At 47.6% G+C, this 142,760-nt stretch overlaps 2 protein-coding genes and 1 pseudogene across 4 annotated transcripts; 2 read left to right on the forward strand and 1 right to left on the reverse strand.

Moving 5' to 3' along the window:
* The first annotated feature begins 6,216 nt into the window (after positions 1–6,216).
* CCNJL (cyclin J like) lies at positions 6,217–83,768 on the forward strand. Of its 3 annotated transcripts, none has more exons than XM_072756722.1 (9): positions 6,217–6,277; positions 7,693–7,945; positions 8,374–8,459; positions 24,536–28,539; positions 29,226–29,340; positions 55,705–55,918; positions 77,529–77,831; positions 79,452–79,611; positions 81,605–83,768. In XM_072756722.1, the coding sequence occupies exons 5-9, from the start codon at positions 29,278–29,280 to the stop codon at positions 82,035–82,037; spliced, it is 1,173 nt and encodes a 390-aa protein (XP_072612823.1). In that variant the 5' UTR covers positions 6,217–6,277; positions 7,693–7,945; positions 8,374–8,459; positions 24,536–28,539; positions 29,226–29,277; the 3' UTR covers positions 82,038–83,768. The 3 variants fall into 3 exon arrangements, with proteins under 3 accessions (XP_072612823.1, XP_072612824.1, XP_072612822.1); XM_072756723.1 differs by having other exon boundaries at positions 24,944–28,539; XM_072756721.1 differs by lacking the exons at positions 6,217–6,277; positions 7,693–7,945; positions 8,374–8,459; positions 24,536–28,539 and adding an exon at positions 28,699–28,925.
* A 7,616-nt stretch (positions 83,769–91,384) lies between these two features.
* On the reverse strand, positions 91,385–97,341 carry FABP6 (fatty acid binding protein 6). Its single transcript, XM_026010478.2, has 4 exons — positions 97,135–97,341; positions 95,867–96,042; positions 94,329–94,418; positions 91,385–91,501 (listed from the first exon to the last, which is right to left on the reverse strand). Exons 1-4 carry the CDS (start codon positions 97,199–97,201, stop codon positions 91,448–91,450), a joined length of 387 nt encoding a protein of 128 aa, XP_025866263.1. The 5' UTR covers positions 97,202–97,341; the 3' UTR covers positions 91,385–91,447.
* Positions 97,342–108,744: 11,403 nt separating this feature from the next.
* LOC112928890 (U4 spliceosomal RNA) lies at positions 108,745–108,899 on the forward strand (annotated as a pseudogene).
* Positions 108,900–142,760: the final 33,861 nt, after the last annotated feature.

The raw sequence follows: 142,760 nt of genomic DNA on the forward strand, positions 1-142,760 counted from the left end.
CTCAAGGCTGCATCTTGAACCCTGCCAGCTACCTTCCCTCTGGCCCAGACCCAGACTACTGGCAAGCTGAGACAAGAAAACAACAACAAAAAAAGGTCAGCTAGTCCCAGGTGGGCGTGGCCAGAGCTGGATATTGCTGGCTGTTGGCCCCATTACTGGGGACTGATCTACCCCTTTGAAAGCACCTGGAGCCTTGGAAGGTAGGGGGATCCCTCCAAAGCCAAGGTTTCCCAGAAGTCAGAGGTGACCGTGCCTGAGGGCTGGGTGGTGAAAAGAACAGGGGAACATCTCTCACCTGCCCCCTGGGGCTTCTTGGAAGTGCTGCTGCCTGGATGGATATTTGACCTCTTCCCCTTCCTCTCTCCAGCCAGACTGGCCTGCTACCAGTTGAACCTGCCAAGTTTGTTCCCCTATCTACACCCTGCATTTGCTGATCCCTGGGCTTAGCATACCTTCCTCCAGCTATTCCTTTGGCAGCTCTGGACCTGAAACCCATGCCTGGCCACTTGGCAGAGGTTTGAGAGCAGACTGAGTTGAGGAGCCCATAGACAGGCCATGCCTGAGCGCCTTGCTCCCCCCAGATGCCTCTTCCCTAACATCTGGGGTGAACCTTCATCTGCCTTCAGGGAGGCCAGGCCCTCCTGAACCACCATCACTTAGCAGTCTGAAGATTCAAGTCACAAATGCTCACCTGACCCTCTCTGAGCCCAGGGACTGCACAACCATGGGAGTTTGGGGCAGCAAAGAATAAAACCACTATTTCACGTCTTTGGGCTGCTTTCTGGCTTCTCCAGGCTCTCCTGGGCCTATTATCTCATCTATAGACATGGAATCTGACAGCCTCATGGCAACCACATGTGTCCCCTTCATAATACAAATAAGAAACTTAGAGGACCAGAGACTTTATGGCTGGTACAAAGTCATGCAGCTTAAACTCTAACCCGAGCCAAATTAGATTCACCTTTCATTTTCAAGATAACTCTGCAAGATCGTCAGAGCAGTACCATCAGCCCATTTGACAGATGAGGAAACAGAGGAGCAGAGATGAATCAGTCTGCCCAAGGTCACACTGGATATCACCGGCAAACAGAGACCCGAAATCTGCACTCTGGGCCCCTGATGCCATTATACCGCAGAGCCCTGCTTCCGTGAAAAGCAGCGAGAAGGCAGGTGGGAAACAAATGATACCAACTAAAGTGAGTTCTGAGTGGAAAAGTTGCTCTTAGGACTGTGAATTTGTAACTCTTCAGAACTAGAGTTTGCCAGAAAGGTCAAGCTCAGCCCAATATTTTTCCTTCATGTCTCTGAGTCTCAGTGTTTTCACTTATTAAATGACAATAAGCAATAATTCTTACTTCATAGGGTTGTCATGAAGATTCACTGAGATAAAAGCCCCCAAAATGTAGAATCTGTATTTGAGAGACAGTAAAGAATAGTTGCTATTTTTATTTTAATTCCCATTATTATAATTTCTATTATAATCATAACCATTCTGGAAAACAAACCATCCAGACAGCTTCTTATAGTGATGGGGCCTCACTTCCAGGCTTCTGGGCTCCTAGCTGGCAAAATCACCCCAAAGGGAATCTGACCCTCTTTGCCCTTCCTTTTCTCTTCCTCGAAATAAAGTGGTATGCTGGAGCCAACTTGTACTGGCTTCAGAGGGCCTCTTGTTAGATTTTTAAGAATTTTGTGAGCTAGTAAACACAGCCATTATTAAAATTAAATTATAGAAACTTTTGGGAGCCAATTCATCATGGGTCTCTTTCATTTTAGCTGGTCTCTCAAGTGGAGACGCTTGACTCCTCGTTCTGGACTTCTCATTCTCAAAGTTGTTTATAGAGTTGTTTCCCTCCAGAAGAAAGGACAGATTTGCTTATTATCCAGAATAATAAAAATAATGCCTACCTCTGAGCATGCCAAAAGATGGTAACTTATCTTATAAGTGATTCAGGCCCCTAAGCTCCAGCTTCCTCTGCTATGTTCAACCTGCTGCTCCTGCCAAGTGCCACTTTGCAACCCCCCGTTGGAATCGGGGCTCAGGGAACTAGTGCAAGATAATGCTGACACTCTGATTACTGCAGCTGCTGTGAGTAATAAAGGCCTTTGTCTCTGACCTGGGAGTCTCATGTCTTTTGCTGGCACCTGTGAAACTGACAGTTTGTTAGCTTATAAGCAGGGTAAACTCTTAGAATTACTAAAGTTATTAATATAAAAGTAAACAAATTACATTAAGGACGAAGGTAATAAATATTCCAAACTCCTACTACATTTTTAAATTATCTATACTGCATCTATGTAAGCATGGAAATACTACATATTGGTCTGCCTCTGAGCATCTCTTCCTAATGCTCCATTCAGCGGTATAATACAGGTAGCTTGAAATCAGCCAGGAAGGTTGTATTTATACCGCAAATTGCCCTTCCCCATCTGGAGCCACTTGTGAAACATTTACCATCACATCACTGTTGAAATCCCACAAATCTCTCCCCAGCAATCCTCAAACCTTCACGTTCCTGAGGAGCTTGTTAAAATGCAGACTTAGAATGCCTGGGTGGCTCAGCTGGTTATGTGGTTACACATCTCCCTTGAGCTCAGGTCATGATCCCAGGTCCTAGGATAGAGCCCTGTCTCAGGCTCTCTGCTCCTCGGGGAGCCTGCTTCTCCCTCTCCCTCTGTGCTCCCCCTGCTTGTGTATTTGTTCTCTCTCTCTCTCTCATAAATAAAGACTTTTTTTAAAAAATGCAGACTCTACCTTATACAGAAACTAACCCAAAACTGATCACAGATTTAATTGTAAAACCATAAAACTTCTAGGAAAAAAGTGTAGGAGAAAATCTTTAGGATCTGGCTAGTGAAAGAATTCTTAGAATTGACATGTAACCATGATCTATATGAGGAAAAAGTGAAACTCAAAACTAAAAACTTTTATTCTATGAAATATCCCATTAAGAGGATGAGAAAACAGCCTGTAGAGTAGGAGAAAATATTGCAAACCACAATTGAGACAAAGGACTCAATTTTTATACTGAAGAAATTATTTTTTAAAGATTTTATTTATTTATTCATGAGACACACAGAGAGAGAGGCAGACACTGGCAGAGGCAGAGGGAGAAGCAGGCTCCATACAGGGAGCCCGATGTGGGACTCGATCCCCGGTCTCAGGATCATGCCCTGGACTGAAGGCAGCGCTAAACTACTGAGCAACTAAGGCTGCCCCGAAATTCTTTTTTTAAAGATATTTATTTGTTTATTTAAGAGAGAGAGTGTGCTGAGGAGCAGGGGAGGGGGGAAGGGACAAGCAGATTCCACACTAAGCAGGGAGCCGGACAGGGGGCTCCCTCTCATGACTTTGAAATCACGACCTGAACCAAAATCAAGAATCAAACACTTAACTGACAATCACCTAGGGACCCCTATATTGAAGAAATTATTAAAACTCAATAGTAAGAAAGCAAGTGATCCATTTAGACCATGGCCAAAAGACTTTGAGAGATATTTCACCAAAAATAAACAGATGGTATATAAACACACACAAAAATGATGTTCAAGATCACTAGCTATTAGAGAAGTGCAAATTAAATCCACAATATCAGGGGCACCTGGGTGGCTCAGTCAGTTAGGTGTCTGCTTTTAGCTCAAGTCATGATCCCAGAGTCCTGGGACTGAGGCCCACATCAGGCTCCCTGCTTAGTGAGGAGTCTGCTTCTCCCTCTCCCTCTGCCTACCACTCCTTCTGCTTGTGCTCTCTCTCTTTCTGTGTCAAATAAATAAAATCTTTAAAAAATATATAAACCCACAAAATCACTAAGCGCCTATCAAAACGGCTAAAATAAAAAATAGTGACGATACCAAATTCTGGCAAAGATGCAGAGAAATGATCACTCTTTCATTACTGGTAATGTAAAATGGCACAGTCCCTCTGTAAAACAGTTTGGCAGTTTCTTTTGAAAAGTAAATATAGAACTACCATACAAGCCAGCAATTGAGCTCATTGGCATTTATCGCAGAAAAGTGAAGATTTGTGTTCACAAGCACATGATTGCCTGTACTTGATGCTTTATGGCAACTTTATTCATAATAGCTTCCAAATGGAAATAGCCCAGATGTCCTTCAATGAGGGAAGGGTTGAACAAACTGTGATACATCCATCCCTTGGAATACTACTCAGCAATAAAAAGTAACAAGCCATTGATACATACAACAACTGAGCAGAAGAACTGTAAAGAAAATACTTCAGTCCTTTGGCCCAGTAGTCCTAACTTGAAGAAGGGGGATGCTAAACATAGAAAGATTAGTTATGTAAATAAATACTTACTAAGTACTTACATGTGCCAGGCTCTGTTCTGGACACTGGGGATAAAACAACAAACAGAATAAAGATTCCTGCCTTCATGCAACTTCCATTCTGATAGAGAGATAGGCAATAAAGCAGGTAAGTAGATGCAATTGTATGTTGGACATCTCAGAGTACTATTGAGAGAAAATAAAGTGGAGAAGGAAATACGAAGTTGCTTCGAGGGTGGGTTGCAACTTTGGTAAGGTTTTACTGCAAAAATGACATTTAGTCAAGGCCTTTAATTTATTTTTTTAATTTTTTTATTTTTTTTTAGTCAAGGCCTTTTAGTAGGTGATATGTGAATATCTGAGGGTGTTGTGGGGGAGGCGGACATTCAGGAAGAGGACACAATAAATGCAAAGGCCTGAAACAGCAGCATTCACAGTGTGTATGGCCAAGAAGTCACTGTGGCTGGAATGGAGGGTCAAGCAAATAATGGTGGCACAGATCACGTATGGCATCACGGAGCACTGACCTGACATTGGCTTTTACATGGAGATGGAGAGCCAGCCGGAATGTCTTGAACAGAAGTTTTACATAATGATTTACATGTAAACAAGAAATAAATGCAGGTCCCAGCTCCCCCGGCAGAGTGCTGACTGGGTGGGCCAAATCTGACAGTGTTCTCAAGTACGTTTCATAGTGACCAACAAAAGGAAGGGAGTAGGGTAGAAATCAGCTCCAGAGAAATGCAAGTCCTTGAGCCTAGTTACAACACATTACAGATAAGAAATAACCCCACGGAGGAGGAGGGAAGGGATGCTCTCCCTCTCCTTTCTCTTGCTGTGCTCTGCTAGGCTTTGGCTCTGCTGAAGTGACATGAAATCCTCACAGCACGTGGGACAGGGAGGTGGGATGTTAGCAGGCTGCAGCTGCCCCTCCCCACCTCATCTCGACCCCAGGTCCAGACACCCCTACACACCTAAATGCCTTGCATACGACTTCTCATTTCCACTAATGGATGGGTGGGTGGATGGATGGATGGATGGCTTTTATTTTTAAGTAGTCTGTATACCCAATGTGAGACTCATTTCCACTACTTTAATCCTCACAACAACCTCATGAGCCAGGTCCTGTCTGCTTCCTTACGTTTTAAATCGACACCGAGAAAAATAATTCCCTTCCATTTTACGCTTTTTCCATTTAAAGATAAGCACTACCTCTTCAAATGGGCCAATTTTAAGACATATTCTCAATACCAGAAATATTAAAAAATGAATGATTAGAATTGAGGAAATTTAGAATTATCACCTCTACTCTGCAGATAAATAAAGTTGAGGCTCCTCCACTTAGAAGTATAAAATCAGGGGGGAAGAGGGGAAAGCAGCATGAAAACAGAGACTTGAACACACAACCATTGGCCCTGGCTCCAGTTCCCTCATTTTAGTAACTGACAACCCCATCCACCTAGGTGCTTAGCTCAGAAATGTTGGGAGCGTTCCCTCTACCACAGTGCTGACAAGGAGGGTTCAACTTAATCCTAAATTAGCAGGACCCTGGCTTGGCAGATGGAGCCTCCTACCACAACTACCATCTGTTGAATTTTTTGCTCCGTGGCCCAGCTCCTAAATTTTGCTGATATGCTTTAACCTTTAAAATATATGTGACTCTGCCATTCTACTTATGAACATCTCTCTATCTGCACAAACATAGAAATAAAATGTTTTCCTTAGCCAAATTTTTAAATACCACTGAAACTTGAAGGAAAATGGGCCATGGCCTTGGGCACCCAGAACACATTGATAAAGTTGATCCATTTGGTTGTGTGTTTCCAATTACTCAACCACAGCTTGCCGCCTGGCAGATATGGGTAACAGATGAAAAGGCACTTTCTATGTCAGCATTAATGTCTCCCTGAAAGCAAGTCAGTAACGATTTGTAAGATGAGGCCTACATCAAAGAGAATGCCACCATATCATCAGGCTAAACTCTTTCAGGGTAAGCAAGGCTTTATGTATTTAAATTGAAGGATGTGTTTGGATGTGTTTTTGGCAGGCTGCTCATTATAAATTCTTAGTGTTGAAAGCAGTTATGACTTTTCACTCTGGCAGTGGTGAACTCAAAAATATACTTTTTATTTATGTATTAAATATATTAAAATAAATTTATTACATATGTATTAAAATATATAATTTTATATATATTATATATATAAAATATATAATTAGGTACTTATACCTAAGATACAGGTATACTTGTTAATTATCATCTTTGTCTTGAATTTAATTGCTCTATCTTCAAAGCTATCTCTTATTTATAGGGACTTAGGTTTTTTTTTTTTTGTTTTTTTTTTAAAGATTTTATTTATTTATTCATGATAGTCAGAGAGAGAGAGAGAGAGAGAGGCAGAGACACAGGCAGAGGGAGAAGCAGGCTCCATGCACCGGGAGCCTGACGTGGGATTCGATCCCGAGTCTCCAGGATCGCGCCCTGGGCCAAAGGCAAGCGCCAAACCGCTGCGCCACCCAGGGATCCCGGGACTTAGGTTTAATCACAAATACTGCAGCAGAGTATAGTACTGCAGTTAATTTTGCCAGGTCTTGGGACGCTTGGGTGGTTCAGTGGTTGAGGGTCTGCCTTTGGCTCAGGGCGTGATCCCAGGGCCCCAGGATAGAGTCCCACATTGGGCTCCCTGCGAGCAGTATGCTTCTCCCTCTCTCTCTCTCTCTCTCTCTCTCTCTCTCTCTCTCTCTCTCTCTCATGAATAAATAAATAAAATCTTTTAAAAAAATAATTTTGCCAGGTCTTTTTTAGGTTTTACCATACTTAGGATGAAGACTTGTGGTGATACTAGCTCTTGCTTACTGAGCCCTAATAATGCATCGGGTCTTGTAGTAAGTGCATCCTATACATCACCTAATCTAATTTCTTCCTATCCAGGTTCGATTTCATGGTCGACATTATAATCACTCCCTTCCACAAATGGCCTTAATGTCCATATCTTCTCTTCCTATTACTCTTCCTTAGCAAAACTTTACCTGGCCATGCCCAAACCTCTTCTCTCTCCATCCACTTATTCCCAACTGAACGTTGAAGAGACAAAACTGTGACAATCGGTCTCACATTATTATTTTCTTTTTCATTTGGTCCCACTTTAAATTCATGTCTTCAAATCTCAAATAGCACAAAATGTAGCCCAGCACTTCTATGAGCTTCCCTCCCAGACCCTCAGCATTCTCAGTGAAAAGTTCCTGAGGTGGGAAACAACACAGTTGGTTCAAGGAGCCAAGTGATGGGAGGGGAAGGGGTGGGGGGTGATAGAGAGGTTACAGGGGCCCAGATCATGTAGGCTCTTATAAGACCTTGGGGTTTTGTTTTGTTTTGTTTTTTCTTTTGTTTTTGTTTTCTTGTAGGACCTTGTAAAGACTTGGCTTTTATGTTGAGTGAGCTGGAGGACCACTGGAGGGTTTCAAGCAGAGGAGCAGCAAAGTCCGACTTAGATTTTAACAGCATTCCTTGAGAACAGACCATAAGGAGCAAGGACAAAATCAGAGAGATGGAAGATGATTGCAAAAACCCAAGCAAGAGATGATCGTGGCTTGGCCGCAGGTGGTTACAGGGAAGGAGGTCAGAAGTGACCTGATTTGATTGATGCTGTCTTTAAAGGTAGAACCAACAGGATTTGCTGATGATATGAACATAGGTTGTGGTAGAAAGTGAAAGGTTTGGCCTGAGCAACTGTAAAGACTAGAATTGCCCTTTTCTGAGGTGGCAGAGGCAGTGTGGGAGGAACAGGTTCAGAGGGTGAGGGGGTGGGAAGGGAAGACTTTGTTCCGGATACATCAAGTTGGAGATGTCTATTAGACCTCTCTATTAGTTCCATAGGATTGCTATAACAAATTACCACAAACTTGGTGACTTAAAAGAATAGAAATTGGCTCTCTCACAGTTCTGGAGGTCAGAAGTCTGAATATAAGTGTCAGCAAAGCTATGCTCCCTCTGAAATCTCTGGGAGGATCTGCTCTCTGTCTTTTCTAGCTTCTGGTGGCTGGTGGCATTCTTTGCCTTAAGGCCATATTGCCTGTCTCCCACAGAGGCAGAAGAGAACCAATGGACTATGATGCTGGAAGCCAAGTGTCTTAATCCATTCAGACTACTGCGACCACGTATCATACGTCAGGTATGTCATAACATAAATTTTTATCTCATGGTTCTGGAATCTGGAAACCCAAAGATTGAGGTGCCAGCAGATTCAGTGTCTGGTGAGAGCCCACTTCTTGGTTCATAGCCATCTTCCTGCTATGTCCTCACAGAGTAGAAGGGGCAAGGAGCTATTTGGGGTCTCTGTCATAAGGTACTAATCTCAAGTTCATGAGGGCTCCACACTCATGACCTAATCACTTCCCAAAGGCCCCACCTCCAAAAACCATCACACTGGGGACTAGGTTTCAACATATGAACTTGAGGGGGATACATTCAGTCTGTAGCACCAAGTGAAGATGCTATTACAAAAAGGAAGACTTATCAACCATGTCAGATGATGCAACAGGAAAAGTAGGATGAGAACCAAGTGTTGACCATTGGTTTTAGCAAGATGGAGCTCAGGGGAAATTTCAAAGAGTCATTTGGGAGGAGGAGCCATTAGAGGCAAAACATGGTTGAAAAAGATTCAAGAGACAACAGGAGGCTGCACCTTTGCTGAATTTCTTGATTAGTTCTAGTAGCTTTCTTGTGGAGTCTTTGGGATTTCCTCTACGTAGGAAAAGATTTGCAAACAGTGTTGTGATGGTTGCATAACAGTGTGGATATGATTAATGCCATTGGATCATACACACTAATATATTTTATACACTTAAAATATTTAAAAGGGCATATTCTGTGTTACCTATATTTTATCACAATAAAATGTTAAAAAATAAAAGTGATGCTAGGTAAAAAATTACAAGCAGTAACTATTTTGAGAAGTTTTGTTGAGAAAGATTTTGTTGAAAACCAAGAGAGGTAGCAAAGAGAGAGACTTGAAATTTTTTTTCCTAAGATGGAAGAAGTCATAGCATGTTTCTATACTGATGGGGGTGTCCTGGCAGCGAGACAGCTTGTCTATAACAACAGGAGAGAAAGCAACAGATAGGCAAGGAGGAAAACTTGTGCAAGTTCTCTTCTGATGACTCCTGTTTTCCCAGTGAGGTTAGGAGGCCAGGTCAGCCTAGCGGTCAAGAGTGAGGATGGGGACAAGGTGTTAGAGGTTGGGAAAAGGTGGGAAATCATGGTCATGGTCCTCACAAGGGTCTTCAGACCAGCAGAGTAGCCTCACCTGGGCACTGTTAGAAATGCAAATGATCCAGCCCACCCCTTCTTATCAGGGATTCAGAACCCCAGGGAATGGGGCCAGTCATCTGTGTTTAACAAGCCCTCCTGGTGCATCTGACGCCTGGTCTGTCTGGTCTGGTCTGAGACGGCCTGGCCTACTGAAAGGTGGTGATAGCCGTGCATTAGTGGCCCTGTGAAGCACGCAGACCTGAGAGGCCAATGAAGTATTTCTAAGTGTAGAGTCTCAAGCTGAACTGCCCAGGTTCCATGATAATTCTTCCACTTGGTTGTGTGATCCTGGGCCAGTCCCTTGATCTTTCTCTGCCACAGTTTCCTCAACTTGAAAATGCAGATGATAATAATTCCCACGAGGATTAAATGACTTATTCTATGGAAACCACTTATACTGGTACCTTTCCATAGACAGCAGAATGAATATAGCTTTTATTATCAATTTAAAGTGAGGGTTTCATGAGCTGCCTGGGTGGCTCAGTCAGTTAAAGCATCCAACCCTTGACTTCGGCCCAGATCATGATCTCAGAGTTGTGAGATCGAGCACCAAGTTACACTCTGCAGCAGTAGGAAGTCTGCTTGAGATTCTTTCCCTTTGCTCCCCACTCTGCTCTCTCTCTCTTTCTCTCTCTCAATAAATCTTTAAAGTGAGGTCTTCAGCATGGTTCTGTGTTTTTTATTGCAACATCTAGTTGCCCAGGGGCCGAGTAGATGACAGTTGCATTCTCTGAAAGACTGGAATTTTGCCAGGTGGAAGTCATGAAGTGAGAAAGAGCAGCAGAGTTGAGTGTCTGAACAACAAATAGGCTTAATGATAAGCTCTGGAGTCTGCTGTGTGCAGAAACAAGTATGGGCTTGATAGTGGGTGTGTGGGACAATGAAAAGGTGGAGGATCAATGGATGGAGGGCCCACCGAGATAGAATGGTTGTTGGAGTTGAGGAGCCAGAGCATAGAGCTGGAAAGACAGGTTGTCAGTTACAGTGTATGATGCCTGAAATGGATGGTTTACGGTTATTAGAAATAACAAAGTCAGGGTCTGGGCTGAGTGTAGAAGATGGGATCATTGGAGAAGATCTCAGGAACTGAGAGTTTTGGGTCTTGGATAATAACCCACAATAATTAAATCAGCAAGAATCATGATAAGGCAGTGGTCAGAATAGTGACAGTGAGGCATGGCCTCACGTCCTCCAGGAATGAGGAGAAATGCCGTTGGGCCACAGGACATTGGGACAAGATGGTTCAGTCCAATGATGTGAATTTCTAAGCAGTAGGGGTTTATGGAGGAAGGAATCAGAATGGTTTGAAATGTGACAATGATGCACAAGAACGTCACCTACCCCCCTTTGGGCTCTTTGGTATAAGGAGATTGGAATAGAAAACAAATCCAATCTAAGGAGAAGAAAAATCCAGTGTAAGGGAGCTACAGTGGAAGAACATTCTCAGAAAGGAGCCAGGTTTTAGGTAAAGGGTAAACAAGAATACTCAAAGAAATTGATGGGGATTAGCTCACTTTCTGTGCCAAACACTCAGCTGGGCACTGAGACAGTGAAAAAAAAGTGTAAAATATCATGTCCTCACAGACTTTATGTCCCACCTGGGGAGACAGAGTAAACAAGGTTGAAAAAGTCAAATATATAGTCTATCAGTAGTAAATATTAGGAGAAAAAAAAAGCAGTGGAGAGAGATTAAAGTGTCAGTAAGTGGGAATTGAAACTATAATAGATGGCCAAGAAAGGCTCCATGAGAAGGTGAATTGAGTAATGACTTGAAGGATATGGAAAGCTGACCAGATATCTGGGAACAAGAAGAACAGCAAGTGCAAAGGCCCTGAGGCGGGAGTATACCCAGAATGTCTGAGGAAAACGAGGAGGCCCCGTGTGGTAGTAGCAGATGGAGGGAGGGGGAGCATCATGCAGAGGAGACAAGATCAAAGGGGGAAACAGAGAGGTGGGCAAATCATGTAGAGCCTATGAGTATAGGTAGAATTTGGCCTCTACTCTGAGTGAGATGGGGAGCCACTGAAGGTTTTGAGCAAAGGAGAGCTGTGAATTGCCTTTTGATGAGAAGATTCTGGCTGCTGTGTGGACGCAAAGTGGTGGAGCAAGGGCTGATGTAAGGAGACTAGTTGGGAAACTTTCGCCAAAATCCAGCCAAGAGTTAGTGGTGGCTTGAACCAGGGGCAGTGATTGGGCTCTCAAGAGCCCACACAGACTGCATCCTTACAAGAGAGAGCAGTTAGGGTGTGGGGACACAGGATCAGTAAGAGGGGACAGAGGTGTGTTGTGGAAGTTCCTCTGATTTCCTCTGTTTCTCAGTGAATAAGAAAGCAAATTGCATGTAAGGTGGGGGAGGAAATATCATGCCTTTGCAGGAAGAAGACAAAGTATAGTCATCGAGGGAGTGGGAGAGAAGATGGACTCAAGCCTTGGCTCTTAAACTTGAACACGCACAGCAGACTCACCTGGACGGCTGCTGATGCAGACCGCTGCCCTACCCCCAGAGTTTCTGATCCAGTAGGTCTGGGGCGGGGCCTGAGAATTGCATTTCTGACAAGCTCCCAAGTAATGCTGATGCTGCCATCCAGGAACCACCCTTGAGAACCACCCGACAAGTGCAGTACATGCAGGTGGATTTAACTGGGGTTGAAAATTAGCCAAATGGAGGCTACAAATCATGAGAAAGGCAATTGTGTTAAATATAGATGCAATGGAGTGGTCTGACCGATTGAGCTTGGAACTGAATGTGGACAAGGTGAGAAGAGAGGACATGAGACCGTGGAGAGGTGGTAGGATCCAGGACTTCGAGGATCCCTGGAGGCTGAGTCCTAGAGGGAGTGACCTAGAAGTTGAGGTTATTGGTAGGGGTAGGACTCTAGCAAGGGGTGGCCAAGGTGGGGTGGAAGACAGGGTGATCGGAGGACAGAAGATCATAGAATGAGAGTCTTGGAGCAGACATCTGTCTTCTTGGGTGTTGAAAACACCAAGACTTCAAACAGGACCTGGTTAGGAAAGTGACAGTGAGCCAGGAGCTAAGATCCTCAAGCGATGAGGCAGAGACCTGGTGGCAGGTGATGACTGCAGGGAGACGTGGGGAGAGCTGTACTCTGATGACAGGAGGTTTAAAGCCAGAGGGTTTCATGAACTATGATGGAAAAAGGTCTGGGCAGTGACAAGGGGGAGCAAGGAGGAGCCCCCCACTGCAGGTCCATGGGGCAGAGGCAGGAATGGCAGCGCCATCACTAGAGAGAGCAGCTGGGGAAACTGAGCTCCTGGCAGAGCCAGTGTGTCCGTGGTTCTCGAGGTGCAAATTAGAAACAGCTGGCGACTTGGGAGACCAGAGCAGCACCTGGACCCTCTGAGATTTTAATTTATTTAGTCTGGTGAGGTGCCTGGACTTTGATGTGTTTTCAAGCCCCGGAAGTGATTTTTTTTTTAAGATTTTATTTTTGTATTCATATGAGAGAGAGAGGTAGAGACACAGGCAGAGGGAGAAGCAGGCTCCATGCAGGGAGCCCAACGTGGGACTCGATCCCAGGTCCCCAGGATCACGCCCTGGGCCAAGGGCGGCGCTAAACCGCTGAGCCACCCGGGCTGCCCGTTGCCCAGAAGTGATTTGAATGTACAGCACAGAAATGACAGCAAGAAGGTGAAGGGGACACTGAGGAGTCTGAGGATGTGTGGGGATCTTGCCCATGACTGGGCGAGGGCCCTGCAGGAGATGGAGAGAGGATTGGGGAGGAGCTGGCATGAGGATCTGAGTCTGGGAAGGGACGGGACGCCCAGGCTGAAGAGGGCTTAAGTCCTGATGTGGTCCAAGGCAGATCACGATGGTGGTGAGGCCGTGAATGTTGGGGAGAGGAGGGATGGAGTCTTTCCTGGAGCACAGAGAGGTCAGTGGCCCCCTCTTCACCAGCAGTGGGGGTCTGGAGGCTGGAGGGACAGGCAGTCCTAACAGAACACTTGGAGCTCTGGGGGCCTGCTGCACTCCAAGCTTCCTCCTCGCCACATCCGATGCCTCAGTGGGCTCCTGTGTATCGGTTAGAGCCTAGCCTGTGGAGCCAGATGGTCTTGGTTCAAATCTTTGGTCTAGGTGACCTTAGACAAGTCACAATCTTCCTGTGCCTCAGTCTCCCTATCTATAAAATGGGGTTAAGAATAGTACCCATCTACCCGGGATTTTGTGAACACTGAATTAATTTATAGAGGGTTGCTAGAAGAGTGTCTGGCAAACAGTAGGCACTATTTGTGTTTGCCATTGTTCTTTGTAAAACGTATCCCAAATTTACTAGTCCAAGTCACCGTCAGCACCCACCATAATGGTTGGGAGTCCTGTTTTCAATCCCTCCCCCCCCCACCCCCTCTCTCACAAAACTGCAGATCAATCTGTGTCACTCCTTTGCTTAAAATCTTCCTATGACCTCTCATCCATGGCATTTAGAATAATGTTCCTGGATTATGAGGTCCCTTACCATCTGGCCTCCTCTCCACCTCATTTCCTCACCCACTAAATTCCTAGTTCACTCACCTTCTTCTTTAACAGGCCAAGCACACTTCTGCGTCGGGCCTCTGTACCAGCTGTCCCTTCCATCCCAGATTATTCTTTCTCCTAGACCACGCATGGCTGGATTCTTCTTGTCCTTCAGGTCTCAGCTGAGGCCTTCCATGACCCCAACGTCACGTGGCCTCTGATGACTTCTTTTGTACTGCATGATACTCACCACCTTCTTGTATTTTTTCTTTCTTCTTTTTTTAAAACGTCTGTTCTACTTTGAATTTCCCTGAAAGCAGGGAGTGTGCAACAGGGAAGAGCAAAGTCAGCGTGAGAATGTTAGCCTGACTACTGAGGGGAGGGGTGGGTTCCCACCAGGACTGTGGGAAGCATATGGAATACCTCAGAGTTGTTCTGCTGAAAGGTGGGAGGCTGAAGCCTCCATTAACAGGCTCTCATCCCCATTGGTGGAGGGCTGCCTTTGGAGCATGAGCTCCCTGACTGCCGGGTTCTGGAACCTGGCTGCTTTGGGGGCCTGGCAGCCAGGGGCCAGTCAGCACTTCCCAACACAGCTGTGGCTAAACTCAGAGGTGAGCTGCACCACAGGCCCCGAGGTCTGCTGCCTGACCCATTTTCCCCTCTAGACTGTAAGTTCTTAGTGAGTGGAGACTGTCCTTTCTGTTCCCTCTTGCATCCCAAGAGCCCAGCACAGGGCCAGACAGAGAGTAGGTATTAGTAAATACTAGTTGAAGGAATTTAATTCATCCTTTCTCCATTCCAGGGGTAGTTACAGTCATTATCCTCATTTTTAAATTTTTTAAAGAGATTTTATTTATTTATTTATTTGAGAAAGAGAGCATGCACACACACGAGCAGGTGGAGGGAGAGAGGGAGAGGGACAAGCAGACTCCCCGCTGAGCAGAGAGCCATACATGGCTCCATCCTGAGATCCAGAGATCATGACTTGAGCTGAAGTCAGATGCTTAACCCACTGAGTGACCCAGGCTCCCATAAATTTAAAGTAACCTCTATGCCCAACTTGGGGCTTGAGCTCACAACCCTCACAACCCTGACATCAAGAGTCACATGCCCTACAGACTGAGCCAGCCAACTGCCTGTGGTCTGCACTTGTAGGTGAGGAAAGTCAAACTCAGTCTTGCTTATTGGGGTCACCCAGCTCACTGGGGGTACAGCTGGAATATCAACCCTGGGCACATCTGACTTTGGGCCCTAAGCTTTGAACTGCAAGAACTTACTTTATCAGTAGCCTAGTTACTGAGGAATACTCTTAGTCTTGATCATCAAATTTAGTGTTGGCAATGTAATGTTTTTAGGTACTTTTTTTTTTTTTTTTTTGAGATCTTATGTATTTATTTAAGAGACAGAGTGAGAGAAAGAGAGCACGAGTAGTGGGAGGAGCAGAGGGAGAAGCAGACTTCCTGCTCAGTGGGAGCCCAATACTGGATCATGACCTGAGCCAAAGGCAGATGCTTAACTGACTGAGCCACCCAGGCACCCTTTAGGTATGTTTTAGAGATTGCCTTGCTTATATGGCATAATGGTTTTCACACCGTGTAGGGTATGATTTAGAGGTTTAATACGAATGAAAAATGCAATGGTTCAAAAGCCTTAGAGGGTAAGATAAATACTTGCAACTGCCCAGGTTTGATCTAAGAGTGAGTAGTGGATGTCCTGGCAGAAACTGGAGTGAGCCATTTAAAGGGAGCCTCGGGGCACCTGGGTGGCTCAGAGATTTAGCATCTGCCTTGTCTGCCTTTGGCTCAGGGTGTGATCCTGGGGTCCTGGGATCGAATCCCGCATCAGGCTCCTCACAGAGAGCCTGCTTCTTCCTCTACCTCTATCTCTGCCCCTCTCTGTCTTTCATGAATAAATAAATAATTTTTTTTAAAGGGAGCCTCTATAGTGGCCCACAGTTGGTGCCTTACAGTAGGGTTTAGCAAACCTTTTGTGTAAAAGACCTGATAGTAAATAGGCTTTGTGAGCTATATCATCTCTGTGGCAGCTATTCACCTCTGCCATTGTGTAGCATAAAAATAGCCACAGAGAATACATACATGAGTGAGTGTGGCTGTGTTCCAATAAAACTTTATTATATAAACAAATGACAGGCCAGATTTGGCCATTGGACTATAGTTTGCTGATCCCTGCTTCATAGGACTGTAATCCAAATCTTTTGATTTTTCAAGAGAAATGGAGTTGGGATTTTTATTTTTTTTATTCATGAGAGATACACACACAGAGATAGAGAGAGGCAGAGACACAGGCAGAGGGAGAAACAGGCTCCATGCAGGGAGCCTGATGTGGGACTCGATCCCGGGTCTCCAGGATCAGGCCCTGGACTGAAGGCGGCACTAAACCGCTGAGCCACCCAGGCTGCCCTGGAGTTGGGATTTTATGTGAAATTTCCCAATTCTAAAAATACTATATAGGCTGCCAGTCTGCACTCACTAATTTAGTGGTTGTCATATATTGCCTGGGAAGTTTGTGTGCTTCTGTTCAGGAACTGAGACCTGATATCAATAATCATAATACACATACACGTGGCAGGTGAAAAATACTGTAGTTCAAGAGAGAAAATTTCCTCTGGACCAGGAAATAATTGTTAAAGTCTTTAAGGAGGAGCTGGTGTTTAACTGGGGTTTAAAAGGTAATATTTTTCTATGTAAAATTTATACTGTGGGAGCATTCCCAGCAAAGGCAATGGTATGAGCAAAAATATTTAGAGAACCACAAATATTCATTTGACAGAAAGCACCAGGTGATAAGGCTGGGAAGCAGAAAAGGAGATCAAGGACTACCAAGGAGATGGGGTCCAGCCTAGGGACCTTGAGTAGCCGCTAACAACCACCCTCTGGGAAAGTTGATGTTAGCAGTACCCATTTAAGATTGGAGCCTGAGGGCACCTGGGTGGCTCAGTGGGTGGAGTGTTTGCCTTCTGCTCAGGTCATGATCTCAGGGTCCTGGGATCCAGCCCCATATTGGGCTCCCTGCTCAGCCGGGAGTCTGCTTTGCCCCCTCCCTCTGCACCTCCCCCCTACCCGTGCTCTCTCAAATAAATAAATAACATCTTTTAAAAAGTAAGATTGGAGACTGGAGGGATCAAAAATGGAAAACCAATTTAGACACTGTTCTAGGGCAGCCCTGGTGGCTCAGCAGTTTAGTGCCACCTTTGGCCTAGGGTGTGATCCTGGAGACCCGGGATTGAGTCCCATGTCAGGCTCCCTGCATGGAGCCTGCTTCTCCCTCTGCCTGTGTCTCTGCCTCTCTCTCTCTCTCTCTCATAAATAAATAAAATCTTAAAGAAAAAAAAAAGACACTGCTATAGGCTGAACACTTGTATCCTCCCCCAAAATTCATGTGTTAAAGTCCCAATCCCAATGTGATGGTGTTTAGATGTGGGGCCTTTGGGAAGTAATTGAGTTTGAATGAGGTCATAGAGGTAGAGCCCCCATGATGAGATTGGTGCTCTTTTAAGGGGATGAAGAGATCAGAGCTCTCTCTCTCTCTCTACCATGTGAAGATATAGTAAGAAAATAGCTATCTAAAAACTGGAAAGAGAACTCTCAAGAACCCAAACATGATGGCACCCTAATCTCAAACTTCCAGCCTCCAGAGCTGTGAGAAATAAATATCCGTTGTCTGAGGCCCCTAGTCTATGGTAATTTGTCGCAGAAGCCCAAGACAGAGACTGCTGTAATAGGCAGTAAAGGTTTCTTGCAGTTCTGAGTTCAGAACCAAATTCTAGCTCTAAACCTACAATCATAGAATGCCAGAGCTGGGAGGGATCTCAGAGGTCTAACTGTAACAACCACCCCCCTACACACACACACACACACACACACACACACACACACACACACATTGAAGCTATGATCTGAAAGGAGATGTCACTTGCCTATGGTCATGCTAGGGCAGAGGCTGGCCTGCAATTGGATTCCCAGGTGCCTTTGAACATGTATACCAACGTGTTCTGGAAGCCTATCTCTCAGGAAGGAAAAAGAGGTTTGACTATACATGTCCTGTAAGTTATAAAAACCCAACATAAAATATAAAGACAGCAGGAAAAACATTTGCAATAAATCCGACAGACTAATCCTTGTTAGCTTTAGTATATAGCTAGCTCTTCCTTTAGCAAAACTTGAATATGCCAACAGAAAGAGAGATAAAGAACAGTTTGCAGAAAAAACACAAATGACAGGTAATCACGTTTTTAAATTCCAGTCTCACTGGAGAGCGAAGAAATGTGAACTAAAACAATATATTCAATTTCATAATCAATTTGAGGGAAAATCTAATATATATTTCTTTCCTTGTTTTGTTTGGTTAATGGTGACTTTGTTTTGGTGAGGGGTCATGGAAGCCGTCACTTTCTAACACTGTATTGACAGGAATGTGTTTTGATAGAATCTTCCTGGAAGTTAATTTATAACGTACTTCAGAAGCCATGAAGCTGTCTATACCCTTTATCACAGCGATTTCACTTCAAGGAGTATATCCTCAAGATATAACTAGAGAAGCATAAAGAAAGTATGTTTTTAGGATTTTTAACTCAGTGCTGTTTATAACACATGAACACACAGAGAAAAACCAGAAGCGATGTAAGAGTTACCAATAGCTCTTGTTCAGAGTTTAAAATATCCAACAATAAAAGACTGGTTAAATAAATAATGATTTATCCAGATGCTAGCATATTATACAGCCATTACAAATATTTTTGAAAGGTATTTTTAAGGTATCTCATGAAAAATGCTCATAAGACGATTTGGGGCTTAGAAAGAGCAGGACACACACTATGTATACATGTGATTACAACTTAATAACAAAATGGTAATTTTGGCTCACACCTGTTCAGTGCCCTGTACACACCAGACATTGTATGTACCACTTGATCTTCATATAGTTCTACAAAGGAGGTGCTGTCATTATTCTCATTTTGCCGATGAGGAACCTGGTGTTGAGTCACCGGCTGAGAGCAACAACTAAAAAGAAGTAAGGCCAAGTGTAAGGCCAACAGCAGAACTTTTGCAGCGCTGAGATTGAGGTCCTTGTATCAATAAACAAGCACTTCAGACTTTAGGTGCTCAGGTTGAAAATCTTGAAGGCCTTCCTGGTTCCCCTCTTTCACGCCCCACATCTGGTCTAATAGGCAGGGCCTCCTATTAGCCTTCACTTCGAAATATGCTCCGAACCTGACCTCTTCTCACCTCCTCCACCATGGCCACCTGGAGTCTCTAATCTGGTTTTCCTTGCCCTCCCAGGCTATGTGCACACCCACCCCCCCCCCCCCCCGCCCCCGCCACCAAGTATATCAACCATGTGATATCACACGGCTGCCTGGTGCTGGGAGGAGGCTGGGGTTGTTGAGGGCCTAAGTAATATTTTAATCATGCTTAGGAGGAGAGTGAAACTTGTGTAATCAAAAAATGTTTAAATAGAAGATGGCCCAGCCTCCCCTCCCCTCCTACCTTCTGGCCTCAGGATCTCCAGGTGAGTGGCTGCTACCCTCATTCTTGGCCCTTCCCCCTGAGCTCTCTGCCCACCTGGAAGCTTAGGAAGCACCTCACAGAAGGTGACCTCCTGGCGCCCTGCTGCTGGCAGCCAGGACCTTCCCATCTTAAAGGCCCCACCTGCAGGCCTCAACAAGCTCGCCTGGTTGCTTTTTACTGTCCCCGGTCTCAGTTTCCTTCCTGCTCATTGTCTGTCAGAGGAGGGGGGTCTGGCAGGCTCAGGGGCTTTGAAGTTAATGGCTGCTTTTATTTCCTCCTCCTGAAGTCTGGGTTGTTCTGAGGGTCTTGCTCCATTGTCCCCCACAGACTCCTAGTCAGTCTGGGAGGCTCCTTACCACACACCCATTCCTGAGTTCACAAACTAGGGCTGATGCCAGGTGTGGCCACACAGCTTTTTTTTTTTTTTTCCTTTTTTAAAGCCAATGTTGTAAAAATTAAGGGGCATCTCTATTTCTTCTTTCTCTTGAAAAATCTTACAGTCTGGCAATACTAGGCCCAGATTCTAGAACTGGAACAATCAGAGGGTATTGAAAGGGCTTCTTGCTTTGGATGTGCCACAGGCTCTGTCTTCACAGCAATCCCCCACTCTCTACTGCTTCCCTGCCCCGCCCTGGCACCTCAGCCCCTGGCCCTCAGAGGGAGAAATAGTTCTCCATCCCTATCTCTCTTTCCAAGCATGTCAGGGGTGAGAAGTCAGGAGAGGTAGACCAGGAGAACTGTGAGACTTTACTTCTCCTCAGCAAGCTTCTCTCACTTAAGAGAAGTGTCTTCTTGATCTCTGAGGTCTGTGTTCTTCACCCACCATCCCTTTCCATCCCTTCCTTTGATAGAAGGAGAAACTGAGGCCCATGGGAAGAAGGCGGCTCACCACATCCCCACAGTTAGTTTACACAGAGCTTCAACTCTAAAGAGCAACATTCTAGGAAGTTTCTAGCATGTTTGCTGTTATTCTGAATGACAAACATTAGCAAGCAGTCTGTACTTTCCTTCGTGTTTCTTCTTTTCACAGCCACGACAGTTTTAAGGAAAGAGTAGTTCCTCCCTTTTGCTAATAGGAACAATAGGTTCAAAGAGCATAAATGTCCACAGTCACACAGCTTCCTGGGTCTCACATGAAAAACGGGGATTTACCAACCTGAAGTCTCAGCCTCATTAGCTCTGCTATCTATATGTCCCTCATTTATATGCTAACTCAGTAAACTCTGTATTGACCACCTCTTTTTTTTTCTTTTTTAAAGATTTTTTTTATTTATTCATGAGAGACACAGAGAGAGAGAGAGGCAGAGACACAGGCAGAGGGAGAAGCAGGCTCCATGCAGGGAGCCTGATGTGGGACTCGATCCTGGGTCTCCAGGATCACGCCCTGGGCCGAAGGTAGACGCTTAACTGCTGAGCCACCCAGGCGTCCCAGACCACCTCCTTTATTTTTTTTTTAAGATTTTATTTATTTATTTGAGAGAAGGCACAAGCAGCAGTGGGGGGAGTGGTTGGGGTGGCAGAGAGGAAAGGGTAGAGGGAGGGGAAGGGGCTCACTGCCCGCTGAGCAAGGAGCCCTGGGCCTCAATCTCAGGACCCTGAGATCATGACCATAGCCAAAGGCAAATGAGCCACCCAGGCACCCCAACCATCTCGTTTATTTTATTTATGTATTTATTTATTCATTCATTCATTCATGAGAGACACAGAGAGAGGCAGACACACAGGGAGAGAGAAGCATGGGGACTCGATCCCAGGACCCCAGGATCAAAACCTGAGCCAAAGGCAGACAGATGCTCAACCACTGAGCCACTGAGGTACTCCCCAATCACCTCCTTTAAATCAGGCACTGTGCTTGTTGTATTCAAGAAGCCTACACAATATGACGGTAAACAATAATGTTGGGGAGAAATAGGGAAAATTTTCCCTCAAATGTTGCCCATGGAGAGGGAGGGGTGAGTTCAGATTAAATAATAAGCCTAGAATATGTTCGGGAGGAAATATAAACGAGTATTTTAGTCCATTTGGGGTGCTCTAACAAATACCACAGACTGGGTCACTTACAAATGACAGGAATTTCTTTCTCACAAGTTCTGGAGGCTAGGAACACAGATCAAGATGGTACCAGTATGGTCATGTTCTGTTGAGAGTCTACTTCCTGATTCATAGCCAGCACCTTCTCACTGTGTCTTCACATGGTGGAAGAGGCTAGGGATCTCTCTGGGGTCTCTAATCTCATTCATGAGGACTCCAGCCTCATGACCTAATCACCAAAGGCCCCACCTCCTAATATCATCACTGTTGGGTGTAAGGGTTTCAATATATGAATTGGGGGGTACACAAATATTCAGACCATAGCAGTGGATTTCCTCTGGAGTAGACTTCAGAGGGTCAGTGGTGGGATCTAGGTCAACTACACAATTTGTAGTACCCCGTGTAAAATGAAAATGGGGGCCCCTGCTCAGAAAGCAGGGAAATGTACTACTAAAGGTAGTAAAATATGAAGGTTTCTCCTTTCTCCTGCCATCTCTCAACTTGTCATAGATTTTCTTAGTTGCCAGTTAATGTTTTAAACAAAGAAAAATGTAAACTATTAGCATGAGTTTTACTATTCATCTTTATACTGGGCAATGTCACTTTTCAATGCAAAAATAATAGTATTTAATTTATATGCAGATCCCTGAAATTATACAATTCATGTTCCATAGCTTATGTGCACTCATGTGTATTTAGTTCCTACAATAACAGTAGAAATGCTGCAGAAAGTTAACTTAACGGTTCCTAATTTCACTGCATTTGTTCTTGTTTGACTACAATCACAGTATTACACTTTTTTTCTAAGGTCTTATTTATTTATTCATGAGAGACACAGAGAGGGGGCAGAGACACAGGCAGAGGGAGAAGCAGGTTCCATGCAGGGAGCCCGATGCGGGACTTGATCCCGGGGCTCCAGGATCACGCCCTGAGCCTCTCGCAGAAGGCCCTGAGCTTCACGGATTCGTTCCTTAAGGACATCTTCGAGCGCATCGCCGTCAAGGCCTCTGGCCTGGCCTGCCTCTACCAAGCGCTCCACCATCACCCTCAGGGAGATCCAGATCGCTGTGCACCTGCTGCTGCCGGGGGTGCGGGGCGGAGGGGGGGCGCCAGGGATTAACAAACACGCCATGTCCCAGGCCTCCAAGGCCATCATCCGGTACACTGGATGCCAATGAACAGCTGCCTCAGGGCCCTCTGACCACCCCATAAACCAAAGGCTCTTTTCAGAGCTACCTCATTTGGTGGGAAAAGACCTCCTCTTTCCCACCAAAAAGGACTGTAGCTCCTCACAGTGCCACGTACTCCCACGTTTGGCCCTATGCCATTCTGCTCATCCTTAAAGCATGTTTACCATTTATTAAACATTACCAAATGTAAAAAAAAAAAAAAAAAAGTGACTTCTCTTCTCCAGAAGCAGAGAGAATACATTTTTGTTGTTTTAGGCCACCTTGTTTGTGTACTTTGTTACAGCAGCCCTAGGAAACTGGTATACTTTCTTTCTGTGTTCAGAGCAAGTTCTAGTTCAAGTGGAAAGCATGGCCTCTGGGGGCTGTCTCCAGGAACTCCCATGCCTCGTAGGTCCACTGGAATTCTGTGCTCTGGGACACGGAGAACATCGTATGTGAAGGGCAGCAAGGAGAAGCAGACAGTCTCCTCGGGCTCGTGTGCATGCTCCACTGTCCACTCACCCTTCATTTACAAACAGGGCTTTGAAAGTAAAACTCTTAAGAATTTCCAATGGTGATGGTAGAGCATTAAACCAAGCACAAGCCCTTCTGAGCACAGGCCTGTACGACCGCATAGGTCACACACATGTGAACTGGTCTCCAGTAAGAGAGGGATTCATTTCATTTTTTAGTTTTTCATCTTCTCCCTTTCCTTTTTAGTTAAAAGAAGTGATATGGGCCAGCTTTACAAATGTCCTAGGTTTTGAGCTCTGTTTGCAAAATGCTGCCTTTTTATTCTTCCTGCCTGGTTCTCAGGCCTAATCTGTAGAACTATATCTCAAGAATTTCTAGTCAAGGAACATAAAGGATTTAGCCAATGTTCTTCTGACTATATACAGCACACAGCTAGAACCAGTCTGAAGGTGTTGGCATGGTTTCTGGTTAAAGACCAGCATGGTAAGTAAACACGGCTTATGTCTCTAGGTTTATGGTCCAGATGTCTTCCTTCTGTCCCTATAAACAGAGTCAGGCTTCATGAGTTAGGTCCTGAATGGAGCAAAGCACACCATTAAGACCCAAAGGAAACACTACTCAAAGTATATGCTTATCTGCCCCTGAAAAGCTGAGTATTGAAGAATTTATATCACCGACTCCCCTGCCACTGCAGGGTGGTCATGGCAGCAAAAGGCTGGAAACAACCTAAATGTCCAGGAGAAGATTGGTTACATATCTTATGATGGATCCATTCTCTGGGACATGGGATAACTGTGCAGCTCTGAGGCCACAGCCATGAAACCAAAAGGAAATAACAAGGTGTAGAAGGATGTGTACCATATGCTGTCATTTGTGTACAAGGAAAAAGGCAGAAATGCCTATGTTAATAAATGCACAGATCACTTCTGGAAAGAAACATAAGGTGCCAGTTTTCCTTGGGGAAGAGAATGAGCCCTGGAACCAGAGTGAGAAGATATTCAATTCACCATATATACTTGTAATGTGAGAGCTTGTATCCTATGAAAAAAAGAGAGAGAAAAATAAAAGTTAAAGTGAGCATTTGATAATATTAGATTGACTTGTCCTCTGAGGAAGATGGGAAATGTCAGAGAAATTTTCTTTTTCCTTATTTTATACCTGGGCAAGTTGTAGGTAGACGATAGTCTTGCCCTGAATCTCTGGGTCCCAGCCTGTGAGCTTCAGAGATTCGGGAAGATAGGGCCTTTTTTTTTTTTTTTTTAAGATTTTATTTATTTATGCATGAAAGACACAGAGAAAGGCAGAGACTTAGGCAGAAGGAGAAGCAGGCTCACTGCGGGGAGCCCAATGTGGGACTCCATTCCAGGACCCTGGGATCACACTCTGAGCTGAAGGTAAGCGCTCAACCACTGAGCCACCCAGGTGTCCAGGGATGAGAAGGTCTTAATTGGCTCAGAGTAAAGCCCTTGATGAAAGTTTGGTTTTGAATGAATGAATGAATGAGTGAACAAATGAATCCTTCTTGGCATGGGTGGGGTGTGGTGGCGGGAAGAGAGCATTCCAGTAGCATTGCTCCCCTGCCAGGCACCAGAGGGGGGCACTGACACCATTTCTACTTGTGGACAGTAACTCACCACCCAAACCATCAGTGCAATGTCTCTTTATTCTTCAGAGATCCTGGGAAAACGAGAGTCTCCTGAGGATGATACACAAAGGAGAGCAGAGTATGCATGCTTTTTTAGAGTCCTCTTAAAATTGTTCCTGGAGAAAAGCCAAGCTTCTACTTCCCTCTGTCTCATCTATCTGAACTCCTGGTAAGCGAGAGCTAAAGTTTAGGAAAAGAGGAGTCCAAATTAGTGAAGAAGAAAGGCCTTTATTCTTTCGCTGGACCCTGCTAGAGAGGTGATAACACCGCTATGCAGAACAGTAACAGCAACAAAAAAGCAGCACAGTACTGTGAGTTGTTACTCAATGGAAGGTCACTCTCAGAAGTAAGTATATAATGCGATGTAAAAAAATAAAATAACATTGACTTCTTTTTTCTTATTATAAAAGGAATGCACATTTCTTACAGAAAACTTAGAAAATACAGATATGGGGATCCCTGGGTGGCGCAGCGGTTTAGCACCTTGCCTTTGGCCCAGGGCACGATCTGGGATCGAATCCCACATCAGGCTCCCAGTGCGTGGAGCCTGCTTCTCCCTCTGCCTGTGTCTCTGCCTCTCTCTCTCTGTGTGTGTGTGACTACCATAAATAAATAAAAATTTAAAAAAATAAAAAATAAAAAATAAAGAAAATACAGATATCCTAGAATAACAAGTAACAGAAAATTTCCCATAATCCTACCACTCTGATGACATAGTTAATACTTTTATGGATAGTCTTCAGTTTCTTTTACATGTGTGTTGAACCAGTCCGTTCTGATAGTTCACTATAATAAAAAGGCATTGTGATGAAACCCCCTACAAATAAATCTTTGTACTCATCTGCTTATTTTTTAAAATAAACTTCCACAAGTGGAATAGTTAGATCAAAGGATACATTTAAATTTTTTTGAGTTACATTTTTTAGTAAGATGGTATTAATTTATACTCCCAACAACACTTATATTTATCAAGCTTGCATATTGTGTTTTTAAAAATCCTCAACAAGGATGTTGTTTTCTTTTCTTTTTTGATGTTATTTATTTGAGAGAAAAAGCGAGCGTGAGAGAGAGAGCATGAGTAGGGGAGGGGAGGAGGGGCATAGAGAAAAGCAGACTCCTAGCTGAGCAGGGAGCCCGACAGCCCAAAATGGGGCTGAATCCCATGACCCAAACCAAAGGCAAACGCTTAACTGAGCCACCCAGGAGCCCCATACTGCACTATTTCTAAAAAAAAAAAAAAAATTAATGTCTTTGCTAGCTAGTATGAATATTTTCTAAATGATACTAATCCATTTGAATTTCTTCTTTCATGGCATGCCTGTTCATCCATTTCTGAATTTTGGTGTTGGTGTCTTATGTAGTATTGATTTATAAGAGGTCCAGATAGTAGGATCAACTTTTTGTCACATTTGTTAAAAACATTTTCTTCAAATTGTCATTTGCCTTTTCGATGATACTCGATATGTCTAAGTCTTGTACATTTACTCAAACATAGACCTCATCCTTTGGTTTCTTCCTGTGCTTTGTATCTGGGCTTTCTCCTCTGAAATAATTCACCTATATTTTCCTTTATTGTCTTATGATTTTGTTGTCGCTGTTGTTTGTTTGTAGTAGTTCTTTGGGCTTGATAAAGCTAATTTATAGATAGGAACTCATAACATGGACACCACCTTAGTGGCCTGTCCCACATCACAAGTCTAAACCTAAGTCAGCCTGTACTTTTCTGGAAACACTTGGCCAGGAAACCTAACATACACCAATCACAAATCTCCAAATTAGCTTTAGCTAGTTTACCTTACCTTAGAAAATAGGACCTGCTAGTCTTGTAAGGAAATTCCTAACCTCCGACTAGCCAGTCATGCTCTGCTTCTGCATTGCCTTTTTTAACATTCTAGAAAACTTGCTCCTACCCAAAATCTCTCTGGAATAGAGCTCCACTGCTGAGTCCCTGTATTCCCCCAATCCATGGACTGTCTTCCCTTGAATAAGGGATATCAGACTTGTTACTAAATTGTTCTGCCATTTAACAGGTTCTCATATTTATATTGGTGATGGTTTAAATAAATATCTAGTTTTACTTTTTCCTCCAATTAATTAATTTCCCCAGCCTAATTTATTGAAGAATTTATTCTTTTTCCCTCAAAAGTGAAATACCACATTTATCCTAAGGTTAATTTTTAAGTATCTTCTATAGAAATCTAGACCTCAATTATTCCACTGATGCTTATCCATTCATTCTTGTATCAACGTCACACTATTATAATTACAGCTTGGCAATATGTTTTTTTTTTAAGATTTGGTAATGCAACTCTATTCTCCATTTTTAAAATATAAAAATCTTAGGTTTTCTCACAGATACTCTTCCATTTGAATGTTACAAAAAGTGTTGTGTGTCATCCCTCACCCACCCCTATCTATCTGCAATCATTAGAATTTTATTACAAGAGCCAATTTGAGGGGCGCCTGAGTGGCTGGCTCAGTTGATTGACCATCAGACTCTTGGTCTCAGCTCAGGCCTTCATCTCAGGGTTCTGAGTTCAGGCACCGAGTATGGAGCCTACTTAAAAAAAAAAAAAAAGTTAATTTGAGTAAAGTTGGTATTTTCACCTCCTTCTATTTCTTCAAGCCTTTCTTATGTTTTAACTTTGTAACTTCATTATTAAGAACCTGCACTTATCAGTAAGTTTTTTTCCTAGGTATTTCATACTTTTACAAGAGCATATGCACACACACACACACACACACACACACAATTCTTTCAACATTAAAATTGCTCTAAGCTCCAGTTGAAACTTAAGAAAGCTGACTTTTACATTTTTTTTCCAGGTGGGCATGTGTTTGGAGGAAATCAGTCAGAAACTAAAGGTTCCTTAGCAGTGGTTATTTATTGAGTGTTTTTTTTTTTTTATACCTGCCACGTCGATTATCCCTTTACACGAATTATCTTATTTAATGATGCACCATCTCCAGCAGGCTGGTGCCATGTTTATTCCCATTTACACAAGAAGGCTCCCAGTCTGAGAGTGTGTGAGGAACTTGGCAAAAATCAGGTAGTTTGTAGGTGGATTTGAAACAGGTCTGTGATCTCCAAAAGTATGGGGGGGGGGGGCCAATCTGCCAGGAGGAGAGCCTACCGGGGTGCCCACGGATCAGCTGACTCAAGGGACTGCCTTTCCTGAAACCATCAGCTGAACTGAAATGGTAATGCTTCCCACCCACCGTACCCTTCCAAAAGACTGGTTTTCCGCCAACCTGGGACGCAGATCCACAATCTGCAGGAACACAGTAAATACCAGTTTTATTCCCTCGATCCTCTTTTAGAATTAATGAGTCGTGGATAACCGGGGCGGCTCTTCTGGAGCTTTCGTGGGAATTGGAGACCTGCCTCCCCAACGCAGGACAAGTTAGAGAAAAAAAAGAAAGAAAGAAAAAAAACAAAAACAGGTGGGACCTACGTGGGACAGGCTCCGGCTGCGCAGGCGGGAGACCGGGCTTCGGGGCAGCCGCGCGCCTCCCGCGTGGTGCGCGCAGGTGGCGCCACGGGGCCCGCGCTCCCCGCCCGCCCGCGCTCCCCGCCCGCCCGCCCGCCGCGCGCCCGGGAGGCCCCCCGAGGCCCCGCGAAGGTGAGAGGAGGCTTCCCCCCGGGCGGGGGAGGAGGGCGGGCAGGAAGCCGAGCCAGCGCCGCGAAAGAAAGGACTCCAGTTCCCAGCCCCCCGCCCCGCGGGGTGCGGGCCGGCGGCGCATGCGCGGCGCCCGGCCCCCAATTCCCCCAGCGAGGGAGGGAGGCCCCCGGCGGCCGGGAGGCTGCGAGCCGCGGCGGGACCCGGCGCACGGGCGGGGGCGCGGCGGCGGCGGCGGCGGCGGCGGCGGCGGGAGCGGGGAGCGGGGAGCGCCCGGCTGGCGCGCGGACGCGTGCGGGCGCCCGAGGGCAGCGAGGGCTCCGCGGGCTCCTTAGGCTCGGCCCTCCTGGGCCCGCGCGCCCCAGCCCCCCACGCCCGGAGAGGGATGCGTGAGTCTCGCCCCGGCTCTGGGGCAGGATGTGGGAGCAGGACAAAGGCTGGGCGGCGGGGGCGGAGGTGGGGGCGGCGGCCGGGGGCGGTGGCGGCGGCCGCAGCCCCGGCTCGGCGGACCCAGCGCAGTCCCCAACTTTCGCTGCAACTTTTGCGAAAAGGGCGATCAGAATTCCGCCAAGTCGCTGCACGGCTCCGGGGCGCCGCGGCCGTGCCGGGCCGAGCCCGGGTCGGGACGCGGGGGGTGGGCGCCCGGGGGGGCGGGCGAGCTGCGGCTGCAAGTTGCCGTGTCCACGCAGGGAGCGCCCCGGGAGCCCGGTAGCGTCGGCCCGCGGCGCCGCGTGCCCGAGGATGGACGAGCCGTGGTGGGAAGGGCGCGTCGCCGCGGACGTCCACTGCACCCTGCGTGAGAAGGTCAGTTCCTCCCGGCCGCGGTCCGCGGCCCGTCCTCGTCCTTCCCGGGGTCTGGATCCGATGTCCGCGTAGGCACTGGGACCCCCCGCGCCTCGCTTTCTCGCTGCCCTTACCCTTCTCCCGGAGTGTCGGGGTGGGGTGCGGGGGGGGGGGGGGGGCAAACTGGAGATTGGGAGTGCTTTAAGGTTATAGGAACCCAGACCTCCACTCGGAGATAGTCACTGTACTCCCTAAAGCTGTATTTCCCGCAGAATTGACACCTGAGATGATTTAAAAAAAAAAAAAAGTGATTGTGCATTTATTTTTAATGTGAAACTTAAAAATGCATACCTAGCAAGTTCTGCATAGGATAAATGATGCTGATTCCCACCGACTGTAACGATGTAGCAGTTTCTTTTAAGATAATAAAAGTTGTGACTCGGTAGAAAGACACGTGTGGTAAGTGACAGTGTAAGGTATGTACAGTTAAGCCCCCCCCCCCCCTCAAAAAAAAGAAATCTCTAGGATGGAACTGAATACAGTTTAAGAGGCACTAGTCTAAATGAGAGGCTACGAAGCTGGGAGGAAGTGGGGAGAAAACAAACTCTCCCCGGCCCCTGCCAGTTTGTCTCTGGGGACTGCTGAAATGTGATCCCTGCACTCACTCCCCTCACTTAAAGGAAAATGTGCCGATGGGCACTGCGGAAGGTAGATACCCCCAAGCAGGTTGGTGACATGGCCTTTGTGTCTTGCCTTCTGCCTCTGGACTGAGACTGGGAAGGGTGGTTTGAGAAACAGGTGTGATATTAAGGAGTGTATTGGTTTTCTAGGGCTACTGTGACAAGGGGACTTAAAAACACCCGATATGTGTTCTCTCACAATTCTGAAGGCTAGACGTCCAAAATCAAGCTGTTGGCAGGGCCACCCTAATCTTTGCTGCTCCTTGGCTTCTAGATGCCTCATTCCAGACCCTGGCTTGGTTGTCACAGGGCATTCTATCTGCGTGTCTGTTTTCTCTCCATTTAAGGACACTAGTCATTGGAATAGGATCTACTTTAATCACATATGATCTCTTGTTAACTAATTACATCTGAAAAGACCCTATTTCCAGGTAAGGTCTCCTTCAGAAATTCTAGGGAGACATGAATTGGCACTGGGCTGGGTGGGGGATGGATATTATTCAGCCCAACATAGGGAGGGAGACGTCTTCCTGGTGGGATACCGGGGTCCCTACACCAACAGGTCCCGCATCCAGTGCATTTGTATCCAGTGTCTATGGAGTTCTGCTTAAAAAGTCACCAGCTATCCAGGTTTTTTTTTTTTTTTTAAGATTTTTATTTATTTATTCATGATGAGACACAGAGAGGCAGAGACATAGGCAGAGGGAGAAGTAGGCTCACTGCAAGGAGCCTGATGTGGGACCCGATTCCGGAATCCCGGGACAACGCCCTGAGCCAAAGGTAGATGCTCAACCGCTGAGCCACCCAGGCATCCCATATCCAGAGTTTTCCACCCCCTCATCAGGGAGTAGCTGTCTTCCAGCCAAATTAATTATGTTTTCTTTTTTTCTGTACCTCCTAGTCTACCTCTGTCTTGCATTGGTTACCACGCTGTAGCTTTTTTTCTGCTTCCTTTGGTCTTCTTCCTGGAACAGAATGGCCGAGGCGCAGCTCATTCTGGGCATCTGGAGAAGAAATCTAAGTCTTGGTGTGAAGTTAGAAAGCAGGGATAGTGGGTTGGTAGACCAGGCAGTGTAGTCTTGGTCCTTTTCTGGAGGTGGTGGCTAAGTGAAGTAGTGAGAACTGCCATGGAACCTGGGCTTCCGTGTTTATGGTGCTTGTCAGTTCTGCTCTTAGGTTAGCAGCAATGACTTTGACCTAATTTGTCCCTTTGTAGCAGGAAGGATTTCTGAGAGCAGTATAAACTAAATCAGCTCAGTCACCTGAGAATCCCCAATCTTTATGAGTCTCCCAGCCACTCAGGAGCAGGGGCAGGCAGTCCCCCGTTGTGTCTCACCATGCCAGGGCGCTTAGTTTCCTCTGGGCTGCCCATCTCAGAGGGAGGGCAGCTTTGTCCAGGGTTTACAGGTTAGAAATAAAAACCTCACCCAGGGCTTGATGCCCAGGGTCATCTGTGGTCTTGAAGTTAATCTTATAAGGGGAAATCCCATGTTCCTTTGGCTATAGTGTCCCGCCTTCCCAATATGTTAACTATTTTTCTTCTTTATTTCATGTCTCTGTTCAAAGAAGCAGATAGTTTGAGACAATTTGGCTTCATGGAGAGTTTGCAGAGAAATGTGAGGACAGGGGGAAGCTGGTATCCATACCAGCCTCACCTCTTTTAAGGATTGAGGGCTGGCCTTTTATTTTTCCCAGAGCAGTATTTTAGTAAATATCTGTTAGGCTCACTCGATTAACGCAGGAAACAAGGCTGGATCACAGAGAGAATGGGAGCCGCGCTTTGTCAGATGTGCGATTCCAGAACAGCATTATACTACCGAATGTAAAATGCGACACTGTGGAAATGAACTGTGGTGTTGAATGCAAACTAGTTATGGGGATCAAACTCTGAGCTGGTTGTTTAGCCTCTCTGAAATTCTTTGAACCTGGTGCCCCCATTGTCCATTCTTCCCACTAATACTGGAACTTAGATCGTGTCAGTTCCCTGCTTAAAGACCTCCAGTGTCATCCCATTGCACTCACAATTACTTCTACCTGTAATACCTGACACAGTTGGGCCCTGGCCTGCTCTCCTACCTTGCCTCCCACTCCTTCCTCCTTTCTCTTACTTGAATGAGCTTGACTCATTCAAGTGTCTCAGGGCCTTTGCACTGGCTGTTCCCTCTATTTGAAGTCTGCTTTTCTCTATTACTATTCCTTTGTGTCTCTCTTATCAACTCATCCTGTCTTGTTTTCTTGATAGTATTTACCAGTATCTAGAATTATTTTCTGCTTATCATCTTTCCCCCTGTGCTAGAATGTGTGCTCTGTAAGAACAGGCCTGTGTCTGTCTTGTTCAGTGCCAGGTGTCAGTGTCCAGAATAGAGTCCTCTGATCTGAGTGGAGTGGTGAAAAGAATGAATCTTCTTTAGTTTTCTCTTCTGTAACGGGGGGAGGGGGGTGTAGTTGATAGGAAGATAGGAATGTTAGGAGGGAGTGAGAGGACAGGAGGACTATGGGAGATTCGTGGTAGGCACATGACAGGCATTGTGCCTCTTCCACTTAACGATTGTTAAATGTGAGGCCGAACGTGAAACCGACAGTCACTTTCATGTAGCGTGTGGTTAGAGTAAGGCTTGGGGTTTGTGACCACCCTTAGAAGGCTTCACAAGTGTGACAGGTAGTCCTTGTGAAGAAAGGCATCATTATCCCATTGGGCTATTGGATAGTGAGGGTTTTGAGGCTGGGAAAGGCATCAGTTTGCCTAAAGTCACGCACCTGGGACCCAGCAGCTAGACACCCATCTGCAAAATCTGAGCAGCTAGTCTCAAGCATCCCGACTGTGAAGCAACCCTCCTCCTACCCATTAGGCTCTAAAGAACGGTCTCCTTCTCAAGCTGCCTTTACTCCATGCTCAGCCTTCAGTTGCCCCCTTTGTCATCCTTCCTGGTTATATTGCTTCTGTTGGAACTGACCTAGAACCCCTTTCTCCAGCTACTTTCTGCTGGGGCCAGGGGCTGCCAATCTATACAGTGGGGTTAGGTTTCTTACTTGTAACACCTGTGCCCTTGAACTCCTTCAGTGAACCTGAGGGGAGGAACAGATCCTCACTGCCAGTGGTGACAGTGAGGCTATTGGTGGTGTTTCCTCGGTAACCAGTTGCATGTCCCCACGAGTATTCAGATTAAAGCTGAGAGTCACCTTTTTTTTCTTCCCCCCAAAGAGGAACGCACCTTAAGTTTAAAGTGAGCTTTAGAACTAGTTTAAAATTTAAGATCCTGGGTGCCTGGGTTGGCTCAGCGGTTGAGTGTCTGCTTTCTGCTCAGGTCGCGATCCCGGGGTCCTGTGATCGAGTGCTGCATCGGGCTCTCCACAGGGAGCCTGCTTCTCCCTCTGCCTATGTCTCTGCCTCTCTCTCTGTGCCTCTCATGAATAAATAAATAAAATCTTAAATAAAATAAAATTAAACTAAATTTAATATCCCATCCTCCCAAAGTCATGTCGACAAGCCCTACTTGGCATAATCTGGTAGCTTTATCTTCAGGAGTCCTGGGGAGCCTTTGTGCCAGATGTTCTCTCCTTCATCCTATTCGCCTCCTCCTGGAATTGGGGGTCACATGATACCTTGGGGGTCTTCTTGCCCTGCCCCAGATCTGCAGAGCAATCAGCCTACTTCTGAAGCTTGCTTCGTTGCACTCTTAGAGAACTTTAGCTATGTAAGACCATGTTTCTTAAACCAGTAGACTGATAAAGGACATTTTTACTGATTTGTGGCTGAATTTATACAAAGATCTTCCTAAATACCATCAACAGATGACATTTAGCGATGATAACGTTGGCAGCTACTGTCTATTGAGCAATTACTGTTGCAGGCGGTGTGCCAAGCATGCCCCCCATGTGCTGTCTCATTTACATCTCATATCTGCCCTAGTGCTGGCATTGACCTTGTTTTATAGATGGGAAACTAGAAGACTCGGGGGGTGTAGGTAACTGTGGAGAGCAACCAGATCATTGGATCAGAGCTTGAACATAAATTCATTTGCAAAAACATCCATTTTAACAAAGATTGGAAACGAGTGGCAGGAGACAATCAAGGCTCTGCCGTCTAGAGCACTGAAGGCTCTGCGGTTTAGTCTGTATTACAACGACTCTCTTGGATTTTCTAGAAACCACCATGAGAGGCTAGCAGTCCTGGGCTCTGGCCTGACTCTGGGCATTGGAAGGGCTGAGTGCCTGGCCAGGGCCTTCCTTATTGAGTTCTGGTACCTCACCTGTGTGTGGTGCTTCTCAGCCTCAAGTGATGTGACCTCTCCTATTGCCTGTCCCTGGGGTGGACATGATGGTGTTCTCACTTCTCAGAGCAGGGGAGGGGACACCTCCAGGCCTCCTTCTCTTACCTGAGCCCTGACAGCCGCAGGTGGTAGGATCTCACCCCAGCTCGGTCCCCTGCCCCTGGGTTAAGGCCACACCATTTTCTAGTGGCTTCTAAAGCTTTCATATCCTTTTATTTATCTTTTCCAATATCAATGCTTTTTTTCTTCTCACTCTTCTCCCGAAATTCCTTTAACTTCCCTACTGCAAGGCTGAATATTTATACAAAGTGCTGATCTAAGTCCATGCTTCACACCGTAATTGGTTTTCTATTCCCTTCCCCTCCTTTTGGGTTTCTGCATACCCAGGAGATGGTTGTTCCCAAATCATGCAGACAAAACTGGATCTGCCAATAAGAAAATGCTCTAGGGGCACCTGTGTGGCTCAGTAAGTTAAGTGTCTGCGTTGAGCTCAGGTCGTGATCCTAGGGTCCTGAGATCGAGCTCTGTGTTCGGCTCTGGGGCTCTGTACTCAGCAGGCAGTCTGCTTTTCCCTCTACCCCTTCCCCTCCTGCTCTAGCTCATTTGTGTCCTCTCTCTCTCTCTCTCTCTCTCTCTCTAGTAAATAAAATCTTTACCAAGAGAGAAAGGAAGGAAAGAATGAGGGAGGGAGGGAGGGAAGGAGGGAGGGAGAAAGGAAGGAAGGAGGGAGAGAAAAGAAGGAAGGAGGGAAGGAAAGAAAAAGAAAATGCTCTAGACACTAGTGATGGGATATGTCTGCCCGGCTTAGTTCCAGAAATGTGTCCTTTAAGCCTTTCAGACCCCAGTTGCTGGTTTTGACATGCCCTTACCTGTCAACAGGGCTGCTTTCTGGTTGTGGTCTTCAAGGGAGACCTGATGCTGCTAGGGAAAGTGAGGCTTTTTTGTCTCGGCAGGGTTTCCCACAGGCCTGTTTGCAAGCCTGATCTGGGCTGCACCCCCCCCCAACCCCCCCGGGGTTGTATAGTGAGGATGGAAGGTGGGTTGGGAAATGGGGTGGGAGGGGGAGCTTGGTGAGACGTCCTTCATAGAGGCCTCAGCTCTGAGGCTCTGTGACACCAGCACCCCCACCTGTTTTCTGAAGGGAGCTGGGGACAAAACTGAATCAGAACTCCTGCTTTCTCCGGAGCCACCCTGGTCTTAGATGACAGAAGCGCTCAGTGTGCCCACAGCACCCACTTGAGACTTGGTCTCCGTGCATCTTACCAGTGGAAGAAGCAAATTATCTTGGAGCCTTCCTTTCATCTGCACCTCAAGGGAGTGAGATCCCTGCTGCACCTGTCTCTCAGGTGTCCCAGGGGGGAATGCATGGGTATGGGCATCCTTGGGCAGCCTTTGGGGCCTCTGGATTTGGGGGTGGGGTGGAGGGTTGGCGGGCACCCCTGTTGGCTGGGGAAGCCTCTGCTGAGTGAGGGGAGGACATTTAAGGCTTTGAGCTGGCCCTGTGCCTTTGCCCTTGACTTGTTCTTTGTCTTCCTAAACCACACAGCCCCTTGGGGAAAGGGAGTGCAGCCAACGATTCTCTGGTGTATCTGGGCACCTGGCAGAAAGAGGTGACACTGTGGGTCTGCTGTTTTCTCTCTTCTCGTTTTTTTTTTTTTTTAAGTTATTAAACATACACATACACACAAAGTAGGGTGGGGTTGTATTTTGTTTTGGGGGTTTTTTGCTTGTTTGTTTAGGAGACTGCAAAAATAAATACAAGCAAACAGAAGAAAGTAAAATTCCTCCTACAGTCCCAGCACTTGGAAGTAATCTCTGTTGATATTTTGGGTTAGGTTCTTCTGTTCCTTTGTCTGCATGCCATCATGATATATTTTTATTTTGGTTTTTGGGTTTTGGGTTTTTTTTAGTAAAAATGGAAAATATCTTGTCTCAAAACACTCTGCTCATTTCACAGTATATCATGCACACACTTCTGCATTATTGGTTATTGGACATGAGCAAAAAAAATGAGAAACAAGCGATTGTGCTTATTTAGAATGAGTCATATGACAACATGATTAAAAAATAAGCTATATAAAAAGGTAGATGGTGAATAGGTTTCCTTCCACCCTGTTCCATACCCCTAGCTTCCCATCCTAAAAGATACCACTGATTTCAGCTTCTCGTGAATCCTTCCAGTTATTCTATGCATAAACAAGCACATGTGTATGTGTGTTCTAACACAAGTGTAGTATAATTTACACTTTCTTGTACCATTTGATTTTTTAAATATGTTTAGGAATTTAAATATTTCCTGTGAGGCCAGTGATCAGAATCTCCATGACCAGAAGGAATTTTTTTTTGTCTTTTCATTGTTAACTATAAAGGTATATAGTAGATACTCAAATTTTTACTGAACAAATGGATGGAATATTCCTTCTTGGTCATTTTTTACCTAAACATATATGTTTTTATCTTACAAAATGCTATTGTAGTATGTATATTATAGTTAAGAAAAAAAGTATAGTTATAGTATAGTTAAGAAAAAAAGTATATACTATTGTACTATAAAAAAGTACTATACTATAGTATAGTTAAGAAGAAAAGTACAAAAAAAAAGAAAAAAAGTACATACTATTGTAGTATGTATATATAGTTTTAAAAAAGCTATCTATAGCTTTTATAGTTATATCATTTACTATTTTTCTACAATATCATGTATCATGTTTTTTTGTGTGGACATACCAGGATTTGATTGGCTCATCTCCTTGTTGGATATTTAAGTAGGTCTGCTTATTCATTTTTTAAAATTGTATGATGTAAAGATCTTAAGTGTGCATACAGTTTACAGTGCACAGTGAGTTTTGATAAATGTATGCACTCATGTAACTACCACCATATTCAAGATATGAAACATTGCCATAGTACCTGGTTGGCTCAGTTGGTAGAGCAAGTGACTCTTGATTTTTCTGGATCATGAGTTCAAGCCTCACTTTGGGTACAGAGATTGCTTGAATAAATAAACTTGAAAAAAGATCTTTAAAAAAGTTACAGGACATTGCCATCAACCTAGAAAGCTCCCCTGTGCTCCATCCTGCTCCCAACCTCAGGCAAGGATCTGCTATTTGTGGACTGTATTTGTCTTTTCTGGAGTTTCATATAAGTAGAGTTACCCATATGTACTCTTTTTCTGTCTGCCTTTTTATACTTCGCATAATGTGTTTGAAATTTGTCCATGTTGTTGTATCTATTAGGAGTTCTTTTTCCTGCTGAGTAGTAGTCCATTTGCTTATGTATATAACACAACTCTTTCATCCATTTCTCTCTTGTCCTCTGAGGCTTTCTAGTGTACCGTTTGATTATAAATTGCACCGTGGTAGTGACTCTAGTCTGTCTGTGAGTTTGGTTGTGGGAATAAATTCCTAAAATGAAATTGTTGTTCACAACAATTTCAGAAGAACTTTGCATATCACCAGTTAATAAATTCCTGAAAGGTTGCATCTGCTTGTACTTCCACTAATGGTGTGGGAGAGTGCCTGCTTCCCAGCAGCTTTGCTAGACCTAGATATTGCTTAAAAAAAAAAAAAAAAAAAAAATCAATGGCCTTTAGATAGGTCAAAATGGCATCTCCTGGCTGTGTTTGAAAGGATTCAGAACCCAGAGTGGGAACAGCACTGGAGGCTGTAGGGGTATGAGAAGGGAACTCTCAGTATCTTCCAGGACCTGGGGAGCCCCATCTGCAGCAGGGATCTAGCCTGGGATGCATGTCAGGCTGGGTGAGGGCTGTGGGGGTAATCTTCCACTCTGATCAGAAAACTCCCAATGCTCTCTCTTAGCCCCCTCCGCTTGGGCTGCTCCCTACCCTCAAGTGGCACATACTTAGAAACTGAATCCTTGGGGCACCTGGGTGGCTGGGTGGCTGCCTTTGGCTCAGGTCATGATCCCAGAGTCCTCTTGGCTCAGTGGAGAGTCTCCTTCCTCTGCTTCTCCTGTTCATGCTCTCTCTCTCTCTCTCACATGCGCTCTCTCTCTCTCAAATAAATAAAATCTTAAAAAAAAAAAAAAAGAAAGAAACTGAATCCTTCTTGAAGCTACATTTGATTGTCCTGAGACATCGGCTCCCTTGGAGGTCACAGGAGCAGGTGGTGCCAGAGCCTAGGCATTCTTTGTGATGGAGACATCCTCACTGGTACCATGAGCTACTTAGTCCAGAAATGACCATCCAGTGACTTGGGTAGGGGGCTGGGGGTTACGAGAATGGGAGGGAGGGTCATTAGAAGAATCAGGAACTAGATTCAATAACTGTAAGGAAAAGTTGGAAAGAACCTAAATGCCCATCAGAAGGGAATTGGTTTTGTTGTGGTTCATCTAATACACTAAAATATGTTGGACCTATTAGATCTAATGCTGTGAAAGACAGCTTTGCACATAATGGCTATTGATTTTTCTGGTCATTGTGAAAGACCCAGACAACTACATGCACGTCTGACTCTGGAGCATATCTATGTCTTTTTAACTTTTTATGTAGAAATTTTTAAAGATACACAAAAATAGTAAAACGAATCCCTATGTATCTTCCACCAAGCATAGTACTTATTTCCTCTATTTCCCAGACAGCGTGTCATTTTACCTATAAATATCTGCTAACAGATCTTTTTTAATATAACTATGCCATTATCACATCTCACAAAATTAATAATTCATTAATATCTATTTTTGTCCAGTCCATATATAGCTTCTCCACTTGTCTCAAAAATGGCTTTTATCATTGGTTTATTCAAAACATTATCCAGATAAGGTCCACATACTACATTTCTTTAAAAATTATTCTTGGGGCACCTGGGTGGCTCAGTCGGTTGAACGTCTGACTCTTGAGTTTGGCTCAAGTCATGATCACAGGATTGTGGGATCAAGCCATGCATTGGGCTCCACACTCAGTGGTGAGTCTGCGTAGGATTCTCTCTCCGTCTGCGCCCCCCTAAATAAATAAATAAATATATACATACATACATACAGACATTTTTTTAAAAAGTTACTTTGAAGTGTTTTATTCTCTGGTAGTGTTCCTGCCCCCTCACCATTCCCTTACATTTTTTTACCCATAACATTGATTTTTTTTGGAGAAGCCAGGTCATTTGTTCTGATAAATGTTCCCTACCCTTGATTTGGCCTGTTACTTCCTCATGGTATTATTTGCCTTGAGTTAGCTGTCAACAATTTGTTTTCTATACTTCCCTACTCTTGTGGGATTTTAATATGCTCTAACCTACTTATTGTTGAGCTGACTGTGCAAACATCATTTCCTCAGAGAAGCCTTCCCTTACTTCCAGACAAGGTCAGGCCTGGGACCGTTGTTATGTTCTCAGACCCGCCCCATATTATTCCTTCAGCACTCGGCATAATTTGTAATTAAAAACTTATTAAAGGGATTATTTGATTTAGAACTGGCTTCACCCTCATGGGGCTGTGCCTTTTCAGTTCCAAGCAGGATGGCTACTGCACATCACGGACACCTTATCTGGAGTCTGTGCCCCACAGCCCACACATTGCCTTCCTGAACTTGGCTGTTGAAACGGGCTTATAGGGTGGGCCATGGGCTTATGGGGTAGGGCGCGTCGCTCCCAGTAACTCCATCCTGCTGCTGGGAGCTTAAATGCTTGGCCAGGGTTTCCCTATTCAGTGGGAGAGGTGGGGCTTTAAAGCCCTGTGATCTGCTGTCCAGAGTCTTACTTAGGACAAGCAGAAGAGTTGCAGCCAGCCTTGTAGTTGGTGATGGTGAAACACACTTCCCCTGAGTGACGTGAGAAGGCAGGAGTTAGTGATACAAAGCTGTTGGCTCGCAGTTGATCTCTCTTGATAGTCTCTCCTTTTGCTCACTTTCTGTTTTGAAATAATATCAGACTTACAGAAGAGTTGCCAGCATGGTACACAATTGTGAACATTTTATTTTTTTAAGATTTGTATTTATTTATTCATGAGAATAAATAGACACGGGCAGAGGGAGAAGCAGAGGCTCCATGCAGGGAGCCCGATCTGGGACTCGAGGGTCTCCAGGAGCCACCCAGGCTGCCCGTTGTGAACATTTTAATGCATTTGCGTTATTGCTCTCTTCTTCCATCTTTATTCATTTTTTTTCCCTGGAACCAATTTGCAGGTGTAATACCCCATTATCCCTCAACACTTCAGGGTTTATTTTGCATGGTTACTTTCGAGATTGGCCGTGAAGTGGTTTCAGGGGCTAATTTTTGTCAGACCCCTAGAGACATCTCCTCAGGTGTCAGGAACTTCCCTGGAGGCCTGTTTGGGAAGGAAGGGATTTTAGCATTCTGGGGAGAAAGGAGGAAGCCTAGTGGCCACAGACAGCCTTTCTAAACCTTGAGTCTGGGCAAGGCAAAATTCTGGCTCATTTCCTTGGACCATCTCCAGTGGCCTCATTGGCAGACAGCCTCTTTATCCACCACTTACTGAGCCCCAAGTATAACCTGTAGACTTTGGGGGGGCACTGTGAGCAGTGTGGACTCAGCCATGCCCTGGGGACCCTCAGCAGTAGTAACAGGAGTCCACATTACTGTACATTAATGGGTGCTTGCTTGACAAACATTCCCTTCCATGATTGTAGTCCTCAGGCAGCCCCCTCTAGTATGTACTGTACTTATCCCCATTTTACAGATGGAGATATCCTCAAGTTTAGATAGTTAAATGACTTACCTAAGGCCATACAGCTAAGAAGGTGGCAGAGCCAGGATTTGAAGTCCAGCAGCCTGGCACCAAAACTCACATTGTTAACCACTGTACAGATGGTGACACCTTGTTGCCTAGAGATGTGTGAAAAGCTTCAAAGAGGAGGTGTGGTTTGGGCTGGGTTCAAAGGATAAGCAGAAGCTTGCTAGGCAGAGAGAAGTGTGGAGGAAGTTCATCTCCCGGGGTCCAGGGCATCGTGTGACGGCCACGCTGTGATGGCTATGCTGTGATGGCCACACTGTGATAGCCACGTGGTGAGCTGCGAAGGGCTGACCAGTGAGTGGGGGAGGGGAGGGAGAGGGACCCAGGAGCATTGGCTCTGGGGATGTGGGGCTCCCAAATGTGTACCTGTATCCTGTGAGCATAGGGAGTACTAGGAGGAGGGAGTGCTGGATCACTGGAAATGACCTTGGCAACCTGTGTCTTCAGTGTTGGTGGTGATCCAAAGAAATGGCATCTGAACGAGAGTGGGAAGTGGGGAGACTTGAGAGTTTAGGAAATAGAGTCAAAGGACCAGATAACAAAGGAGGGAAGGGCTTCAGGTTTTTTCCTAGTTGGAATAAAGTAAATTTCTATTGCTGAGCACGGTTGGCTTTTTTCATGGTGAACATGGTTCTTAGAAAACTCCTCCTAGCATGTGCTGGTTTCTGTGTTCTCTTTAAAGACTCCCACTAAGTTAAGGGATTTGATGTTTATTGGGTGCCTGTAAGAGACCAGATGATGTTAAATGCATGATGTATATTATGTCATTGATTATTAATGTTGCTCTAAAAAAAGGACAAGTTAGTTGTCCCGACCTAGACACTGGTAACTCTTGAACATTGATGCACATTCATTCTTGCATTCAACATATGTTTTTGTGTGTGTGTGTGTGTATTAAAGATTTTATTTATTTATTTGACAGAGAGAGAGAGCAAGCACAAGAAGGGGGAGCGGCAGGGAGCCCAATGCAGGGCTCAATCCCAGGATCCTGGGATCATGACCTTAGCTGAAGGTAGATACGCCTAACCAACTGAGCCACCTTGGTGCCCCTAACATATTTTTTTAAAAGCTGACCACATGGCAAGCACTGCCAGCTGCTTGGAATAGAAGTGTGAACAAAACAAAGTCTCTGCCTTCATGGAGCATATAGTCAGGCATCAGGCTCAAATGAAGCACATGGAAGACACAGATGGGCGCCCAGCTGCATCCCCAGGAAGTCTGATACAATAAGTCTGCATCTGGGGAATGTAGAAGACAGCTAGGGCTGCCTCCAATTGGGTGGCTTAAAACAGAATTTTATATTCTTGCAGTTCTGGAGGCTAGAAGTTCAAAATCAAGGTGTCTGCAGGGCTGTGCTCTTTCCAGAGATTCTTAGGGGAGGATCCCACCTTGCTTCTTCCTTGGCGCTTCTTGGCTTGTAGCTGCCTTAGACCATTCTCTGTCTCACTTTCACCTGGTCTTCTTCCTGTGTCCATCTCTACCTTGTCTTTCCTCTATGTCTGTCGTGTTTCTGTTTTCTGTTCCCATGAAGATGCCAGTCATTGGTTCAGGGCCCACCCTAATCCAGTACAACCTCACTGTACCTTGATCATATCTGTAAAGACCCAATTTCAAAAAAAAAAAAAAAAAAGTCACATTCTGAGGTTCTGAGTAGATACGGATTTTGGGGAGACATTATCCAAATCAGCACAGGAGGAAGCCTCGATTTTTCTGTGAATTCTCAGAAGATTCCAGTGCCCATGATCAGCTAAGTACAGTTGCAGAAACCCTGGCCTGTAAATCCTCAGGGGAAATGGAGTCCCAGCTGGAGAGACTCAGGGGTAGTGGGAGTGGTTCCCCTATTGACCTGTATCAGGCTGCGTGGTAGGGTCAGGGTGCCCAGGTGTGAGGGATGTGGTCACATCAGGAAGTGCTGAAATGAGCTTGGGGACAGTTTTTTAAAAGCCTGTGACTGTTGTCTGTGGGGGCGTTGGGAGGTCTCAGGGGGCAGGGGGGTATGGAGGGACCACGGAGAGGTAGGCACACATGTCTTTGACCACAGTTGGATGCCCAGCAGCTGTGGCCGGGCCTGTCACAGAGTATGCCCTGGAGGGCAGTGGCTCTTGAGAATGAGGATGAATGTGTCCAGAGCTGGCCCTTTCCTGAGTTCAAGGGGCCAGTGAGAGATATGGTGGCTTGAGGTGACCTTTCTGTCCTCTAGAAATAAACTACAAGCTTACGGGTCAACAGGAGGGGATGTCACCGGCATTGTTGGCTCCCCGTGCCGCAAGACACCCTCTCCTGAGTGTTGAAATAGTATTCTCGCTGAGATGTTGGTTGTTTACCGAAAATACCTCCTAGGGCTTTATGAAGCAATTGGGGCAGAGAGGGGAAGGAGGGTGATCTTCGAGCCTCACAGGGCCTCTCAGGTCAGTGGTGTGTACTCCTGAGGCCTCTGAAGAACCAACCTACACCCCTCCCCTTTCTTTCTCCCTTTTAATTTGCAAGTCTCCACTTCCTGTTGGTCACCTTGGTTACACATGGTGTTTCTTCATGTCTTGCTACTCTTTGTTCTCAGGCAGACACGATCCTTCAAGCTGTTTCCCAACCAGCTGGCCCAGTGCCTGGAGGCCCAGCCTCCCTAGGGAGGCAGCAGTTGGCAGCCCTGAGCATGGTGGGAAGCACAGAGGAGACCGGTGTGGTTTTCCTTCAGTGGCTGGTGTGGGGGAGCAGCTCAGCCCTGCTTTGCACCTTGGGCCATTCATGAAGTGGTTGTCACACTTGGTGCAGTGTCACAGCCCATGCCCAGCCAGTTCCTCTGATGTGTAAGTCCAAGATTTGCCACTTAGGTGCAGCATGGCTTCGGTTCTCTGGGTGCCAACCAGTACCGGTGGTGGTCCCACTGACTGTGTCCACCTCAACAGAGTGAGTGCTGGGCTGGAGAGCCCAGAAGGAGTTACAGTTGTCAGGAGGGTGATCAGACGATGAGAGAGAGAACTGGGGGCATGTGTGTGTGGAGAAACGAGACTGGAGGGGCATCTACCCACCTGTGTAGCAGCTCACATTTACCTCTCAGTGGTGGGATTGCTGCTGAATTTAATTTTCTTTGTACTCATATATGTGTTTTCTATAATTTCTATAGTAATCAGATATTTTATAATCAGTTAAATATAACATTACTTTGGAAGGAAAACACAAACCTAAACTATCCCATGGAAGCTACAGAACAGCATTAGAAGCATGGAGTCAGAAAGGCCAGATTCAGATCCATCCATCACTTATTAACGGGGTGAGGTGACCATAAGCACGTTGCATCGCCTCTCTGAGCTGTCCTTGTCTGGAATACTGGGACATAGATAATCTCCACCTTGTGGGCCTGTTGGAGGATGAGAGGACAATGCATGGGACACAGTACCTGGCAAATGAGATACATATGTATTTAAAATTATGTATATAACACATGCATATAAAATGGGAGGTTGTATAGAGTTGTTCATCACAATGGGTGATTCTAGATATGCAGGAAGACCAGAGAGGAGGTATATAAGCCTGGGGATGCTGAATTCTAGGGAAAAGAGAAAGCTCTGTCCTTGCCTTGGGGTGTGGCATGTGCCTCAGTCTACCCAATGTTATAGATGGTTTCCAAGTGTTTGCAGAGGGTTGGGAGTTGCCAAAATTGTTAAATATATACGTATATATTTACATATATATTACATATATATGTATTTAGGAATTCTATATTTTTTTTTCCTGGAAAAAAAATATATATATATGTATGAGGTAGGGCAGTCGTGAGGAGGATTTAATTTGGAGCCCAGTCCCTAGACCCCACAAGGCAGGGCACTCAGCTCCTGGCTGCCTGGGTGAGCTGGCATCTGTACCCTCTTGTGCCACTCCTAGGCTCCTAATACCATGGCTGTGTGGAAATTCTTACCAGGGCAATTCTGCAGGTGGAAGCAGTGTTTTTTTGTTGTTGTTGTTTTGTTTTTTGTTTTTTTTCTCCATGAGCTTTTCAGTAAACCTTTTGCTTCACATCATCAACATACTGGGAGTTGAGCCAGGGATTTTCACTGGAGTTTCACCTTGCAGAAGACACATTGGGGTTTAATGTTCCCAGAGTACCAGTGCCCAGCTGCCAGCACCCTAAAGTACCTCTCCCAGAATGTGCTCTCTGGGATGTTACTCTGCACTTCCCCCCGGCCCCCACCACCAAAAGTGATGGTGGTGATGGTGATCTGTGGTTAAACAGATTTAACCTTGAGTTTCCTAAAACTATGTTTTTTCCTGAACATGTTTCAGGGCTTCCAGTGAGCTGATAAATGATTCCTTTTAGGAAGGAACAAAGTAGTATGCAGTATATAGTATGGCTCGAAGATCTCTTCGAGCAAACCTTGGGTCTGGGATGTCACAGAACACACATTGGGAAACATTGCCTCTGAAATGTCTGAGTATAGAGTGCATAATTTATCACTTTGAAGTTCCCAGTCCCCTGTAAAACACTACCTGCTTCCTCTCTGTTCACTCTCTATTGCTATTGGGTAGACTGAGGCACATGCCACCACCCCAAGGCAAGGACAGAGCTTTCTGTCACCCGTAGAATTCAGCATCCCCAGGCTTTTATACCTCCCCTGTGGTCTCCATGAGTATTTGGAATTGTACGCTATGATCGTTTCAATCTAAGATCAGGAACAAATCATTTTTACTTACCTTTTCATTTCAAGTATTTGCCTTTGTCCAAATTGGAACATTTTGGTAATTATAAAGTGTCTCTTTTGTGTCAAGTAGTGGGGTCACAGAGTTGAGCAAAATGAACCCATCCCTTTCTTCCTGATTGTTTACAGTTGAGGAGTGAAAAAAGACACTAAAAGTGAACAGATGGATGCCTGGACGGATGGAGCAAAGTTCTAGATGCTTGGAGAGTATCTGACAGGGGCATGACCAGGAAACACTTTTCAGAAGTGACTTCTCAGCTAGATCTGAAGGAAGAGTAGGTTAACAATGAGAAGTAGAACCCATAAGGCAGTTAGAGAACAACACAGTGCAGGACACCAGGGGTTAAAATGAAGACTTCCCTTCCTCCCTTAATAGTAGAAAACAGGGGTGACTGGCTGAACTTTTACAGTGCACGTGACCTCCAGACTCCTCTGAGGTTAGCCTCAAAATGCCGGCAGAACCTGTGTGTGAAGAGCACAGGCTGAATTTTCTCCCCCGTCTGTCTGTCCTACAGCAGTGACAGGCCAGGGTCTTTGCCCAGCTGTCCTGGCCATGGGCTGGGGCCTGTTGAACTGCACTTCAGCCTGGCCTCACTGGTTCTCCAGGGCATATCTGAGCCCAACACAGGTGGAGAGTGTTTGCTGCCTCTGGCAAGGTCACTGCCTCCGTGCGGGAGGGGAGACACCGGCCTGCAGTCTTCCGAAGCCTGTCCAGGCAGCCCGCTGCCTCTGCGTGCGTCCCAGCTTGGGCTTTGCAGGCCTTGTGATTCACTTGTCCTTGGCCTTTCTCGGAGCACTGTCCTTCTCAGATAATCCTCTTTCAGCTTTGGAACCCCCAGACAGAGCTCTTGGTCAGCAAGCAGAGTGGTTTCTAAAGCCTTTCTGGATGTGTACCACCTTCCTTTCCCCCAGAATGGTGCCTCTAGTCATAGAAGTGTCCTTCATCACAGCGGAGTTTCCCACTCAGGGCAGTCCCCCCGACGCACTCCTCATTAGTCCCCTCAGGAAAGATACAGGACTGGACAAGGGTGTCGGGTGGGGCTGGGATGGCCACAGGCAAAGAAAGCATTCCTCCAGCAGGTGTTGGCTGGGGTCACACCTGTATTCATCACGAAGAACACTCCATTCGTGTATTCATATATTCATTCACTCATTCGGTAGGTATTCATTTACCCTTTCTGTGTGCCACATGCCAGGGGTACAGCCAAGACCTGGAGAGAAAAGTGACTCCTTCTCTCACAGAGATCACTTTCTGCAGGTGGAAGGAGGAGGACAGTTAATAAGCAGGTAGACCGTTTACTTGACAGCCACTGTGCAGTGTGGGAACATGTGGGCTGCTGTGGCATGGAGGGAGGTCAGGGAAGGCCTGTCTGAGGAGTTCCAGAACAGACCCTGCAAGGAAGAGAAATGGCCCAAATGTCCAGAATGGAGGTCTGGTGGAGTCACAACACAACCTTACTAGGATGAAAGGCTCAGCTGCTATTCATGGTTTCCATGCCATCTGAAAGGGGAAGTGGATTATGATCCACTTGTAGATTATGATCCCACTTTGTGGAAGTTTGCACAGAGAAAAACAGCCGAATAAGACCTCTCTGTGCATGAGAGATCAGTAGTGATATTTGTTATTTTTTTTCTACGTTCAAAAATTTGTCAGTGAATATATAATTTATGACTAGTAAAAAGCAAAGAAAAAGAAAAGAGAAAGAACACTACTTCCGAGTTGAACCTGAGTGAGACCTTGCATCTTGTAAGGACAAGGTGGGAGATTTAGCACGGGGCTCACATGGGGCATGTTCTTAGAAACAGTGATTTTTCTCATGGTGATGATGTGGGGTTGCCCAGGCATCCTTGGGGATACATTGTGAGCTGGGCCTTAATATGGTAAGTATCCAGGCCCTCCCTGCTTTTCTTTTCAGACTGGAAACACAGTAATTAAAAATTCATATCAGTTACACATTGAATGTTTTTTTAAGTTTCAGTCTTTTCTTTTTAATGTTATTTACTTTTTTTTTTTTTTAAGATTTTATTTATTTGAGAGAGAGCATGTGCGAGAGAGCACAAGCAAGGGGAAGAGCAGAGGGAGAGGGAGAAACAGACTGCCTGTTAAGTAGGGAGCCTGACATGGGCCTTGACGTGGGGCTCAATCCCAGGACCCTGGGATCATGACCTGAACCGAAGGCAGACGCTTAACTGACTGAGCCATCCAGGCACCCTAATTTGTTTTTATTAAAAAATAATTGACATGCAATGTTATATTAGTTTCAGGTGTCTAACATGGTCATTAGACAATTCTATACATTAAGCTATGCTCACCATAAGTATAGTTACCATATGTCACCATGCAATGTTATTACAGTATAGTGACTGTATTTCCCCATGCTCTAGTTTTCATCCCTGAAACAATCTATTTTTTAATTGATGTAACATTGTATTAGTTGCAGGTGTACAACATAAGGATTGAATATTTTTATACATTGGGAAATGATCACCACAAGTGTAGTTATTAGCATTTTCACTTCGCAGTTACATTTTTTTTCTTGTGATGAGAACTTTTAAGATCAACTCTTAGCAACTTTCAAATGTACTACAATACAGTATTCCTAACTATAGTCACCACGCTGTACGTTACCCCCCAGCATTCATTTACTTTATACTTGTAAGTTTGTACCTTTTGACTGTCTTCACTCATTTCGCCCATCTCCCACTTCAGACACCTCTGACACCTCTGACAACTCTGACAACTCCCAATCTGTTCTTTGAGTTTGTTTACTTTGAGTGTTTTTTAAAAAATCCACAACGTCGAAAGCATGGAAAAAATCACACAAGATCTGAGCCCTCCAAGATACCGCTGTTAACATTTTGTTGTATATATAACAATTTTTTCTTCTCTATTGTTACCGGTTTTTTTTGTTTGTTTGTTTTTTACTATTACTCTTTTTAAAAACCAAAATGAACTACTTTGATAACATAAGCAGTTTTCTGTAGGGCAGATTCCACCCCCACAGCTGAACTCCATCGTGGCCACCTGTCCCCGTGTCCCTGGACGGCTCCTGTCCAGATGTAGCAGAGGAGCCGTTTTCTCCCGTCAGGTCCAGGTGATAAAGGGCCAGTGGCTTGGGAGAGAGAGTTTCTGGAAGCCTCTGCCTGTGCCGCTGCCTCTAGTCATCGGTGCCCCCCTCCCTTTCTGATGTTGCCCCTGCCCTGCTGAGAGGAAGGTCACTGCCTGGCCCGGTTCCTGCCCCTTCCCGCCCACACTGGCTGCTGAGCGCCTGCCAAGTGCCTGCCTAATCCGGGAGGGCTTTATAGGCCGCCCCTCGCAGGCTGCTCTTTTGTTTCTGGAATCCAGGCCCCTGGATAGGAGGGGTGGCTTCGTTCACCCCGGCTGCTGCTGGCTGCCTAGGACTTTAAGCCGACTTAGGTCAAAAGTGTTTGGGGAGGAATGCGGATCTTTAGAGCAAAGCCTTTATAATGAAGGCCTTTCCCCCCCTAATTGGGTTACAGAAGGATTCAGCCGGCTCTCAAACTAGACACGGTAGGCGTGCTGGCGGTCCACGTTGTTGTTCATTTGCCAAGGAATCACCCTTCTCAGCACCAGTAGCTGAGGCCGGGAGCCCCTCATTCCATTTGACTTGGGGGTTCTCTGAAGACCTGGGATGGGTAGGTTTCCTTTCCTGCAGAAGCCCTCGGGCCCAGCTGTAAACCCTCAGGTAGAAAGCTTCAGTCCACCCAACAAAGCGTGTTCCTTTGAGAGTCCAAAGAGCTTTTGACAGAAGCAGATAAGCTCAGTTTATCTCAAGTTTGATTGCCTAGCTTGAGGAAGAGGCCACTAAAGCTTGCTGATTGCTATTAAGTGCCAAGTACTTTACAGTTGTGGCAGCGTGACCCCCAATTTTCAGATGAGGGCACCGAGGTTCAGAATTCACATGGCCAAGGTTAATAAATAGTGGAGTTCAGATTCCGTCCCGGAGCTGCCTAACGTAAGTCTGTGCCAAGCCGCTCCCCAGTATGTGGAGAGAGGAGTGTATTTGGTACAGGGAGGTATATTACTGCATTCATTCTTTTTTTTTTTTTTTTTTTTGTGACTGTTTTAGAGCAGTGTGAGGTTCACAGCAGTATCTTTTTTTTAAAAATTTTGCTTATTTGACAGAGCAAGAGTGTACAAGCAGGGGGAGCAGCAGAGGGAGAAGGAGAAGCAGGCTCCCCACTGAGCAGGGACCCTCCTGCCACCCATATGGGGCTCGATCCCAGGACCCAGGATCGTGACCTGAGCCAAAGGCAGACGCTTAGCTAACTGAGCCACTCAGGCACCCCTTGGTTCACAGCAACATTGAGCAGAAGGTACAGAGATATATAATGTACCACCATATATATCCATATACCACCTGCTCCCACATTTGCACAGCCTCCCTCATATCCACGTGCCCCACCACACCACAGTGGTACATTGGTTACAATCGATGAACCTCAGTGACACATCATTGTCACTTCAAGGTCTGCATTAGGGTTCAGTCTTGCTGTACATTCTGTGGGTTTTGACAAATGTATAATGACACGTATCCACCATTGTAATATTATACAGAGAACTTTCATTGCCCTGAAAGTCTTCTGTCCCTCACCCACCCAACCCCCCGGCAACCACCACTCTTTTTACCCTCTCCATTGTTTTGCCTTTTTCAGAATGTCCTAGAGTTGGAATCATATAATATGTAGCCTTTTCAGATTGGCTTCTTGCACATAGTAATTTAAGGTTCCTCCTGCCTTTTCCTGACTACTCGTTCTTTTTTCACCCGCACACATAGTTCTTGAGCACCTGCCCCTGTGCCAGGCACACACTGGGCATGGGGTAAATGGTGCAGGCAAAACGGACACGGCCCCCACCCTCAGGAGCAAGAGTCAGTACGAAGACACACATAAATAAGTAAATATTTGGCCATGAGGAACAGCTTGCTATGAGAACCAGGGGGACCTGATGTGAAATGATGAGGGGTCAGAGAAAACCTCTCTTAGGAAATGATGTTGAAACCAGTATCTGAGCAATGAGCAGAAATGGGGATGGAGAAACGGGGATAAACAGCCATTCTAGCTTTCAGAATCCTGGCCACTTTTGATGCCAGCCTCTTCTGGGAAGCCCTATCTGCTTACTCCTCCTTGACATGTATTGTTGCCCGTTCCAAAGGTCCATAACTTTTTTATTTCTTTTATGCACGAATTCTTCCTTTGAGAATCAGCTCAAGCCAGTGGTTCCTTTTCCCAGAGAAGTATACAGACGGAAGAACTACAGTGTGTTGCTTTGACCACTCTTCTCCCAATTAACCCAAGAGAAATGTCCAGAAGCATTAAGTTTGGCTGAGTTGAGCAGAGAGGGAAGTTAGGACTTTGCATATCTTCCTTGTTGTGTTTTGGGACTTTGAACTGCCCTGATGAGGGCCAGGCAGCCTGGGACAAAGGTTAGTTGTCTGATTTCCGGCAGCTGCTGCCTCGGAACACCAAGGATCTGTGATTGTGATTGCTTCTTGTCAACAGCCTCTGAGCCCTCTGTCAAGAAGAAATACCCCAGTAGCCTGCAAGCTTGTGGGGGCTGCTGGAGGGTGGAAAGGGAAGCTTCTTTTGGAGCTATAGCCCCCCACTGGCCGCAGCTACCAGCTGTCTGGCCATAGTATTAGAGGAGCCCAGCTGAGAGGTCTTCATGTATAGGCACCCTGCCTTTGTTGATGCCCTGCTCTAAGCCCTTCAGTGGCTCTCTCTGTTGCCCTTAGGGCAGGCTAGATATCTTAGCAGGACACACAGATAGGACTGTGCCCACCACCCCCACCTGCCCTGTCCAGGGACACCCTACCTGTCTCTGTAGAGTGCTCCAGATTCCCTGGGGGGAACACCTGGGTAACTTTGCAAGTGCTGTCTTTACTGCTGAGCTTCTTTCCTTCCTGCATCTTCAACAGGTCAATTCCTAGACATCCTTCCAAATCTTGCCTGGATACATCTCTCCTTTAAAAAAAAAAAAAAAAAAGATTTTATTTATTTATTCATGAGAGACAGAGAGAGAGGCAGAGACATAGACAGAGGGAGAAGCAGGCTCCCTGCAGGGAGCCTGATGCAGAACTCTATCCCAGGACCCAGGGATCACAATCTGAGCCAAAGGCAGATACTCAACCACTGAGCCACGGGCCACCCAGGTGTCCCACATCTCTCCTTGATGTTCCCACTGACCACTCCTCTAGACCAGTGGGGCCAGGGCATTCGCTACTCACTACCAGGACCAGGATACAGTCCCTCTTTCCATCCCCGTCCTCCCCATCCCTGTTGTCATTTCTTCCACAACTAGTTATTGGGCACCTGACAATGTTCCCTAGTCACCCTAAGGTGCTGACAAAATGGTAAGGAGCCAATCAGACCCAAACCCTGCCCATAAGGACTTTGAGATCCTATGTTGACCACATAAATTCATCAAACACTGGAGATAAATAATACACCGAGAAGTCAAGGCTCTTCTTTAAAGAAGTTAAACTGACAATAAAAGATCTTCTCCATGATTTAAACAACAACAAAAAATCAGGGGAGACTGGCTGGCTCAGTTGTTGCATCTTGTGACTCATGATGTCCAGGCTGTGAGTTCAAGCCCCATATTGGGTGTAGAGGTTACTTAAAATGAAGGGTTGAGAAAGTCTTGTGGTCTCAGATCAGTTGCACTTAAGTAAAGCCTGGGGTCTTGAGACTTTTTCAAACTCAGTTTCTTTATGTGTAAACAAAAGGGAGAGGCAGTAATTTATTCACCATGGAGTACCTTCCATGAGCAAAGCTCTAGGGTTACCAAGAGAGCCATCCTGGCCTCCACAGGGGAATAAGCCAGAAGAGAAGAGATCCCAGCAGGAAATCTCAGGTCAGCCTTCACTTCCCCAGAGAAGGCCTCACTCTCACTCCCTCTAAGATGCGGTGCTTTCACTGCATGTAGCCTTCCTTTGTAGTGTTGATCACAGTTTGGACTTGTGTAATTGCCTTATTATTTGATTTCTAGCTCTCTTACTGGGCCATAAACTCTGTGAGAATGGGTGATGTGTCCATCTTATTGTTTTTACAACAGCTTTATTGAGATATAATTCATATGCCATAAAATCATTCTTTTAAAGGATACAGTTCAGTTGCCTTTAGTGCATTCAGAGTTGTGCAACCATTAACACTATCTAATTTCAGAATATTTTCATGATCCCAAAGAGAAACCCCGTATCCATTAGCAGTCACCCCCCATTAACCTCCACCCAGCCCTAGCTCCCAGCAACCACTAACGTTATTTTCTGTTTGTGTGGATTTGCTTATACCAGACATTTCATATAAATAGGATCACAATATGTGGACTTTTATGACTGGCTTTTCTTCACATAGCATGTTTGCAAGGATCATGTTCATGTCCTTTCTTTTTTATGGCCAAATAATATTGTGTTGTATGGATATGCTACATTTTGTTTATCCATTGATTCCCTGATGCACGTTTGGATTGTTTCCGTTTGGAGGCTGTTATTGATGCAGATTAGCTGGGTCCGAGGACCCAGAGGGGGTCCTGCAGGGCCAGCCAAGAGGGTCCTTGGCTTCTCACAGGATAGAAATTAAATGTGAGCCAAGAGGAAGTGAGAGCAGTTTGTTGAAGACAGAGCAGATACAGACAGAGCATCTGGGAGGCTCAGAAAGGAAAGAAGAGTGAGTCTCCTCTTTGCTTGGGGCCTGGGGTTTTTATTGACGATGGTGGTCTGGTGCAGTGTCTTCTCAGGCATCCAGGAACAAAGAGGGGTGTTTAGGTGTCCATAAGTCATTATGCCCTGAGGCCAGGGGTCTTGGTGAGTCATTGGTCTTGAAAAATGTTCATGATGACCCTGCCCCATCACTCCTTAGATGTTATCTGTTGGGCTCAAAGATTCCAAAGAGATCATTAACTCCTCGATCTTTACAAGGAGGACAAATGTTATCTGTACCATAATGCGTCTGTAGGGCAGGAGTGTAGGTCCTAGGAAGGATAGAGACAACAAAAAAGTAGTCTCTCTTGGGGTCTCTTCAGTGTCTCTGTCCTGTGAGGGATAATGCTGCCAGAAACATTCCTATACATGTTTTGTGTGGGCATATTGTGGAATTTGTTCACATCCTCACCAACACTTGTTTATTTTCTGATTTTGTTTTTATAATGGTCATTGTAATGGATGTGAGGTGGTATCTCATGGTGGTTTTGATTTGCATTTCCTAGTGATTAAGTGTTGCACATCTTTTCATGTGCTTATTGGCCATTTCTGTGTCATCTTTGCAGAAATATCTAGTCAGTCCTCTGCCCATTTTTAAATTGGGTTGTCTTTTTATTGTTGAGTTGTAAGAGTTCTTTATATATTCTGGATACCGCCTCTTATTGATACATGATTTCCGAACATTTTCTCTCATTCTGTGGGTTGTCTTTTCACTCTCTTGAAGTCTTTTGAAGCATGAAGGTTTTAAGTTTTGAAGTCCTTTGGGACAACTGGGTGGCTCAGGGGTTGGGTGTCTGCCTTCAGCTCAGGACCTGATCCCTGGATCCAGGATTGAGTCCCACATCGGGCTCCCTGCATGGAGCCTGCTTCTCCCTCTGCCTGTGTCTCTGCCTTGCTCTCTCTCTCTCTCTTTCTCTCTCTCTGTGACTATCATAAATAAATAAAAATTTAAAACAAATTTTTTTAAAATAAGTTTTGAAGTCCAATTTAGATTTTTTTTTGTTGCTTCGACTTTTGTGTCATATCAAAACCATTGCCTAAGCCATAAAGATTTGTTTTTGTTTTCTTCTAAGAGTCTTATAGTCTTAATCTTACATCTAGGTCTGTGTCTGTCTTATACTAGATTATATCCTCAGTGCCTGGAATAATGTCTGATATACAGAAGGTACTCGATACTTACTGAGTTAAATGAATTGATATCTCTTGAATGAATGAATGAACAGATATCACTTGTCCCAGAACTGTTGCTACCTAAGAAGAGCCCAGGGCTGTGAAAGTAGCATTGTACAGACAAGGGACTCCAGTTTGTTTTACTCTCACCCCCAGTGAACCTACCATGAGGGAGCTCCCACAGTTATTTTTCTGCCAGGTCTTTGTTTCCAGTTTTTCCTCGATTTTGCATCTCTTTAGTTTCTGTACTTGACCGAATGTAGCTATGGCATTTCCTAAATAAACCATGTTGGGCCTACTTTGGTTCAATTGCAAATAGATTAGATATATAAGAAAATCTTTCCCGTCATAAAAATCTTGGTTGGTTTGATATTTCTCTTGTTGGCTTTTCTTGTGTTAGAGAAATAAATTGGGATAATGTGGCAGTACACAAATTACAAAGTGAAAGTTGCTTCCTGGTGGAGAAGTATGTTTGGAATTTACTTTTAGGAAAAAAGTGTACATGTAAGCAGAGAGCGGAAAGGTAAAATGAAAAGAATCTGGATGAAGGTTATTTTAGGAATTCTTTGTACTATTATTTTAACAGCTTTTTGTACCTTAAATATTTTTTAAAAATCATCTCTCACAGTCTCACCTACAGAGAAAATTAAGCCGGGGACCCTGAGAGGTGCCTGTGTGCTGGTGTTTACATTCATCTTTCATTTAATCCTCAACCGTTGAGGAAGTGACAAAAGTCAAGGCGGGTGACCAGGCTGGCACAACTTGGTTGATAGTACAACCAGAATTTGGATGCTGGTCTCTGACCTCCAGTCCTGTGCTCCTGTGCATGCTAATCTTTTCCCCAGGGAATGATTGGCATCGTTGGCACCTGTTACCTCCTTCACCTGCCTCTGCCATCCTATCCTTGACACTTCATAAACCTGTGCTCATTGAGGGCAGATGGGAGATGGTCCAGGAGTTTCTGGAATGGGGGCGCGGGACTACCATCCTGGGACTGGAAGGAAAACAAACAGGGTGTGGAGGGAATCTCTGCCCTTTAACCAGCCAGCAGATAGCCCCCCCCCCCCCCGTGTCTTGCTTTCCTGGGGCATCTGAGGCTCTCGAGGGGCAGCCCTGACCCCCTCCTCCTGTCCTGCCTGTCCTCCAGGAGCTGAAGCTGCCCGCCTTCCGAGCCCACTCCCCACTCTTGAAGAGCCGCCGGTTCTTTGTCGACATCTTGACCCTGCTGAGCAGCCACTGCCAGCTGTGCCCCGCGGCCCGGCACCTGGCCGTCTACCTGCTGGACCATTTCCTCGACCGCTATAACATCACCACCTCCAAGCAGCTGTACGCCGTGGCGGTCTCCTGCCTCCTGCTCGCAAGTATGTGCACTCACTGCTTCCTGCTGCCCCCCTCCTTGGAGCCTGGGTGCTCCCGAGTCATTTTACATTTCTGAGGTCTTTGCACGTCTTCTGTGTCCATCCTTTGCTGAGTGCAAACTATAGTGCTAATAATCAACATTTTCTTTAGCATTGGTTATGTACCAGGCTAAGTGATGAGGATTTTAGCCACTTGGTCTTAATGAATCCGCACCGTGACCCTAGGAGATGGACACTTGATGGTACCCCCGTTTTACCGAGGCACAGAGAGATTAAGAAGCTTGCCTTGGGTCATCTAGCTTAGTAGATAGCAGGTAAAATTTGAACCCAGAACTGCGAGAGCCAGAACCTGTGCTCTTTTTGTCCGTGTTACCTGCTTCCTTACATGAGGCCTCTGAACGTGCTAGAAGGGGAATCTCTGTTCTTCGGGGTATTTGGAAATGTGACTGCTTGATTGGGGCCAAGCAGGGCCCACTGTGTTGTCACCAGGCCTGGACACTGGCCTCCTAGGGTTTGCATCTTCCAGCGAGGCCTCACAAAACATACAACATACCTTTGACAGTCCGTCTACCTGCCTTGGTAGAGACTACCACATGACTATGCTGCTCAGGGGATGTGCTTAAAACACGGTTCTGTCCTGTCATCCTACCATCCTGCCACTTAGTATCTGCCCCCTGGTTTACCAGCAGTCTGAGGGTAGGGATCAGCTGTCAAGGTCCTGTCTCTCTGACCTGGTGCATCTCTAGCCAAGCCCCCTGCTGTCACAGAACTTTGCATGCACTGTCTCTTCTGCCTGGAGAACTTCCCTACCCCACCCCACCCCACCTGTCTGGTCCTAGTTAAATGTCACTTAGGCCCTGCATCCCTGAGAAAGCCTTCCCCCATTGCCCTAGGCAGGTGAGGTCTCCCTGATAACACATTTCCATGGCATCCTGTATTTTAATTAACATCCATCTCCGGGGCAGCCCCAGTGGCGCAGTGGTTTAGCACCGCCTGCAGCCTGGGGTGTGATCCTGGAGACCCAGCATCGAGTCCCACGTCGGGCTTCCTGCATGGAGCCTGCTTCTCCCTCTGCTTGTGTCTCTGCCTCTCTCTCTCTCTCTCCCTGTGTCGCTCATGAATAAATAAATAAAATCTTAAAAAAAAAAAAAAAACCATCCATCTCCCCTACTAAACAGTGAGTTTCAGGGAAAGTAGGGAACCTAGTACATAATAAGACCTCAGAAAAAATATTGGTGGAATAAAGGAATGAATGAAGCTAGGGCCCCGCACTTCTCCAAGGCACCTTGATGCAGAGGGGCAGTATGCCCCAAAGTGGCTAGCTGTAGTCATGACATTTCCTTTCCTCTTTCTTTCTCCTTAAAATTCAGCCAGATTTGATATTCCCCTCCACAGTAAGTTGCTGTCCTGTTTTATTATATTGGCTCCTCCCCAGTCCTTGAGTCTCACAGGTGCTGCGAGGAGATGGTACCCACTTTCTCCTATGGCTTTGTCTGCTCTTGGCACGCTGCCATGAACCCCTATGGGCACGATCACCTAGTTCTAGGAGCATGGCTTTTGAGTTTTAAACATTCTGTATTGTTTTCCACCATGGCACCATCCACCTGCTGTGATGTGTAATCCCTTTCACTGCTTAGAGTTTACAGCCGCCCAGTTTGTCATTTGCTCTACGTTGGGCCAGCTGGATTTCCTGTGTTCTACAGAGAAAGCAGTCTTGCTGGGCGGGAATCCAGCCTGCCTAGTACTTCAAAGTCCCAAATCAACACGCAGCTCTCTTCCGTCTTAGGCTCACAAGACATCCCCATCAGCTTCAGCCGAGGGCAGAATGGGCATCGCGTTTCAGGCGGCCCAGGAGAAGTCTGCACCGTGGCCTTTGGCCTGCTGCTGTCTGTGATCTATGGGCTGCATCAAAGCCCCATGGGGGCAGGGGACTTAGATTTCCATGGGGCCATGGAGGCTGTCCCCCAGCATCTGTCTGGGGAGCCGGGACGTGAGGCGCACACTGGAGACGCCTTTGTGCAGCTGCCGCCATGGCAGAGGGAAGGGGGCCTTGCAGACGGGGCGGCAGACGCCCTCACCCACATGTCTGAGGGCAGCAGCCAGCCTGGGGCGGCAGGAACGGATTTTTCAGGACACCTGCCATATGCTCAGAGGCCTCAGGAAAGAAAAGTTTCCATGACAGCCTGAAATCCTATTGAATGCTCCTTCCCCTCTCCCCAAGCTGACTGTAAGCCACAAGGGGGGGGTCACCTTGCCTCAGAAAGCTTTGAGTTCTGCTAATTCAGTACCAAATAATTCCTCAATAAGAAGAGCTACAGTTCTTGCCCCCACCTGTCAGGTCTTCAGGCTTTAGAGCTTCCTCCAGATAAAGGCCTTTGCACAGATGCAACCTTGTACCTATGTACAGCCCCTCTGCCCCTTCAAAGTAAGGGTCAGCCAATGGAAACGGGGGGTAAAGCAAGAAATTATAGGTTGTTCCGTGGTGGACAAGTGGCAAAGCCACCCCTTGGTCTTCCAATGACTGAGTTAACTGTCTGCATTTCCTACACAGGATGGCATCCTACTCTAAATATAGTCAAGATATAAATATACTATAAGAATAGGAGAGCCACTCTCTCTACCCTCTACTCCATCTTCTACAGCTTCCCTCCCCCTGTCTTTTTGCAGTTGTAGTAGTTGCTTAATTAAAAGGATAATTTGGCAGGATGGAGACCTTGCAACTCCCAGGTGAGTTGGCTTTGACAGTGTGCCATGCCTGTCATCCCTGCAGCAATAGTTTTGTTACTTACTGGTCCCTCTCCGTGCACCCAGCCCTGTGCCAGGCACTTAACACTCATGTCATGTGGAATCCTCTCAACCAGCTTATGTGCTTGAGCTGTCATCTGCCCATCCTGTAGACTCAGAGAGGCTGAGTAACTTGCCGAGGGTCACACAGCTCAGAGTTTTGTTTATATTTAATTGCAGTAAAATTCCTATCACAACATGAAATTTACCATTGTAACCAATGTAAAGCGTACAGTTTCAGGGCATGTAGTACATTCACACTGGTGTACAACCATCCCCTCTCTAGTTCCAGAACATTTTCATCACCTTAAAAGGTACCCTTGTATCCATTAAGTGGCCACTTCCCATTCCTTCCCACTCCCAGCCCTGGCAACCACTAATCTATATGGATTTGCCTATTCTGGATATTTCATATGAAAGAGTCACATAATAGTGAGCTTTTGTGTCTGGCTTCTTTTACTTAACATTTTCAAAGCTTATCCAAGTTGTAGCACACGTGAGTACTCCATTCCTTGTCAAGGCCGAATGACGTCCTGTTGTATGGATATACCACAATTTGTTTAGCCTTTGTCTTTTGATGGACATTTGGGTTGTTTCTGCCATTTGGCTATTATGATCAGTGGTGCTATGAACATTCACCACCAGCTTTGTTTGGACACCTGTTTTCAGTTCTCTTAGGTATAAACCTGACAGTGGAATTGCTGATTAGAATTGGCTCTTCAGTGCAGCCCAGGTGGCTCAGTGGTTTAGCGCCGCCTTCAGCTCAGGGCATGATCCTGGAGGCCAGGGATCGAGTCCCATGTTGGGCTCCCTGCATGGAGCCTGCTTCTCCCTCTGCCTGTGTCTCTCATGAATAAATAAATAAAATTTAAAAAAAAAATTGGCTCTTCAACATTGAACTTTTTAAGGAAACTCAAGAGTTTTGCTGTTGCCTGGCTGTTGCTGCTCAGAGATGACTGGGTGTTGACTCCTTGGCCCCAGGACAAGGAGCAGCCTGAGGCAGGAGGAAGGGTGGGAGGGGCGCCTGGGTGACTCCGTCGGTTAAGCCACTGACTCTTGGTTTCAGCTCCGATCATGATCTCAGGGTCCTGGGATCAAGCCCTGCCATGGCACTGTACTGATTGCAGAGCCTGCTTAAGATCCTCTCTCTCAAAAAAAAAAAAAAAAAAAAAGATCCTCTCTCTCTCTTCCTGTTCCTCTCCCCCTCCACACTCATCTGTGTGCTTTCTCTCTCTAAAAAAATCTTTTTTTAAAGGAGAGAGTGTGGGAAAGAAAACCAGAAAGGCCAGAGGCATGACCAGGATGGTCTTTTTGCTAGGGCAGCATGTCCTTAAATGCAAGACATTGTTATTATGATAAAAAAAAAAGTATGAAATACATTTTTATTGTTAAAAAATCCAAATGAGGGGCACCTGGGTGGCACAGTGGTTGAGGGTCTACCTTTGGCTCAGGTCGTGATCCCAGGGTCCTGGTATTGAGTCCCACATCAGGCTCCCTGTAGAGAGAGCCTCTGCCTATGTCTCTGCCTCTCCTGCTGTGTCTCTCATGAAGAAATAAATAAAATCTAAAAAAAAAAAAAAAATCCACATGAGTAGCACTTATATAAAAAAAAAATTTATTTCCCCCAAACCTGTGGTCCTTTTGCCACAGTTTGATCTGTATACTTCCAGACCCAGACTTATTTATGTGTTTTCATAATTGGGAAAATAAATCTATTTTCATTTATGAGGAGGAAAAATGAATCCTGTATTATACCCATATGAACTGCCCAGTAAACAAAATTGTAAGATTCTCCCCTTCCCCCTGCCTTTTTTATTTTCTCTCCCTCTCTCTTTATGGAGATATAGATAGATGACATATAGATAGATATAGATATAGATATAGATATAGATATAGATATAGATATAGATATAGATACAGATAGATATAGATATAGATAACCCCAGCTCCATCATACTTTCTCTTCTGGACTATAAGCCCTATCCTGTCCCTCACTGATTGCTTCTGGTACATGAAAGGCAGGAAAAGCTAAGGGTGACAAGTCTGTTTCTTGGGCGTAAAGTCCTGACTTTCAGGTTTTTGTAGGTGAGGCTGAGTCCTCTGCTAGCCTTCATCTCAGCTCTCCTCCTCCTCCCCAGGAGAGGGGAGCATCAAGCAGGGGGTGGTCACATGGCCTTTCTGCAAGGCACTGGCCCTCTAGCAGGCCAGGATCCTTTAGCCCAGAGTGAATCTGTCATGCTCTGCTGCATGTACTTGGAGAAAGGCTCATCTTCCTACTGTATATTTTTATTTTTACTTATTTCTTTCTTCTTCTTCTTCTTCTTTTTTTTTGCTTATTTCTTTTTTAAAGATTTTACTATTAGAGACAGAGAGAGCATGCATACAGGAGTGAGGGAGGAGCTAGGGGAAGAGCAGAGGGAAAACTAATCTCCAACAGACTCCACACACTGAACGCAGGACTCAACGTGGGGGCTCAATCCCACGACCCCAAGATCACGACCCAAGCTGAAACCAACAGTTGGACACTTAACCTTCTGAGCCACCCAGGTGCCCCCCTCCCGTAGATTTTTAAAACTAGAAATGGTATACTCACTTGGACAATGAGATTCAGAAGATAAAGGAGAAAATCCGCTACCCATCCCATGTGTCAAAGATAGCTTCTGGTAGTAGTTTCTTATATCTTTTTCCCAAATTGACCTGTATTTTCTAGAAATGTTCTGTGCATATAGAGACATAGAGTTAATCCTCATAATTCAAGGATTCTGTACTTGTAAATTGACCTATTCACTAAAATGTATCTGTAACCTCAAAATCAGCACCCACCGAACTTGGGCAGTCATTCACGGACTCTGCAGAGTCACTCCCTGTGCATTTCCCGGCTGAGGTGGAACAAGGCAATGCTGTGCCTTCTTGTTTTCAGAAGAAAACAAAGGTCCTTAAAAAGGGTCGTGCTTAAAAACAAGGGTTCTTTGCTTAGTCTCTTTAGTGCCACATTTTCTCATTTTTCTGCTTTTGGCGGTTTACTGTTTAAAATGGCCCTCAAGGGGTGCCTGGGTGGCTCAGTCAGTTGAGCATCCAAGTGTTGTTTTCAGCTGAAGTCATGATCTCAGGGTCCTCAGATCGAGCCCCCACCTGCTCCGCATCTCTCCTCCTTGCTCGTCCTCTGCCCTCCCCACGCAGGTGCACTTATGTGCTCTCCCTCTCTCCCCACCCCCCCAAATAAATATATCTTTTTAAAAAGTAAATGAAACAGTTCTCATACTGAATTACTGTCTCACGTTCCTGAGCACAAGGCTGTGATGTGCCATAGAAAGAAAATACGTGTGCTGGATGAGGTTTATTCAGGCATGAGTTATCACGCTCCTGGCTGGGAGTTTGGTGATAATGAATTGACAGTATGTTGAACAGAAAATCACAGGTTTTGTATTGACCGATTAAGGAAAACGTGACCAGAGGCTCACAGGAACCTAACCCTGTACTTCCCCCCCTAGAAGTATGGTTCTATGTCTACTTGTTCAGTGTCCCCAGTGACTTTATAGAACATGACCAGAGGCTCACAGGAACCTAGCCCCGTACTTCCCCCCCTAGAAGTATGGTTCTATGTCTACTTGTTCAGTGTCCCCAGTGACTTTATAGAACATAGCTTCTGCAGAATGACCAGAATCAACTGTGTATTTACATAGGTGGGTTCATACCAAAAGTGCTTTCTTCATAGTACGCCAGGGACCATCTTTCCCGTCCATCTGCAGGAGTTTACCTTACTCTGTATTGATGGTAGAGTTCACCATATCATAAACACTGCCGTCTGTTTGACGACTCCTCAATCAGTGGGCATCTAGATTGCCATCGGGTTTTTTTCATTACTGTAAATAATATGACAACAACTATCCTTTTTGCACACGTAAGTATGTCTGTGAGAAAAATGCCCAGAGGTGGAGTTGCTTTGGTCAAAGGTGTGTGCATTTAAGATTTTGAGAGGTAGCAGTAAATTGCTTTGCAGAGGCTTTAACCAACAGGTGAGCTCCCTTTTTTCTTCCTTTCTTTCTTTCTTTCTTTCTTTCTTTCTTTCTTTCTTTCTTTCTTTCTGTCTTTCTTTCTTTCCTTTCTTTATCTATCTATCTATCTATCTATCTATCTATCTATCTATCTATCTATCTATTTGACACAGAGAACACGTACAAGCAGGGGGAGCAGCAGAGTAGAGGGAGAAGCAGACTTCCCACTGAGCAGGAAGCCTGACTGGGGACTGGATCCCAGAACCTGGGGATCATGACCTGAACCAAAGGCAGATTCTTAACGGACTGAGCCACTCAGGGACCCTGAGATCCCTTTTTTCTTAAATTCAACTTAATTTGTGGGAGCCTTTGACACCACACTTCTCTATCTAAATAAACTATCAGAAGAGGAGCAGTGTGCCTCCCCCATGTTGGCCCCCCACAGGTGTCTACTTGTGGCTGTTCTTCAGTGCTCCCAGCAGGGAGTGTATTTGCATCCCGCCTTTCTGCCTTGTTCTGTCCAGGATGCTCAGATGAGAAACTAATTCCCCAGACCAATTGCTTTTAAGACTCCATAAGCCAGAAAAATCAATAGTCTCATCTCTTTTCAAAGGTACCAATTGAAGTCATTGCCTGTCTGGTACTTATGCTCTGGGGCTCAGGAAATTCTAAGAGAGGCCTGTCTCCCAGTAAAACACCTTCACTCCCCCTCAGTCGCCCCTGCATCCCTTCCCTTCCCTCCCCCTGCTTTGACTACTTAGCAACTGCTGCTTCTGAAGAGCAGCTTCCTTGACAGCAGGGAGGGTAGGATGAGGTCTCTCTGTTGGAGATTTGGAAACTTGAAAGCATTGAAAGCAGTCTTAATCCCCCCTCCCCCAGACCTGGATGGAGGAAGGCCTAGGGAAGTTAAGCACACTAGCTCTCCCCAAAACTGGGAGTGCTTGAAATGCCTCTAGGGCCCTAATTATAGCCAGCAGATGCAAAGGGGGCCATTTTTCCACGTGGCCTTTTTAGGGGTGTTACTTTGGACAAAGCGTGAGATTTATTGATTTTATTTACAGGATTATACCCAAATCTGCAAGGAAAGAAATATGGCAGCCCCCATGCAGGAGGTAATTCGTGCAAGGTGGCTAGGGGGGAGCACTACCATTTCCTTCCTGCCACAGTCTCACATTTCAGAAATTGGCATGGGTCTTCCATTTGATGTGTGCACTTAATATGACAGTCATTGATTATTTCCTCCAGAAAGCTGCTGCAGCATCGATGGTGCATCTTCTAATCAGTGACATTTTGGTGGTGGCCACGCAACACAGCCTGGGGTGGACTGGAAAAAGTGGTCTGTTCTGTCACATGAGGGCCACACCAAGTACATCCGGGCTTGGGGCTCTGATGTTGCAGTGCAGTGAGTGAGGAAGGACTTGGTGATTTTCCATTTCCTTTTCCCATCTCTGCAGACTGGCAGGCTTAGAGCTATTTTCAGGGAAAGGATTTTGTGTGACCCGTCAGTCAGGAAGCTGGCTGGGCCGGAAACTCAGAAATGTAGTTTGCTTTAGCAACTGTAGTGCTCAGGCCTACTCGTCCAGGGCCTGGAGTTCTGGGATCCAAGCGGGGTTTTTTTTGGTTTTTTGGGGTTTTTTGTTTTGTTTTGTTTTGTGGCTGGTGAGAATAAGGGAGGAATCTTAAAATGCATGGGTTAATTGAAGATGCAATTAACCTTGACCCCATATGGGTGAGTCACTCAAAAGACCTTGATTTGACCTCTGCTGTGTACCAGAAGCTATATACCTGGGGAGGCGGTAGCAAACAGAAAGAATATCTACAGGCCTTGCCACTGAAGATAAATCATTTCACCCACATGTACTTACTATGCACTGAGCCTGGGAGACAGCGGGGCACGAAATGCCCCGTCCTCATGTTGCTTATGATCTGGAGGCATGTTCTAAAGAAGGAGCCTCCCAGCCAGGGATCGCCAGCAGGTGTCTGGGCACATGCCAAGCACAGGCTAGTGGCTTCTATGAAAATCTCAGTGTCTTGACTTTCAGGAGAATAGCCTGACCACTTCTTCATGGGATAATGACCAAGACATTGACGTCAGGCACCCTGTCTGGTCTTCACACTTATCTGCAGCTTGTGCTGGGAGCTAGGCCTTCATCTTTCTTTTCTTTTCATTTATTTTAACCTTGAACCCTCTCTGTAGTGAATCCTTGTGTCTTACCGACCGAACCTTGTCCCCTGTTATGTCCAGGATTGCCTTATACACATTCTCTTGTTAATGCTAAAGTGGAGGAGGGAAGAGCTGTAGAGTTTTTATTCATCCAGGGCCCCTTCCCCTGAGGGAGAGCCACCGCAGAGTTTTCCAGATTATACGTCTTCCTTGCCTCACCTCAGAGGCCCCGGATCTCAGTAGTGGAGGGAGTTTGCTCCCCTGGTCACAGCAGCCTCCCCTTCACTGGGCACCTGCCACCTAGTCAGTGAGAGTTGTAGTACTACCAGCAGGGCAGCTTTGGTTGCTTTTAAAACTTTCAGATCCAGAGAGGAAATAAGCCAGCCCATTATACCCCAAGTGGTGAGATTAGAGATGATTTTTAGGTTAGGTGTCTTTGCCTGGATTTTCGAGATTGTCTTGAAGGAGTATCTGTTGCCTCTCCCTGCCTCCTGAGTCTTTGTTTTAATTACAAGCATTTCAATGTCTAGACAGGAAAAGTGTCGTCTTTGTCACTGACGTGTTAGGGTTCCTGGAACTCTTCTAGGGCACTCCGATTTGTGAGTACTTGTAAAGCAGATTCTCACTGGGATAGTCTTGGACTAGGACAGACACACATGTTCTGGATCCTTCTTTGGTAGTTACTCTGCCAATTCTGGCTTCTAGGTTCCCATCAGTGGCATCTTTTAAGAATTTTAAACTGTTTTTTCTTCAGTGGGAGAATGATATTAGTTCCTTGTAAAAAATTAGAAAATAGAGAAAGGAATAAAGGAATAAAATAAGGGGGGCCTGGCTGGCTAAGTCAGTAGAGCATACAACTCTTGATCGCAGAGTCATGAGTTTGAGCCCTGCATTGGACGTGGAGCCAACTTAATTTTAAAAAAAAAGAAAGAAAAAGAAAAGAATAAAATAAAAATTACTTGCAAACTTACTACATTTTTTTTTCTGTAATCAAAATTTGGGGTGGAGGGCAGACCTTGCCTGACCCCAGTGATCACGGAATGGCTAATAGGTTATTGATATGCCAGGCAGTCTTCTGAGCTCTTTGCATGGATTAAATTCATTTGATCCTCAGAACAATCCTATAAAATAGGTAGTATTATTTTCTCCACTTGATAGAGGAAAAAGCTGAGGCCCAGTAAGGTGGGTGACTTACCCAAGGGAGTGTGAATGGGGATCCAGGTAGCCGTGTCCCTGAGTCCTTGCTCTCAGCCACCACACCACAGTGGCCTTTGTCCTACAGCTGGATCTCTTCCTTCGTTGGCCACACCAGGGAAGACAGACAAGCAGATGGCGAGGTTGCTAGGAAGACTCCCAGCTCTCTCTTCGGAGCCTGCAGACCACACGTTAGCTGACCTGGTTGAACACCTCAGTCTTCAGGACCAAGTTACAGATTTGGAAGACGCTCCCCTTCTAACCTTGAAAGAAGTGGCCACCTCCTCCTTTTCCCTGCTCCAGCAGAGGTGCCAGGACCCCTGATGTCCACACCTATAGCACTGCCATCCAGAAGGATTCATTCTCTGCTCTTGCTGCAGCTGTGGCCCCATCAGGCCTGGTCCAGAGCAGCCCCTGGCAAGCTGGGATGAGCATTCTACAAAGCAGTGACCTCTGTCATCAGAGAGGACTCCATTCCTCCACATGAAGTACTTGCTCAGCCCTGGCCCCAGATGCCCACCGTGTACCTGAAAGGGCCCCCCACCCTGCAGCCCCTGCTTTTAGATAGGCAATGAAATTATTCATGAAGCAGAGCACAAAGGAGTCCAGGATTTCCAGGGGCCACCGCGTGAAGTCATTGTACCAGTTGCTCCATTCTGAGACAGGGAAGTCCTGTGTCAGAAGCCAGAAGGGAAGCCAATGTGTGACTCGGCTGGCCAAATGCCACCTCTGACCTGGGAGGCATTTTTACAATTTCCTCCTGAAGAAAACAACCACCCACAACCTCACCTCTTGTCTGTTTCCAAAGTTGGACTTAGGAATTGACTCAGCCTGTCAGAAATGTGCTTTTATTCATTTATTATTCACTCATTCATTGATTCATTCTTCCCTACTCTGTGTCAGACTAGAGGTGCAGCCATGCGTGGAGCAACCTGCTTTTAAGAGAGGAAGGAGGGGCGCCTGGGTGGCTCAGTCGGTTTAATCACTGCCTTCAGCTCGGGTTATGATCCCAAGGTCCTGGGATCGAGCCCCCTCATCCGGCTCGCTGATCAGCAGGGAGTCTGCTTCTCCCTCTCCCTCTGCCGCTCCCCCTGCTTGTGCTCCCTGTCTCTCTCCCTCTCTCTCTCTCAAATAAATAAGGTCTAAAAAAGCGGGGGGAGGGGGAGCTAGGCCCTGGGAGGAGGGACACACTGTAAGGCAACCTGTGGAGGGGGACTCGGTTTGTGCTCCACCATCTCCAAGGCTCAGTGCATAGGAGGTATATCTGCAGAGTGAGTCCTCTTCAGGGACAGGGACTGTCGACACTGCTTCCACTCAGGCCGTCTCTTTGAGGCTGTAAGACACCCACCCCGTAAAGACCTTTCTTTGTGTCCTGAGGAAAGATGGGACACAGCCAGGGAAGGTCCCAGATCCACCTTCATGCCAGGTCTCCCCAGCTGGCCCCTAAGATCAGAGGGTTTTTCTCTGGGACATTTTCTAACCTCTAGATCCCTGCAGCACGTTAAGGGCAGAGTGGGGGCCACGCCCTGCTGCCTCACCTCCTGTGGTCTTCACAGCTTCTGCCCTCCCTGGAAGAGCACCAATGCCCTGCCTTTAGCTGAAGGCTTCTCGTGCTCTCTCCCTAGCTTTCTGTGTCCCCCATATCAGATCCTATCCAGAAACTAACCTGTCGTCCCCGTGACTACAATTGCACAGTTGGCCCCAAATCGACAGAATTTCACAAAGAAGAGCAAGGTCCAATGTTGGCAGAGCACTGGGCACCATTCCAGAATGCTGAGTTCTCACGCTACCTTTGCCACAGTCCCACCTCTGTTGTCGCCATCACAGGGGCCAAGATTCTGAGACCTGCCCAGCCCACTGCCAGCAAGTGGCTGTGCCTCTGTAGAACCCCAGGGGAGTCCTCATCAGAGTGCCCTCTGCCCTCCGTGCTGCATTGCCAAGTACAACAGCCTTGGAGAGGGTGCTGTCTTCAGAGTAGTGTCCTGGCTTCTCCGTCACATTGCTCACAGTCTGTCTCCCATGGCTCCTCAGAAAGACACTGTGTGCTGGACAGATGAACAGTGTCCCCTAGGGAGACCAGTGGGAAGCCCCCGTCTGGCCTCCAGTAACTACAGAACGCCAAAGAATTTTTTTTAACTTTTTTTTTTTAAGATTTTATTTCTTTATTCATGAGAAACCTAGAGAGAGAGGCAAAGACAGGGGCAGAGGGAGAAGCAGGCTCCTTGGAGGGAGCCTGATGTGGGACTCAATCCCGGATCCCAGGATCACAACCTGAGCCAAAGGCAGGTGCCCAACTGCTGAGCCACCCAGGTGTCCCATCTGCCAAATTTTTTTTAATGAAAAAGCTGGTTTGGGTGGATGGGGGGTGGGGGTGGTCCTTTATCACAGAAGGTATCCCTCATAGATACATTCTTGAATCCCCACTCTATCGTTGGGGTAAAGTAGGTCCTGTTGATCCTACAGATCTTCAATGGAAAGGCTCAGGCATCAAAGTGCTAACTAGCATAAGCAGAGAGGAGGATGAGGATGAGTGTGTGTGGAGAACAGGGCCATTGTGGGGAGGGGCACAGCCGACCTCATACCCACGTCCACGGGAATCCCTGCACCCACAACTCTCTGAGATGCTCTGGACTTCGGAGCCATTTTTCATTTAAAAAACTAATCTTTAACCAGTTTATGCCAGATGCTGTGCTGGGTGGAGGGGTTCTGTGATATTCTACAAAGCACAGGTGCCCCTACCCTCATGGAGCAAATAGGCATATTTCCAGTTTTCCTTTGTTTCTTATCCCTGGGTGATTGTAGCAACTCACTCAATCAATCCTTCTGAGCTTCCGATTCCAAGTGGGAGACACTCCCAGCCTCCAGGCTTGTTACCAGAATGGGCTGAGAGGGCAGCCACAGGGAGACTTCCCCTCCACGGGGGCTGCCTGTGTTTCTTGATGCCAGCTATTTTGTGATGGAACCTGGCAGGCAGTGGAGAAGCAAACGTGGGAGTCTTTATGCTCCCAGAGCTCACACCCTGGTGTGTGCACATCCTGCCTCTTGCTGACTACCTCAGTGACCTGGAAGTGCCCCACCCCCTGTGGGGAGGACCCATCCAGAAAGGCTGTGGACGCATACTCCCCTTTGCCTCCTCTTACATGAACCTTGGAACCTGCAGCCCCAGAGTGGAGTTCAAGGTCATAGTCCAGAGGAAGGAGACTGGAGCCACTCCAGCGTCCAGCACAGCCCGGCCGGTGGCATTGGGTGGGGGAACCTTTTATTGAGCTTGTTTCTACCCCTTTATCAGAGCCTGTAAGAAAATGTCTTGTAGCACTGGCTACCAGCTTTGGTTCATCTGTACCTAACTAACAGGACTTTAGAAGAATATCCAGGTTTGGGGTGCAAAGGATAAATACTGTGTTCTGTAACCCATAGAGCAGCAGCTGCTGCCATTTACGGGGTGCTCTCTGCACCCGAGGCCCGGTGCCAGTCACGTTACCTGTGCTGTCTCCTGAGACTGTCTACCAGCCTTGGAGGAATGGGTTTCCAGGTGATGGCCTGAAATCACGGAAGGTATATGTGTGTATCACAGAGTTAAGGATGGAACACTAGCACCTGAGCCTGAACTTGACTGAGGCTTTTGCGGAGGGCGTTCTCACCCTATTTCCCCGTCAGGACCTCCCACAGAATCTGGGTTCCCCCAGGTCACAGAATTCTCAGCCCTCTTTAAATCTTCTCAGCTCACATTAAACATTTGCCCCTCCTGGTGGCCACTTCTCTGCCCTCCAGTGAAGGAAGAATCTGAGAAGGAAAGGAGCATCAGAAAGGTCTGCCTGCATTCAGCCTGGCGCTGCCGGGAACTAATGGGCCCGTGCTGCCTCCCCTGGGTACCTGGGAGAAAGCTCTCCACCAGAGTTTCCTCTGGCCTCTCAGGCTCCCTCTAACCCTAACTGCCCAGCCCTTCCCACAGTCCCTCCGAAGCTGGCAGGTACCCCCCTGAGGGCCAGGCAAGGCTGGGAAGTCACTGGAGCCACTTTCTATGCCCCTGCCCTGCCTCTCTTTCCTCCTCATCCGCACCTCACAGAGTAGGATGGGGGCTCCTGGGGGCTGTGGGACAGCCATGGGGGTCTCAGTTCCTAATCTGATTTTGTTCTCGTTCTCAGATGACAAGATGGTGGGGGGGAGCTTTAAAATAGGAGAGTGGCCCTTCTTGGGGAACAGTAGCTTTGCCTGTTTTTAAAAGCATTGCATTTCAAGGCACCTGGGTGGTTCAGTCCCTTAAGCATCTGAATCTTGATCTCAGCTCAGGTCTGGATCTCAGGGTTGTGAGTTCAAGCCTACCTAAAAAAAATTTTTTTAAGCATTGCATTTCTTTAGGTAAGAAGAGGTGCCAGCCGTTGCTTTAAAACCTGGTTCTCCTTGGCCAAGAAATTGTGGCCTCATATCAGAGCCTAAGTATAGCTCCTGAATGGGCAGCAGGTAACCCTGAATGAGTCTGTAAACAGGCCTCTTGCTGGGCCTGATGGTCTGACTGTGGGAAGGTCACCGGGAGCAGTAAAGCAGCCGCTTAGGAGCACGTAAATAGCCCTGGGCCTGGACTTCACAGGTGAGGCAGCACTGGCTTTTTACAGAATTCTCCCCTACGTGCACCTTTTTGTTTAGGAATTTTTCCAAAGGCAGTATAAATGTTGATGATTGTTGGAGATGGGTAATGTATCAGGGGTTCATTATAGAATTTCTTTTTTTTTTTTTTGTATATTTTAAATTTTCCAAAATAAAACATTTTTTAAGCAATTAAAAAAATATCGTTTCTCTTGGCCCCAATTCAGAAAAGTCAGGAATCCTGTTTGGCCTGCTTAAGGCTTGTTTGCTAGGACCATAGGTGGAAGAAGAAAAGCCAGTCTCTAGAGTAGTCAGTTCGTAGAGAAAGAAAATAGAATGGTGGTTACCAGCCGAGGGGGAGCCAGGGACAGTGAGTTACTGTTTCATGGGTATACAGTTTCAGTTTTGCAAGATGAAAGGAGTTCTGGTGATTGTTGCACAACAGTGTAAATGTACTGAATGCCACTGAACTGTATGGTTAAAATGATAAATTTTATGTTATGTGCATTTTACCACAACAAACAAAAATGCTATTTAAAAAAGAGAAGGACCCAAAAAAGCCTGTCTGCAAGAGCCCCTCCTGAGGCTTGCTGGATTGACAGCGTCCTGCCTCTGTGGTTGAGTTAGGCTGCTTGGTTGGACTTGTGGTCGTCAGTCCAATAATTGTGTGACCCCAGGGATGGCTGGGGTTCACTGGGTTGGCTTGTGTACCAGCCCCTGGGAGTACCAGGAGGAACTGTCATCCGGGTGTGCAAGAGGGTCCTCAAGGGCATTATTTGCAGGCTTCACCACCACTCCTACATTCAGGGCTCATGTGCCTCTGTCTGAACTCTAGACCCTGGGTATGTGCTTCAGTGGTGTTAGGATTTTTTTTTTAATCTTACAGGTATGTTAATATGACTCTCACCACTCAAATTTGGGGCAGTGTGAACATCCAAAAAAGAAAAATGTAGATAGAATGATAGAATTGTGAAAAATTCTTTTTCAACCCCTAAGTAATTATTTATTCAGGGAAAAATCATTTGTGGATGCCAAATCCTTAAGTTAAAGGTTGTTGGGAGACAGGATATTCAGTCTGAAGGTGTCACCTCACAGATTACTTATTAATTTCGCAGGAAAGTGGTACCTTTAAAATGGAGAGATCTGGGGTCACCACCTTAACCAAGCGATCAAACGTAGCATCGCTAATGCTGGGACAAACTGATGTGATCCGGTAAGAAGGACAAAACATTGCCTCTGTAGTTTCCTTACTCAAATTGTCTGATTGTGAGGAGACAATCCAGAATACGGGGCATTTTTTTTTTTAAGATTTTATTTATTTATTCATGAGACATGCAGAGAGAGGCAGAGACACAGGCAGAGGGAGAAGCAGGTTCTCCGTGGAGACCCTGATGTGGGACTCTATCCCAGGACCCCAAGGATCACACCCTGAGCCAAAGGCAGACACTCAACCACTGAGTGACACAAGTGTCGGGGCTTTTTTTTTCTTTAAGTTCTAGGCCCAACGCAGAACTTATGACCCCAAGATCAAGAATTGCATGCTCCACCAACTGAGCCAGCCAAGCACCCCCAGAATTGGGGCATTTTAGAAGAAAACTGGCATCAATTCATCCAGAGTCAGTGTCATGAAAAACAAAGAATGGGACTAAAGAGATATAACAGACACCATGTGTGAGCCTCATTGAATCTGGATCCAAAAAAACAAAAGTCATAAAAGACATTTTGAGGATTCCTGGGGAGGAAGTCCAATGTGGATTGAATGTTAGAAAATGTTATTGCAGGGGCGCCTGGCTGGCTCAGTCGGTGGAGCGTGCAGCCCTTGATCTCAGGGTTGTGAGTTTAAGCTCCACGTTGAGTGTAGAGCCTACTTTAAAAAAAAAGAAAAAGAAAAAAAGGAAAGGAAATATTATCGCATTAATGCTGATGTTCTTAGGATTGGTAATAGCATTATGATTATATAGGAAAATGGCTTCAGGGATGGATGCTGTCCAGGGGTGGCACGTCACCTCTGCATCTTAATTAAGAATGGTCCAGTGAAACCAGTATGTACACACACACACACACACACACATACATACAGAACAAATGTGGCTCAGAGTCAGCAGTGGTGAATCTAGCTGAAGGGTCATCTGTGTTTACTGTTAACATCATTTCATCTCCTCTGTGGATTTGAACATTTTCCAAATAAAACGTACATTGAAGGAGTCAAAAGAGAGTCTTTGAGTCTGTGGCTCTGGCCTGACTTGGACAGACTCAAACGTCTGTCCCCCACACCTCCCCGGGGACCTGCCTGAAGACTTCCAGGCATCTGGTGTCAATACAGTTTGTTGATAAGGAGCAAGCAGCTGAGTGGCTGCGCTTGGTGGCAGCGGCAGCCCCGAGGACAAAGGGCTGGCCCCGCTCACGGTCACGGGAGGAGGGGAGGAAGTGTCTGCCAGGCGCGTGCAACGTCAGGAAACTCATAAAACCTTTTCTGGCCTCGAAATGTACCGTGCTGGGGATAGTCGCTAAGCTGGGGTCCGCTGGCCACCAGTCAAGAGCAGGTGCTCCAAGGTCGCTCCTGGATGCGGAACAAAATTCCTGAGCTTTCTCTCTGAGCCTCTGGGGGTCGGAACAGACCCTCCCTGGGGGATCCAGTGCCCGGCCCAGTGTGAGGACGCTGTCCGTTTCCGTGTGCCGGGCACTACTGAAGCACGTTGCTCTCTGCATGGCCATTTCATCTCCACAGGGGCCTCTTCCTAACGAGGGAACAAACAGCCTGTAGGGTTTAGCACTTTTAGTCCAGAGCAAACTCACTGAGGATTCAGACCCCACTCTGCCTGGCTCTGGCCTGCAGAAGCTTCCCCAGCTGGGGAGCTGGTCAATTCTGATTCCTTAGTAATCCGTGGCCCCTTCCCTTAGAGGGTAATCCTCTTGGGCCTGGTGGCTGGGGGAGGCAGAGCTCTGAAAGGTCTGAAAAGCTCTGAGGCCAGAGAGGAGACGAATCTCACTGAGCACATCTGCCAGTTAGGATAGATTGCTGGCTGCCAGCAATGGTGTGGACAGCTCTTACCGCCCCTCCCAGTAGGACACACATTTTTGCCAGGGCAGTGACCTTCGCCATGCCACCTTCTGCCCTGGGGAAGAAAAGAGCCACTTGTATCTGAGTGTCTGGGAACAGTGTTGGCTTAGTTCAGCACAGGATTCAGGAAAAATTTCACAACCTTGCAAAAATGTTTTTTCTTTCTTTTTAATTTGCACAAAGATATGATCATTGAAGAAAAAAATTAGGGATTACAGATCATCTGAGGTCATCAGAGAATAATTGAAATGGCCTAAAATTCAACTATCAGGAGAGTGCTATTCCTTCTTTCAGTGAATATTCATTGGGCAGTTACTGTGTACCAGGCACAGTCCTGGGAACTGGGGGGCACAGCTGCAAATGGGTCAGATGTGATTCTTGTCCTCATAGCCTGAGATCTATTGATGACCTGTGGGTCAGGTGCTAGCTGTTAATACTGAGTTGTTGGATATTAAGCAGTCTGAGCATGAGAAATGCCTTGATGACATCCAGTGACCTCTGAACTGAGCGCTGGGGGACACATGATGAGGTGAGTGAAGGGATGAACACTCCCAGCTGGAGGAGCAGTCCTGGGCTTAGGGAGGGTGTGGGGGCCTGGCAAGGCTCCATTGGCTAGGCCCCGCCACAGGATTTCCAGCCATACAAGAGACTCTTCACCCTTGGGTGGCATCGACCATGCCTTTCCTGCCTGAGTAGCCCATGCACGCAAGACAAGGGAAGGTGTATGCCCTGAAGGTGGTGCCATGCCAGGCTTAGGCCCTGGTGGGCAGGGCTCTGAAAGGAGAGGGTCTAGGCCTACCCTAAGTGTGTGGGGCTGGTCAGCCATCAGTCTGCACTCCTCACAGTTTTGTCTGCTCAGCTCCTGCCCATCAAAGACCAGAGCTTCATGTCACACCATCTTTGCCCACGTAGTGGGCTCTTTAAGGCTCGAGGAGAAGATGGAGATGCTGGCTTCCCAGAGTCCAAGTTTCATTTCTCAGTGACATTTTTGGAGGCCTTTCTGAGGAATGCATTGTATCTGCTGCAAGGCAGCCTGAAGTGGTTACTTCCTTATCCCTCCTAAGAAGGGCAAAAGTCTGATGGGAACTGGGTCACGGGGTGTTCACCGTTGTGCACAGGTGTGTGGACGCCTTGCCGTTCTTTTCATCGGCGCAGACAGGCAGACACATGCTTTCTGAGCTCAGCTGGGCTGCACACTGTCTCTCCTAGCACTCACTCAGCAGTTTCTGCTTCCTGTGGGGTTGGGCTCCGAGGCTACAGGCGACCACTCTGAGACCGGCCGCAGGACTCACCATGTGATGTAGAGTCACACAGCACGGGGACTGCAGTGGGAGGAGGCTTCCAAGGCACAGGGACTTTGGGATGAGGGACAGGGAAAGGTTGGTGGAGCGAAGGGGAAGGGTGCTCCATGCAGAGGGCTGCGTAGATGAAGGCTCGTGGGCCAGGGGGGCAAGGGGCCTTCAGAGAAGTGTAGAGATGGAGACCACAGCCAGATGTGCTGCGTGTGGGTGACAGCTGGGAGGCCCATAGCTGCCCCACCTGCAGACCCTCCCACAGTGGGGGCAGCCACTGGAGCTATCCACCACTGGTGACTGCCACGGTTTGCTGTATAAATAAAATATAAGTGAATAAATATAAACCTCAGTTCCCTTGACCCATGAGTGGGATGATGAAGGCTCATGTTTAATTTTTGTGTCTTGCTCTGTGTGGCTCTATGTCATGTGGTTTATTTCCAGGACCTTCCAGTATTTATTCATTTTTCCTCCAGTGCCTTCCCGTGGCACTGTTTGATGTGCCTATTTGTGGGGTTTCACATCTTTTTGCCACCACCATTGATATGAATATATCCCAGATATCTATTCCTGCCAAACGAATCCTGCCCAAGCTTGGTGATCTAAAACAACAGTGCTGTGGGTTGCATGGCATTTCCTCTGCTGGCTTCACCTGTGCTCATTCACCTGTGCTGAGTGAGTGCTGCTGGAGGGTCTGGGATAGTCTCATTCACGTGGCTGAGAGTTGGTGCTGGCTGTTGCCTGGGCACCTCTCTTCTCCTTGTGGCCTCTCCACCTCCACCAGGCTAGACCTGCTCCCTTACATGGTGGTCCAGCATGGCACTCTGAGGGAGGAGGGTGGAAGTTGCAAGGCCTCCTGTGGCCTCACCTCGGAAGACATACACATAGACCCAGTGTTATTGAGATATAATTGACATATATTAGTTTAAAGTATATAAAAATTGGGATGCCTGAGTGACTCAGTAGCTGAGCATCTGCCTGTGGCTCAGGTCGTGATCCTGGAGTCCCGGGATCGAGTCCTGCATCGGGCTCCCCGCGGGAAGTCTGCTTCTCCCTCTGCCTATGTCTCTGCCTCTCTGTGTTTCTCGTGAGTAAATAAATAAAATCTAAAAATCATAAAGTGTATAAAAATCATTTGATACATGTACATACTGTTAAATGATCATCACAGTAAGTTTAGTTAACATCCATCACCTTTACTATATTTTTTCTAGTGATGAGAACTAAGGTCTACTCATTCAGCAGCTGTCAGATGTAGAGTATGTTGTTAACTACAGTCACCATGCTGTACATTACATCTCGGGACCAATTTGTAGCTGGAAGTTTGTGCCTTTTTTTTTTTTAAAAAGATTGTATTTATTTGAGAGAGAGACAGAGAGCATGAGTGGGGAGGGAGGCAGAGGGAGAGGGAGAAGCAGACTCCCTGCAGAGCAGGGAGCCCGATCTGGGGCTGGATCCTAGGACCTCAAGACTATGACCTGAGCCAAAGGCAGACACCTAACCGACTGAGCCACCAGGTGCCCCTGGAAGTTTGTACTTTTGACCACCTTCACAAGTGTCACCCACCCCTGTCTCTGGTAACTACCAGCCTGTTCTTTGTGTCTATGAGTTCGGCTTTTTTAGATTCCACATGTAAGAGGGATCATACAGCATTTGTCTTTCTCTGCCTGGCTTATTTCACTGAGCATAATGCCCTCAAGGTTTATCCATGTTGTTGCGAATGGCAGGATGTCCTTCTTCATACGGCTGAATGTTATTCTGTTGTATATAAATACCATCTCTTCTTTATCCTTTCATCTGTCAGTGGACACTTGGGTTATTTCCCTGTCTTGTCTGTTGTAATTAATGCTGCAGTGCACGTGGGGGTATGGATAACTTCAAGATAAAGTTCGCTTCTTGGTTTTCCTCCCTTTCCTGCCTTCTTCCACTTACCAGTCTTTCCTTGGCTCACCTCCCAAGCAAACTGTTTCTGAGGGAATCCAAGCTAACAACCTGTTGATGGGGCTTAAGCCCAGTGCTGAGGGCAGTGGGGAGCCATTGTAGGGCTTTTCTACATGTGAGGGGACAGGATCAAATTTGCAAGATCATTCTGACTCTGGCTGTCTGACCCCTGACCAGTCTTGAGATTGAATCAGGGAGGGCCAGAGACGGGGAGAGGGCTCCCATATTCCCCAGGCCCGCACTGCTGTTGCTGACTGCCGTTAAACACCTTCTGTGTCGTACATGCTGGCCTGGATATCGGATATGCATTCTCTTGTCGTCTCTGACAAAAACCTTATGAGGTTTAGATTCCATTTTACAGGTATAAGCACTGAGGCACAGAGGGGGTGAGACACCTGTGCACGATCACACAGCTGGAAGTGATGGCTTGGAGATTCAAGCCCAAGTGAGTCAGATCCAGAATGTAGGCAGTTAGTCCCCTTGGCAGTGGGGCCTTTTGGCTTTCTGTCCTTCCTGCTAACACTGTCCAGGCATTTGAAGATGGGCCTTTCCCCCCTGGCGAAGTGCTGTCTTCTAATAACCTCTGCTTCTCCCCCAGGTAAGTTCGAGGACAGGGAAGACCATGTACCCAAGCTGGAGCAGATAAACAGTACGAGGATCCTGAGCGGCCAGAACTTCACCCTCACCAAGAAGGAGCTGCTTAACACGGAGCTGCTGCTCCTGGAGGCGTTCGGCTGGAACCTCTGCCTGCCCACGCCTGCCCATTTCCTGGATTACTACCTCTTGGCCTCCGTCAGCCAGAAGGACCACCACTGCCACAGCTGGCCCACTGCCTGCCCCCGCAAGACCAAAGAGTGCCTCAAGGAGTATGCCCACTACTTCCTAGAGGTCACCCTGCGAGGTGAGGCCTGACAGCGGGGCCTCTTACCCCTTCCCCACCCACACAGGGCTGGGATCACTTGGCACTGAGAGACACGTCCACCCACGGAGTCCCTATGGACCAGGGCCCGTCCACCCAGAGCACTGCCACCTTGCAGGGCATACACAAAGGAGGGGCAACGATTTTCCCATTGTGTTGCCAGTACTATGTAAAAGACAGATGGCAGCTTATGTACTGCAGCTGGCACCCTACAAACTTACTAATCACCTGCTAATTTTTCTTACAGTAACTTGGTCCATTGCAAATGATCTAAATAGGACAGATTTGCCAGTGGGTCGTCCCAGAAAAGCTATCATACAGATAGGGTGGGGCAGGGGTTATATTTTAGTAATAAAGTTTAGCAATAAAGTTACCCTTTTAAAGTTTGGGACTTTATTTGAATCCCCGTCTTCCCACTGTCTTAAAATCTAGGTATTAGGTAAAATACAAGGTCAGAAATAGCGTCAATGCAACCACCCTATAACTCGCCACAAACCAAAATGGTCCCGAGTAACAAGACAATCAACAATTATGATACCAAGCATTAATTGAACATTTACGTGCACCAGCCACCTTATTTTAGTTCTTTGGGTATATGATGTCATTTGAATTTCACAATGACTCCACATGCAAATCACTTCTGTTATTTTCATTTTACAAATCTGTTTCCTTAACGGATGCTCAAGAGCTGAAGTAACTTGAAGTACCCGCGGTCATTGCTAAGATTTGAATCTAAGGAGTCTGACTTGGTGACGGTGCCCATAACCATAACGCCACCCCCTGCTTGACTCCTGCTTTAACAGGCAAACGTTGAAGTCATCAGAAATCATGAACAATGTAAGATGGAACAATAGATAATACACTGATAACCAGTGTCATTCATGAAAATCATGGGAATTTGAACAATTTGCCTTTGCACATAAGTAGTGCCAGCTTTGCTGTGTTGCTGGACATCTTTGTAGGACATTGAGATTCATTTCACAACATACACACATACCGAAACATCACGTTGTACACCTTAAATATATATCATTTTTATTTGCCAATCATATGTCAGAAAAGCAGGGGGTGGGGGACCTGACGGAAGGTCCTCCGTAAACATAAGTTCAGTGCTAGTTTTAGTTGGGAATATCAGATGCTTGTGACCATGCATTCATCATTCATTCATTCAACAGATTTTTATTGCGTGCCTACTGTAGGCCAAGCTTTGCTACTATTAGCAAGTAGCCTGTAGTCATCGCCCGAAACAGAAGCCTCTGCAATGGTGTGTCATTCCCCCTAACAACCCAAGAAAGGACATGTGTTTTGTGGTGCTGTTCCTAGCCCATCAGCGAGCCCCTTGCAACTCCCTGGAAGCTCTGGGTGAAATTTTGAAAATCATTAGACTGGCACTAGAAATCCCAGACTGAGCACCAAGGTGTTTAAGATTCAGGAGTGGAGCTTCACGCTGTTTCTGATTTTTCATCTTGTGCGTGTGTGGCAGTAATGAACAACCTTGAACCTTATCCTTTGTCTGCCAGTTCTCAGGAGGTGCAGGGCAGGAGGAGCACTGGGACCCCAGAGCGAGGCTTTATGATGCCGACTCCTATGGTTCTCTTTCAGATCATATTTTCTACAAATTCCAGCCTTCTGTGGTTGCTGCAGCCTGTGTTGGGGCCTCTAGGATCTGCCTTCAGCTTTCTCCCTACTGGACCAGAGACCTACAGAGGATCTCAAATTACTCTCTGGAACATCTAAGCACGTGCATTGAAATCCTGCTGGTGTAAGTTGCATCCCTAATTTTTCTGTGTTTCTAAAATATCGAGGTATTTACTCTGGAGACCCACCTCAGGCATTTTTTCAGGGTTGAAGGGTCATGGTGGTTCCTCTGGATAGCGTGTCACGTAAAGTCAGCCATGACGACTCCTGATAGAAATGAGGTTTGCAGAGTTGGTCCTTCCTATTTTGGGCAGCTTTTGGGTTTGCAATTTTAAGGTAAGGGGTGGGAGAGGAGAGAGGCTATGTGTGTACCCTTCTGAGAATCTGGGCTGTCTGCTCTGAGTCCCATTGTATCAGTCCTATGGATGATTACACTGAGTGATTACACTCATAAGCTACTTTTCTCTCTCTCTTTCTTTTTTAAAGATTTTATCTATTTACTCATGAGGGACATAGAGAGGCAGAGACACAGGCAAAAGGAGAAGCAGGCTCTCTGCGGGGAGTCCAATGTGCGACTCGATCCCAGAACTCCAGGATCACACCCTGAGCGGAAGGCATACACTCAGCTGCCGAGCCACCCAGGCACCCCTAAGCTGCTTTTCTCAGACACGGCCACAAAGCTGACCTCTTAGCCAGCTAAGCCCAAAGTGGCTTAACATAAGAAGCCACAGCCTCCTTGCAGGGGTCCCTGGGAATCTTGGTGAGGACATGTGGAGTGTATCAGAGAAGGTGCATAAGGGCAGCAGGACCCCACACCATGAAGGTGTTCAGCGGTGACCACAGGGAGGAGACAGAGGGGACAGAGAACTCCAGGCTGGCTGCACCCTGTCCCTCTTCCACCCAACAGGTGGCAGCATCTTCTAGATGCCAGCCCTCCTCACCACGGGGCCGGCCCCTTTGGAAAGCTGCCTCCCTGTGTGGGAGGCTTTGCCTGTGGCTAGCTGCCTTTGTCTCATTACCCGCCCTGCTCCCTGGGCCTTGTTTTAAATCTGCGTTTGCTATATAAGACTGATGAAACACTGACCTCTATCTCGGAAACCAGTAATACATTATATGTTCATTAATTGAATTTAAATACATTTTTTAAAAATTGAAAAAATAAATAAATGAATAAATAAAAGCCGTGTTTGTTGAAGGTGCCTAAAACTAGGGCATATATGGTCTGATCTGAATCCAGATAGGTGCCCCCAGATTCTTAGCCACCAGCCCTGCCTCTTCACTGTGGTGGTGGCTCCGGGCTGGCCGCCGTCTCAGAGGCACAGCCTCAGTGTCCTCCTGTCTGAACCTAAGCCTCTAATGGATGAATGGATTTGTTATTTCAGAAAGCTTTATGGGGGCAGCCCCAGTGGCTCAGCGGCTCAGCGGTTCAGCGCCACCTTCAGCCCAGGACCTGATCCTGGAGTCCTGGGATCAAGTCCAACATCAGGCTCCCTGCATGGAACCTGCTTCTCCCTCTTCGTGTCTGCCTCTCTCTCTCTCTTTCTCTCTCTCTGTCGCTCATGAATAAATAAATAAATAAAATCTTTGAAAAAAAAAAGCTTTATGGGAAGCTTTTTTTTTTTTTTTTTGGATGGAAGTAAACCTGTTGTCCCGTTTTCAGAAGGTGACACTTAGGCCCCCCGGGGTGCCTTGCTTAAATCTGTTTAGAGGTGCCTCGAAGGCAGAGACTGTGCTCATCTAAGTGCCAGGCCCTGTGTTGGGTGCTGGGGATGCAGTGATGAGCAAGAGCAGAGGGCCCCTCCACCCTGGAGCTTGCGCTTGGCACGAGGGGCTGGAAGATAACCCAGAAATTATCATCTGGGAGGTTGACCCCTGAGATGGGGCAGTGTAGCGGCTTGGAGAACAGCTAGGCTAGACTCGAGGGGCCAGAAAGGGTTTCCCAAGCCTGGATCTGCAGTCTGAGTCCAGTGAGAGAGCAGCAGGGGCAGTGCTGCAGGCAGAGAGCATGGGCTGGACCGGCCCTGAGGTCCTGATCTCAAATCCCACTTAGGGGCAACCTCAGGGGTCTCCTGCTATGGCCTTTGACCTCAAGTCTCACCCAGGTCCTTTCCTTTCAGAGCTTATGACAACGTCTTCAAGGACGCCGTCGCGGTCAAAAGTCAGTCCCTGACAATGGTGCCCAGCAGAAGCCCTGCGCCCACCCAGGTGCTGTTCCAGCCGCCCACCTACCCCGCCCTCAGCCAGCCGGCAACGACGCCAGCCCTCACCCAGTTCCAGACCCAGACCCCGGTGCAGGACCTCTGCTTGGCCTATCGGGACTCACTGCAGACCCACCGCTCTGGGAGCCTGCTCTCAGGAGGCTCTGGCTTATCCCTCCACACCCTGTACCCCACTCTCCAGCCCCTGGACGTGTGTCCCATGTCCCTCCCTGCGCCCCTCAGCGTGCAGATGGCCATCACGGCCGAGCCCAGGCACTGCCTCGCCACCGCCTACGGAAGCAGCTACTTCAGCGGAAGCCACACGTTCCCCACAGGCTGTTTCGACAGATAGGGCACCTCCGGGCCACACAGGGAGGTCTTGGAGACTCACCTGGGCAGAGAAAGAGGACACAGGTGAGGGGAGCTCAGCCGAGTGAGGCAGTGGGGAGGCCATCCCCACAGAACCTCGTTGACCTTGGACACAGGGTTCATGTTCTTTTTAAATAAAGCTGACCCAGAGCAAAAGTCAATGACACCCCTCCCCTGAGAGAATTCTGAAAAATGTCTTCCACGTGTGTAGCTGGGGTGCAGGAGGAATGGCTCAGCCACCATCCTCTGGAGGAGAGGCCCGGTGATTGAGAAAGACTTGGGAAAACAGATGCCAGGAGACTGGAAACTGGATGCAGACCACCGGCCCATGCACGTGTTTGGTTTTTAGCATTAGAGACATCTTTATTCCTTGCCAGCGGCAGCTACACTGAAAAAAGAAGGGACTGCCTGATGTGTTCTCAGGACCCCCAGCAGATGCTGTATTGGGTGCTCTTTCCTTGGCTCCCTCCAGCGGAGCCTGCGTGCGTGCGTATGCCTGAGTGTCTGCCCTCCGAGGCGTGGGGTGGGTGGCTGTCTTGCCTTTGTTGTCAAACCTAAAACCTTATTTGGCCTTTTAGATATTTCACATGCTGCTGCTTCCTGAAGTGACCTAGCTTTCTGTTCAGTAAGATATCTTGTTTACATACTCTATCAGGGATTTTGTGATACTTGAAAATTCCTTAGGAGAAAAAAAAACAAAAACAAAAATGTCGATTGCCACACTGCCTGTCCCACACAAGGGCTGTAAGTTTGAACCCAGCTTGTGACAACAGAGTTTTGTTCTCAAAAGCATATGATTGGGAAGAGCCACTTTCCAGGCTCTTAGTTCCAGAAGATTACGCGTCTTGGATGCCATGTTCACCTTAGAACTTAAGCAACCACCCAGAGGAAAAGGTGGTTGAAAGGGAGACAAAGGTTTATAACTAACGACCCCCACCTCCCTCCCTCCCTCCACAGCGTGCTTATGGTGCATGAGGTTAAACCTAGCCTTGGCTTTGAGTTTGGCTAATAGGGAAGGCTAAAAATGTAGAATATTTGCTCCCTGCCAGCTGGATTTGGGGAGCAGGGCATGTACGTGGGTATATGTCACAACCACTGACGGGGCATGTGATTGGTTGGATCGAAAGCCAGTATTTGGGTACCCGCAGCGAAAGGGCTCTCAGGAAGACTCTTGTATCCATGTGCAATATGTTTTTATGCTGACTTGTGGCTTGTGCTCGTTGTATTTTTTTGGTTGGTTCGGGGTCAGGGGGACACATTGTTCACCCATCAGAACTAGGAGGTGCAAAGAACCATAAAAGCATTTTTTTTGTTTGTTTGAAGAAGAACTATCTTGATTTTCTTGGCTTATTTGCCAGTCCAGGAGACTGGCTCGGGGACTGCCAGGAAGGCGGCTGCTGAATTGGATCCGAAGGTGATTTTCAGAGCAAATGAAAGCTTCAACATGGAAGCAGAATTAAGAAGAGGTGACGTGGATGAGGTGCTACTGCCACTTTGTCGCACGAGTGTGGAAAAACCACACGTTCATTTGTTGCTTATCTCTTTTTTTCCTTTGCCAACCTTCTATTTATGTGAGACTAGTTTGGATTCCAAGTTAATGTGTCTGTCTATTCTGGGACTGGGGCTTGTGAGGGGGACCCCCCCCTGTAGAACCTCACAGCCAGCCCAGCACCCAGAAAAAGGCATCCTGCAATAAACATATCACCTGCTCTTGGTCTCTGTTCTCTTCCTGGCCTTGTCCTCTCAGCTAGCCCATGGGTGTCTTCTGCTCCTGCCCAGAGGTTGTGGGGGGCTGGACAACACAGCACTGGCTCCGGGGGAGCTGGGTGCTGCTCTCTGAGCTGGAGCTGGGCCTCGCTGCTGACACCCGCAGCAGCAGTAAGGCTCGACAGCCCAGTTCTACCACTGTTCAAGGTTCTCTCTCCACAGAAACAACCCATTCTATCGGTAGCCAGAGATCTATTTTAAGGAATTGGCTCACAGGGTTGGGGCTGACGGGTTAGGAATTTGTAGGGCAGGCCAACAGGCTAGAAATTCAGGTAAGAGTTGGATGTTTCAACTGAGTCCAAAATCTAGGGTAAGCCAGAAACTCAGGACTTCTGTTACACGCTTTGGGGGCAAAACTCCTCCAGGGAACCTGTTTTTGCTCTTACAGCCTTCACCTGACTGCATGAGAACCCCCTCCCCACCCCCAATGTGGAAAGTAGTCTCCTTTATTTAAGGCCTGCTGATCGTAAATGTTCATTGCATCTACAAAATGCCTTCACAGCAACATCTGGACTAGTGTTTGATTAAGCTGTATGCACAGCCTAGCCAGGCTACCATGTAAGATTCACCACAACCACTTACTAGTTGTCAGGAGGCAGTTGACTCAACTGCTCTGAGCCTCAGTCTTCTCACCTGTTAAAATGGGGTTGATAACACTTGCTTCATAGGGGTTCTCATGAGGGTTAAGCAACATAATGCACGTCAAAACCAAACGTAAAGTCTACTTCAGGATGCACCATTATTTTATGTACCTGTAAGAAGAATTAAAGAATTTTCCTTGCCAGGGAAACTGGCACAGTGCTTAAGATACTGCTGATTAAATATTGCATTCTTTTTTCAAGAATGTTAAAATGTAAATATATGTGTATCACAGAATCCGTGGATCATGATGTCAGCAATTATGGAAGGTGTCAGACTCTTTCTGCAAGAAAAAGAGCCCCACCCTCCGCTCTCCCGGGTTCCTGCAGGAGAACCATCCTGGGGACATGGTGCCAGTGTGGAGTCGAGTGGCTCTCGCTAAGCACCAATGCCTTTAGTTGGGACGGGGAGGTGTGGGGAGATGCCACTGAGGGCATGCAGCTGACGTCCAGCCCCAGGAGGTGTTTGGGAACGGCGTGTGTTGGCAGGCAGGGCAGGGCTGGGGGCAGTACTCATGTTTGCCATGTGCAGGCCAGGTGAGGCAGGAGACTCTAGGTTTGGGGGGGTATTCGGTGACAAGGCAGGTCACAGATTTACCAAGAACATCCACTTCACTACCCCTCTGTGTTTAGGCCTCAGTTTCTCCACCTGTTCCCATAGAGCTGGTTGAGTTGGGTGGTTTTGAGCTTAGGAGGGAAACTGAGGCACAGAGGGCCCCCTGCCCTTCCTCCACCAGAGGGATCCACTTGTCCTTCTACACACAGGCATTCCTTATTCGGTTTTGTTAGTTCCCGTGCTGGCCAGTAGTTCGGAAAGCTTGAAAAAGCACAGAGATGACCTTAAAGGCCTCTCTAGGGCTGACTTTTCCTACTTCAGAGATTTTCAAACCACTGAGCAAGCTGCGCAATGACCTGGAGCCCTCTCTGAGAGGAGCAGGGCCTGGGGGTCTGCATTTCTAGCTGGCTTCCCGGTGATTCAGATGCAGGTTTTCTTTGAAGTTCCAGTGGAGGACTTCATACGGGACCTGGTTTCTGGCCTGAAGGACAGAGTAAGGAAACTGCATCCCAGTCAGTTTCTGAGCCACCTGAGCTCCGGACGTAGACTTAATTCCATACTTCGTTGCTCTTTGTTCTATGCAGTATTTCTTTTGCCAAGCCGTGTGAAGGGCTGGGACGTGCAGACCGTTTTCCAGGGAGAGCCTGCTTGCCTTCTGGTTTAACATCCTAAGCGCCTGGATGAGGGTTGGGGGTCAAGGTTCCACTTCCTCGTGCCCTTTGGGTTTATAGTCCATCTCTCCAAAGCCACCTGTTCTGTCATCTGAATGCTCTTCTCCCTTGATCCCTCGAGGACACGTGGCAATGTCTGGAGACATTTTTGGTTGTCACCACTGGGGTGGGGGGTGGAAGGCATACAGTGGGTAGAGGCCAGGGATGCTGCTGAATACCCTACAACCCAGGACGGCCCCCACAATAAAGAACTGTTGAGCCCCAAATAACAACACTAGGAATATTAAGAAACCTCAACACATTACCTCCCAAAGAGATCTCTGTAATAACCTTAGTCACTCATTACCCTTTTTATTTTCTTCATAGCTGTTAAACCCATCTGAAATGATCTTGTTAGTTTTCTTTACTTGGTTTGATGGCTCTGCCCGAAATTACTTTCCCTCAATAGAATATAAGGAATATTACCACCTGGTGATGGTGGCATTAATCATAGCAGCTGGTATTTACTGAGTGTTTACTGTGTATAAAGTGCTACGCTAAGGAATTTGCTCCAATTTTTGATAACCACCCGAGTAACACTAAAAGGTAGGATTGTTATTAGCTATGTTGTACAGAACAGAGAATAGGGGGCGTGGAGAAGTTATTTGCAGCAGAGCAGGAAGGAGTCACACCTTGGGACGCCTGGGTGGCTCAGCGGTTGAGCATCTGCCTTTGGCTCAGGGTGTGATCCTGGGATCCTGGGATTGAGTCCCCCATCAGGCTCCCTGCAGGGAGCCTGCTTCTCCCTCTGCCTGTGTCTCTGCCTCTCTCTGTGTGTGTCTCTCATGAATAAATAAATAAAATCTTTAAAAAAAAAAAAAAAGAAGAAGAAGAAGAAACCACAACTCATACCCAGGCAGTCTGCATCTGCCCTGTCGCCTTGTTGTACCTCAGTCAAGGGTTTTGAATGAGTGAAAGGCTCCATGACTGTCCCAGCTGGCCATCTCACTCACCTGGTAGGAAAGACATGACAGGATAATGGATACGGGTTCATAAAAGAAAAGAGTTGCCAGGCATTCATGCTCCTGATTTACGGGGTGGCAGGCATGCTCTCAGAGCGTGCTCACCAACGGGCAGAAATGCAGGAACAGAGCTTCTTGTACATCTGCCACAGGCTAACGTGATTTACGGCTCCATCTGTCTCCCTCCAGCAAGCTCTGGTCTGGGAGGGGTTCCCTGAACCCCATCTGTGAAGGTGGTGATCTGGGGCTGACTCTAGCAGTCCCTGGCCCCAAATACCTAGCAAAGACTTACCAGCCTCATTCACCCCATTCTCGGTTTCTAGGGGAAGACCTCTGTGACTTGAATTTCAGCAGCAAGGCCAGAGCATTTCGCAGGAGTCTCAAATCCAAATACACACCAGGATCGGGCAGGTAATGTAGTGAATCCAGCTGGGTGATCAAGAGTGACCTGGTGGGTGCTGCACTGAAACCAGTATCTCCCTAGAGGATATAGCTTCTACTCAGCTGTGGTCAACTATTACCTTCTAGGGGCATATGCTCTGCAGTGCTGAACCTTCAGATGTCCAGAGCAACTAGAAATCTCTACTTTCCAGGAAAACTAATTTTTCACTTAATTTCAAAATTAAATTTTAAAAAACACATACAAGAGAAGATCAGTAAAACACATTGTTAAGTTAGAATAGTTCTTGGTCTGGAAGCATGAAACTTCTAGTATATAGACAAGAACACTGGGTCTGGGGTGCCCAGGTGGCTCAGTGGTTGAGCGTCTGCCTTTGGTTCAGGTTGTGGGATCAAATCCCGCATCAGGCTCCCTGCAGGAAGCCTGCTTCTCCTTCTGCCTGTGTCTCTGCCTCTCTCTGTGTGTGTCTCTCATGAATAAATAAATAAAATCTTTAAAAAAAAAAAAAAAAAGAACATTGGGCCTCAAAGGTGGAAGGTCTGAGTTTGCTCTTAGCTTGATGACCTTGGAAAAAGCCACCTCCCTATTCTCAGCCTCTGTGTCCTCATTTATAAGGTGGAATGGCTATCAGCTTGGGCTATGCTTCAGGTTTATGGTAACAAAGCATGGAATACATAGTATCATTATTCAAGGGTGAATTCTATGAGAAAGAGTGTAAATAAGCGGGCCTCTCCCTCCTCTGGGGACTCCGGTGAGTCTCTGAGCTTCTCTTCTGACCTAGCTCTAGCTTCTAAGGAAAAACACAAGTGGTCTGGCTTCTGCTGGGCCAGCTCTGACCAGTGTTCTCCCAGAGGCACAACGGGCTGGATACACAGAAAGGCATGCCTTCTGCAAAAATGGGAGCACTGGGACTGGAACAGTGTCCAAAGTCATGTGTGGCTGGGGAGCACTTCACAGTGAGAGTTCTCTGGTCTTCCTACCGAAGAGTGCAGTTCAGCATGTCTAGGGTAGCGCCTGGGCTATCCTTATAGGAGGACCCTCAGGAGATGCTCGTGCACAGGCAGGTTTGGACACTTCTCCCTCCTTTAAATCTCTGACCCTGTGTGTGCCTCTTCTCCCAGTAGAACCACCAAGAGGAGCCCTTATAGCTGTTTAGTGAGCACTTACGACGTTCTAGGGCCTGTATATATGTGACACTTAAATCCTGCTCTCTCCCCCTTCCCACCCCCCCCCCCACCCCCCCCAGTCTTTTCCCATCCTCACACCACCACCAAGAGCTAGTATTGCTACTACCATTTTCCAGAAGAAGACGCAGGGGTTCAGGAAGGCTCCAGGTCTGAATATGAGTGAGGGGTAGGGATTGGTCTCAAATTTAGAAATGCCTGATTGAGGAGTGCCATGTAGCCACCAATGCCATGTCACCCCTACATGACACATACACTCTGCCACCAAAGCCCAACCACTCAGGATCTCATTGTCCACCCTTCGCCCCGCCTCCAACAAACACACTCGCCGGTGTTCCCAGGGCAGCAGCTGGGGAGTGTGGAGCGCCACCCAGTGGTGTTTGTTCTTTAAAGTTGCTTTGGAAAGCTCCTGCTTCACCAGATGACTTGGAGGGAGCGGAGCAGTTGCCCTGGCAGAGTGAAAGAGATGACTCCCAAGAGTCAGAGTGAAGGTCACGACGAGCCTGGGGTAAAGGGCACCCGGACTGAGGCCTGTGGAGTGGGGAGTCACCACGGCATCTTGAACAGTGCAGCAAAATGATGAAGCTCCTCTAACTTTTTGGAAGCCAGGAACATGGGTTTTCACCCTTTATCCTTGCATCTCCCTCATGACCCAGAAAGGAAAGGTCTTATTGGTCCGTTGTACACATGGACAAAGACTTACAGAAATCCAGCAGCTTGTGCAGGTGACTTGAGTCAGTGAAGGAGGCAGCTAACCCTCTCACCACGCTGGTTGAGAATGGTGGTGATGATGGAGGTGATGGTGGTTGGTCACGGTGGCAGCAGCTAATATGTCGTGAGCTTGCAGCATGACAGCTCTATCAGGCAAGTACAATTACCCCTATTTTCAGATGAGGAAACAGGCTCAGAGGAATGGATGAACATACCCCAAGGTGACGCAGCTTCCAGGTAGTAGAAAAGGGATTCGAACCCTGGCAATGTGTCTCCAGAGTCAAAGCTCTTAACCTCTGTCCCTTCTACTGGCTGAGGACACTTCCCCACCAAGATGCCAGCAAAATGGATGCTTTTCTCCAGCTCACCTTACTCCATCTACCCACACTGTTCTCAGAGACTCACTCTCTACTGTGTACTGTAGACACGTCTTCCCCTCTCTGAGCCTCTGTTTCCATGTCTGTGCAATAGAATTTAAACTAGCTGAGCTCTGAGGTCCTCTGAGATCCTATGCGTCTGTGACTCTCTAACAATAGTGGCTTAAGGATTTCTCTCTTGCTAACAATTTGAATTTGTCCTTGAATCAGTTGCCAGAGTAAAAACAGTCTCAACTCTCCTCTCCTCTACCTCCTCCTTCTCCCTCTCCCTACCTCCCTCTCTCCCCTCCCCCTCTCTCCTTCTCTTCTCTCTCCTCTCCCTTCCTCCTCCTCCCTCTTTCTCTCAATCTCTCAATTTTCAGCCTAATTATGGTTAACTCTCTGTTATTTAGAGACTTATTATCCAAGCTCATTATGAGTAATTATTCAGTCTGGAGGGGAAACAGCAACACTGCTAGTTTAATTTAATGCTTACCTAGTTCACTTAATTAGCAATAGGTCTTGGCAAAACGATGGAATGTACGGGGTCCTGGCTTGGTGGGGGTTGGGGAAGGCTGAGTGCTGTTCTTGGGAAGATAAACAAATTTCAGGGCAGAATGTGGGAGGAGTCAGGAGTGAGCTGCCAGCGAGCTGGGCCATGCCACCTGTCCAGGCTGAGGACGGCCTGTGACACTGAAGGACTGCACATTCCACGGGCTGGAAGGGCCTTGGGTCAGGTAGCACTTACGAAGCACCTGCTATGTGCCAGGCCCTGTGCAAGGCGCTGAGCAAACCTTATTTCTAATGCCCCATATCTGGGACTTGGGCATTCAAGATAATTGAGATAATCAGCTCTCAGAGCGAGTATGTTCTGTTTTCGGTAGCCTGGCAGTAACTTGATTCGTCAAGGAAAATGTTGCACACTTGATGCTGCTCTGTCTGTTACATCTCTGTCCTCACCAAGGGAGGCCACGAGCTCAGGGTTTTGGGCAGGCAACGGGATCTAGCTTTGTTCAGTTTTGGCTTTTTTGATAGTTTTCATCTATTTATGGCAAATGATGTTGAAATATAGAAGTGATGTAAAGTTTCCATTGCAGAAAAAATAAGTGAATTGTCATACAGAAAAATATGACATAAGAAGTCAAGGTGGTGTCGTTGCCAGGGGGAAGGAGAACAGAAAAAGGACCGTTGGGTGCTCGGGGTGAGGGATTTATCTAGCCAGGGGGCAAGCTGCCCCCCCTCCACTCCCATGCCCCCAACAGACATAATCAAGCAGGGATGGCCCAAATCCTGTGTCAGAATCCTGCACTTGGCACCAGGCTCCCACCAGGAGGTCAGAAGGACCCTGTGGACCATCCTTCCCAGCCAGCCAAAGCACCTTGCAGCTTCTCCCAGGCACCCCTGTGCAAACCAGGACCTTCCAGTCCCTTCTTGTCCCTCGTGTCACTCCCATGGCCCCTTTGCCATCTAATACTCTCTCATTTCTCCTTGGTCCTTCATTGGTCTTTGTGGCCCTCCTTTGTACCACTAGGTAAACTGAGGCCCAGAAGGATGCCTCCATAGCCAATTAACAGCAGAGCCACGGCCGTGCTAAAATACCTTTCTGGCTCAGCCCTGGTATGTTTCTCCTTTGTCTGCCAGCCATGGGGTCCAGCAGCAGGGCCCTTTCGTGGAAATGCCACTTCTACTCCTACTCACCATCTAATACACCTGTCCTGTGGCCCGTGTGAGAGTCTATGTGTTACCCTTCCCAGGTGACATGTGTCTCTTTAAATCAAGAGACACAGCTCTGTGTCTCTACCCACAGAGAGGTGGGTGGCAAGGAGGGGTAAGGGTGTATGGAGTGTGCCCACCGTGCTTTTCGAACACCGCCTTTGGCTACTTCCAGAGGGTCAGGAGTATTGCAGTCCCCAGTCAAGCCTCCCTCTGCCCTGTTGCAGAGCCCTGAGTAGCCGTCCTTGGGCCTTTCGCACCCCTTCCCAGCTAGAAACTGCCCCAAGATACCAGAAAAAAAAACAAAGACAAAGAGATTCAGAGCCAACAGAATGTCTGTTCTTATCCCAGCTTTACTAGTGGCTTTGTGGTCCCGGGGCAGCCCCACATGCTTGCTTAGGCCAGCCTCTTGCTCACACGCTCATAGGTCACGTTTCCGATGGTGGAGATCTGAAAGAGCAACCGGAACACAGGGAGTCAGTGTGGGAGACCCTAAGTGAGATGGAGCACAGCTGGGGAAGACGGGTGTCCAGTCCCAGCCCTAAGCGGAAGTCAGCAGGTTGCACCGTATCTATGAACCTCAGTTTCTCAATTTGTGACACAAGCCTCTGTGCAGACTCAGTGTGGCAAAAGTGCTAAACAGATGTTAGGGCTGATGTGGCTCTTCGTAGTATACTCTTCCACCTGTCTGTTCATTGAAGTTCACCTACTCCCAGCACTTCCCGTGTGTTCTCCATTTACTTCTCCCAACAATGCTGTAGGATTTACCCACTGTACAGATGAGAAAACTGAAGTCTAGAGGAGTCAAGTAACCCCTTTAAGATCAAGAGGCCACACTCAGCCTCTGCACCACATAGCATTTATGGGGTCCCTGTGTTTGGTGATGGGAAGATAGAGTCCCTGTCCTGGGGGAAGTGTAAGATTTTATGGGAGGCGCAGGCAAGGGGGTGCTGTTTAGTGAAGGCCCACTGTGTGCTGTGTTCCGGGCCCGAGGCCATCAAGACCCACTGGCATGGGACACACAAATACCCTATCGTGAGTTGATCCTGATACCCAACAGAGGAAGCAGCCTTCTCATGGAAAGTAAGTGGGTGGCTCCAAAACATGGAGTTTTGTGTAAGCAGTTTTGTCAAGGGCAGCAGTGTGAAGTGGAGTGTGAAATTGCAAATGGAGCAAGATAGAGTGTGGGCTGCAAGCAGGGAGGAAGCTGAGACTTGGTCTAGAGAGATGATGAGAGCATGGTGAGAGGCTGCTGGTGGCCCGGCCAGGGAGGAGGGATGCCCACCTAATGCACTCCCCATTGGTAGAGAAGGACAGAGGTGACCGGGAAGATTCTGGGCCTCTAGGAATGGGGGATGTGCAGCCAAAACAGCTTCTCTCTGGTGCCCAATCTGTGTGCATGTGTGCATATGTACGCACACGCGTGTTCGTGTGTGTGTGTGTGTGTGTGTGTTGGTGACAACCCTGAGCTCTGGGCACTGCTCATACCATGCAGGCTCCAGAGTCAGGAGCCTCTAGGAATCAGTAAACAGGTTTGTTCAGTTTGGGAAGATTGATCCTCCTTTTGGGCACAAACTACTTCTGGTTCCCCTGCCCTGGGTTCTCCCCACATACTTCACAGGCCACGAGCTTTGCTTCTGGGAGTCAGAACCCACTGGCTGACATTTAATGTAAAAATGTGTCCAAAGCTTTTATCAGATATTCTAAGAGGTCAGTTTCTATTGACCTGGCCTATTTCTGACGTGGGACTTGATCCTAGGACTCCAGGATCATGCCCTGGGCTGAAGGCAGACGCTCAACTAAGCCACTCAGGCATCCCAGATTTGTATTTTTTAATTAAAGACCCACTGGGGGACACCTGGATGGCTCAGTGGTTTAGCGCCTGCCTTTGGCCCAGGGAATGATCCTGGAGCCCAGAGATCGAGTCCTGCATCGGGCTCCCTGCATGGAGCCTGCTTCTCCCTCTGCCTGTGTCTCTGCCTCTCTCTCTGTGTCTCTCATGAATAAATAAATAGTGTCTTAAAAAAAAAAAAAAAAAAGACCCACTGGCCTGGGAAGAGCTGGCAGAGAGCCTGGTCCTGAAGCCAGCCAGTGGGACCTGCCTGCACCATGAACTAGCTGTGTGGCTTTGGACAAGTTACTTGTTATCTCTGAGCCTCTATGGCCTCTGTGTAAAATGGGAATAATGGGAGGTCACTGAGTCTCTTGGGCCCCTAGACTGGGTTTGAGATGAGGAAAATGAGAAAACAAGAGGGAGAGAAAAAGAGAGAGGGGGGATTGGAGAGCCTTGCGAGGGTAGGCTAGACCCCAGGGAGCTCGGACTCACAAGGGGAGAATGAAGTGTGGAAGAACCTACCTTTTGCTTTTGACTTCACATCCATTTCTTTCACCTGGGGAAACTTCTGGAGCCCCAGGAGAGGAAATGGAAGTGAGATGAGAGCAGCACCCCCAGTCTGTTTATAGAGCACCAAGTGTGGGAAGGGTTCATCCACAAGTATGTGTGTGTGTGTGTGTGTGTGTGTGTGTGTGTGTGTGTGTGTGTATTTCTTAATCCACTTCTTTTAAAAGGTTTGATTCATTGCCAATGTTTAGCAGTCTGGAGATTTCACAGAAAAGTGCAAATTTCCAGCTTCTCTAGAAAAATCAGAAGGCCAGGCAGGAAGGGCCTGAAGTCCCTTGGGGAAGTGCAACAGCAGGGCCTCTGTCCTTGCAGGGCTCACCCGGACTCTGGGGAGGGGCCCTCGGGCTTCGGCACTGGTGCCCCCAAGGTGGCAGAGTCACTGGCGAGTGTGTATTCCCAGCACTGGCAGAGAGGCTAGGTGGCCTCCAGCTAAGCATTAGCTCCCAGTGCCTCAGTCCCCCCACCTGGAAGATGCAGATAAAAATGCCTCCCTAGGGATCCCTGGGTGGCGCAGCGGTTTGGCGCCTGCCTTTGGCCCAGGGCGCGATCCTGGAAACCCGGGATCGAATCCCACGTCAGGCTCCTGGTGCATGGAGCCTGCTTCTCCCTCTGCCTATGTCTCTGCCTCTCTCTCTCTCTCTCTCTCTCTCTGTGTGTGACTATCATAAATAAATAAAAAAAATTTTTAAAAAAAATGCCTCCCTAACAGGTTTATTGTGAAGAGCCAACAAGATGATGTATGCTGGGTGCTCAGCACAGAGCCCGGTGCATGGGAGGTGCCCAGAAGCCAGGGCCCAGAGGCCCGTCTCTCAGGGGCCATGGCTGGAGGCAGAAACTTGTTCTCATCACTGTCCCAAGAACCAGCAGGACACTCACCTCCACCAGTTTGTCACCCACAACCTCCGAGGTCTGGTGATAGTTGGGGAAGTCCACCACTATCTTCCCCCCGTCCATGTGCACGGTGGCCTGGAAGAGAAGCAAAACGCTGACCCTTGCTTGGCAGAAGGCCCCCCACAGGCCAGCCCGGGAGGGAGGAAGGGTTCCCAGCAGCTCTCCCAGCTGTCCCCTCTGGGATTTAATTTGCCATGTAGATGTACGATGACATATATCCAAAGATAGAGATAGCACACGCAAGTCACTCAGCCTTGCCGTGCCTCAGCTTTGTCACCTCTAAAATGGGGATGGCAACTGGACCTGCTGCAGAGTTCTTACGAGGATTGGACGATTTCATATGACATGTGGGAAGTGCTTAGAATGTGGTGAGCCCTCCTTGTCAACTGTGGAGTTGTTTTATGATCCTCATTGCTAGGATGATGGTGATGTCGCCTAGGATGTGGATTGCGGCATTGTTTGTAATTGTAAACAACCTAAATATCCAGCTTGGACTCTCCACCGGTAAGTAACCTAAATATCTATCAAAGAGGGACTATCAAATGAATGATAGCTTTTCCTTACTTTAGGATACTGTGCCAGCATTGAAAAGAATAAGGCAAATCAATACTTGCTGACACAGAACGACATCATGAGAAATTGTTAAATTTTTAAAATACACAAGTGACAGGGCACCTGGGTGGCTCAGTGGGTTAAGTGGCTGCCTGCAGCTCAGGTCCTGATCCCAGGGTTCTGGGACGGAGCCCTGCATCAGGCTCCCTGCTCCACGGGGAGGCTGCTTCTCCCTCTGCCCTTCCCCCCCAGCTCCTTCTCGTTCTCTCGGTCTCTCTCTCACAAAAATAAATAAATAAAATCTTTAAGAAATAAAATGCACAAGAGACAGAATAGGAACATTATGACCACTTATTCTCCACCGTGGCAGCCTAAGGGGCAGAGTATTTACGGTCACGGTCGGGGGCGATAGAGGGGACCCAGAATGGGTGGGAGACCCGAGGGACCAGGCTCAGGAGGATGAGGAGGGCACCTTCAACTTCTTTCTTAGGTAAGATTGCGGTTTCGAACGCGCATGAATCTGGTTCTAGGGCTGTTCATGTCTAGCCTACACGGAGGTCACGCTCTCTGGAGCCAGGCTGCCTGGCCGTGAAGGCCTGCTGCACCGTGGGGCCGGGGCAAGCCACCAAGCCCGTGGCTCAGCCCAGCTCCCTCATCTGTAAAATGGGCCCGTAATTGTAGCGACTGGGTAGGATTCCCTGCATTAACAGGTGTGACGTATTCATCAGGTGTCTGGGCTACACGACGTGCTAGGCAAATGTTAATTAGCATCTTGAACAGTTTCTCTACAGCGTCTGTTATTGATGTAGTGTCAAAAAACTGGGGGGGGGGGGGGTTTAAGTTGCCGGGTAATTCAGGCACTTAAGGGTGGAGGCTGGAGGCTGGGTGGGAGAACAGAGGCTCGGCTTGGGGTGCAGCCCCAGGGGACATGCTTGAGACCAGGAAGGGGGGGGTGGCCAGTGGCCTCTCACCTTGAACTTCTTGCCCCCCATGGTCTCCATGTCACACTCCGTGCCGATGGTGAACCTGTTGGTCATGGAGTGGCCCCCCGGGTAGTGCTGGGACCAGGTGAAGTTCTGTCCATCCTGCTGCACCTCCGTGACAATCTTGAAGTTTCGGCCCTTTTCGATAGCGTCGTTGGGGAGCCCTGGCCCAGGGACAAGGAGAGCGGTCACGTGGGAGCCACTTGCCACCAGGGCCCTGGGAGAGGGCTTCCTCGTGGGGCAGGCCGCGCGCTGGGAAGAGACACATCCCAGCTCCACCAGGCCCAGGGAGCTGGGAGGAGCCACTGCCTCCCTGAGCCTCAGTGTTTCCATCCACAAGATGGGAGATAATAAGGCCCATCTCACGGGGCTGTCGCAGGGATGGAATTAAAATGATTGTGTCTTGGAAAACTCCTGGTGTACAGCTGACAATACCAGCCGTCTGCTAGCGCAATAACAGACAACAGACACTGTCAAGGTCACAAGGTCTGGAATGAATGGGAGCATCGAGACTGTCTTCTAACGCTCTTGTTTCACAGATTAGGCAGTGAGGACCCGGAGTGGGAAAGGGGCTCCAGGGAGGCTCACAGCAGCCCCTGGTCTACAACGGAGGCTGGCGCCCTTTCAGCACCACCGGTTGTAGGCGAAGCCAGGTAACTGTTCTTCGGGGCCACTCCCAGTAACTGACTCTTGTCTCCCCCGGGCCCCGGGGCACACCTGCCCTGCTCTCATGGCCTCTCTGCCCACTCGGAGAACCTGTGCCCCCCACCCCGCCCCGCCTAGGGCTGTCCCCTGACTCTCTACAGTGGCACTGCCTTAGACTTAGAGCATCAGGATTTGTGCAGGATTGTCAGGGCCATGGACCCATGTTTGTTGAATGGCCAGATGAACGCATGGCTTGTCGAACCTGGTCTCTATACTAAACCCTTGGTCCCCTCTCCCCGGGTACCACTCATCATCTCATCGTTGAGTCCTGGGTTCTAATGATCTCTGCCCCTATTTTACAGTGTGACCCTGGGCATGTCGTGCTGAGGCAGCCCATCAGCAACGTCAGGTTGGCCCTTGCATATAGCAGGTGTTCCCTATACGTCTGAATGAATAAGTTAAAGCAATCAAGTCTTCAGCTCACCCACTACCAGCTGTGCGACCTTGGACTAGTAACTCAGCTTCTCTGGGCCTCAAGGAGTTTGGATCCGCAGCCCCAGGCTGGCTGTGACAAACCAGCCCAGGGAAGGGGTGCTCATGCACTCACTCACCGAGGCGCTTCATGAACTCGTCATAATTCTTGTCACTCTCGAACTCGTACTTGCCGTTGAAGGCCATGCTGCTGGGAGAGCCGGAGGCCAGAGAGCACGGGGACGAGAAAGAATGGCCTTGCACTGAGGAGCCCAGTGCCCCAGCTTATAAACCCTTCCACGTGCTGGGGCTGGGCCCCTAAGTCACCCCATCTCTCCCTGCAGCCCTGAAGAGGAAGCGCTTGCTGTTTTATGACGTGGGCGGGACCTAGAGGAGCAGAGCCGTGAGGTTATTCACCCTGGGGAAGTGCTGGCTGTAAGCCCACTGCCACTCCCAGCAAGAGCGGTGGCAACGCCATAGCATCTGAGGCCTCATCCACCTCTCCCTCCTCCCTCCCTCTGTCTTTGCCCTGCCATGCTCCCAACATTCCTTATTTACTTGTTCACCCCCTACCCCATTTATCCACCAAAGTGCTTCGAGCACCTACTGCATACAGGGCTGGCACTGAGGCAACACGGGTGAATGCAACGTACACCCTCCCCCAGAGAGCAGCCAGTCTAGTCCAGAGACAAAACGCAGGCCTGCAGAGAACCCTCATGCACACTGGATGTGCTGAGTCCCTAGACAAATGCAGATGTGTGACCTGGGGCCCAGGGAAGGAGCAGGCTCTGCAGCTGGGGGCAGGGGCATCTTCGTATAGGAGATGGCATTTGATGCGGGTCTGGAAAGAACCATAGGACTTGCATGTTTAGAGAAACAGGGCTGGAGAAGGCAGGGAACACAGGGAAACAATATTCTAGGATGAGGGAACAGTGTGATGAAGGTGGGAAGGGCCATGATGAAAGGAAAAATGAGTCTGGTTGCAGCAAAGAGCACTTGAAGGAGAAGAGACACAAGCAGGCTGCAGATACTGCCAGCAAGGCGAAGCAGCAGCCCAGGGGCACAAGGAGCAGCTTGGCGCAGGAGCTGCCGGGGTCCACTGGAGACCCGCCACATACCAGGCGCAGGCCAGGAGCTCCATGTATTCGGACTTCACAACTGGGAGGGCGGGGGTTCAGACCCCAGACCTCCAGCACCGCTACACGCTGGGCCTCCATCTCCCCCTCGAGAACTCCTGCCCTGCCTGTCCGATGGGACTGCTCCCTGGGTCAGACTGACTGACCATGCCTTCTATAAGGACTCTCCTTTTTCTTATTATTAATGACGCAAATTTCTGCAAGTCTGTCACCTTTGGCAGAATCAGATCTTCATGAACCCCCATCATTTCTTTGGGACTGAGTGGTTCCTGAACAGGTGAAATCCACTTTGCCCCATTTTGCCAATGTTCAATCTCCAGTCTTGGAATTCCTTTCTCCTGCCAAGGTCTTATTTTTAAAAAATCATAAACACACACACACACACACACATACACACACCCACATCCTCATCATCATTATCGTGATCACAGATTTTCTGATAAGTTATATATATTAACATTTTATGAGCCAGAGCCAGTAAGTCCTATCAGTTGATACAGATGGCCCTTGATAATGGTTTTTTATCTATCCTACTAAACTTAAAAATGTATACATATGGGGGATCCCTGGGTGGCTCAGTGGTTTAGCGCCTGCCTTTGGCCCAGGGCGCAATCCTGGAGTCCCTGGATTGAGTCCCGCATCAGGCTATTGAGTCCCGCATCGGGCTCCCAGCATGGAGCCTGCTTCTCCCTCTGCTTGTGTCTCTGCCTCTCTCTCCCTATGTCTATCATGAATAAATAAATAAAATCTTTTTAAAAAAATGTATACATATACTTCTTACATAAATGAAACTATATTGTTCTATAACCTCATCTTTATACAATGATATGGGTACATGTCTGTATGATGACATATTTCACATCCCTTTTGATAGAGTTATTTGCTGTTGGACTTCTGGGAGGGGAAGTTTACCCCCACTAAATGTGAGGCCACAGTGAGCTTCTGATGTAATTTTTATTTTTTTTTTAAGATTGTATTTATTTATTCGTGAGAGACACACAGAGAGAGGCAGAGACATAGACAGAGGGAAAAGCAGTCTCCCCAGAGGGAGCCCAATGCAGGACTTGATACCAAGACCCTGGGATCATGCTCTGAGCCAAAGGCAGACACTCAACCACTGAGCCACCCAGGTGCCCCTGTATATGATTTTTTAAAAAGCGTTCCCTTTAACTAAAGTCTCAGGATGGGATTCAAAGTTATGGTATCTGGAACTTTTTTTTTTTTTTTAAGATAGATGATGATAATGATAGATAGATAGATAGATAGATAGATAGATAGATGATAGATAGATAGATAGATAGATAGATAGATAGATAGATAGGGATGCCTGGGTGGTTCAGCAATTGAGCGCCTGCCTTCAGCCCAGGGCGTGATCCTGGAGTCCTGGGATCAAGTCCTACATCTGGCTCCCTGCATGGAGCCTGCTTCTCCCTCTGCCTGTGTCTCTGCCTCTTGCTGTGTGTGTCTCATGAATAAATAAATAAAACCTTAAAAAAAGAAAAGATAGATGATAGATAGTGGCAGTGGGCAGAGGGACAAGAGAAGGAGAAAAGCAGACTCCCCACCGAGCACAGGGGCAGGGCAGGGGCTCGATCCCAGGATTACAAGAACATGATCTGAGCTGAAATCAAGAGTCTGATGCTTAACCAACCAACTGAACCACCCAGTACCCTGGGATTTGGAACATTCTTATAGCTCTTAACATGTTTTGCCAAGTTGTAACTCAACTGGTTTTATATCCAGCTTGTCTGGGTGCTGAATTTGGGAAGGATGCAGAGTTTAGACCGCTTTTGGTACTTCCCCCAAACATACTGTCCCCCAACCTTTCAAACTATGCCATCTTGAAAATCTATCTCTTTTCATTTTAATAAACTTTATGGATGGTGGAAAGGGCTTTTAATTTTCTGATTATAAAAGTAATTGATGGGATCCCTGGGTGGCGCAGCGGTTTGGCGCTTGCCTTTGGCCCAGGGCGCGATCCTGGAGACCCGGGATCGAATCCCACATCAGGCTCCCGGAGCATGGAGCCTGCTTCTCCCTCTGCCTGTGTCTCTGCCTCTCTCTTTCTCTCTGTATGACTATCATAAATAAATAAAATTAAAAAAAATAAATAAATAAAAGTAATTGATGTTCATAGTAGAGAATTTGGGAGGAGCTAATCACAGATAAGCTAAGAACTACATAGATCCCACCAAAGGTTCTTTTTTTAAAATAATAAAATTAATACATATTCATTGTTTAAAAAGACAAACACTCAAAACTGGGTAAAGTAAAAGTGAACGTCCCATATCCCAGTACATTCTCATTTTCAAGAATCAGTTGCTGTTAAAATCAGAGTATAGCCTTCTAGACATTTACCAGATGCACACAAAAATACTTTCTTTTCTTTTTAACAAAAATGAAATCTTAGGATAGTGTTATATCTTGCTTTTTTTCCATCTAGCAATATATCGTGGACATTAATGAATGTTATTTCTTCATGGAAACTCAAAAATATCCCACTATTAAGAAGGACTTTCCAAAGACATCTGGGTGGCTCAGTGGTTGAGATCTGCCTTCAGCTCAGAGTAAGATCCTGGGGTCCAGGGATCAAGGCCCGCATCAAGCTCCCTGCAGGGAGCCTGCTTCTCCCTCTGCCTATGTCTCTGCCTCTCTGTCTCTCATGAATAAATAAATAAAATCTTAAAAAAAAAAAAAAAAAAAGACTTCCCAAATGGATAACTCCACTAATAGAATACCTTATGTCACCTGGCCTAGGCAGGGGAAAACAAAGGAGCATTTGCCATCTTCCTATAAACCTGGGAGGAAAATAATTTCACTGCAGTAATTGGCATGTAAGTTAGATAGAAGGTGACAGCTGGTTGGTGAGCTAGAGAGGCTTAGGGGATGGAGTATAGACTCCTGGATTCCCCTGAGGTCTCTAGTATTGGAGGAAGTATGTACTTTGTAGAGTCCCACCTTCATGCCTTTGGCCTGCCTGGAATGACAGCTCACCTTTCATCTGTCTTTCCAAATTCTGTCCTTCCAATTCTACCTCCACTAGGGAGCCTTCTCTTATGATACTGACTTCTAGAGCGTCCCTTGCAGAAACCCCCATAGTGTGTACCATCTGCTTGTAATAGCTCACGGGGAGACCTGAGCTTCAGTGTTACCTGCATGAGTCTTCATGTATTAGCTCTGAGACTTTAGATACGCAACTTTCATTCACTCAGCAAACTTAAGCTGAGCACCTGCTGTGCTCTATGCTCTGGAAACACCAAGTATCTGCCTTCAAGTCTTGTGGGAGACTCAGGCTAGGAAACAGGTAGTTACAACACAGTGTAATAAATAAGAGGGAGGATATTGTCGGAAAACAGAGCTAGCACACTGACCACCTCCTAAAGATTAGGGAAAGTTGTTCTGAGAGGAATTGATCCAATCAACCAGACTTAACTTACTCATTATTAAATGTGGATTTAAAATAAAAACCGTATCTCAGAGTTTTAATGAAATTAAATGAATTTATAAATAAAGTGCTTAGCACAGGATTCAGTATCTCCTAAATGCTCATTGAATGACAGTATTATTCCCACTCATTGGCAATTTGTCCAGCCTATGCGCCTACTGTTTCAAATTAATAAATATTTATTATAGCATTAATTTAACTCTTCACAAAATGTGTCTTTTATTGCCCAATTAGATTGTAATCCCTTCAAGAAAAGAAGCTGCATCTCATCCCTCCTTGTAGATTTGTACCTAGGAGACTCTGGGATACCATTGATTTCATTTTATTTGTTCAGATCAGTCTGCAATAGGCTATGAGGCTGTGTTCTTTAAAAAAAAAAAAAAAGAAAAGAAAAGCTTTATTTTATTTATTTATTTGAAAGAGAGAGCTGGGGGAGGGGCTAAGGGAGAGGAAGAGAGAGAATCTCAAGCACTTCATGTTGGGCTCAGAGCCCAACTCGGGGCTAGATCTCATGATCCTGAAATCATGACCTGAACCAAAATAAAGAGTCAGATGCCCAACTGACTGAGCCACCCAGGTGTCCAGGAGATTGTGTTCTTTATTTTTTTAAAGATTTTATTTATTTATTTGACAGACAGCGAGCATGGGCAAGGGTGGAGGGGCAGAGGTAGAGGGAAAAGCAGGCTCCCTGCCAAGCAGAGAACCCCACACAGGGCTCCATCTCAGGACCCCAAGATCATGACATGAGCTGAAGGTAGATGCTTAACCAACTGAGCTACCCAGGTGCCCTGAGGTTGTGTTCTTTACAGTGTGGTCTTCATCATACACTGCTGAGGGTACAGGCAAGGGAGACTTGTGAAAAATGGGCTCCTAGGCTCTAACCCCCAGAAGTTCTGACTTGGTAGGTCTGTGTGGGGCCCCAGAATCTGCATTTGCCATACTCCTGGTGGTTGAGCTGCAGTTACCCTGAGAAGCTCCAGGCCAGGGGATATGGAAAAGAGTGGGTAGAATGGACCAGACAGCCTCTCCAGGGCCCCACTTAACTTCCTTACCCATTGACTTCCTTCTGCAGGTCAGAACTGCTTTCTCCTCAATAGCTACTCACTCAAGGTCAGCATCAAAGGCAGGATGGGTGCGGTGGGGGTGTGGGACAGGACAACGTTGGCACCGGGATACCTGACTCAGCAGCCCTCCTCTCCCCTTCACTGCAGTTTATGAGTGCATCTGACCCTCCATCCCTCCTCTCACCTGTGCCCTGCCTCTTCCCTCTTCAGCTGCGGTTCGCCTATTTGCTCAGATACTTATTGAGAACCTTCCAAGAGGGGTAAATGAACTCAAACTGCCTCCATATCACAGTGAGTTTTTATGGAGCAATTGAGCTAATAGAGCAACTCTACCCCAATGGAGATCAAGAAGAGCCTCAAGGTTAATGCACCTGGCCACCCCAATTTCCCATCTGGCCTCTGGCTCCTGCTTCAAATCAGCCACCATTATTCTGAGAGTAACTAGCCTAGGGAGTGAGAAATGCAGGTGCTTTAGTCCATGGTTGGAAGACAAGTCCTCCTCCTAACCTCCCCACCCCAGGACCTTCCAGCACCTTACATGGAGTAAGTGATTGATCAGGGTTACACATTCCTTAATCAAACCTCCTTCTTCTTTGCTCAACCAAAACTCTGAAATGCTAGTTGGGGTTGATCCTAGAGCATCAAGGCTAGATGAGATCTCTGAGGGCAATTTATTCCATGATGATTTTCCTAGCTCTGCTCTCAGGTGTCGGAAGCTAAGAAATTCAGCATTCCCTTGAAACAGTCATTATCTTGTTAACCTACAATTTGAAGCAGAAGTGATGGAGATTCTGAGACCCAGAGGCCAGGGTTTGAATCCCAGATCTGATATTCACTGTCTGAGGGACCTTGGTTAAGTCATTTATCTTCCTGTGTTTCTGTTTTCTCATGAGCTAATTAAATAAGTTAATTTCGGTAAAGCATTTTTCACAGAGCCTAACATACCTTGTTTCGTTATGCTTTGCTTTATTCTGCTTTGCAGATGCTGCATTCTTTACAAAACAGTCGAGCAAGTCTACTGGCCCTATTTTTCCAACAGCATTTGTTTGCTTTGTGTATCTGTGCCACATTTTGGTAATTCTAGCAATATTTCAAACTTTTCTATTACCATTATATTTGTGACAGTGAACTGTGATCAGTAATTATGAGTCACTGGAAGCTCAGGTGATGGTTAGCACTTGTAGCAATAAAACGTTTTTTCAGACATAATGCTACTACACACTTAGTAGATTGCAGCATGGTGTAAACATAACTTTTTTTAAAAGATTTTATTTATTCATTTTATTTATTCATGAAAGACACAGAGAGAGGCAGAGACATAGGCAGAGGGAGAAGCAGGCTCCCCGTAGGGAGCCCGATGTGGGGCTCGATCCCAAGATCCTAGGATCATGACCTGAGCCAAAGCCAGACACTCAACCACTGAGCCACCCAGGTGCTCCTAAACATTTATATGCACTAGGAAGCCGAAAACTTCATTCAACTCACTTTGTTTTGATATTCGCTTTTTTGCAGTGGTCTGTTATTGAACCCGCAATATCTCTGAAGGTTGCCTGTATATAAAAGAGTGTTACATAAATGTTGTTGGGGCAGACCAGCTGTGTAGTTTCCACGCTGCTATGTCTGGTCACTAGCTTTGTAAAAACAATCATCTCCATCTTTGCTAAGCGTCAGAAGCCCCAGAGTTTGGTCCTCATTCTTGTCTGTTCACTGAGCACTCACTCCCCTGGTGAGCTCTCCCTGTCCATAAATACCTTCTATGCAGATGACTCTCCAACTATCTTCTCATCTTAGACCACCCCCTGTGACTTATATCCAACTGACTATCCAATGGCTCCACCTCATGTCTTGTGCCATCTCAAACTTAACCTGTCTAAAACCCTTGTTCTTCAGACCTCAGCAAAGCCTCCTCCTCCCCTGTACTTCTTCAGCTCCATTGATAGGGAATCTCAGAAGCCAACATCCATTCCGAACCTTTAAGGTGCTAAATACTTTACAAGAATTACCACTCAATTCTCCCAACCAATTGGTTAGATAGGTTCTGATATTATCCCCACTACTTAGATTAGGAAACGGAGGTTCAGAAATGTCACACTCAGGTGGTAAGTGGAGATGGCAGTCTGGCTTCAGGTCCTGCCCTTGTGTCCTCTCACTAAATGCAGCAATTTAGTTTGGATGCAGCCTCCAGAACCAACCAATTCTTGGAGACCATTACTGCCCCTGCAATACTTATGGAGGGATCCCAAAGTGTCAGACCCTGTGCTGAGTGTTGGACACATGGCATCTTGAATTCCCAAAAGAGCTGTTATTATCCCTATATACAGAAGAGAAAATCTAGGCTCAGAAAAATTAGATGACTTATCCAAGATCACAGAGCTTGTTGTTGATGACACTTGGATTTGAATTCAGTTCACTCTGACCTGAAGTGGTACTTAACACCACTATGGATCCTCTCAGACCTCTGATGAAAGCAGAATGCCAGTCTCTGGTTCTAACAGAGTTATGACCCATGCGTTCATTAATTCATTCGTTCATCATACATTTCCTGAGCACCAGGGTAGGTGTTAGAGAGCAGAGATACACAGCAAGAGAAAACAGTCCCCACCCCAATAAATGAAGCTCTACCCTTATAGATCATCCCCTTTGCCCTACTGCACCTTCCAATTTTAGCCTTGCTTTCTTTCCTATCCAGCCCACTGATGCATCACTTCCTCTGCCGGGACCCTCAATGTTCATTGGTTACTTTGGCTTCATAGGCCCCATCCTTGGGCCTCTTCTGCCCCAAACTGTCTTTCCACCCACCCATCTCCAGGACTTCTGACTACAATCAGGAGAGAAAGCCCAGTGCAAGGGAAGAGAGGGTGAAACCACCACAAATTCATGATCTTCCCTCAGCCAGGTTTTGAATACTCAGTAGTCCTTCCCGTCATCACAGGGTGGTCATCACCTCTTACCAAGTCTTCTACATCATTCTCACCACCCGAGTCCACTCCAGTCCCAGCCATCACTTTAATGACCATATAGTAATCCACAGTGTGGGTGTATTGCAACTTATTCAACCAGTCCTCATTGTTGGACAATTAGGTTAGGTAGGAACAAGCACATACATGAATAGGAAACACCACAATGTGAAGACAAAACAAAAGCATTATTCAAGGCTACCAATTAACATGAATAGTATTATTTGAGGCAGGTGGGATGGGGCTGAAGTTCTGGTAGATGTTCATGGATCATGAGATTTATGGCAGAGTGGGCTTCATAACCATCCATGAACTGAACCAGGAGGCAACATTTTATACATATACGTGAATGTTTTGGAGCAGGTTTATGGCTTTCATCAGGTGCCCTAGGGGGCCTCCCCAAAAGTGAAAGGCCACGAGTGTGGTCTATAATTTGTAACAAGCACTGATCAGAAGGGCCCAGAGAATTTATTAAAAAGATCAGTGAAGTAAAAACGTGAGTCTAAATCCCACACAGACCGGGGGATAAAACCTGACTCTTCAATTTCATTTGTATACCTTTGAGTAACTTACTAAAAACATTTGAGCCTTTAAAACAGGAATTTAAGGGGCACCTGGCTGGCTCAGTCCATAGATCACACGACTCTTGATCTTGAGATTATAAGACCAAGCCACAAGATGTAGATAGAGATTACTTTAAAAAAAAATCTAGGGATGCCTGGGTGGCTCAGCAGTTGAACATCTGCCTTCAGCCCAGGGTGTGATCCCAGAATCCTGGGATCAAGTCCCACATCAGGCTCCCTACAGGAGCCTGTTTCTCTCTCTGCCTATGTCTCTGCCTCTCTCTCTCTGCATCTCTCATGAATAAATAAATAAAATATTTAAATGAATAAATAAAAATTTAAAAAAATTTTTAAATCTAAAAAAAAAAAATGTTCATAGGTCATAAACCCGTACAGGAAGAGTGACCTCAGAGACAGTACCCAGAGATGTGATGGGAAGTCCTGTAGCCTTTGGTCTGCAGGGCAGCCTCCTCCCTGGAGACAGTTTTTGCCAGACAAGGAAAACCCTTGTTTTCTGTTTCTGCTCCATGTCTCTGTTCCACTCTCTTTTTGAGCTGATGGAATGTCTGACTGTTGTAGGCACAGCCCTTCAGATTACAAGTAAAGAAACCCACTTGAGAGAGGCTTGGCCAAAAAGGCGAACTTATTAGGTTAAAATAAACTATACATACTTGTTAATATTTGATCTTCTAGACTTTTTAAAACAACAATTCCACATGGTTCAATCTAATGTAAGGATGCAGGGCCAACTTAGGGAACCCAAGGGGTGGAAATGGAGTTGGGTGTCATGAGGACCTAGGACCAGGAAGGAACTGGAGAGCATCAGGAATCAGCTTCTCTGCTGTCATGTGCAGCTTCTCTCTCTGTGTCTACTTGATTCTTGCTTCCTGCTGTCCTTTCTCTGCTGTCCACGTGTACACACACCCGGGGGCTTTCAGAGCAACCAACAGACGCTGAGTGGGGAGAAAGAATCTGGTTGGTCTATCGTGAGTCAGGTGTCTGCCTCCCCCACCCCACCCCACCCCATCATCTGTGGGCAGGGAAGCAGGGGTCTTTATTGCAAGCAGTGGAAACAGATGTGAGCAGAAAAGAAATTTATTGGAAGGATAGAGATTAGATCACATCACAGAATTTTCAGGGTTGGAAAACAAGCCAGGACAGGAGAGGGTAATCAGCTAGAACTATGGCCTCAGTTACATCACAGAAATGGTTTTGTTGGGGGACGCCTGGGTGGCTCAGAGGCTGAGTGCCTGCCTTCAGCCCAGGGTCTGATCCTGGAGTCCTGGGATCAAGTCCCACGTTGGGCTCCCTGCATGGAGCCTGCTTCCCCTCAGCCTATGTCTCTGCCTCTCTCTCTCTGTCTCTCTGTGTCTCTAATGAATGAATAAATAAAATCTTTCAAAAAAAGGAGTGGTTTTGTTGGGATGTTGTTGCCAGTACCCCCAAAAGCTGGACTGGGCAGTTTGTATCCCTATCAATGGCGAGACAGCTCACTGGCATTGTAGCCAACATTCCCCTGGGCAGTGGGTATGTCCCCCCTAACTCCTTCCCACTCCCAACAGATACCAGAATGGATTCTCTTGTCCCTGCTTCTTTGTATCACCAGCTGCAGAGGAAATGTCCCAGTGGGAATGTCTGATTGGTTGAGCTGAAGTCATAAGCAGGCACCTCATTGCCACTGGATGATGAGAACATGAGGCCCATCTGGCCTTTGCTGCTTCATACTGGGAAGTGGACCCCACCTTCCACCAGAACCCATGCTGTGGGGAGTTCTCTAAACATAGGCAACAGTGCAGATACCCACCAATGTGTCCACTGCTCAGGTGGACAGGGACAGTTTTGAAGAAGGTACTGCGGGATGAGCAGACACCCAGAAAGTCTCCACAACAGTGACCTCTCTCCTAGGATCCTGCCCAGCTCATGTGCCATGCCCTCCAGGAAGCCGTTTTCTCCTTCCAGTCTAGTCCATCCAGGTTTGGTTCTCTTCTGCTTAGAATCTGCATAGGAGGACACAGGATTAAATTGTTACTGTTACTTTTCTACCAGAGATTGAAGCAGAGGAGGGCAGGAAGTCTACCCTGTGTGCTTCTCTGTGCCCCATACAGCAGCTGACCCAGGGTGGCCTTGTAGTAGGAATGGTTACCAGTACTTGTTGGCTGCCTCAGTCGGGGCTTTTCCGGATGTAACAGACACTGATTCTTAGTGATAAACAAAAAGGGAATTTCTGGGATCCCTGGGTGGCGCAGCGGTTTGGCGCCTGCCTTTGGCCCAGGGCGCGATCCTGGAGACCCGGGATCGAATCCCACATCAGGCTCCCAGTGCATGGAGCCTGCTTCTCCCTCTGCCTGTGTCTCTGCCTCTCTCTCTCTCTCTCTCTCTGTGACTATCATAAATAAATAAAAATTAAAAAAAAAAAAAGGGAATTTCTTGGGAGGGCATGGGCAGCTCGTAGAAAGGATAGAAAAGCTAAACCACCAGACACCTCAAGATGCCACATTGCGCCAGGGAGCAAGAAGGAAAGACCAGTGAATCACCTTCGACCAACCTCCATCCTTACAACACTCCACTTAAGACTCAAATTCCCAAGCTCTGTGCAGTGGTAGTATCATAGCCAATGAGGTTTATCATAGCCAATGAGGCGCGATTATTGCTAATTGAAAGACTCAAAATTCCCAGCTTGGCTAACTACTGGCTGTATCATTTGGGCAGGTGACTAAATCTCTGTGCTTGGGTTTCCACATCGGCAGAATGGGGCTAACAAGTCAACCCACCTCCTGGGAGGATTGGATAACTCCATGCGCTAAGGTACTCAGAAAGGGGATGGCACCTGCTCTTACAGGAAAGGGAAATGTATGTTCTTACAAGACCTACAGGTCCTCTCTCCAATTCCTTAGCTACCGAAGACTGGAAAAGAAGATTGCTCACCCCACCTCCACTGGTCTAATCCTGACCGGGAGCCCTAGCCAGGAAGGAGGAGGAAGCATAGGAGGTAGATCCAACAACATCCAGGCAACCTCACCTCCACACTCACAACCAAAGCAGCCCATGACCCTCAGAAGATATTGCTTTGGGCCAAAGTCAGGTGCCAAAAGGTCTTCATCCAGTTCCCTGTGCAATTATTCATCCCCCACTCTCCTGCCTCTGGCTAACTGTGATTAATTCCTGTGGCAGTCACAGGAATCACTCCTAATGAATTTCTAATGAACTCATTTGGTGTTAATGCAGTATGTAATTCCGCAGGACACTCATTATAATTTAGCCTTATTAAGTCTCCAGTTATTGGGAACTACTATGGCTCTAAGCTCATAAGCAAGAGAAAAGTAATTATCCAGAGCAGGCAGTTAAATTATGGAAAGGATTGGACATTCAGAGAAGGCCAGGAAGTGGCTACTCCTAATTTTTTTTTTTTCTCCTTTGGGGTGTACAGCTCTGCAGAGAAGAACCGGCTGTGCAGGTTTTTGAGCTGAGGCAAGAGTGTCCTTCCTGACTTTACATTCTGTAATGTCAGAGCTGTGCGGGCTGCAGCCTGCATGGTGGGATTTTTAGGGCCCCTCCAAAGCTGGCCCCGCCCCTCAACGGTGCACTTGCCTACTGCCTGGATCTGAATGGGCACCACAGGGATGGATTCCTTTGCTTCGGAGGTGCTGTTGCACGTTGGGAAGGTGACCTATGACGCACCTCAGAGTTCATAAAGTGATTACAGATAAGCTATCTTATCTGAACATCACAGCATCCCAGTTATTGTCATTAAACTCCTCTGACAGATAAGAAGATTGAAGTTCACAGAGGTGAAGCCACTTGCCCAAGGCCACCAGGTCCCAGAGTGGCAACAGAATCGGAATCTCCAGACCCCCGGGTGAGTTCTCTCTCCAATTTACCTCTCATTTAGCACCTGGCACGCTTCTCATGCACACGTGACACCTATTCCCCCTCCATCAGATGTCCCTTGAGGTTGGAGCTGTGTCTGTGACCCTTTTTACCTGGGTTCAGATGATGGGCTGCAAGGGTCCCTGGATAAGGGCTGGGCGGCCCCCTGAAGACACCCAGAAGATTCACGCGCAAGCTGATTCGGTTTTCTTCCCGCTTCTCCCTCTAATTTTCTCGCCGTTTCTCACAATAGGCTTTATACTTTTAGCTAAAATGTAGATTACACTTTTTTTGAAGTTTGAAATCATTTTCTTCTGGAGATAAAAGTAACCCATGCTATTTGCATAAAATTCAGAAACATGCAGAAAAGTCTAAAGAACATAAGGATCATCTGTAACCCTATCACTCAGATATAACTATTGGTTAACAGTTGGTATATATATATCCTTTCAGACCTTATGGTATGCACATATCAACACACGTACGAACATTTTATTCATAACAGGATTCTACTCTATGGATTTGTATATACTATATGTATATGAACTATTTGGGAAATTGCTTGGTTTTTTTTTTAAGCTTTTATTTTTAAATCATCTCTTCCCTCAACGTGGGGCCTGCATTCACAACCCCAAGAACAAGAGTCACACACTCCACTGACTGGGCCAGCCAGATACCCCTGGAAATTGCTTTCTTTCTTTTTGAGAGAGAGAGAGAGCACAGCAGGGTGAGGGCAGAGGGAGAAGCAGACTCCCCGCTGAGCAGAGAGCCCTGTGCGGGACTCGATCCCAGGACTCCGGGATCATGACCTGAGCTGAAGGCAGATGCTTAACTAACTGAGCCACCCAGGCACCCCAGCAAATGGCTTATTAAACTTAGGAACTTAGGAACATGAAATTTCTGAAAAGATGAATTTACATTGTCAAAGAATAAAAGCTAACTCTAGAATATTCTTGGTAACTGCTCTAGGTTATGAGAAGATACCAAAGAAGGGAAATTGAGAGAATATAACCCAAATCACCTCATACACAAGCCAGAAAGGAAATATACTTTTTAAAAAAAGATTTTATTTATTTATTCATGAGAGACACACAGAGAGAGGCAGAGACACAGGCAGAGGGAGAAGCAGGCTCCATGCAGGGAGCCCGATGCAGGACTCAATCCCGGGACTCCAGGATCACACCACACCCTGAGCCTTAGGCAGGCGCTCTACCACTGAGCTATCTTATCTTCCACAACATCTTGTTAATCATTGTGCATATCAATGGCACAAAAAGAGCAATGGATGGAAGACGAAGGTCTGAGTGCAAAGTCACAGGGCACCAGGGGTCAGGGTGAGTGGGTGGGTCATGGGAGTGTAAAGGTAAACCCAGAAGCCTGATGAGGTCCTTACCCAACTCCCCAGCCTCATTTTCTGTTATGCCCTCACTCTCTGCCACAAACTCATTATCACCTGGACCCACACACACTGTTATTTTGCACCACCTTGCCTTTACACATACTTTCCTCTCTTTCTACAATACCCAGTGACAGAAATAGTGAGAACTCATTGTTGTGCGATACCTAACTCAGTTGTTTGCCTAGGAAGTAAAATAAAGAGAGCTCCTTGGAGAGCCAAGTAGGTTTTGTGTCAGTACAGACAAAAGTGCTGGGTGGGTGGTGGAAAGGTTTTCTTTCCCATGTGAGGTGGAAACAGACTCATCCCAGCCTTCCTTAGTGCTGTGTTTAGTTCAGCCTCCATGACCATGGAGCTGCTGTGCACACCCAAGCCACCCTCACAGCCAAGCAGACCCCTTCAGCTGTGGGTATGTTCACCATGGCTATTCATACATGGGAAGGAATGGGGTAAATTCATGTTAATATCAGTGTGACCAGTATGTGTGGCTCCGTGCCTCTGTACAAAATTGCGCGTTGCCCAGGTTTCTTTATGTCTGTGACACCATAATAGGAATTGCATGCATGTGTGAGAAAGTGTATATATATACATATCAGTGCCCCTGTACCTATGTGTGTAGGAGGATGTGTGCTTTCCCTGAGCATAGGTGTGTATACATGTGGAGTGTTATGTACTTGTGCATGCATACAAAGCAGAGTACACAGGTGCTCAGCTGTGGTTTTCTGTGAGTGGCTCTGGAACTGTTTCCATAAGGGCATGTTTATTTACTGAAGGGAAGGGAGAAATTAGTTCGGTGCCTAGACTACAAATAAAAACAAACAAAGCAAGGAAAATAAAAACCCTCAAACAATAGAGTTATTATCTCACATAACTGGAGTTCCAGACACAAGGAGGAAAGGACTCTCTAGTGGACAGATTGCATTGATCAAGAGTTCTTTAAGAACCTATTCTTTCCACCTCTCTACTATGTTTGATTCTGTATCCTTCTGGTCACAAAGTGTCTGCAGCATTTCCAAATCCCACATACAGACATGAAGAATCTGTTAACAAATAAATGCATCTTTGTTTTTGGGGTGACTTTCCTAAGAAGGAGGAATTTTTTCCAAGGAGCCCCAATCCTACTCCCCCCCATGTCTCATTGGTGAGAATGTGGTCACATGGTCAAAGCTAACCCAATCTCTGTTAAGAGGCCCAAGACCACCAAGTTCCACTTAAACTAATCAGGAGCCCCCTCCTGGAGCTGAGGATGGAATTAGCTTTTTAAAGCACAAAGCTTAGGATGCCTGGGTGGTTCAGCAGTTGAGCATCTATCTGCCTTTGGCTCAGGGTGTGATCCCAGAGTCCTGGGATGGAGTCCCGCATGGGGCTTCCTTCATGGAGCCTGCTTCTCTCTCTGCCTATGTCTCTGCCTCTCTGTCTGTCTCTCATGAATAAATTAATAAAATCTTTAAAAAAATAAAGTACAAGACTACTTAGAGGAATGGCAGTCATTTGACAGATTTCTGTCAGGACGATTAAGGGGTGGGGCACCTGGCTGGCTCAGTTGCTAGACTCTTCATTTCCAGGGAGTGAGTTTGAGTCCCATGTTGGGTGTAGCGATTACGTTAAAAAATAAAAAACAATGTTAAAAAAAAAAAGAAGACATGGAAATGCATGTTGGGTAGACAGTCAACAGTGTCTAGTACAAAGGTGTGTGTATGCAAGCATGTCTATAAGTGTACGCGAGTTTGTGTGTGTATCAACATAGGTGAGTATATGATAGGTATGGGTGTTTTAATTACATATTGTTGCATAACAAACCATTCCAAAACATAGTGGCTTAAAACAACAAAAACTTTCTCAGTTCTCATGATTCTGTGAGTCAGGAATTTGGGCATGCCTGAGTGCTCATCTCCACACGGCATCATCTATGGTCTCTCAGATAGCTAAGCTGTATTCTGCTAGTCGCTAGGCTGAGCTGGAGGGCCCAGGCTTCCCTCCCATGTTTGACACAGTGCTTCTCTGCACAGCTCCTCTCCCTCCTCACATGACTAGTTTGGGCTTCCTCACAGCATGGTGGCCTAAGGAAGGCTGAACTTCCAAGGAGGAAGCAAATGGCTGCCAGTCCTCTTAAAGCCTGGATTTAGAAATCTCAGAATGTTACTTCTACCACAAATCTTCAAGAGGAGGGAGATAGAAGGTGGTGCTTTTCCACCTTCTGATAGGTGGAAAAGCATGCACATGCAGAGAAGAAAGGAATCCACAGCAGCCATCTCTGGAAATGATCTACAACAGGACTATGTATTGAACATGAGGGTGGGTGTATCTAAGTGTGTGCATTTTTGTCTGTGGACTTTAAGAGTGTGCGTGTGTGTGTGTGCCTGTCAGTTAACACCTGACACATGTATACTGCATGCCTGTTTATGTGCATATATGTACATGCAGGTGGGTTTGTGTGGAGGGATGTGCATGCACACACAGGAGAGGTGTACATGTGTACAGGTGCAAGTGTCCACCGGAGCTAGCGGCTGCAGTATGTGTGCATGCACAGCAGGAAAAGCTGATAGAGTTGACCTGCCCTAGCTCTGGCCTTCCTGGGTAGATACGCTGAGCTTGCGAATTCTGGCCAAGGTAACAATCTGATCATTACTAGGATTTTGTCCTTGCCTGGGAGGATGTGTGGGTCCCAAGCCAGGCAAAAGCCTCAGCCTTTACCAGACCCCACTAAAGCCACACTGCTAGCAGTGGAAAGGACACCCTCTACATTGTTTTGATTTCCTGAGATCCTGGGGATTTCTACCTATGGAACCAATTACTCCAAGATCCCCACCCTGTCCTAGCCCTGCCCTGGGGGCTGTAAACCTCAGGACAGGATTTCAGAGTCAGTGGGAAGCCCAAGCTCAAGGCTGCTCGCAGGGTGGCCTTGAACCTTGGCTTCTCTTTCAAAGCATATTTCCCAGTAAAGAAAATATGACCATGGGGCAGGAAACAGGGAGGAAAAGAGGTGGATTGCGTACTCCCTTGTCACCACTATGAGTCCTCTATGGAATCTCAGTTGCCACAATGAGCTCTGAAGCAAGGACTCAGTGGGTCTTTTTACAGGGAAGGGAAAGGATGCTCAGAGACATCCCACAGTCACACCTTATAAAGAGCCAATGGGAGTGAAGGACAGGGGGATGGAAAGGAGAGAAGGTATATCATTTTTCTTTGGCCACCATTTCCTTTTCATTAAGGAGAGTTTTAAAAATCGGAGCCCCTTGCTGGTTCACGCCGTAAAGCAAGTGATTCTTGATCTCAGGGTCATGAGCTCAAGCCCCACATTGGGCATGGAGCCTACTTAAAATAAATGAATGAATAAATAAAAATAATATTTGGAGTAGGTATTACATGCCAATGTTTCAATAATCAAGAGTAATCTCCCCCTCATCCCTTGACCCCTCTGCCATTCTGATCCCCATGCCCTGCCCAGGCAACAGAACAGTTTCTTAGTATCCTTCAGAGCAATATGATGCATATAGACACAAATATGTATACGTTTGTATGTGTTTATTTATCCCCCCTGCCTGTCACACTTCGATTTTTAAATTTATATAGCCTGAAGAATGTTCCATGTTGGTGCCAAACAGGTCCTCCTTCTTGATTCCAGCTGCCTGGTATTTCATTCTGTGGCTCCATCACAGTGTATTGGACCAATCACCTACTGATGCAGCTTTTAGGTTACTTCCAACCTTTCAGTGTAACAGAGCTGCAGTGGAAACTGTGCATTGTTTTGTTTCACATCTGTAAGATTGCATCTGTAGGATGAAGTCCCCTGAAGTAGCAAAGCTGGCCAATCATCCCCTGTGAGGGTTCATATTCCCCCAGCATGTATGAGAGCACCTCCCCGCCTCCCCCAACCCCCAGCTCCATCTCTGGGCTGGGTATGAAGGGAGGTCAGGTGCAGCCAGGCCGGGAGGAAGGGTGGAGTGGCCCCAGGGAAGCTCAGGGCAGGAAAACACAAGCAGGCCCTGGGGAAGGCCCTATGACATCAGCTGGTGACCCAGACCTCTCCCCAAGACAAGGCAGCACGTCTGTTCCCAGTGGCCTCGGCCACCTGTGTACTGGAGCCAAAGAGTTAATCAGAGGATTCTGGGCTCAGGGCTGCCGCCTCAGCTGGACAAGGGGCTGTCAGCAAGCGCTCCAGGCAGAGCGCTGAGCTGGCACTTCTGCAGCCTGAGTTCAGAGGGCTTAGGGAAGCTGCCCAAAGAGGTCCAGCCCTTAAATCACAGTCAGGATTTGATCCTAGACTTAGCACTGTGTTTCATGGTCTCGGCTTCCCCTTTGGGCAGTGAGGGGCTCAGAGAGGATCTGGCTGGGGTAGGGCAGGTGGGCATGTGGCCCCCCTCCACAGAGAAGACTGTGTCAAGTTCCACTTCTTACAGGAAAGCCCGAATCCCCAGCAGTTCCACCCTGGGGTCTGGTGCTAGGGCTTATCAGAGCAGGGTTCAGAGTGGGTTTACGGATGGAGAGAGACAAGCTTCGGTGAAGGATGAAGCTAGGTAGGGACAGAGAGAGAGAGAGACCCCAGCAGGTAGGACACAGGCTAAGGCCAGCAAACCCTCCTCTCTCTGGCCCCAGGCCTCTGGCTGCCACAGATGCCCTGACCTGGGGCGCCCTCTGGCGACACTCTGCAGCCTGGCCTGCGAAGGGCCCCCCATGGGATGGGGCCCAGGGGAGAGGCGCTGCCTCCTTCTGGCCTCGAGCATCTCTGGGTGGCTGGCTGGCCTGCCACTGTACCCAGGAGTGGCCTTCTTTGGAGGAAAGTCAGCTTAATAATAGCAATAATGAGGCACTCACAAAAAGAGAGGAGGAAAGGGAGTCTTGCTGCCATGATTGGTCCCTCAGAGCTACAAGAGAAGTGTGACAAATCCTGCAAGTGTCCTCCTTAATGTAACCCGGGACATCCTAGCATTTGTACCATTGACATCTCTGCACCTGCACAGAGCTGCCTGGGGCCACATCTGTTGCCCCATCACCAGAGGCTGGGCCAGCCTCGCCTGTGGGCCTTGCTGAGCCAGAGGACAAAGCCTGCGATGACACAGAGCCAAAGCCATAGTGTAGAAAGGGGCTCCTCAGACCATCTTATCACTTATTTGCCTGTCTAGTCAATCTTCATGATCCTCTACTATGTGCAGATGCCCCGGCCCCAGGGATGTGGAAATTAGCAATAGGCAAGATCCCTAACTTCTGGGAACTGAGATGCAGGGCCAGCAGAGGCAAACAACAAAGGGACAAGGTGAAAAAGTGCTGTGAACCCTATACAACTGGGTGACGTGCTAGCATCTAAGGAGGTCATTTGCACACTGGTGGGCAGGGAAGGCCTGATAAGATCACTTGGTGGAGACACTCTAATGCTTAGGAGGCAGGACTGCAGACAATGGGCAGAGGAACCTCAGGCAAAATTCAGCTTGTATAAGAGCTGGGGTGGGGGTGGGAGGCCTGCTCAGCATATGGCAGGAATCGAAGGAAGGACAAGGTGGGGTGAAAGAAAGAGCAAGAAGAGCTGAGGTCCGGCAGAGGGCAGGAACCACACATGCTCCAGGGCTGTGCCAGAGGTTTGATTTGATTCTGAGGGCTGAGGCGGTCACTGCAGGGCTTTGAGTCTGAGGATGGCACGATCTGATTTGCATTTTTAATAGGTCGTGCCTTTTACTTTGTGAAAAATAAAGGATGGAAGGAATGAGGGTGCAAGCAAGGAGGCCAGCTAGGAGGTGAGTCCAGGTCTCTAGATATCTAGAGGCGGTTACTGCAACGGGGTGGGGAAGAGTCATGTTCTGATGGATCTTAGTGGACAGGAGCCCTGGAGGACTGTTCGGGAGTGGCCGGAGAGCGAGACCCGGCTGGGTGCCTTCCCTCCCACTCTGTGCCCTTCCAGCCTGGGCCTGGGGCCTCCGGAGTCGTCTCCCTCAGCCCACTTCCAGGCGGGGCAAAGGACCTCAGACTCTACTGCCAGAGGCCCCCAGGCTCTATCATGGGTGTGTGTTCAGAGACTAGGGACGTGGGGACCAAGAGTCCTTTCAGGCTTCCATAACTCCCCCCACCCCCTGCAGTCTCATTCTCCTCTCTGGGTCCCTCGTCTGCCCCCTCCCTCTCTCTCCCGCCCTTCCCTTTCTTTCTTTCCCTCTCTCTCTCTCTCTCTCTCTCTCACTCACACACACACACACACACACACACACACACACACACACACATGCAGTTTACTGCAGCCTTATCAGAAAGAAGCCTCCAGCAGAAACAAGGAGTCTCCAGGGACAGAGCAAGAGGCGCTGACTGAGGAGCTTTCCAAGCAAGGGGAGGTAGCCTTTGCTGCCTTCCCCGTTCCATCCTCCCACTCCTGCTGCCTCCACAATACCCTCCTGGTTCCTGCAGCAAGAGGAGCTGTGGTTCTCAACTAGAGGCAATTTTGTCTTGGGCTATTTGGCAGCCTCTGAAAGCATTTTTGGTTATCCTACCCGGGGAGAGAATGAGACAGGCCACCTAGGGGGTGGAAGCCAGGGATGCTGCTAAACCTCCTACAAGGCACATGACAGCCCCCACTTCAAAGAATGATCTGGTCCCAAATGTCAACAGAGGCAAGAGAAACTTCCCTAGGCTCACTGCCATCCAAAATAGAAGAGACTGTCCCCTTCCCCAAGGTCCTGCTGTCATCACGCTGCCATGGATCAGGTGGTGGCCATGTGGCCGCACAGTGGCTGCATTATCTCCCTTAGTCCTCTCAGCCACACGGGGAGGTAGGTAGTAGTACTTGCCCAAGGTCACAGTCAGTGAGAGGCCAAGCCATTAATCAGACTCCAAAATCTAGGGTCTCACTGCCCCCTCTCCAGTGAGCAGATTTCCCAGGGTGTATCACTGTTATTAGCAATGTGACACTTTGTTTCAAGTGAAGTTTTACTGGGAAGTCCACTGTATAAGAGATAAAGTAGGACTGCCTGGGTGGAAGCGGCCTGGGAGATTATCAAAGGGAGGATAATCCATCCTCCCCCTCGAGCCTCCAAAGCCATCTCTCTACCCTGGGCCACTGCGGAGGGCTGCCCAGGTTGCGCTCTGCAAAATGGGGGACCCCATTCCGGTGGGCAACTTGTGGGGCTGGTAGGGCTAAGACAGAGTTCCCTTTAGGGCAGGGGTTGCAAACAGGTAGCATCCTGAGTGTGAACATGCACTGCTTGTTAGACGAGGTGCCATGATTAACTAAGGAGGAGCAGAAGTGGGTATGGGGGTGGCTGTGAATGCTGAGTACCTGCCTTCCCTGTTCTGACGTATGGGAAATACGAAACTGAATTTTACTAGGAGATATCTTGTCCCGCTCAACTCCTTGCAACTCAGTGGTGACTGAAAATCGTAGCTGTCAACCCTGCACTGAAAAAAAATGCACAAGACCGGAGGCTCATATACCTGGCAGTTCCCTAGAAGAGCCTCCAGCAAACCCTGGATTAGGGAACCAGCTCTGCCTCTTTCCCAGAACCCTGGCAGGTTTGCTTTCTTGGGTGCTTCTACATTTGTCTTAACCAATATATATATATATATATTTTTAAAGATTTTATTTATTTATGAGAAGCACAGAGAGGAGAGAGAGGCAGAGGGAGAAGCAGGCTCCATGCAGGGAGCCGGACGTGGGACTCCAGGATCACGCCCTGGGCTGAAGGTGGCGCTAAACCGCTGAGCCACCCAGGCTGCCCTGTCTTAATCAATGTTGACTTCAAGTCCTCTGTTTGGGCAGAGAGGGGCTGTTGAGATTTTTTTTTTTTTCTTTTTTCTTTTTTACTGTCTTCACTATCCTTTGGTGAGGAAGGTTTAGAGCTAGAACTGGCCAAATGAGCCAGATTAAGGATGCTCCTCCTCCAGGTCCCACACTGGAGTGAGATCCTTCACCCTGGGAGCCTTGGCTTCTTTCCACCCTTTGTCAAGCCATTTGGCATCTCCGGGGGTCTGGCCAGGAGGACCAGCAGAGACCTTGTAATGCAGGACAGCAGGCACTGTCTGTTCTCGCTGCAAGGGGGTTCCCCAGCTGCCCTGGAGCCTGGGAATCTTCCAGCCTGGGATGAATCATCCTGGCTCTCTGCCTTTACCTCCTCCATCGCTCTGCTTGGACCCAGCTACAGAGCGAGGCCACTAATGCCAAAAGTGATGTTCTCCTTCCTCTGTGGCTAGAGAGGCCAGGAAACGCAGGCTGCAGGCCTCCCTGGGGCACGTACCACGTACCACAAAGAGGAGACCAGCAGAGGGAAGGGCTGGCAGCAGCTGACCTCCAGGAAGGAGAGGCAGGGAGCCACCTCACGCATACCCTTTTGTACCTCTTGAGATGTGTACTATAGTGGAGCTATTCTCAAGGAAAAATTAACAAGAGAAAGTATCAATGGGCGTCTGGTTGGTTCAGTTGGTAGAGCATGCGACTCTTGATCTTGGGGTCATGAGTCTGAGCTCCATGTTGGGCATAGAGTTTGTTTTAAAAAAAAAAAAAACCAGCCTGGTAAATCAAAACAAACCAAAACATATTTTGGCGGCACCTGGTTGGCTCAGTCAGTAGAGCCTGAGACCCTTGATCTGAGTTAGGGTCAGGGGTTCCAGCCTCATGTTGGAGGTAAAGTTTATTTAAAAGAAAAGAAGAAGAGAAAACATCAGTTTGGGGCTTGACACTAGAGCCCCCAGATAGGGAGGTGGCCAGGCCAATGCAAATACAGAGAGTGGGCCATAGCTAAGTGGAGGAGCTCTGGAACTCACCGCCTTGTCTTGGCCTCAGAAAGATGAAATTCTGCTTCCCAAGAAATTCCTTATCTGTGCATTTATTTGGGAAATAAATACTTCTTGAACTCATGCTTTGTGCTTTGCACTACACTTGGTGCTGGTCAAGGTCCCTGTGTCCCTAGAACAAATAGCCCTACAGTGTGTGCGTGTGAGGTATAGACAGGGAAACAGGCAGACAGACAATACAAAGTGCTAGGACTGGGACCCACTACCAGGCTGCCACCAAGGTGGGGTCTGAGGAGCCAAGGAAGGCCTCCTGGGGGAAGGGTTATGGAAACTGGGGTCCAAAGAATGAATCAGAGCCAGGGAGGGCTAGAGGTGCCAGTAAGAGGTGTTTCAGACAGAGGGAGTCTAGGTGAGAGGCCCAGCTCTGGCACAGAATGAGTATGGGGATTTCTGATAGGATTCAGGACCATGTGGCATTATCTCTAGCTACCTCTGAGCCCAGAGAGCTTTCAGCAGAACCTGGGCATACATACAGTGTCTCTGGTCTTACTGTGTGTGCACATATCTCTGCTCAGGGGGTCAGAGAGTCACTAACCCCGGGCCTGGGTATGTCTTTGTGGTTGCCCCACTGGCTAACATGGGGCCAGGCACATGGTCAGGCTCCATTTCTCTTGAATGGTTATGTTGCAAGTTCATGATCTCCCACTGAGAGGACAGAGATCCAGCCAAGATGAGTCATTAGCTCATCAGATATTTGTTGAGCACCGACTCTTTATCAGATATGGGCTAAGCACTGGCGATTTAGGAGAGGACAAGCAAACAAGTTTGGGCTGGAATGGAGTTTACATTCCACTAGGGGAGGTACCCTGCGTGCAGAGCATCAGATACCAGGACTGCCGGAAACAGGACATAAGGCTTGTGATAAAGGGTGGGTGGGGATGGGTATGGCCAGGGACGCCTGGCTGGGGAGGTATCACTGTGCCATCTCCTATATGAAGACCTGCAGATGAGGCAAGAGGTCAGGGGAGGGCAGAGGATTTGGCACCCTGGTGAGTCAGAGGAACAAAAAGAATGACACCACTAAGGCTGGAGCAAAGGGAATGAGGGCATGAGAGGGGGTTCAGGGCAGAGACAGGGAGGGACTGGGTGGCACGGCACCCTGTGAGAGATGTAAGGTTTTAGGTTTTATTCCAAGTCAACTAGGAAACCTTCCAAGTTTCTAAGAAGGGGTGTGGAGGGACTTGATCTGCACTTTTATTTATTCTTTGTTTTAATTTTTTTTAAAAGCTTTATTTATTTATTTTAGAGACGGGGGGGGGGGGGGGGGGGGAGAGAGAGAGAGAGAAGGGAGGAGAGGGGCAGAGAGGGACCAAAAGAATCTCTAACAGATTCCCTGCTGAGCATGGAGCCCTGTGCAGGCTCAATCTCACAACCCTGAGGTCATGACCTGAGTGGAAATCAAGAATCAGATGCTTAGCTGATTGAGCCATCCAGGAGTCCCTTGATTTGCACTTTTAAAAGATCACAGCAGCCCCAAAGGATATATTTTCAAGGATGAGAGAAAACAACTGGCCAATATGCTGGATGTGGGTTGAGGGAAGGGAGGAGTCCTAGAGGGCTCCTGGATTTGGGGCTTGTGCAGTCAGTTACTCTGGAGCTGCTGTCATTAGAGCTTAGTTTGGGGGTCAAATAGGCCCAAACTTCAATCTTCACTTAACTGTTTCAAGCCTTGCTTTTCTCTTCTGGAAAATGACAACACATGACAGTTGCACATAGAGGTTGTAAATTCTTGTCCCCTGACCAAAGAGATACACATGTCCAGAAAAATAAAGTGTCCTGTATAAGGTCACATAGCCAGACTAAGTACCTCCAAGTTCACTCAGAGGAAAATAAGGAAGATGAATAGAGGCTCTGAAGGTCAACCCAATACTCAGTTCAAATTCAGCTCTGAACATGTGACTCTTGATCTCCGGGTTATGAGTTTGAGCCCCATGTTGGGTGTTGGGTATAGATGTTACTAAAAAAAAAAAGAAAAAAAAAAAAAGACTTAAGAAAAACCTCACTTCTGAGCCTTGGTTTCCTTACCTGTAAAATAGGAATATGTTTTTGTCCCTCCTAGGCCTGAAATGATTAAATGAGGTATTGCATGGTGATCACCTAGCACAGAGCTGTCACATAGTAATAACTCAGAAAATTGGGGCGTGCAAGGCCTATCCTGGAAGTCCCTATGCTCTGTTGAGGACACATTTAAACTATAGCACACAAAAAAATCACATCATTCACACAGTATCTTCATCTGTGGTCTGACTTCATCCCCATAATCATACTGCAATCTGTCAGTATTTTGCAGATGAGGAAACAGCTCCAGAAAGGCCAAAGAACCAGCCCCAGAGCTCCCAAAACAAAGCCTGGGCTATAAACCAGGGCTTGCACAGCCTGGGCCACGTTGTGGATTTTAATGCAGTCTGCTCGCTACGCATGGTTTCCACGTTTTTTAACGTGGTATTATTTATTTATTCATGAAAGACACAGAGAGTGAGGCAGAGACACAGGCGGAGAGAGAAACAGTCTCCATGCAGGGAGCCCTATACGGGACTCCAGGCGGGGACTCCAACATCACACCCTGGACGGAAGGCAGACACTCAACCACTGAGCCACCCAGGCGTCCCTAAAAAATATTTTTAAAAAGAACACGCTTTCTTGACACGTGAGAATGATAAGAAGTTCACATTTCAGCTGCCATTAACAAGGCCTTAGGGGAACACAGCCCGGCTCATTTTGCTACAAGGGCAGAGTTGAGTGGTTGTGACAGGGTAGGGCCTAGAGATCCTAAAATATTTACTCTCTGGCTCTATGGGAAGGGGCGGAAGGGAGAGAAGGTGCCGAGCGCTTCGCGCTTCTGGAAGGCGCAGCTGCGCTTCAACAGTTCGCGCCCGCCCGGAGGCCGAACGGATGAAAGCCGCGGAAGTACCCCGGGTCCACCTGCAGGCCAGGGGTAAGGGAGTGTTCCTAGGAAGAAGGCAGGTCCCTCACGGGCCGCTGCAAGCTGCAGGGACCTTGGAGAAACCGAGTCCAGCCGCCTTTTTTTAATGAGAAGCCGAGGCCCAGAGACGGGAGGGAGGATGCCCGAGGCCACCGGGCACGTGGCCGGCAGCCAGGGCGGGGCGGGGCGGGCGGGGCGGGCGGCCGGTGCCCCTGGGGCCTCTTCCGTTCAGTGGGGAGCCGGGGCCCGGGAAGGGAAGGCGGGCAGCCCCGAGGCCTCCCCAGCGGGAAAGGGGAGGCGCCTGGGCCCGGCCGGGGCGGCTCCCGGCTCCCCGCCCCGGGCTGGGCCTCCCCGCGCTCCGCGCCCCACCCCGGCCCCTAGGGAGGCCGCGCGCAGCCTGCAGCTCCCTGGGCGCTGGGGCGTGCCCGGCCCTCTTTTGTCTTTCGTCTTTTGTCTGTCCGTTTTGCAGAGCGCCGAGCCCCGCCCCGCCCCGGGGCTCCGAAAGCCGCGGGGGAGCGCGCGCGGCGGGGGACAGGGGGGCGCAGGGGCTGCGGAGGGGGCGGGGCGGGGCGCACGGGGCGGGGCGCAGGGGGCGGAGAGCAGGGGCTGCGCACGGGGCGGGGCGGAGAGCAGGGGGCGGGGCGCAGGGGCTGCGCACGGGGCGGGGCGGAGCGCAGGGGGCGGGGCGGGGCGCAGGGGCTGCGCAGGGGGCGGGGCGGAGCGCAGGGGGCGGGGCGCTGGGCTGCGCAGGGGGCGGGGCGAGCGCGCCGAGCCTCCCGCAGCCCCGGGCCGGCGGGCGGCGGCGGGGAGATCCGGGGGCTCCTTTCCCGCGCCGCCCGCAGGGTGAGACACGTTCCCAGCCAGCATTTGTGAAGGGCGAGGCTCTGGGTGGGCGCCCGCGGAGTTTGTTTGTGGGACCGCGAGATCCTTCAGGCCGGGGCCGCCCCGCTGCCCCCAGCCCCTGCACAACTACCCCTCCCACCCAGATCCCCCCCCTTCGGCGACCACCCTGCCCGGGGGCCCTCAGGAGCCCGGGTACTGAGCAGCCGCCCCACCCCGACCCCATCCTTCCCCCCCTTCGAGGGAGGCCTGCTGATTGCCGCACGCACACCTGTGGGGAGGGGGCGGGGTAAGGCCACCTGCGCGCTCCTTAGGGGCCCTGGCAACCCATTTCTCTTCCCTTCTCCTTCCGAAGTCACTTCTTCCTACGGACTTCCTGCCGCCAGTCTAGACAGCCTACAACCCCACTTGTTACTCTAGGGAAGGAAACGTTCAAGGTCCAAAAAGTGGGTTAAGAATTCAATTTACATGGGACAGATTAGCAGGAGAAAAAAAAAACACTACAGTTTTATTACCATGTGCATAGAGGCCCAATAGTGAAATTGGGACTCAAAGAAATGACCCAACAGAGGCAATTTTTATGCTTTTTAAGGCAAAGAGGCGATAAATCTGTGAGGATAGACAGGACAAAGAAAATTTAACTTTGGGAACATTCGGTCTGTAAGGAATGCTAAACAGAAGAATTTGGGCTGGAGTGGCAAATTAGTGAAAAGTTAACAGTTGCTCATACAGTCTTCTGGGCTCTGAATTTTCAGCCTCTGATTAAGGAGGTCTCTCTACCTCCTGGTACAGGGAGGGGGACTTTCATGTGGGAGATTTATTTCCTGCTTTCAGAGGGAAAAAGGAGTGTCTGGGTGTCCTTACACAGGCTGTCTCCAGTTAACTTTGATTTAAAATCACCGATATGCCGAAGTGGCCCATCTTGGGATAGCCTGCCTTTGACCCCTACATTACTCTCTCCTGCAAGCTTTTTCTTTAAGTTTTTATTCATTTATTTTGAGAGAGTGAGCACATGAGCAGGGGGAGGGACAGAGAGAGGGAAAAGCAAACTCCTGGCTGAGTAGGGAGCCTGATATCAGCAGGGCTTCATCCCAGGATTCCAGGATCATGACCAGAACTAAAGGCCGACGCTTAACCTGCTGAGCCACCCAGGCACCCTCTCCTGCAGGCTTCCTTTTTTTGTTGTTTTTTAATTTACTCATGAGAGACACACAGAGAGAGGCAGAGACACAGGCAGAGGGAGAAGTAGGCTTCCCGTGGGGAACCCCATGCGGAACTTGATCCCAGGGCCCTGAGACCATGAGCCAAAGGCAGACGCTCAACCACTGAGCCACCCAGGCATCTCTCCTGCAGGCTTCTTAAAAGTGACTTTCACTGATCAGACACCTCCCTTATTCCTGTTACCCTCTGCCCCCCTCAGCCACATCCTCCCACCGGTGGTATCCTTAACTCCTATTGCCAGCATCACAATTTTAGGGGTCCTTGTTCCCTTCAACTGCCACCTCCTCTTCCTCCTTTTTCCTTCTCTTCCCTCCAGCATGTCTTCAACTTCATCCAGGCCTGCAACCCATTGTCTCTGTGAGCCACCTTCTCCCTTCCTTCCAGTGCCGTCCCCAGACACCCAGTTCCCTTTACCACACTCACCACTAGTTTGGTTTCGCGTGTAGTACTTCCTCTTGCGTGGCATGCTTTCTTGAAAAGCTTTTATTCTCCCAAAGAAATGTCTTGGTTTTCCTTATACTTCACTGACTGACCCTCCTCAGGCTCCTTAACATGTTCCTCATCTAGTTGGCATCAGAATGCCCTGCCCTGGGACACCTGGGTAGCTCAGTGGTTGCGCGTCTGCCTTCAGCTCAAGGAGTAATCCTGGAGTCCCAGGATCGAGTCCCACATCAGGCTCCCTGCATTTTAAAAAATAAATTAATTAAATAAATAGTACCGAGAGGCTATAATACCCACATTTGTTTCTTCAGTTCCAACTTCTCTGGGGTCCAGCCACTAACTTGACACCTCCACGTGGGTGTCTAGCAGTCCTCTCAAAGCTAGCATGTATTCATCTTAGTGATGCTATTTTTGTGTTCATAGGATTTTCTCCCCATGTCCCCAGTCCTGTGCCCCATCATGAGCCTCACACCCCCCCCCACCCCACCACCTCCACCCCTATCTTCCCCACTGCAATGAATGGCATTCATACCACAGGTGCTTAAGTCCAAACAAGGTATCATCTTTGATTCCTCTCCTTCCTTCTGTGGCCACAGCCAGCCTCTCAGGAGTTCTCGTCAACTCCAAATGAATCCTTGTCCCCAAAGTCTGAACTCTCACCCCCTAAATTATCACAATATCCTTATCAGTGATATCTCTGCCTTTTTTTTTTTAAAGGTTTTATTTATTTATTCATGACAGAGAGGGGTGGGGGGGAGGCAGAGACATAGCCAGAGGGAGAAGCAGGCTCCCTGTGGGGAGCCCGAGGCAGGACTCCATCCCAGGACGCCAGGATCACACCCTGAGCCGAAGGCAGAGGCTCAACCACTGAGCCACCCAGGCATCCCGATCTCTCTGCTTCTTCCCTTGAGGCCCTGTGGTATATTTACACAGCAGCTAGAGTGACCTGTCAAGGTGAAGTTGTGACTGCTTGAACTCCCACTTCCCTCCCAGTGACAGTCCCTACAGAAGCCCACAAGGCCTAATGACCTGGGCCCTTGACCTCTCATCAGAGTGGGTTAGGGCTGCTATAAAAAAATACTGCAAAAAAAAAAAAAAATACTGCAAACTGGGTGGCTTACCAACAACAGAAATTTATTTCTCACGGTTCTGGAGGCTGAAAGTCCAAAATCAGGGAGCTAGCATGGTCAGGTGAGGGCCCTTTTCCAGGGTCACAGACCTGTCTCTGTGTCTTCACATGGCAGAAGGAGGCCAGGAATCTCTCTGGAGCCCCCTTTATTAGGCCACTAGTGCCATGTGTGAAGGCTCTGCCCCGTGACCTAAGCATTTCCCAAAGGCCCCACCTCCTAATACCAGTACTTTGGGGATTAGGATTTCAACATAAGAATTTTGAGAGGCCACCACATTCAGACCACAGCCCCTCTCTGGCTCATCTCCTGCTAGCCCACTCAGCCACATGGGCCTTCTTTCTCCCTGTTCCTTCCACATGCTCGTTCCCCACACAGGGCCATTGGCTAGTGGTCTCCTCTGCTTGGGAAGCTCATTCCCTCACCTGCCACATTTGGTTCAATGACACCTTCTGGGTGCCAAGAGGAGGCACTTCTCATTATCATGAGGTCTCCTTAGGGACCAGAGGTTGCACTGTTGACAAGGGCAGGAAATTGTGTCTGTATTGCCCTCTGGTATGCGCTCTGCACTTGCACACTGCCTGGCACACAGGATAAGTGACATCAAATCCCTGGAGCCTTAGCGCCTTTGCTCAGCAGCAACCTTCCCCAGCTCTATGCCCCTACAAAGCCAAAGCTCAGCCCCCTCCCTGTGCAGGAGCCCCAGCCTCTCTCACATTTCCCTGATGACACTTACCACCTAGTGTACTTGGTGTCTGTTTCCCTGACCTGATATGTCAAGTTGGCTGTCTTCTTTCCCTCCTGTATCTGACTGCTGGGAGATAGGCTCTCAGCAAATACTGACTAGATCAGGTTAACATTTGCATTACTATACTTCCCCCTGACCCTCCAACCCAGCCCTGAATAGTGAAGTAGGACGAAGAAAAGTTCCTTGGATTTTTAATCAACTCCTTTTTCCCAAATAACTCCTAGCAGCCACAGCCCAAAGAACCATCTGATCATATATTTTATTCAATTAACCTTTATTCAGCAATCCCCATGTGCCTGGGAGGTGTTTATACATTAGTTGTATATTTGATATCCGTTTAATCTTCACAACTCTATGACATAATGTTGTTACCCCTTTTACAGATGAGGAAATTGAGGAACATGGTAGGAAAGTCTGGAGTCAGTCCTCTGCTAAACCTTAAGACTGGGAAGACCCGAAATCCAGGCCAGAAATTCCAGCCAGACTCTGCACAGAGCCAACTGGATGCATCTCACACTCAACAGGTCTGAAGAATTTGACTCTCCCTCGCACTTCTCTTCCAGGGTTCCTCACCACCACCCCCATGCCTCCATTTGGAGGTCATCCCACCCAGAAACAGGCCTCACAGATCTAATCCAGCACCAAAGCCCTCCTTATCTTTGGCAATCCCACCAAGCAAACCTCCAGGCATTTGCCCCCAGGCCACCGCGCCCATCCTCTAGATCTTGAGCTTTCTAAATGTATAATATCCTGCAACAGTTCCCCAATGTCCTGAGGATGAAATCCATGTTCCAGTAGCCTGTTGAATCTCCATTTCTACCTTGCTCCTCCTATCCTCCTGGAGCGGAAGCTCTGGTGGCAGCTGTGGCTGACTGCTGGGCCTCTGCTGGGCTGGCCCCAGTTCCTCTCTTTGTCTGAAGAATTGCTTAATTGGTTGGACCAGAAGACTCAGCTTGCCCTCTTTGTCCCCTGGACTAGATGATGCTGTGACATCCAATGCTCATCCCTCCCCTAGTGGAATTGCTGGTCTGTCTGTCCTGTCCCCCAATGTGTGAATGTAAGCTGCAGAAGTGCTCGGATTCTACTGGTCTTGGAAACAAAGGCCTGGCAGACAGAGCAGGTACTCAATATTATATTTGTTGAATGAGTGAATGAATAGATGAACAAGTAGGAGGATCTGTTTGTTTTTATCTATCTGTTTTAATTTTTAAAGATTTTATTTATTCAGTTGATAAGTCATGCACACACACTAGTAGAGGAGTGGCAGGCAGAGGGAGAGGGAGAAGCAGGCTCCCTGCTGAGCAGGGGACCCAACGTGGGGCTGGATCCCAGAACCCTGGGATCATGACCTGAGCTGAAGGCAGATGCTTAACCTACTGAGCCACCCCGGTACCCCAGAAGGATCAATTTAGATACCAAGCAGAGAGGTAGGCCCATTTACACAGTTGTCCTAGGATGGGGTTGTCATACTCAAGTAGTGGAGTGGCCCAGAGCCTTGGTTTGGAGGCAGATAAATGGATTTGTATCCTGTTTCTGACAGTATGTGTATGGGTGACATTAGGCAGGCTCCTTGGCTTCACTGTGCCTGGGGTTTTCCACCTGGAAGACAGGATGACAGTATCATCCCCAGGTGGTTAAAGTAAAAGGCATGACGGGTGGTAAGGGCTCTGCAGACAGTGTTTTGTTTTGTTTTGTTTTTTTTAAGATTTTATTTATTTATTCGTGAGAGATACAGAGAGAGAGAGGCAAAGACACAGGCGGAGAGAAGCAGGCTCCTCGCAGGGAGCCCCACATGGACCCAATCCTGGGACCAGGATCACGCCCTGAGCCAAAGGCGACGCTCAACCGCTGAGCCACCCAGGCGTCCCTGTTTATTAGATGGTGGCTCTGCCTGCTGGCTGCTCAGCAGGATGACAGAATGACAAAGACAAGGATTCGATGATCAGGCTGCCTGGGTCCAAATATTGATTCTTCCATGTATTAGCTGTGCGACTTTGGGCAGATTACGTAACCGATCTGAGTCTCTGTTTTGCCATATAAATTGGGGTCATAGTGCCTACTTCCCAGGGTTGCTGTGAGAATAAAATAAGACAATGTAAAGCAGTTAGCATGATGCCAATAATGGGTGGCTGTATTTTTAGGCAAAGCTACAAATGTAGCACATTTGAGTCCTGTAAAGGGGTGTGGTGGGCAGGACCCCTGGGTTCTCCATAAGTGACTTAGAGACAAACTCTTTCTACTGTTCGGTTTTCACATCTGTACAAAGGGGCAGCTCACCTGGCTCCCTTGAGCTCTGAAGTGCTGTAAATCTGTGTCTTGCCTGCTCTTTGCCTTCCCTGACACTCCCTGGCACCCTCTCTAAGGAAAACCATTTTCCAAGGAAAGAGGAAAACTGCTTTCCGGTCCCTCCATCTCTCCTCCCTCAGCCTCTTCAAAGCTGGCTTACTCTGTGACTCCTCCCCTCTGGAGTCCCTGTACTTCTGCTTCCACTGGGTGCTAAGGGGTTAATCTGAGGCGTTAATGGAACCAACAGGAACTCAGTGTTAGCTCACTAATGGGTCGCCCCATCTGCCCTCCCTGTAACATAATGCCTTCACCCTGGTAAAAGGCACTCAGGGATTTCCTGTTGGCTCCAATCTGCTGGTTTCTGACATCTTGAAAGGCAGAGGCTAAAGAGGGAAAGAGTGGCCTGATAGAGGTGGGGACAGGATGAGGAAGGCTCTGAACCAACAGTCGGGTCATCTGGACTCTCATCCCAGCCCTGCCACTGAGGTGCTGTGCGAGCTTGCACAAATTCGTTCCTCTCTCTGGGCCTCAGTTTTTTCATTTGTGACCTGTGCAGATTGAGCTGTAATGGCCTTGCTGGAGCTAACATTCTGGAATTATCCGATCCTGTCACTTTCACAGCTGAGGGGAGTATGTGCTTCCAGCATCAATGAACATCCACAAACTATTGAGCGCCTAACAATGTGCCAGTCTATGCCGGGCACTGTGGTCAGGGTGCAAAGGTGTGCCAATGAGGCACGGTCCTACCCCAGGAGCAGGCTCTGTGCTGTTCTGCTACAGCTTTTCTATTTGCAAATGGAAGAGTGCAGAGAGGCCTCCATGCTTACTGAGGACCTCCTGTCTGCCAGGCTGAGGGCACAAAGCAAGTACAGAGAGCTGCAGATCTTCCATTTCTTTAAGTTTCCTGATGATACCATGTTCTCTCACCTCCTGGCCTTTGTACAGGCCATTCCCTATGCCTGGAATAGTCTTACTTCCCCTTGCTCTTTGTCTGTCTAACTCTATTTTTCTGGCCTTGCCTGTCTTTCTTCTTTCCTTCCTTCCTTCCTTCCTTCCTTCCTTCCTTCCTTCCTTCCTTCCTTCCTTCCTTCCTCCTCTATTTCTAGAGCACTTACCATATGCCTGGCTGTGCCAAGGATTTGGGATCTAGGAGTGAACAAGACACACTGTCTCTGCCCCCTGGGAGCTTATGGATTCTTAGGGGAGATAACAGCCAATTAAACACTTTCATAAAAAAATAAAATACAATAATTTAAGTCACAATGCACACAAGAGGGACAGAAACAGAGCTGAGATAGAAGGTGAGGTGGGGGCACTCTTGGAAGAGGCAACAGCATGCACACAACTCAGAGGCAGGAAAGCAAATGGCTTGTCAGGAGACTGGGCAGGCCAGTGTGCTGGAGTATTGGAAGGGAGGAGGCCAAGCAGGAGGCTGGAGAGAGGGCCTGGCTGGAGCAGATCAGCTTGGGGGTCCTTTGTGGGGAAGCCAGGACTCCTCCCCCACGTTTGGATAGGTGCTCATGCTCCCCCTTTCTTTCCCTATCACAGCACGCATCACCCTGGATCACAGCACACTTCCTGCTCATTTCTCTGACCCCCCTGCCCCCAACCAAATAGACCACAAATCCTAAGGACAGAGACCACTTCATGTAAGCATTGTACCCTTTATTCTTTTTTTTTTTTAAGATTTTATTTATTTATTTTGAGAAAAAGAGCAGAGGATGGGGTGGAGGGAGAGGGAGAGAGAGAATCTCAAGTAGACTCCTTGCTAACCGCAGAGCCTGAGGAAGGGCTCAATCTCACCACTGTGAGATCATGATCTGAGCCAAAGCTAAGAGTCAGATGCTTAATAGACTGAGCCACCCAGGCGTCACCCCCACCCCCCCACACACACACACTTTTTATTAAGATTTAATTTTATTTTTGTAGGTAATCTACACCCAACATGGGGCTCTAACTTACAACCCTGAGATCAAGAGTTGTATGTTCCACCTACTGAGCCAGCCAGGGACTCCTGTACCCTTGATTCTTGACTCACTGCATAAAGCAAACTACTTCTCATCCGTAGAGCTGCCAAACACCATCTCTCCATTTAGCCCCATTTTGTTTTTTGTTTTTTTAAGATTTTATTTATTTATTCATGAGAGACAGACAGAGAGAGAGAGAGAGAGAGAGTCAGAGACACAGGCAGAGGGAGAAGCAGGCTCCATGCAGGGAGCCATATGTGGGACTCCATCCTGGGTCTCCGGGATCGTGTCCTGGGCCGCAGGCAGACACTCAACCGCTGAGCCAGCCAGGCGTCCCCATTTGGCCCCATTTCTGTTGCTACCTTTCAAACAGCAGCTCAAACAAAATACCCAGGAATCATTGCAGACACCTTGATTTCAATTTCTCTCCTCCTGGGTATCCAGAAAAAGACTTGTCCCCTCTATTTCTTGCACCATCCCAGATCTGCCATGGCCAGGGCCCTGGCCTAAGCCACCATGGAGCTGCTGTGCTGTCCTCCCTTCTACTCCCCCCATCTTAAAATGTTGGCAAGTAATTTTTCTTCTCCTTCTTCTTCTTCTTCTTCTTCTTCTTCTTCTTTTCTTCTTTTCTTCTTTTCTTCTTCTTCTTCTTCAACTGGGCAGGTTGAAAAGCAAAACAAAAACAAAAGCACAGTCACTTCCCACTGTGCTTAAAATAAAATCTTTATCCCGGCCTTCAAGTCCTTGCTGATCTGGTCTTGTCTGGGTCCAAGCTCCTGTCCTACACTCTCCCCTTTGCTTTTTTAATTTTTTTTTTTTTTTTTTTTTTTATTTATGATAGTCACAGAGAGAGAGAGAGAGAGGCAGAGACACAGGCAGAGGAAGAAGCAGGCTCCATGCACCGGGAGCCTGATGTGGGATTCGATCCCGGGTCTCCAGGATCGCGCCCTGGGCCAAAGGCAGGCGCCAAACCGCAGCGCCACCCAGGGATCCCTCCCCTTTGCTTTTTTAAACATCCTGCTCACATTCTCTCTCTCTCTCTCTCTCTCTCCCCTGTTGCTTGCCTATTCCAAGGTTCATTCCTGCCTCAGGATCTTTACAAGTACTGCTTTCTCCTTGTTTATTGGTTCAGTTATTTATTGTCAGTCTTCTCACTCTCAAAGGTAAACACTGTGAAAGCTGAGAACTCATCTGCCTCATTCACAGCTGTCACCCCAGAACCTGGCACATCAGAGGCCTTCAGTTTTGGGGTGTTGAATGAATGAAATAATATATTTATCTCTTTTATATGCCAGGCTCTGTTCTAAGCATTTTGCATGTAGGATCTCACCAAATCTCACAGTGGCAGCCCTGAGAGAGGAGTTGCAGCCTAGAGAGGCAAAGTGACCTGCCCAAGGCTACACAGCTAGGATATCCTGGAGCCTGGCTGCAAGCCAGCCTGCCCCCCAAGACCACACTAGCAATTACAGTGATGTGCTGATCCCCATAGCAAACCCTTACGTTGTGAGAATAAATGAATGAAAGAATGAGCAAATGGCAAACACCTGGATGGAGCGGCATGCTTGAATGGAAGACATGCCCAGCTTTTAGGAGCTCACCGCCTTTAACTACGTGGGTCTCTATTTTGAAGTGAGGAAAGAAGGGAGCGCTCTCAATGGCTGAGGGATCCGTGTGGGAGCCGTTCTGTATCCAGTGGCCCTTGTGGTTCTCTGCTCTGCCTAAAGTGGTTGCCATGTCAGCCTGGGCAATGGGGAACCCCAGGTAGCATCCTGGGGGGGGATGGGCTCCCCCCCGCCCCCCACCTACAGGAAGCTTGCTATCCGGTGAGAGCCCTGTCTGCCTGGCTGCCCACCACCCGCCAGCCCGAGCTTCTTAGCTCATCAATCACGCTGCTGTGCTCTGCCAGGCTCTGCATCTGAGGAAGACAAGTCAGCTGAAGATGGAATGGGCCTCAGGCCGGGATGGGAAGGGAGTGGAAGACGCAGAGCGGGGGCGGGGGAGGCCCAGAGACACAGCCAAGGTCTGGATTAATCCTGCTCTGCTGAGGAGGGTTGACTGGGGACAGAGGCAGGGGCAGGGTTCCCATTAGAAAAGCAGAGGGGGGAGCAGAAGGGGGGGGAAGGCTGGTGTGGGGCCCGAGCGGTTTCCCCTTGCAACTGAAATTCAGTCTCCCCTGGTGCCCAGGGAGCAGACAGACAGCTCTGGAGGGCAGGCAGTTTATGGGGGGAATTCAGGCAGGCTCAGCTGCCCACCCACACTGCTCCAGGCGCCCCGTGGCTTGGCTTCCCAGCACCCCCTGCTTCCTCACCCTCGCAGGGAGGGCCAGAGAGGCTGGGGCATCTGCACCTCCACCACTCCCAGTCCTTTCTCAGATGGCAGCCACTTGGGATTGGGCTTTGCGCTCCCTCCCCAGAGAGGTTCTGCTGAAAGTCAAGATGTCTGAGCTGAAAATTCCTTGGAGATCTTCTAGTCCAGAGAGGCAAATCGGCAGGCTTTTGTTTTTGTTTTGCTTTTCCGACTGCACAGTTTAAAAAAAAGAAGAAGAAGAAGAAAAGAAAAGAGTTAGTTGCCAACATTGAAACAGGAATAGATTGCACATAAAAATCTGATTTCTAGTTTCCCTTAAAAAATTCAAAGATCTGACAACTTTGGGCTGGCTTTCCCAGAGCTGAGTAGAGGCAGCTGCCAATAGAGCCCACCACGCCCTTTGTGTTACCTCCCAGGTTTGGAGTGGGCTTGGGCTTTTCGACCCCTTGCCTATCTGGAACCCCTCCCTGAGGAAACTGAGGCCCACCGGGGGCAAGGGATGGGAGCAGCGTCCCAGGGATGAACACCCTGGCGCTGGTAGGTCCCTTGGTTTCATGTCCCAGGGCTGCCCTCTTATGAGCTGTGTCATCTTAGACAAGTAACCCAAGAACCTATGGGCTTCTTAGTTTTCTCAACTGACCATGGAGACAATGGCAGTTCCCCGTGAGGAATAAACATTTAGCATGTCCTTTGTGTGTTTACAAAGAAGATGCTCTTACTTTTGAATAGTAAGATGTATGGTAATATATACATGCTACTTTTAATATCACTTCCTCCACATGAACCACCCCCATGCTTAGTGACCTAGAACAATATTGTAGTACTGTCTTTGGCAGGTCTGTGTGTGCCTTGGTTCAGATGGGTGGGTGTCTGGCATTGTGGCTTTGTGGTCACATAGTGGCAGAAAGGGGATTGCAGTCATTTGAATGCTCGACTGGAGCTGAACATCTCAGATGGCTTTCTCACATAGCTGACACTTGATGTTAGCTTTCAGCGAGAGCTCAGATGGGGCTGTGGACCACAGTGCCCGTGGGGGACCTCTCCATGTGGGTTGGGCTTCTCCCAACATGGGTAGCTGGGGGCTGAGAGTATCCCAGAGGAGGGAATCAAAGAGAAGCAGATGTAGCTGAATGACCTTCGATGTCACAGAGTGGCACTTCCACCATTCTTTATTGGTCTCAGCAGGTATAAATCCCCTGAGATTGAATGGGAGGGGACACAGAACCCACCTCTCAAAGAATGTGGGGGCCATCTTTTAAAACCATCACAACATATATGTAAACTGAAAAATAAGTTCCCTTCCACCTCATTCCCCCAGGGCTGAATTACCCTCCCTGGTGGCAACCAGTAATCCACTTCCTGTGTGTCTTCCCAGAGAGAGTCCACACATATATGGACATTAGAGTTACACCTATACAGATATCCATACTAGGTACTCTGCTTATCCAAACCCTATTCCAACTCAAGAATCAAATGGATTCAAAAAAAAAAAAAAAATCAAATGGATTCAGATAGCCTCTCAGATAAGCTATTTGCTCTCAAACTCCTGCTATTTGTTATCTGAAATGAAACGCAGGAGTCAAAAGATTCCAATAATGCAGCATGTCCTGCTATCGGAACCCTCTTTATCTGAATTCAGAAACCAAATAGATTTGAATAGCAAAAGATGCTATTCATATAGAATAGATGAAGATGAAGATATATAAAGATGCTATAAATATACATAAAAAACATCTCTCCCAAAAAAAAAGAAAAAAAACATCTCTCCCCCACCTGAAATGTGAGCATACCTGGCACACCGTCCTGCACCTTGCATTTTTCACTTAACAATTTATCTTGGAGATCAGCCTATTTGTATAGGGTCTCATTCCTTGTATGAGCACAGAGCATTCCATTGTTCAAATGCACCATCATTTGTTTAATCAAATTGGCCACTTGCTTTTTCTCCCAATCTTCTGCTAATCGTAATCCACATGACAGTGAGTAACCTTGTCCTGAAGTTTTTATGCAGTTGTGTAAGATTATCTGTGTGATAAGTTCTTAGAGGCAGAACTCTAGGTCGAAGGGCAGGGTTCTTGTGACCATCTCTACTACCTCCCAGCTGGGCAGGCTCAGACTCCACGTCTTGTGCTCTGGCCTGGATCTTCCACCCTTGCCTGTGCTGTCACCTGTGCGATCCTGCTTGCTCCAAGCTGCTTCCTAGCTACTGGCAGCTGCTTCCTAGCTACTCACTGAGGGGACACAGGGGCCTGCGGTGGGGAGGGGAATGAGAGGACTCTGCAGGGACAGAGATGATGGCTTTTGCAAAAGGAGGATGTGGGCACCTGGGAGGTACTTCACCCACTTATTTGCCTCCTGATTTTCAGCAGCATTTATGTCTGTTTGTCTTGGACCTCAAAGCAGTTGCTGAGGAGATTCAGGCTGTTGTCCCTTTAAAGAAAAGATCTGGGACGCCTGGGGTGGTAGAACATCTGTCTTTGGCTCAGGGTGTGATCCTGGGGTCCTGGAACCCAGTCCCACATCGGGCTCCCTGCAGGGAGCCTACTTCTCCCTCTGCCTATGTCTCTGCCTCACTCTGTGTCTCTCATGAACGAACGAATGAATGAATAAATAAATAAATAAATAAACAAATAAATAAATAAATCTTTAAAAAAATAATAAAGATTATGAGAGCTTACTTCTGTGGTGGGTCCTGCACCTGGCTGTGCAGAACCATCTGTAGAAGCTTCCAGATGTACAAAGGCCAAGAGGAGGTGGGTATAATCAGGAGCTTTTCAATGTCACAGGATGCTCATAACTGCTGGATTCTACTCCCATGCTTGCCACAACATTGAACCAGGCATCAGGGACTTAAATTCTTGCCCCCACAGTATGTGTCTTCCATTCCCATTTATGGCACGATTGTCCTTATGTGCTCTGCATTTTGATGAGGAGGCTGTATAGCACGGTGCATATGCAGTCATTTCCTGTTTGGTCTTAAATCCATCCCCTGCCCTTCCCCTGCTGGTCTTAGCATCTAGGGCTCAACAACATTTCCCAGACTGCCCTGCCCACTGGTTTCCTATTAGGTTTGGCCAATGGGAGGTCTGAGCAGATGCCAGGATGTAAACCAGCATTAGTAGGTCTGCAGTCTCTGGTCATGACTCCAGAGGATGGCCCCTTCCTCCAGTGTCCCAGCTCTGCCCAGGGGGCATGGCTCTTGGGCCATAGTGACACCTCTCCCTGGGCAAATAGTGCTTCCCTACAGCTGTTACTCTCTAGATTGTCCCACCAGTTCTTGGTTTCCATCTCTGCTAGCCTGTCTTATTGGTTGCTCATATTCACTCCTTCTCTTCAGCCCTTTGCTGTGGGGTTGACTTCCTGCCTGGACCACTGATGGGTGGGTGAGCATGTGGATACAGGCTGGTCAGAATGCCTAGATTCAAATCCCAGCTATACCAGTACTAGTTGTGAGACCCTGGGCAAGTCCCTGACCTCCCCATGCTCTAAAGTGAGAATAATAATAGTTCCTTCATCTGTAAAGTGAGAATAGTAATAGTACCCACTTCCTCGGCTTATTGTCAAGGTAATTCGATCAATAGTTTGTAAAGTGCTTAGAACCAAGCCTGGATATAGTAAGCATAACATTAAAATTAGGGTTTGTTTCTTTCTTTCTCTCTCTCTCTCTCTCTCTCATCTTGTCCTTACAACTTCTCTGAAAGGAGCTGTTCTGTCCTTAATTTCCCATACATGGAAACAGAAGCCAGAAAGGTAAAGTGACTAAGGTCACACAACTATAGTGATGGATTCAGACTAAGCCAGTCAGACTCCAGTTTATGCCCACTCTATCACACAGCCAATTCAAATCACATTTGGTGGCCAGGCTGGGGACCTGGGCAGGGCTGCTGCAGCTCTCAAGCTGAATGGGGGGCACTGGGTGGTTTGGTCTGCTTGTCACCATACCCCTCACCCCCAGCCCACTTCTGCAAATGGGAAGCCAATATAACTAGCAGCCTGTTTCCCAGTACAGAAGGAAAGGGGTGAGTCATGTTCTGGAAGGGAAAGAAGTGGTGGTAAAGGAGGAATAGGATCATTTTCACCCTCTCATTGTAATGACCAGTCACTGAGCTCTTCTTAGGGTGGCAGATACTGAGCTCATGGTTTTTCATGACAAATGACTTAAGATTTTTGTATCTGCATATAAAAGAAACCCACCTCATTTGACTTAAGGAAAATGCTAATGAGTTGGCTGGAGGAACTGGGAAGTCTAGGAGTGGATTTGACTTCAAGTAGTGCAGAGTGATGTGTGTTACATCATCATCAACATCGTCATCATCATTAGCATCATCATCTTGGCTCTATTTCCTTCTAAGAAGTAATTTCATCCATGGATAGATGGGCTTTGTCCAAAGTCATATTCTCCAGCTCCGGAACTTCAAGCAGGAGAGATCCTTCCCCCAGGGAGACTCTGGTTGGCCCGTGGGAATATTGAGTCCACCGTAGGGACCAATCGCTATTGCCAAGGAGGGGATATCATAATTGGCTGATATGGTCAACACCTCATCCCTATGTCCAGGAGAAGGCCAAAGCTCCATGACTGCAAGTCTCAACAGAGCACATGGAACAATCTGGATCCCAAGGAAAAATAAATATAAAAAAAGAGTAAATGAACAAATTCATGACTGTGTCACCAGTTATGCATTACTTTTTTTAATCTGTACCATATTAGCTTCATGTTTCAGAGGAGCAGTCAGGCACAGAGAGGTTGAGTAAGAAGGCTACTTTTACCCATGATAGTTCCTGTCCTCCCAGGCCCAGCAGACTCAAGGACATGGATGGAAAGGGAAGAATCTAGGAGGGATGAGGAGTGGGAGAGAAGATGGCAGACTTTGCTTTGGGCCCTGCCTTCAGTGGCCTATAGTTCTTTCCAACAGGAAGATCCAAGCTTTCTCTGTGGGCAAGGAGCTCACCAATGCTTGTGTTCAAGGACTCTGTTGTACCCCCTTGACCCAGGACCCTGGCTGGGAATCTGCCAGCTTGTTTTCTTCTCTGTGGGCATGAGTCAGGTTTTGCTCCAGGCTCATATTTGCTGCTGAGCTATGTTGCTTGCTAACTGTGGGTCTGTGCCCACAGGAAGCTGTCCTCATCACAGGAAATGTATCAAAGCCTAGCTGCCCTGTTCCTGATGGACAATCTCTGTGCCTCTCCCCAATCCAGCTCTGTGCCAGACAGTCCTGGCAGGCCACAGCCTCTCCCATCTCCCCAAGCTTCTATCATGTGCTGTTCCTTTGGCTTACCTGGAAAGCACTTCCTCTACCCACTATCCAGCTGACTCCTCAACATATAGAATTCAGCCTGGATCACTGCCTTCAGAAAGCTTCTTTTCTCTGTGCTTATTTTTAGCAAGCACTAATCACATTCTGATGAAATTCTTTTGACTAGTCTGTTTTCTTCACCAAATCCTAAGATCTCTGATGATAAGAACTTCATTTTTGAACACAGCTGGTGCTCCATAAACGAGTGTTGGATTAACAAATGAATTAATAAAGGGCACCGGGGGACATGTGACATTTGTTTCGCAGGCAGGTTTGGGCACTGACCAAGAGTGCTCAAGGGTTACTTTGGGGGTACAGACAGGGCAGCAATGCGGCCAGAAACTTTGGGTCTTCAGGAGCAAATCCCTCTGATTTCAGGGACCCAGGGCAGGTCTTCAGTGGCCCAGGTCACTGCAGGCTTCTCTCTGCCGTAAAAAAAAAAAAAAAAAAAAAAGATTCAGTAAAATTTAGTTCTTAAGTAAATTATAGAGTAAATCATAGACTTCAGTGGAATGGTAGAGTCATGGAAGCGGGTGTCAGAGGGAGATTTTTTGATTATGTAAAACTTTTCCTATACCCTCTTAGGCTCATTTTTGAGGCCTGCAAATTAAACTGAAAAAAGACAGATTTGCTCACATCCAGACAGGAATTCACAGAAAAAAAAAAAAAAAGACTCTGGATAGTGGTTAGAATTTGGGATTCATACACCATCTTCATTGGGAAATGCAAATAGGGAGAAGGCACTTACAGGAAAACAAATGACTTTAAGTAAAGATAAACTGGCCCTTAGGAGACAGATGAGATGATAGTTTTGTGACAATGTCTGTTTAGATGCAGCAATTCTAATCTCTAGTCAGTCTCTCCTGGTTGCCTCCCAGAGGGGATTTATGACAATTGAGTTATTTTGGGAGGCTATTGCATTTAGGCAGATAAGCCACATCAGGAATTCAAATGCCTTCTGCCCCAAATAATTTTGGTGCCATGGTAGCATATTCTTGACCCCTTCATTGAAAAGTCCAAGGATTATGGGGCTTCTGGCTGGCTGGTTCATTCAGTAGATCATGTGACTCTTGATCTCAGGTGTGAGCTCAAGCCCCACACTGAACATAGAGATTGCTTACAAAAAAACAAAGAAAGAAAGAAAAAGAGAGAAATAAAAGAAAAAGAAAAGTCCAGGAGTTAAATACTGCATCTGTTAAAGCTGAACCAGGGGCTCAACCCATTTTGTCAAGTCTCAGGTCTCCATCTCTCTCTCATAAGCATCAATTAATTAATCTGTTCCACTCTCCCTTCCTTCTTCTCTAATTCTCTCCCTCTCATTCCACACTGTCTTCTGTGATGGCTTCGTTCTCAAGAAAGCTCCTCCCCTGTCATGGCCAGATGGTCTCTAGCACCTCCAGATGTGCACCGAACCAATTGCTGGCAATTCCTTTTTTCTCAAGAGTTCCAGCAAAATTCCTTGGATGGGATCTCACTGGACCCAGCAAGCAGAAAACGTAGCTGATGAGCCACGCCAGGCCTGGCATGCATGCCCACCGTGGAGCCAGGCGGGTAGAAAGGCCAGGTCAGCCTCACCCAAGCTGCATGGACTGAGAGTGGAGGAGGGGTGGTTTCTGGAAGGATGACGAGGGTGCTACTAATAGAAGGAGTGGAGTGGATTCCAGGCAAGGGAAAACCACAGATGTCCTTTATAGAGAGAGAAGTCTACAGTGAGAAAAGCTGAATCATAGTCGTGGAATCAGAGTTTCAGAAGGTTGGAGCTGAAAGACCCCTTAAAAATGGGCTCATGCAGGCCTTTCTGTGACAGCTGCTTGCCTAGTGCCCCGGGGAGTCCTGTGCCGTTACTGGCTGATGCTGGAGTCCTGGGCAGCCGGGGGGCATAGGGGGAAGGGTCTCCCTGGTATTCTCTCTCCCTCCTCGCTGCTCTTCTGCTGGAAGATTCTGGGTCACAGCTGCCCACCAGGGGCCTTGTTATGCTCCTTCCCGGTGAGCTCTGGGCTCCGGCCATCTGCCAGCCTGGCAGTCAGCCACGCTGATCATGGGCTCCACGCTCCCTCCGTGACACAGAGGCCCAGCCGGAAAGACATCCGGGACTCCTCCGGAGCTAGAAGCAATCCAGGGAACAGGGAGCAGTACAGCCCGAGGCAGAGGCCCGGGGCCCTGCTCAGACCTAGGAGGCTGAGCCCCCCCACCCCCTCCCTCCAGCAGCCCTGGGAGCCAGGACCCGCCACTTCAACCACCAAGGAACTGGGCCATCCTGTTCAGACCTGTTCAGACACTCCTGAGGCTTGGGCCATTGTGTCTCTCCCAACTGAGAGCTGAAAGCCAGAGGAAAAGACAGTTAACCTAAACAAAGCTCTACAGAGTGGAAAGGCCAGCCTTCCTCTCCCTTTCCCCAACCCTCTGCTTAACCAGCAGAGGTTTGGAAGCTCAGCAGAGGCTGAACAGGGTCTCAGAGAGATTCCTCTGTGGCTCCCGCCATCCTTCCTTCTTTCATGTCCTCCTTCCCTCTTCCCTGCCCCCTTCACTTCTCACATAGAATGTTCCAGCAGAAAGGGTGCTTTACAAACACCAACTCCAGAGATTGCAGACTGGAGGCTCATGGTTCAGAACATGTTGTATTTGGCCCTCCCACTGTTTAAGAAAAAATTGAGCCAACATTTTGAAAATTGGAGATTTTACATAAAAATTCACATGTCTAGCTTCTTTAGAAAGCTACGATCTGTTAGCGCTGGGCCTGTGTGTCCACATGGTACCAACTGGTCAGCTGCTCCTGTGGACGGGGAGTGGGCTACAGTCCCCTCCTGCCCCTTCTCCGGAGACCATCTACCAGCTTCCATCTTCCTTCACTCTTCCCGTTCTTGTTTTCTTTACTTTAGAAAGTTTGCATATATGACCCCACCAGAAAATGAAAGACTGACAGAGTGGCATGTTTTCAGGAAATCAGAGGATGTTTCTATCATTAGCTTGGCCCCAGTGGGCATTTGTACTTACAACCCCAATGTAATCAACACCTTAATTTTGCAGAAAGACTGATCTGGGCTCAGAAAGTTACAGTCCTCTCCACCCAAGATGCACACTGAGCTGGTGGAAAGGTATCTGTACCTGTGCTTCTTGGATGGGGAGGGGGCTTGAGGTGGCTTGAGGTCCCCTCCAACCATCCCTGCCCTCTCAGCAGGGATGAGGACATACTTTCCAAAGCAGCAGTGTCACCCTTATCTCTGTGCCTCTGGCTTAAAGAGGGAGCCTTTGCAGAGGAGACAAGCAGCAGAATGGAGGTCTGGGACTCCAGCTGTGAGAAGCCTTCCAGAAAGGGAGGTGGAGGTGGATGGACCCAGAGCTTATCAGGAAGAGGCCGTCTGGAAGCAGAGAGCTGGCTTGTTCTTTGAGGCTACAGGCTCTGTGCAGTGGCCTCTCT

This window comes from Vulpes vulpes, chromosome 4 (genome assembly GCF_048418805.1).
Source record: "Vulpes vulpes isolate BD-2025 chromosome 4, VulVul3, whole genome shotgun sequence".
In the NCBI taxonomy this organism is placed as follows: domain Eukaryota; kingdom Metazoa; phylum Chordata; class Mammalia; order Carnivora; family Canidae; genus Vulpes; species Vulpes vulpes.

What these genes read in the sequence shown, in the direction of transcription:
- FABP6 (XM_026010478.2), bottom strand. Translation starts at nt 97,201, where the DNA reads ATGGCCTTCAACGGCAAGTACGAGTTCGAGAGTGACAAGAATTATGAC. An exon ending in TGGGGGGCAAGAAGTTCAAG is followed by an intron (nt 94,419 to 95,866) that starts GTGAGAGGCCAC and finishes CTTCTCTTCCAG; the next exon opens with GCCACCGTGCACATGGACGG. An exon ending in TGGGTGACAAACTGGTGGAG is followed by an intron (nt 91,502 to 94,328) that starts GTGAGTGTCCTG and finishes TTGCTCTTTCAG; the next exon opens with ATCTCCACCATCGGAAACGT.
- CCNJL (XM_072756722.1), top strand. Translation starts at nt 29,278, where the DNA reads ATGGACGAGCCGTGGTGGGAAGGGCGCGTCGCCGCGGACGTCCACTGC. An exon ending in CCTAGAGGTCACCCTGCGAG is followed by an intron (nt 77,832 to 79,451) that starts GTGAGGCCTGAC and finishes GTTCTCTTTCAG; the next exon opens with ATCATATTTTCTACAAATTC. An exon ending in TGCATTGAAATCCTGCTGGT is followed by an intron (nt 79,612 to 81,604) that starts GTAAGTTGCATC and finishes CTTTCCTTTCAG; the next exon opens with AGCTTATGACAACGTCTTCA.